The sequence below is a fragment of the Myxocyprinus asiaticus genome, chromosome 19, assembly GCF_019703515.2.
Source record: "Myxocyprinus asiaticus isolate MX2 ecotype Aquarium Trade chromosome 19, UBuf_Myxa_2, whole genome shotgun sequence".
Lineage (NCBI taxonomy): Eukaryota > Metazoa > Chordata > Actinopteri > Cypriniformes > Catostomidae > Myxocyprinus > Myxocyprinus asiaticus.
Window position 1 is genome coordinate 33,351,929 of NC_059362.1, and position 124,947 is coordinate 33,476,875.

At 38.4% G+C, this 124,947-nt stretch overlaps 4 protein-coding genes across 30 annotated transcripts; 3 read left to right on the forward strand and 1 right to left on the reverse strand.

The window, feature by feature from the left end:
- The first annotated feature begins 8,098 nt into the window (after positions 1–8,098).
- LOC127456665 (retinoic acid receptor RXR-gamma-B) lies at positions 8,099–66,173 on the forward strand. 7 transcript variants are annotated; one of them, XM_051725123.1, is made up of 11 exons: positions 8,099–8,197; positions 33,143–33,278; positions 52,502–52,734; positions 55,216–55,360; positions 59,827–60,006; positions 60,538–60,698; positions 60,858–60,987; positions 61,661–61,793; positions 62,566–62,657; positions 62,956–63,061; positions 63,928–64,626. In XM_051725123.1, exons 2-11 carry the CDS (start codon positions 33,209–33,211, stop codon positions 64,067–64,069), a joined length of 1,392 nt encoding a protein of 463 aa, XP_051581083.1. In that variant the 5' UTR covers positions 8,099–8,197; positions 33,143–33,208; the 3' UTR covers positions 64,070–64,626. The 7 variants fall into 7 exon arrangements, 6 of the variants coding, with proteins under 6 accessions (XP_051581083.1, XP_051581085.1, XP_051581087.1 ...); XM_051725124.1 differs by lacking the exon at positions 8,099–8,197 and adding an exon at positions 8,311–8,329 and having other exon boundaries at positions 63,928–64,627; XR_007899872.1 differs by lacking the exon at positions 8,099–8,197 and adding an exon at positions 66,067–66,173 and having other exon boundaries at positions 33,126–33,278; positions 63,928–64,723.
- Positions 66,174–66,917: 744 nt separating this feature from the next.
- Positions 66,918–81,492, forward strand: LOC127456667 (LIM homeobox transcription factor 1-alpha-like). The gene is made up of 7 exons (XM_051725129.1): positions 66,918–67,096; positions 74,230–74,447; positions 76,164–76,345; positions 76,772–76,849; positions 77,219–77,300; positions 78,013–78,174; positions 78,270–81,492. Exons 1-7 carry the CDS (start codon positions 66,918–66,920, stop codon positions 78,404–78,406), a joined length of 1,038 nt encoding a protein of 345 aa, XP_051581089.1. The 3' UTR covers positions 78,407–81,492.
- Positions 81,493–96,142: 14,650 nt separating this feature from the next.
- LOC127456658 (E-selectin-like) lies at positions 96,143–112,541 on the reverse strand. 21 transcript variants are annotated; one of them, XM_051725092.1, is made up of 26 exons: positions 112,401–112,540; positions 112,244–112,319; positions 111,360–111,749; positions 110,766–110,876; positions 110,470–110,661; positions 110,143–110,334; positions 109,090–109,281; positions 108,802–108,993; positions 108,446–108,637; positions 107,207–107,398; positions 106,919–107,110; positions 106,563–106,754; positions 105,323–105,514; positions 105,035–105,226; positions 104,010–104,201; positions 103,700–103,891; positions 103,384–103,575; positions 103,014–103,190; positions 101,666–101,845; positions 101,437–101,544; positions 101,250–101,271; positions 100,987–101,074; positions 99,543–100,828; positions 99,334–99,409; positions 97,786–99,206; positions 96,161–96,960 (listed from the first exon to the last, which is right to left on the reverse strand). In XM_051725092.1, the coding sequence occupies exons 1-22, from the start codon at positions 112,401–112,403 to the stop codon at positions 101,014–101,016; spliced, it is 3,624 nt and encodes a 1,207-aa protein (XP_051581052.1). In that variant the 5' UTR covers positions 112,404–112,540; the 3' UTR covers positions 96,161–96,960; positions 97,786–99,206; positions 99,334–99,409; positions 99,543–100,828; positions 100,987–101,013. The 21 variants fall into 21 exon arrangements, with proteins under 21 accessions (XP_051581071.1, XP_051581070.1, XP_051581064.1 ...); XM_051725096.1 differs by having other exon boundaries at positions 96,163–96,960; positions 97,786–97,971; positions 98,216–98,323; positions 98,838–100,828; XM_051725098.1 differs by having other exon boundaries at positions 96,178–96,296; positions 96,589–96,678; positions 96,781–96,960; positions 97,786–100,828.
- Positions 112,542–120,746: 8,205 nt separating this feature from the next.
- Positions 120,747–122,619, forward strand: si:dkey-51e6.1 (uncharacterized protein LOC558617 homolog). Its single transcript, XM_051725134.1, has 3 exons — positions 120,747–120,963; positions 121,377–121,501; positions 121,958–122,619. Exons 1-3 carry the CDS (start codon positions 120,822–120,824, stop codon positions 122,036–122,038), a joined length of 348 nt encoding a protein of 115 aa, XP_051581094.1. The 5' UTR covers positions 120,747–120,821; the 3' UTR covers positions 122,039–122,619.
- The last annotated feature ends 2,328 nt before the right edge of the window (positions 122,620–124,947 follow it).

Sequence of the window (124,947 nt, forward strand, 5' to 3'; positions counted from 1 at the left end):
TAGTGGTCAGGCATGTATATCTATCACATGTGGATCTAGGAAATGCCCAGATAGTGTCAAATTTTCAAAACATTTTCAAGACAATTAGAAAAAAATTGAATAGAATATATTGTGATATATTTTGATGTTTTATTTTTCATATATCAAAGAGATGATGCAACAAATATAGAACAGGATTCCTTACTTCCACACTGAAATTTCATGACAAGCAAATGGCAGTCAAGCACATATTAAGCTACACATAATACATAATCTACACATAAGATACACATATGTATTTTCTCAGGAACTTTTTGAGTCTAGATAGATGCACAACTTACATAATTTCAGTAGTACACATTGAGACTGTTTTGTTAAAAAAAAAATCCAACTGAGTTGTTGGGCTTGCTTATTCACAGGATATTCACAGCCCCTGTTAAGTTACTAAATGTCAGACCAGCAGGTCACATCAGCTAGTTTGAAGATCTGGAACAGGTGCTAGCCATAATCTTGTTGGTCTTCCTAGGACATGGTTAGCTTAACCTAATGTGGTCTATAACACATCTCCCACACTTTACCCAAGTAGTGTTTTAGTGTTTTCTAACTAACCACAATGTGTATTAAACTAAACTATCTACATAAAATCTAGAGACCCACTAACATGTACAGTATATCAACATAAAGTCCTTAACCCTTGTGCGACCTTCGGGAGATTTTTGTCTTTTTCATTTTTTTATTTCATTTTTTTTTCATTATTTTTTTTTCCGATTAATTTTGGCTGTGTTAATGCCAACGGCATACATTTTTGTCAAAGGTGTGTATTTTTGGGGGGAATTTTGATATTTCAACCTCAGTTCCTATAATACATCTATAATACACTGTGTACAAAAACAGTAAAAAACAGTTACACTCAGGACCTTAAGGACAAAAATGTCCCCATTGAAACCCATTAAAATTGCAATATTTGATCCCAGTGCCATTAAAGCATAAAATCATGAATTCTGTGATATTATTCTTTCATTCCAGAGCCCTGGCTTCAAAATGTATTTATTTTTATATGTTCCACCAGATGGCGCCATTTTTCTCATGTTTAGCCTATGGAGCTAATACATGCTTTTTTCCCTATTTTCTTTTTTTTAATTATTATTATTATTGTAGAGCACTGCAGGCCAATTGAATAAATGATGCAGCTAAAATTGTGTGGGTGTGTTGGTATGGATATCAGAGTGTGTTTTGTATATGTGTATTGAGAAATTTGTGTGTGTGTGTATGTGTGTGTGTGTGTGTGTAAAAAACAACATTGGCATTAAATTTTTTTTTTCTGATCAATTTTGTTGCTAATCATTGAAATATCCCAGACTGTAATAATCCAAAAAATAAATAAATAAATAAATAAATAAATAAAAATCTCCTTAGCATTTAGTATATGGAAAATAATTCATTTTTTGTGTTTGTTTCATAAAAAAACAACAGTGGCATTATATAAACAAACTGGCATTTAAAGAGTTAAAATCCTGAAAATGAATGAATATTTGGTAGTTATGATCAGGACTGATGTTGGTTTAAAAAATTAACTAATTGAAAGTGATAAATAATATTAATATATAATATTATTATGGCAGTTTTTTGACACTGACATTTTTGTCCTCTAAGGACCTCTGAGTAACTTTTTTAAATTGACGCACAAGGGTTAATTGAAACATGGCCATAGATTTGTGCATAGTTGCTTTAAATAGACATACGTTATATTAATTTCAAGCCAGCTAATGAAGTTCTGATGATAGCCTATATCATTGATAGATTATGTCTGTAAAATTCAGTAAATCAGATTAAAGATTTGCTATACAGAATAATATTTTTCTAACTGTAGGTTTAATTTGCACTTTGAAAGTCACTCATTCAGAGTACATCTTTTGAGATATACTCATTTGACTGACAGGGTTTTGAGGCTTTTTCTATTTTAGCCAATCATAAACCAGAGAAGACCATTCAGGTTAATTGTATATAACCCACCAGCCCCCTCACACAGACAGACTGAGGATTAACGGGTTAATGTAACACTCAGCAAGAACATCCATTTGCAGTGGATTAGGGGCTTTGGCCACCATGTCTATAAATTGCCATAGGAACTTGTTTTTTTTAAATACCCCTTTACTGAGGCTGTCTTCATGTTTTCCTATATCAAAAGGTACATCCTCAAGCAGGCAAAATGCATTTTCGGGGTCAAAAAGCAAGTGAAACTTAATTTGAGAGTTCTGTGTAAAACTAAAGGAGATGTTAGGCACAGACAGCCTCAGTGTCCATTCATTTTCATTATATGGAAAAACAGAGTAGGATCAACATTCTTCATAATTTATCCTCTTGTATTCCACAGAAGAAAGAAAGTCATATAGATTTGGAACAACATATGGGTGATTCAATTTACCAATTTTTGGGTACACTAACTCTGAGCATTGCAATTGACTGAGATACCCATAGAAAGAGCAATTTAATCGTCTTGTTTCTTATATTTGCCCTTAGAAGGAAAGCAGCAAATAAGACAATGAAAGCAGAACATATAACACAATTTTGACCTCTCTGCAGGAAAACAGATGAAGGAAAAAGTAAATCTAATCTAAAACTGAAGAATTCTCCTGTCATCACAATTCCATACAATCACCCCCCACGCCTCAGTTTGTGTGCTACATTTGCACTTGTATCTCTGTGGGTGCTTTCGCTCAGCAGTCATCAAAAGAAAGCAGAGGTCTGGAAATAAATGGAGGTTAAAGATAGAAAAGAGCTGTAGAGAGTAAGCAAACAGACAGTTCACAAACATAGTCCTCTGCCCACTTCATCTTTTGTCTGTGTGATGGATGTCCCATGAGATTGATGATGTTGAACAGTTGTTGGGCATTGTCTCTTCCAAACCGCCATAGAAGAGGGATCACTTATCATCGCAGCTTGTGAAGGGAGAATTAGGGGTTCCAGAAGGCTGTTTTGGGGGATTTGAGGAAAAAACTGGATTTTGTGTGGTATAAAGTGGCCCCAAAAAGTATTTGGACAGTTAACCCAGAGTTTAATTTTTTTTTAATTTTTATTTTTTTATATATTATTACACTAGATAACAAAATATTAAACCAAGTGGCATTTATTTTATAGAAATACAAGCCAAACACACCTTTCGAGCTAAACATTACATAAAAAAAGAAGTCTGTTAGGTTTCAAGTTATAAAACAAAAGTTATAGTTGTTCAAAATTAAGACCGCTCTCTGGTTGTCAAACGTTAGTGGAACATGTCCATAGTAAATGTAATGGAACAACAGCACATATGTGGTTACTCTGCTAGGACACCAGTGTGAACTTGGATGGAACTGACTTCTAACATTCATAACAAATGATCTTGACACCACTTGATTCAAAGTACCAGCAAAAATGGCTCCAAAAAATACAGTAAGTTACAGTAGTTCTGAAAAAATGTCTAGTGTCGTTTGTGTGCAGATGGCACTTGGTTTGATATTTTGTTGACTAATGCAATGAAATTCACTCATTTTAAAGTGTCCAGATACTTTTTGGGCCCAGTGCAGGTGATGATTAAAGTGTGGAGAAGAGTTGATAGAACGAGAGCATCTACACAAGGAATTGCATCAGGAAGAAAAAGAGGGATAGAGAGCCAAGAACCATAACATGACGGAGTCACAGAAAAAGATAGTTTTACGTCTTTATCCTTTGGTTTGTGTCTGTGTGTGTTTATAATTTTCACTTGACTAGGTTGTTGCTGTTTAAAAATATAATGTAAAGTTGGCAGGTGGCTGGTGGTGTGCTGGGGGTGGGACACATTGTATGTCTTGACCGGTTTGCGAATACAAAGGAATACTGCATACGGCTTGGATCACTGACTGTTCTGTGTGTGTGTGTGTGTGTGAGCGGGTTTGGCTGGTTTATGAGGACATTTTTTTTTAGGTTACAAACGGGTAATTACAAGGGTATTATGCTATAAATGTGGTTTATGAGGACATTTCTAGTGTACCCATAATTCTAATTGCTTAAAAAACATACTAAACTATGTTTTTTAGAAAATGTAAAAATGCAGGAAGTTTTTTTGTGAGAGATAGGTTTAGGGGTAGGTTCAGGGTTAGGGGATAGAATCTATAGTTCGTACAGTATAAAAATCATTATGTCTATGGAGAGTCCTCATAAGGATAGCCGCACCAACATGTGTGTGTGTGTGTGTGTGTGTGTGTGTGTGTGTGTGTGTGTGTGTGTGTTTGTGAGTGTGTGTTTGTTTGTTTTGTTAGTATGTTTGTTTATTAGCGTGTTAAAGAGAGTGTGTGGCTGATTATCTTTGAGATTAGTGGGCAAAGGAATCATCCACGATGGAGGTTAATACAGGCTGAAAAAAGAAAAACAACCAATTAAATGTATAATGTCAAACTTATTGAAAATTACATTGAGAATAACTCAAAAAATGACATATGTAAATGATAGTGTCATTTTTACGGTATTTTTTTAATGTAGGCCTATAATCAGTTTGTGGCAGTAAAACTGATTATACATACTTTTACTTGAACTGTAACTGGATTTTCGTCCGTTTTCACCCCAAAAACAGTTTTTAAGAACAATGAAAACCCCTGAACAGAAAGAAGAGGATAACAAATTGCAGGCCTAACACCATGTGCCACCATTAAGCCCACACAAAGAGAGCAGTGACAAATGACCATTTTAATTCTTCAGTTTGACTTTAATGAATTAACATGATCTAATAGACTTAAGAAAGGAGGTTTCACATAAAAGCCTTGATTGGTGTGACATGGGTTGGAAAAAAAACTATTAATCTTGTTTATCATGCTCTTGTGTTCTTTAATAGGTCATTCCTACAACGAAGGGGCAGAGTAAATGGGGGGTTGTGTTATGGGTTGGGCTTATTTTAAAACCTAGTATGATAGGCCTTGTGATGTCACTGGTCATCCAGAGCACTCACCCCACAATAGTTCAAGACAGTGAATGCTGGTGACTTCTGAATAACCTTCTGAGGTAGTGATAGCTCACCCTTGTATGACCCCACACTCTAAAGAACAGTCTGGGGGGATCTCAAGGAGTCTCTGAGCCCCCACATTGAATCAGAATGCATGAAACCAGGCGGACAGACAGATCTCACTTGACTCTAAATGATTTTTTACATAGGGCTCAGGTTTACAGGCATCATTTAGATTTCTGTCTGTTATGTACATTTATTTTTGTATTTTTAATACTGATAGAATACAGCTATATTTTGCATTAACATAGGTTTATTCAAATGAAAGCTAAACAAATATAATCAAAACAACAAACTAAACACAATACTGGATAAATTCTACCTTTTAAGAAGCTATTTCTACCGGGTGGGGGGCCTGGGTAGCTCAGCAAGTAAAGACGCTGTCTACCACCCCTGGAGTCGTGAGTTCGAATCCAGGGCGTGCTGAGTGACTCCAGCCAGGTCTCCTAAGCAACCAAATTGGATCAGTTGCTAGGGAGGGTAGTGTCACATGGGGTAACCTCCTCATGGTCACCATAATGTGGTTCTTGCTCTCAGTGGGGCACGTGGAAGCATGAAGCCTCCACACGCACTATGTAAAGCACTCAACAAGCCACGTGATAAGGTGCGCAGATTGGCGGTCTCAGACGTGGAGGCAACTGAGATTCGTCCTCCGCCACCCGGATTGAAGTGAGTCACTACGCCACCACGAGGACCTAGAGCGCATTGGGAATTGGGCATTCCAAATTGGGGAGAAAAGGGGAGAAAAAAATTATAAAATAAAATAAGCTATTTCTACCTGATCTGTTCCTTAGAAATGACTTTTGTAGGTGTAACCTAATATAGTCACTAGTCAGGTTGATTTAGTTGAATTAAATAATATTTTTGACTTAAACAAAGCTAGTTAATTTAGATGTTACCACAAGAAGTACATTTTTTGGTTACCTGAAACATGTTTTGCAGTGTACAGCTCTGTTTGTCTTAATGGTCGTATGGTTCAATAGCCATTTTTGTGAAGAGCTACATCTTATAATTTGCATGCTTACAGGCCAAATAATAGAGAGCATTCCAGTAATCTGGTTGTTGCTGTTTTTAAATAGTAATTAGTCATTTACTAATTGGTTATAGCTTGAATAGGGTTTCCCATGTAACTGTTAAAGGATGTTCTATGCTCGGTTCAGCTCAGTCAACAGCATTTGTTACATAATAAGTTACAGTAAGGCTCTTACAATGGAAGTGTTGCTTTAAAATTATAGCCACAATATGTAAACATTATACATGTTAACATGATTATAATGTGATATATTTAGTGATTTACTGGCACTGCAGCATTTACCAGATTACAGGATATATTCACGTTACACCTACATGGCAATGAAGTTGTAATATTGGACATAACTTTACACAGATAAGATTAGTAAGCAATTTTATCACACTAAAATCATGTATAATGTTTATGTTTTGTGGCTATACTTTTGAAACAGTGTGTATTTGAACATTTATGCACTGTCCCATTTGTTTCTATTGTAAGTGCCTTAACTGTGATTTTTTTTATCCCCTTTTCCTCCCAATTTGGAATGCCCAATTCCCACTACTTAGTAGGTCCTCATGGTGGCGTGGTTACTCACCTCAATCCGGGTGGCAGAGGACAAGTCTCAGTTGCTTCCACTTCTGAGACCGTCAATCCGCGCATCTTATCACGTGGCTTGTTGTGCATGACACTGCAGAGACTCCGCATGTGGAGGCTCATGCTACTCTCCGCAATCCATGTACAACTTCCCACGTGCCCCATTGAGAGCGAGAACCACTAATCGTGACCACGAGGAGGTTACCCCATGTGACTCTACCATCCCTAGCAACCGGGCCAATTTGGTTGTTTAGGAGACCTGGCTGGAGTCACTCAGCACACCCTAGATTCGAACTCGCAACTCCAGGGGTGGTGGTCAACATCAGTACTCACTGAGCTACTCAGGCCCCCTCTTAACTGTGATTTTTAATTTATTTTAATGTATTTTTTTAGAAATGAGGGCTGAAAGGGGCCTGGGTAGCTCAGTGGTAAAAGACGCTGGCTACCACCCCTGGAGCTCGTTAGTTCGCTAGTTCGAATCCCAGGGCATGCTAAGTGACTCCAGCCAGGTCTCCTAAGCAACCAAATTGGCCCGGTTGCTAGGGAGGGTAGAGTCACATGAGGTAACCTCCTCGTGGTCGCTATAATGTGGTTCGTTCTCGGTGGGGCACATGGTGAGTTGAGCGTGGATGCCGCGGTGGATGGCGTGAAGCCTCCACACACGCTATGTCTCCGTGGCAACGCGCTCAACAAGCCACGTGATAAGATGCGTGGGCTGACAGTCTCAGATGCAGCAGCAACTGGGATTCGTCCTCTGCCACCTGGATTGAGGAGAATCACTACGCGACCACGAGGACTTAAAAGCGCATAGGGAATTGGGCATTCCAAATTGGGTGAAAAAGGGGAAAAATACCCCCCCCCCCCCCCCAAAAAAAAGATTGAGTCGATTTATTTATTATTATTTTTTTGTATTAAAGGTGAACTCAGTAACTTTTGTCTTTGTGTCATCTTGGACCTTAACTGACACTTAGCGGCTTGGACGCAGCATCATTTAAAATCAATCGTTTTCAGTTTCAGATGCCCATTGTAGACATTTTGTATTCACAGTCAGCCATGAAGTGAAAGTGTCAAATAACAGGACGGTTACTGAGATTTAGCGAGTAGTATTCGGCTGGTCATGTGATTCTAACATGGCAGCCCCCAAGTGCGAACCCCCTCCATGTAGAATAAAACAGCTTTTATTAGGTTACTGTTATAACTGGAGTCTTCATTTTTATGTGAGTGGTCATGATTTCGTACATATATTGCAAAATTACAAATAATTTCTTTTTAATGAGGAAAAAATTGTGAGTGCACCTTTAAAAAACAGTATGCCACAAATGCTGTCGATTGAGCTTAACGTATTAAACTCGGAACATTAATTTAAATATTATTCTGTAACAGTATACATTCGTAAGTATAACATTCGAATCGTGAAAACTGTTACAATGTATCCAAGTGCTGAAGTCATCTGCCTATCTCTTATCAGATTGTTGATGGTAAAACCCCTCCTCCCGCCTTCCCCTGTGTGGGGCCCTGAGCGAGCCAGCAACGTTTCGGTGTGCATTACACTTCAGCAAACTAACTCGGAATGGATAATAACGACACATATTTACATCTCAGTAAGTCTCCTTGTCTCTTCATTCCCTGTTTGGATATCTTCTGTGTGTTGTTTGTCACGAGTGGCTGCGCGCGTGTGTCGTGAAAACAACTTGGCTGATGAACTTCAGACAGATTGTGAACGCTGATCCACGGTTAGTCCTAGTGCATTGACATCCTCAGTCGGGTAATTGCGGGTGCCACTTAAATTGCGTTTATGTAATCGATCGCTCTCAAAGCACGCCTGTTGTCAAACTCTTGTGTCGAAATCAATTTCATTGAACCTTTGATGGTGTATCAAGTTGTTGAGGTATTAATGAGTTAATCACAAACGCATAATTATTTATTCTGGTGTTGTATAAATTTTACATGCTGTAAAAAAACAATAGATTTATAATGGAGTATAATAGAGGAACATATGATACTGCATACGTATTGTTGCCTACTATATATGTGCCTTAGAAGCAATATAATGCATTTTCATTGTTTTCAATGAAAAATAAGTATCTGACACAATGTAATTATACTCCTGATCACCCTAATGGTACAAGTAGAGTGGAGTGAACTCACAAGAACAGTATGTTGTAATACTAAATAGAAAAAAGATAGTATAGAAGTTTCTGTGAGTAAAGGAGAGATGTATTCATTCATGACACAATAAGAGTGTACAGTAATAATAAATGAATGTAGAATTCTACTGTACACATAAGACAGTCATGGCTGTGATTACCTGTGGTTTGACATTTAGTAGGACAGCACTCTTGCTTGTGTGAAATTGCTTAAATACAGTGCAGTAATTTTATCTTGCTAATTACTGTATGTATTACAATATTACAGTGAGACTTCAGTTCTCTTTATATTAGCTTTCAGGGCATTGTAAGTGCTTGAACGTATTCTAAACAGTTTCCTTAGTTCTTGAGTGTATGATTTGATTTTTATCTCTCTGTCGTCACTCTCAGCTCTCTCGTTGCTAGGCTGTCAGAGAGTTGCCTATAGCTGACAACATTCCTCTGCCTTTTAACAATGTGAACCCACTCAGTAAGTCCAAAAAGACACAAGACAAGAAAACCGTTGGTCGTGGAAAGGAAAAAGGACGCAATCTGCATAGGCTCACGCGTGTTACAGTCATCAGACAGGAATGGCTCTGAGGCCATTGGTATTGTCTGCTGTACAAATGCTTTCAAACTGCTCAGACCAGTTTCTGTAAATTTTCTACATCTGCTCAAGGCTTTCATTGTGTTACTCACTGAGCAGCCTTGCCATCACAGTGGCATTATTGACTGGGAGAGTCAGAGGAGCCTAGTCAGGCATTGAGGGGGAAAAAGGGATATAAAATCAGTGAGTGAAGAGGGTATTGGAACAGAGTGCAACAGACAGGTTTTGGAAGTACAACAGGGCTCGACATTAATGCTTGTCCAAGACAGGTGGATTTTAGAAGGGGTAAGTGAAAGAGTATTTTACTCACCTGACCGAACAAGAAGCCTGATTAAAACAACAATAATGAAAAAAATATATTTGTGATATAGTCTGGGCCTGTGTCACTTATTACAAAGTTCATATTATTATTCTGCTGCTGAAAATAATCTAGGCTGTCGCATAGAGTAGAAATTTCATGGTTTTCGAAAACCAATATTGATACCATATATAGCAAAAATATGCTAACATGGTAATGTGCATTTGAACACACTCCTTTAGCCTATTTAAAAAGTTACTTTTCAATGTAAATAATACATTAAAACAAATGCATGTTTCCTTCAAGTGTTTCTCAATTAAAGCTGCACTACGTAACTTACATAACTCTCTAGCGATATCTGTGTTTGAAACTTAAAATTGCAAGCAATTTGCGAAAGCACATTTTATGTCAGTCGTGTTTTGGCACTGCTCTCCTAGCGGATAAATCTCATGATTTGAGCTTTCCTGGATATTGCCTGTGTGATCATGACTGAAAGCTATTCAAAGCCAGAGTCATAACGTGTTATTTTCATGTTGATATTATGTTTTTATGATATTATATGATATGATATTATATTACGTCATCCGTTGCACTCATAACAGCCAGCTCACTGAACATATCTGAACAGTTTTATATCAGCTGGAATTTGTTTTGTGGAAGATCACACCTTTGAGACAGTTCTGTGAATGAATCTACACATTCTTTATGTTCATTCTTCCTATTGGCTGAGTTTGTTTGACAGAGTATTTTCTGTTGTGTAATTTTGCCTCACTAATTTGTGAGGTAAAATTGTGCAATCCGATGGCAAAGTTGTCGTGGGGGCTCGTGGGCGTTCATGGACCTTTTGAGTTTGGAGGGATTGTCGCCGGATGCCGCTTTCGTGCGCGGGGTTGATGCGCACGTTTTTCTTTTTTCTGTTTGTTTTGTTTGGGGGGAGGTTCGGGGTTTGATTGTTTCACTAATGGGGAATGTGGTCTGTGTAATTTTGTTTTTGGCACACAGTTTACTCTTTCTACTATGTCAAAATGTCATATGTTAATATGAGTGTACTATCTCTCTCCACATGGAATGTGAATGGGTTGGGGCACCCCATAAAAAGAAGGAAGGTTATTACTTTTCTTAAACGTAAGAAATATGATATAGCGTTTCTTCAAGAAACACATCTCTCCCCGCAGGAAGCGGAAAAATTTGGGAAGATATGGGCTGGACATGTTTTTTTAGTGCTGGCTCAAGTAAGAGCAGGGGAGTCATTATACTGGTAAATAATCATTTACAATTCAAATGTCTCAAACAGACTAAAGATAAATTAGGGAGAGTCATTATTGTTTTTGCTGAAATTCAAGGGCAAAGGTTGATTTTGGCTAATATTTACGCACCTAACGCTGTTGATCAGGGCTTTTTTATAGATCTTGAAGGGATGCTGCAAACCACTGGCACCCCTCATGATATAATATTGGGAGGTGACTTTAATCTTTTGATGGACTCAGTCCTTGATCACAGTGAAGCAAAAGTGTGTAAGCCCCCTAGAGCAACATTGACGCTTCACAGGATGTGTAAAAATGTTGGTGTTACGGATATTTGGAGACTTTTGAGCCCATCTGGTAGGGACAATAAATATTTTTCATCAGTCCATAAGATTTATTCTAGAATAGATTTTTTTTTTGATATCCAAATCCCTCATTTCATCTGTTGTGGATTGCTCAATTGGAAACATTTTAGTCTCAGATCCCGCCCTGGTGAGTTTAGAGGTGATGCCACATATAGAGAAAAAGAAATCATATAGTTGGTGCCTTAATGTGTCCCTTTTGCAAAATCCTGATTTCCAACAAATGTTAAAGACTGAAATCAATGTTTATATGGAGACCAACTGGTCCTCAGTATCCTCTGTGGGCGTGGCTTGTGAGGCACTTAAGGCGGTTCTTAGGGGCTCACACAGTACGCCTCATTCATCAAAAAATCCAAAGCACGAGAACTCGTGGAGTTGGAAGGAAATATTAAAAGTGCAGAGGCAGAGCTGAAGCGCTGTATGTCAGCTGATGGCCTCAGATAATTGACCCGATTGAAATATAGATATAATACTATTTTGTCGCGGAAAGTGGAGTTTTGGTTATTCAGGGCAAGACAGTCATACTTTGAGTCAGGGGACAAGGCAGGGAAGCTTTTGGCTAGATATATAAATCAGAGAGTCTCTTTCTATCATTCCCTCAGTGAAATCTGCTGGTGGTGAAATTTTTACCTCAGCCATTGATATTAATAATGCCTTTAAAGAATTCTATATTGATCTTTATAGTTCCACGTCTTCATCTACTGATGAAGATATTAGAAAATTTGTGGAACCATTAGATCTCCCTAAACTGACAACTGAGCAAAAAAACACTCTTGATTCTGAGATAACCTTGGAGGAGCTTGACGAGATAATTAAGTCCCTACCTGCTGGCAAGGCTCCGGGGCCAGATGGTTTTGCAGCAGAATTTTTTAGATCTTATGCTACAGAACTGGCTCCAATTTTGTTAGAAGTTTATACTGAATCATTAAAGAATGGAAAGCTTCCTCCAACCATGACACAAGCCCGGATCAGTCTGATTCTTAAAAAGGACAAAGATCCAAGTGAGTGTAAAAGTTACCGTCCAATCTCCCTGATCCAACTAGATGTAAAAATATTGTCAAAACTTTTGGCTAACCGATTAAGTAAGGTTATGACATCTCTTATACATATAGATCAGGTGTGATTTATTCGGGGCCGTAACTCTTCTGATAACATCAGGCGTCTCATCAATATCATGTGGTCAGTGGTGAATGATCAGTCTCCGGTCGCTGGCATCTCACTTGACGCCGAAAAGGCGTTTGGTATGGTAGAATGGGATTATCTTTTATTTTGAAAATGTATGGGTTCGGGAGTACATTTATTGGTTGGATTAAGTTACTTTATAGATACCCTGTAGCAGCGGTACAAACAAATGGATTAATTTCAGATTATTTTAATCTGGATAGGGGCACTCGGCAGGACTGCCCTCTTTCCGCTTTATAGTTCTGTCTTGCCCTGGAACCATTAGCAGTCGCGATAAGAAAGGAGGACGATTTTCCAGGGGTAATGGCGGGAGGTATGGCGCATAAGCTTCTGCTTTACGCAGATGATATTTTATTATTTATCTCTGAACCTACTAGATCTATGCCTTGCCTCCACAGAATTATTAATTCCTTTTCCAAGTTCACAGGTTACAAAGTTAATTGGTCTAAATCCGAAGCTTTGGCTCTGACAGCGTACTGTCCAGTAACAGCTGTCCAGCCGGGCGCCTTCCAATGGCCCAAACAGGGCATTAAGTATTTGGGGATTTTATTCCCAGCAAATTTGTCTGATTTAGTTAGTGTTAATTTTGACCCTTTAATAAAAAGATTTCCGAGCGATGTGGGCAGGTGGGCTTCATTACATTTATCGATGATTGGGAAGGTTAATGTTATTAAAATGACCTGTATTCCAAAATGTAACTACCTGCTACAGTCTCTCCCGGTAGATGTCCCCCTCTCTTATTTCAAGCAATTTGATAACATAGCGAAGTCCTTCATTTGGAATGGTAAACGTCCCAGATTACACTTCAGTAAGTTACATAGGACGATGGACAAAGGTGGGCTAGGCCTACCCAAGATTCTGTTTTATTATTATGCATTCGGTCTCAGACATTTGGCTCATTGGTAGCTTCCACCTTAAAGAGCCCCTCCCTGGTTCTGCATTGAACAAGAACTGCTTGCCCCTATTTTATTACAAAGCCTTTCCATCAAACTAACCAGAGAAGTTAAATCACACCCCGTTACTCCACATTTGCACTCAGTATGGACAAAAGTGTCCAGAGTGTTTAACTCAGATAATTATCTAAATGTTGCCTCGAGCCTATGGCTAAACCCCAAACTATGCATTAATAAGTCCCCTTTTTGCTGGTCAGAGTGGATTGCGATGGGGGTTAATACACTTGGTGATCTTTATGACAGTGGTGTGATGAGATCCTTTGAAAATTTGATTCAATATTTTGGGATCCCCAGATCTCAGTTCTTTAGGTATCTTCAGTTACGCCGCTTGCTCTGTACTATTTTTGGGAGTAGCATACACCCCCCTAAAGCAGCAGATACTCTAGGAGAGGTGATTTCTGCTTTTGGAAAAGGTCATGAGGCATCAGTGTATTACTCCCTGTTAATTCAGAGTCTGGGGGATGGAACTTCGACTTCTCTCAAGAGATTGTGGGAGAAAGATTTGAACTTGGTATCGGAGGAGGGAGTGTGGAATAGGGTTCTAAAACATCAAGTCTACATCTAGAGATGCAAGGGTCCGTCTGATGCAATTTAAGATTTTGCATTGATTATATTGGACCCCCTCTAGATTGTATAGGCTGGGTTTAAAAGACACACCCACCTATTGGCGTTGCCAGTTGGAGGATGGAAATGTATTACATGCCTTCTGGTCTTGTTTGAGGATTCAGGAGTTTTGGTTGAGAGTCCAGAATTTTGTTTCTGAGGTCCTGGGCACTCAGGTTCTGTTCTGTCCCAGACTTTGTGTGTTGGATGATGGGGCGGTTATGGATATAGCTGATGGGTATGTAAAGAGGTGGGTCCTCACCGTCGTGATGATCGGGAGACAGATAATTGTGAGGGGATGGAAGTCGACAGGCGCTCCCTCTTTTTATGAATGGTGCACCGAATTGGGCAAGGTAGTGTCATTGGAAGAGATGTCATATAGACGGCTTGGCAATTCGGCTTCATATGATAAGAAATGGGTTTGGATATATATTTGTTAAATTAGATTGTTTTTTATTTATTTTATTTATTTATTTATGCATTTGGCAGACATTTTTATCCAAAGCAACTTACAGTGCCCTGATTACAGGGACAGTCCCCCTGGAGCAACCTGGAGTTAAGTGCCTTGCTCAAGGACACACTGGTGGTGGCTGTGGGGATTGAACCAACAACCTTTTGCTTACCAGTTCAGTGCTTTAGTCCACTACGCCACCACCAATTATATATACATATATATATATATATATATATGTATATATATATATATATTAAAAAAAAAAAATTATTTTCTGTATATATATGTGTGGTTGTTTTCATTTTGTGTCATAAGACAGGAACATAAGACAGCCGTTACTTCTTATCTGTGTTTACGGACATGACGTAATGGTGCAAAGATGAACGACACAAGCCAGCGATTTTGCAAAATACAAATAATACAAATAATTTTTATAGGCTTACTGTAGTGAATCGGGGTAAGGTAAGGACATTGTTCTGTGTATGTACTCAATCAGTAATGGCAATTTGTTAATTTTTAACCCCAAAATCTTACATAGTGCAGCTTTATGTATGCATTGCTTAAGTGTTTTTAAGTATGGCCCTACTGAAATCTGTTTTATTTTTTCCTAAATCCTGTGTTCTCTGTGTTATTATATTTTTGAGAATTCCATGTTTTAAAGTAATTTAATTTCATCATCAAAATTATCAAATGAATTCCTAAAACATTTAACAAATGAATATAGATCAGCAATTTTAACATACCATTGCATTTTTTAACCAAATTTTTATTCAGTACTCCAGCACTCTTGTGATATATTGCTAAGTTTTTACTATTATTATTATTAATTATTATTATTATTATTATTATTATATATAATTATTATTAATAGAGTGAATATTACATTTTACTATACAATTGTAATCTATTTCTGTTGCAATCTCTCCAATTTCATGCACCTAGCTTTTATTTTGAATCAAGATTTTATTTTGACATGTGTTTTAACAGTTCGATACATGGCCCAGTGTGATCATTAAAGCGCAAATGCTGTGATTTAATTATATAAATATACAGTATAGTTTGCATGTGCTGCATGCTTCACAGTGGATAAGTGCTCTCCTCTGTCATCTCATATAAAACACAACACACATGATTCTGTGGAGTTTGGATTTTTGAGTGTTTTTCTTCACACATTCACTTTAAAGAACACAGCTCATACAGACTAAGATTGCAGTCTTTCGCGGTTTAATAATCACTAGGGGTATTAAAACGTGATGATATTTCTCGTTGAGGTGAAAAGCCGTCTCACGATATAGGCATGACGGAGTGTGAGGGCGAAATTAGCATAGAAGATGCCCCTGCCACTTTTAAATCATTTGTGTGGCAGCATATTAGGTACCCGTTGGAAACAATAAACAGCGACAGAGTGACAGACAAGACACGAACAAAGGCTGTGTCTCGTTTGGAAGGCTGCGTCCTCCGGAGGTCGCATTTATCGGCCGCATACGTCATCGAGGCTGTCTCGTTTCATTTTTTATTTTTTATGTCTTTCTTTTTCTTATTTTTTATCTATTGTCAATGCCTTTTATGTATATGCACTTACATTTATACAATTGTTAACCTTTTTTGCATGCCCAGTAAAAAGAAAAAAAAATGAAACGAGTCAGCCTCGATGACGTATGCGGCTGACAAATGCAACCTCTGGAGGACGTAGCCTTCCAAACGAGACACAGCCAATATTTAAGCACTGCAAGAAAATAGTGCCGTACACCGCGGCTAACACACTATGCAAAGATACCTACAGAACCACCGCAGCTCTCAACTAAAATCAACTAGGTCTGAAGAGACTCATGCGAAATCATACAGGAGAAGAGCCAGTCAGTTGAGTTTGTGGCAAAACCTTTTACAGTGCTTGCATATTGTTCTGTCTTTTACTGCATATGATAATTCATACTCAGAAAGTAGAACTGAAGTGACATTCATTACAAGATGATTAGTTCAAACATTTCAAAATGCACCTGCATTGTTTTGCATTTTGTGACTTTCAGTCGAATAAAAGACTATTTTTCCAGTCATATACACTACCGGTCAAAAGTTTTGAAACACTTGCCTGAAATGTTTCCCATGATCTTAAAAATCTTTTGATCTGAAGGCATATGCTTAAATGTTTGAAATTAGTTTTGTAGATAAAAATATAATTGTGCCACCATATTAATTTATTTCATTATGAAACAAAAATGTATTTTTAAAAAAAGTTTTTGAAATTGATGACTTGGACCAAATAATAAAGTAAAGCAGCCAATACGTGCCCAACATAGATGGGAACTCCTTCAATACTGTTTAAAAAGCATCCCAGGGTGATACCTCAAGAAGTTGGTTGAGAAAATGTCAAGAGTACATGTCTGCAAATTCTAGGCAAAGGGTGACTACTTTGAAGATGCTAAAATATAACACAGTTTTGTTTTATTTAGTCACAACATAATTCCCATAGTTCCATTTATGTTATTCTATAGTTTTGATCACTTTGCTATTATTCTAAAATGTGAAGGAAAAAAATTATAATAAAGAATGAGTAAGTGTTTCAAAACGTTTGACCGGTAGTGTATATAGTGTTAAAATACCAAAATACCACGTGAACCCAGTATCGTGTATCGTCTCGTCTCGTGAGCTAAGTGTGTCGTCACACCTCTAATAATCACACTAGGACATATCAGAATCAGAATCAGCTTTATTGCCAAGTATGCTTACACATACAAGGAATTTGTCTTGGTGACAGGAGCTTCCAGTGTACAAGAATTCAAAAACAGCAAGACATAGATAATAATAAAACATAAAACTAATTATACACATATGTACAGACACACATACACATACATACACACATACACATGGGTAGTGCAAATCTAATACAATCTGTTATGTACAGTGCAAATACAAATCTGTTATGTACAGCAAATGTTTTTGTTTGTTTTTGTTTTTTGTTTTTTCAGAGGAATGAAATGGCAGAAGAGGTTGGATGTGTTGGATAAATATAAGAAAGACTAAACTGTGTATTGCACATAGTTATTGCTCAATGGGGCAATTTAACTGTTCATGAGATGGATAGCCTGAGGGAAAAAACTGTTCCTGTGCCTGACGGTTCTGGTGCTCAGAGCTCTGAAGCATTGGCCAGAAGGCAACAGTTCAAAAAGGTAGTGGGAAGGGTGAGTGGGGTGATTTTTCCAGCCTTTTTCCTCACTCTGGAAGTGTATAGTTCTTGAAGGTGGGGCAGGGGGCTACCAATAATCCTCTCAGCAGTCCGAACTGTCCTTTGTAGTCTTCTGATGTCTGATTTCGTAACTGAACCAAACCAGACAGTTATTGAAGTGCAGAGGACAGACTCAATGACTGCTGAGTAAAACTGTATCAGCAGCGCCTGTGGCAGGTTGAATTTCCTCAGCTGGCGAAGGAAGTACAACCTCTGCTGGGCCTTTTTCACAGTGGAGTCAATGTGGTCTCCCACTTCAGGTCCTGTGAGATGGTAGTGCCCAGGAACCTGAATGACTCCACTGCTGCCACAGTGCTGTTTAAAATGGTGAGGGGGGTCAGTGTCGGGGTGTTTCTCCTAAAGTCCACAAGGATCTCCACCGTTTTGAGCGTGTTCAGCTCAAGGTTGTTTTGACTGCACCAGACAGCCAGCTGTTCAACCTCCCTTCTGTATGCAGACTCATCGTCATTTCTGATGAGGCCGATGACAGTGGTGTCGTCTGCAAACTTCAGGAGCTTGACAGAGGGGTCCTTTGTGATGCAGTCATTGGTGTAGAGGGAGAAGAGTAGTGGGGAGAGCACACATCCCTGGGGGGCACCAGTGCTGATTGTACAGGTGCTAGAAGTGAGTTTCCCCTGTCTCACAAGCTGCTGCCTGTCCATCAGAAAGCTGGTAATCCACTGACAGATAGACATGGGAACAGAGAGTTGGTGTAATTTATTCTGGAGTATAGCTGGGATGATGGAGTTGAAAGCTGAACTGAAGTCCACAAAAAGGATCCTTGCATATGTCCCTGGTCTGTCCAGATGTTGCAGGATATGATGCAATCCTATGTTGACTGCATCATCCACAGACCTGTTTGCTCGATAAGCAAATTGAAGGGGATTTAGAAAGGGTCCAGAGATGTTCTTCAGGTGGGCCAACACCAGTCTCTCAAATGATTTTATGACTACAGACGTCAGGGCGACAGTTCTGTAGTCATTAAGTCCTGTGATTTTTGGTTTCTTTGGGACAGGAATAATGATTGAGCGTTTGAAGCAGCATGGGACTTCATACTGCTCCAGTGATCTATTGAAGATCTGTGTGAAGATGGGGGCCAGCTGGTTAGCACAGGATTGAAGACACGCTGATGAGACGCCATCTGGGCCTGAAGCCTTCCTCGTCTTTTGTTTCCGAAAGATACGGCTTACATCATCTTCACAGATCTTAAGTGCAGGAGGGGGAGGAGGGGGGTTGCAGGAGGTGTTGGAGTTTGTGTGAAGTGAAGGTCAGAGTCAATGTGGGGTGTGAGATTGGGCCTTTCAAATCTGCAGTAGAACACATTCAGGTCATCAGCCAGTTGTTGTTCCACCACAGGGTTGGGGGTAGGAGTCCTGTAATTTGTGAGTTGTTTCATGCCACTCCACACTGATGCAGGGTCGTTAGCTGAAAACTTGTTTTTCAACTTCTCAGAGTATCTTCTTTTAGCAACTCTGATTTCCTTATTCAGTGTGTTCCTGGCCTGATTGTACAAGACTTTGTCCCACCCCTGTAAGCATCCTCTTTGGCCTGACGAAGCTGCCTGAGCTCCGCTGTAAACCACGGTTTGTCATTGTTGAACTTTAAATAAGTCCTAGTAGGAATGCACATATCTTCACAGAAACTGATATATGATGTAACAGTATCTGTGAGCTCGTCCAGGTCTGTGGCTGCAGCCTCAAAAACACTCCAGTCCGTGCAATCGAAGCAGGCTTGTAGTTCCCGCTCTGTTTGATTGGTCCATCTCTTTACAGTCCTTACTACTGGCTTGGTTGATTTTAATTTCTGCCTGTAGGTTGGAAGAAGATGAACCAGACAGTGATCAGAGAGTCCCAAAGCTGCTCTAGGGACAGAGCGATATGCATCCTTTATTGTTGTGTAACAATGATCCAGTATGTTCCTGTCTCTGGTGGGGCATGTGATGTGCTGTTTGTATTTGGGCAGTTCATGTGTGAGATTTGTTTTGTTAAAATCCCCAATAATAATAATAACTGAGTCCGGGTATTGTTGTTCTGTGTCTGTGATTTGATCAGCCAGCTGTTGCAGCGCTGTGTTCAAACACGCGTTTGGTGCGATATACACACTCACCAGAATAAACGAGCAAAACTCCCGCGGCGAGTAGAAAGGCTTACAGTTAATAAAGAGCACTTCCAAATTAGGACAGCACATCCTCTTTAACGTTGTTTCATCTGTACACCAACTTTCATTGATATAAAAGCATGTTCCACCGCCTCTCGTTTTCCCCGTTAAATCCGCAATGCGATCCACTCTGAACAGCTGAAAGCCCGGCAGATGTAACGCGCTGTCTGGAATGGCTTCACTCAGCCAGGTTTCTGTGAAGCACAAGGCAGCAGAGGTTGAAAAGTCCTTGTTTGTGCGGGTGAGATGTAGTTCGTCCGTTCGCTAAGTGAATACTCGGCAACAATGTTCGAAATCCGTGCCGACGCAGTTTGACCAGCACACCGGCTCGTCTCCCTCGCCTGCGCCTCCAACTAAAATGTCTAGCAAAACATCTGAATATTGGAAAACCAGGAGAAGATTGTCTGGTACATCCTGTCAAATGTTCAGCAGTTCGTCTCTGTTAAAACTGACTGGAAAAAGATTACTAAACACAAGACAAACAAACAAAGACAACAAAAGAACTGAGGAGCTCCACACCGAGGCAGCCATCCGCGGCATCATCATGATGATATTCATGATATCATGATTATTTGTACATTTATTTTTTCCCCAAATACTTCAAATTTGTTTGTGAGCATTTGGAAACAGTTGTGTGTCAGTCAGACAGCTCTTGGGTATCGAAGTGAGTTGGTGCTCGGTACTACCAGTACTTTAGAAACACTGGTACCATGATGTCTTTTTTGTTTTTGTATTTTAGTACTGACTTAGTACCGAAGTACCAGTTCTTTTGACATTACTAGAAGCCAGAGGTCTCTTTTGAATGGGTAGGCCTTGCTTACCTTGCCTGACCAATCCGAGTTAGATTCAAATATTACCTCAGGCAGCTGCAGTGAGCCACGCAGTCTTAATTTTCTAATTAGCTAGTGATCTAGTAATAGGTGGCCATGTTTCTCAAGCCTCCACAACCCGGCCAAGGGCCTGGTAAAACGGCAAACCCCAAAAGAGAACCACTGAATCGAACATAGCAGGTTAAAGAATCTAAAAGGGACAGGAAGTTCATCCCTAGCTGGAAGGATGAATTTGACTGGGTGAGGAATGAGGAGGAATACGGACTAATGTTTTGCACTGTCTGTCGAATGCATCCCAATATGGTTGAGATGTAAGTTACCATCCCGTTAATTTTAGTTGTGTAGATTAGCTGATTGACTAGGCTAGACTATGGGTGTTTCTCAGTGCTTAGAAGGCTGAGAACAGACTTGCCAATCTACCTCGGTAGAATTAACTCAGAAGGACAGGAAGACGTAGAACGCATCTATTGCGAACTTTGAAATGTGCTGTGATCTAACTGTTGAGCAAGCTCATTTCCGTCCCAGAACATTTGTAGCCAGTGGGAGAACTGCTGCCATTATCACACACCAGTGGCAGCATTATTTTCTTCACACCAGTGAGGTTTGTTAACACTCGTTTCCTCCATGTGCTTATTACTTTATTAAAATGATGCCCAACAAAACAACAAATGTGGGTGGAGTATGATGACTCTCAAAGGTCATCAGACTTTCAGGAACATAAAGCAGAACAATCTTAAAGGAAAACACGATAAATGTCCTTCATCTGCCACCGTAGTGCTGCTATGACTTCTGGAACTCCAAATGGGTTCTTGTGTAAAAGTCACCATTCAATGCATTCTCAATATTTGGCCAAATCTAGAACATCCGAGCAGTGGTTGCGTTAGACTTTCTCATCGTCCATGGGGTCGTAAAAATTCCGTCATAATCTATTATTACCCGTCATTTTAATTTTTATATTTTAATGATAAGACATTTAATAGCTTTTATTTTAGTTCACATTTAAATTTTTAATCTTGAATTTACAGGACGAGCATATAGCAGATTATGCATTTTTTTATTTATGAAGAGAACAGATGAACAACAGAGACACCACATGAAGCAGATGAATGGTTTTTTCCCCACAGTGACAGCAGAGGTCACTAAAACACGACATATGAACAACACAATATTACAAAAAACAAATACAATTAAAATATGAACAAAACATGTAAAAAATGAACTGAACAAAACTCAATCGACAACTCAAACCTTCCTCCTGGTCCGCATCGACTTAAACTGGGTGCTCGCCTGTGCGTAATCAAACGCATCAAGGGAGACTGATGCTGAGGCAATTGTCATTAGATTTTGTGTCTTTGCCTCAGACAGATGACTTCTCGTGGCAGTTTTAATTTGGTTCTGGAGGCTGAACCCGCGCTCTGCTGCCACACTGGAGACTGGAATTACCAGCGCAACTTCAGCCAAAGTTTTGAAGTCGGGAAACATTTCTCCCAGGGAAGCGATCAAAAGTTTGCAGGACTCTCTGAATGTGGGATTTCTCGATCCTGCAAGCATTCGCTTCACCGGGAGGAAATCCCTCAGCATGCACTCCTTCTGCACCAGTGGCACAGCCGCACCACTCTGTGACCTCTTCAATGCGTTGTCAGCACCCGGATAGCGAGATGCATTGAGTATGGTGTCGAGGTCAGCGATGAGGCCCACATGCTCCAAAGGGAATCTTTTTCTGATAGATTTGGTGACCTCTGCAATGTACTCTGTGTGCAAAACTGAAAAGCTCTGCCCGTCTGCCTGCGTCAGCATTATGCCACAGAACTTGCCGTCTTGTAAAGCCTCATCGAATTTCGTCTTCGCCTCACCTGGCCCATTCATCAAGCTCTCTAGGCTAGCAAGGGTCATGTTCATGATAGGTTGGATGGAGGAGATGTTAACATCTTCTTTTTGGAACGTGAGATTCATGCGGTTCACCACGGACAAGATATCAGTCAGCAGGTGAGTTAAGGCAGGGAATGTGTATTTTTGGAGGTACTTTCTAATACCCTTAGCTACCGGGCAGTCTCTCGCAGCTTCCTCCTTCTCCAACTCCAACACCAGAGAAACCCAGTTGGCATGTATGTCCTTAACTGCCCTCTCCATTGACAGCCAGCGTGTAGCCGATGGTTGTTTTAGGCTCAACATGTCGTGTTCCTCCATTTTGTTTTCGAGTTCTTTTAATCTGTGTGTTTGAATGGGGGAATTCTTGTAGTATGTTTATATGTTATTAATAGTGGTGACATATGCACTTATTTCACGCACAGCCTTGGAGGCATCACGGGCAGCCAGTGCCGTTCTGTGCGCACCACAGTGAGTGTTTATGAGATAGGGACAGTCATTTTGACGCAGCTGTTGTGCAACTCCGGCCTTTCGACCCACCATCACACTCGATCCATCACTTCCCAGTCCAACTACCCGAGCCATAGCTACACCACGGCCAGTCAACACATCCTTTATTTTTGCTGTGATGCATTCTGCAGTGCCAGAGGGTATTACATGATTTCCAATGAACACAGTTTCAGGCTCCCCTCTCTGCTGAATTGTCAGGTATGTGATCAGCATTTTCTCAACCATGATATCAGTAGTTTCATCTACTATTATCCCGACGTATCTGCTGTTGGCGAGGCGGTCATCCACTGCGCTGGTTATGGCCATTGCTATAGCCTCCTCCATCTGACTGACAGTGTCATGATGGGTGTACGTGTGTGCACTGTTCAGGTTTGGACACCCAGCAGACTCTAAGAGGTGTATTATGTTAGGATATAGGTGGCTTGGGGTGTTTGTATTTACCATATGCAACACAACCTTAAGCTGTATTTTTAATGCCTCATTAAAATTCTCTACATGCTTGACCATTGCTACGCTCTGGTTGACCACCTGTGAAGCTTCAATGTGGCTATGGCTACTTTTGTGATCATTCAAAGCTGATTTCTGCATCGTCGTGCACCCTCGGACAAATCCGTTACTCATGTTAGCTTTTATGCAGATGTCGCAGAACATTTTGCCACCTTCCCTCCTCAGCCACGTGAACTCCTGCTCCCACTAAACCTGGTACTCCCTCCTGACCTCCTTGCTGCCACTTGCTTGCCCCGTAACATTAACTGCAGGTGACTGATAAATGTTGTCTGTTGTTTGTCCTTCATCCTCCACGGCATCTGCATCAGCCACTCTTTTTTCACCTCTTTTATCAACAACATCACAACTATTTGTCCGTTTGAAGAAACTTTTCACACTCGGCTGCCATGACATTTTTACAATGTGTGTAGCTGTGACTAAAGCTACACATGACAAAGACGTCACGCACTGAGATCAAAGACGAGATAATACTAGATAAAAGCTCATTAATATGCGCACTCGCCACCAACTGGACAGGGGCAGGAATTACAGTTACAAGTTACAATAGATCACCCTCCGTGTAATCCGTCAAAATGACGGACGGCCTTTAGATTTTTCCGTCACTGCTAAAAACAATCGGTCAATGACGGAAAATAGTTGGTTAACACGACCCCTGCATCTGAGTAATTTTATGCATTCTCTGTACTTGTGTTCTTGAGTTTTAGAATTGAACTCGTAAGTGGATGATGACGTCAGATGAGTCCACGAGAATGTAAGAACACATAAGAACGCACACTGAGAAACAGCCAATGTTCTCAACTTGGAAAATAAGTGGCTAACTGAAGATTGATACAGAAATATGACGTTTACTTTAGCTAACATCATTAGTCATATTGAAACTGTGGCAGCTAGCTAGCTACATTGCCCGCTGAGCTTGGGGCACAGTTGCCTATATTCGCTAGGTTAAACCATCTTTCTGCTGTCTTAATGTTTTTCTCTTTTTATGCACAAAGTTGGCTTACCTTTTATCACTAGCTATTCATTTATTCCATTAGAATTGCATGATTATTGAGATTAGTCCCATTAAAGGTGCAAAGAGGATGATGCCGTAGGTCAAAAAACAGATAGTCCCGCCCCAAACTCACTGCACTAGTTGAGAAAATGTTGCTATATCTGGCTGGTTAAGATGCTTAAACAGACCAATGCTTAAATAGCGCCACAGTGTTTACATTTTTAGGTTAATCTACTTGCAAATGGCTTACTTATAATTGTCTCTGCGTTTTAGAAGAAGGAATTTTAACATTGAAAAAATTATACAGTACACCTTTAAGGAGCAGTTTAACAGTCAACCTACAGACACAGTCATTACCCACATGGCGATGGTACCAATACTATACTGTGGCTGCTATAGATAAACTAATTTATGTAGAAATATACAGTAGATGCTATTTTGGCTCTTAGCTCATATTTTCTCCTTGCACATTCTGGGGTAATGTAACAAGTCTAGAGTAAAGTAGACTGGGGCAGGGGTGGAAAGTCTATTTTGATCAACGGATATATTAGCACCATGCCTATATTCCAGAGGACATTCTGTTTTGTTATGTGGATCCTTACGTCATGGTAGCAGGGTTATACTGTGTTCTTTTGCTTATCAACACTGGCTGCTAGTCACGTCTCTGATTATCAGTGTCAACTGTTATACAGTACACATACATGCATACCCTTCTTTTGTACTAAGCCTTATTACTGTTGATGTTAGTCATGTGGGAGAACTCTGAGAGACGATCACAATGTGTTTTATTTTTAGGTGTAAGAATAATACAATTGACATTTTTCTGACATTAGTGTATGCATCTTTGGGGCAGGGTTGTATGAATGCATACAGTTATAGAATGGATACCCTAACAGGGCCAACATTGTGTCTGAATCATGAAATTACTCTACTGGTCAAAAGTTTTGACGCACATATTCATTCTTTACTACTTGATCCTTTACTTTTTACATTTTTGAATAATAGTAAAGTCATTAAATCTGGGACACATTTACATAGTTGACACATTTGTGTTTTCTAATGACAAATGGGAAAAAAAATGGGAATTATGTAGTGACCCAAAAATGTTACACAAATCAAAACTTCTTCTTCAAAGAAGTCTTTCTCTGCCTTGATAACAGCTTAACACACTCTGGACCCTAATTTTATTTATTTATTTATTTCCCCTTTTCCCCCAATTTGGAATGCCCAATACCCACTACTTAGTAGGTCCTCTTGGTGGCGCGGTTACTTACCTCAATCCGGGTGGCAGACGACAACTCTCAGTTGCCTCCACTTCTAAGACCGTCAATCCGCGCATCTTATCACGTGGTTCGTTGTGCATGACACCGCAGAGACTCCACATGTGGAGGCTCATGCTACTCTCCGCAATCCACACGCCCAATTGAGAGCGAGAACCATTAATCGTGACCACAAGGAGGTTACCCCATGTGACTCTACCCTCCCTAGCAGCCAGGCCAATTTGGTTGCTTAGGAGACCTGGCTGGAGTCACTCAGCACACCCTAGATTCGAACTCGCGAATCCAGGGGTGGTAGTCTCTGGGCCCTATTTTAAGAGCGCAAGCGATAAGCGCAACACAATGCCTTAAGTCATAAGCACAAAATCAATGGGCATGGCCATGAAGTTTTGGTATTTTCGTGCAAGCATGCGCTAAGTCTAGGTGCAAGTGGGTTTGTCGAAATCGTGTGGCAAGGCGCTAATCGGATCAAGGGAGGTTCTTCTCCGGCATCTTCTCCGTCCTATTATACAGTCCATTCCCTGTCATATGAAGTTGATAGTGTAAATGGACTGTATGCAATGAATTAGAAGAGTAGAAATATGGATTTACATTATTTTGTGCATTAATTGTGTCCTTGTTAAATGGACACTTTTTTTATACGCATGGAAAATTTGGTTCAGGATATGGTAGGCTCCATTAAATTACAGAGAATGTAAGTATTATTAATCATTTTCATCTACTTACACACAAATCAAGGCTAGTATAAACAGTGACTGAATCGGCACGCACTTCACTTCTACCGGTCAGCATTGATTTAAAAAAATGACATTCATATAGTGAAATTTCTAAATTTAAATTACACTTCAAACGAAACCAAAAAATATAATCAAAATAACAAAGTGGTCAAAAAATACAAACTTCCCAAATCCAAACATATTACCCTATTTTAACTTCTTTCACCCGCCCCTTTTGCAGTGACATAAAAATCACTCTACAGTAACAGGTGGAAAATGACTAATACAAATTAGATCATAAATACAATTGTCAATATAAACATAATAATAAAAATAATAATTGAAAAAATAAAGCATGACCTTAAGATAGTTTAACACAAATCTCATAAATATTTGTTTCATACGGATACAACAGTGATCATGGACATAATTTGATGTTCCACTGTATTTTCAGAGTTTGGACATGAACTTTATTACCACCTGCTGGTGGAATTTCCAAACTACAAATGCAGGAACTGAAATTGGACTTTGCACTGAGATAACACCTGCTTTTGGAACATCTAAGTGCAATGACCTATTTATCAGGAAAATAGCATATTGCGCTTTGCGCCACTTCATTTACATACAGTTCGCGCGTATACACCCACAGTAGCACAAACACTGCCACCCACGCCCACTTGCACTTTGCGTTGGCACAAAAATTGCACTTAGAATTAGCGCTCTCAAGAAAATTGGATAAGACGTTGTGCACAGTCGTTGATTGTAGTGCTGCACTTTGCACACTCACAAAAATAGAACCATCTGGGTAATTTCTCAGCCAACTTCGTGAGGTATTCACCTAAATGGGGCTCAGTAAATTACAAATCCTTATACACGGTGGCTCTATATACATTTCTGCAGGCAGCTCCAATTGTGTCAATCTTCTGCATGATCTCAACTCTCTTTTCATTCAAACTGATTTATGTGGGCAATTTCTTTTATAGGATGACATATTAAAGATGTTTTTTTAGATTTACCTTGAAGGCATTCTGTCATAGAGTCAGCTCCCTATACGGATCTACTGTTTCTCAATAAAACTGCAATGGCACCAGCATTGATATATTGTAGGCTTTAGTTTAGTAGAAGGTCTTCTTAAAACATCTGCATCATTACAATGCTTGCAAGATATCTTGCAAACCTTTTTTCCCCTCACAAGCTTCTGCATTTATTTCAGCCCGAACCACTTAATGTACAGTCTCCATTTAAACTGCATTTTGTAGCTAATTTCAGATATTTGGTGTAATATATATATATATATATATATATATATATATATATATATATATATATATATATATATATATATAAACTTTATACAATTTTCAGAAATTGAAGATTAAATTTCTAAAATTCCCCAGTAACTTGATGCTAAAATGACTTGCACAGAATGTTCAACATTCAAAATTTAAATACCAGTGTTGATGTCATAATGGCTTGCCTTCTTCAACTGCTAATGTCAGAAGGGTCCTCTTGTCTTTTCTTTTCCATTTCTTTATAATTTTACCAAATTCTTTAACAGTATGCTTGTGCTGCCTTGCAAGCACTGGTATTTCCTGCAGGAAAAATAAAGTTATATTTGTTTTTCTTCATTATATAATGAAGTTGCCTCTAGTTTTGTGGATTTATGCTGCGTTCATGTGCTATCAGAATTTACCTACTTCCCACTTCTGAAGTGGTAATTACGAGTATGTCAATGTTCAAGTGCTTTGTTGTCGGAAAGAACAGGAAACATGGAGGACACCGAGTTCATTCATGCATATTACATGGGGAACTCTCTATTTTGACACTGTGTATTACTCAGAAGATAATAATATTTTGGGAAAATATATTCTATTTTCTTGGTGCAAAATTTTTTAATATGCATCAAATGGTTGCTGATATAAATAAATGTATATGACCGAAATGGCAAGAGCTAACAAGCTGTATTTAGAAAAATTTATAAAACTACAGAAACCGTACTCTCCTCTGCCATGTTGAAAGTTTACATCTCCCAACTTGGAAACTTGGGTATCAAAATTATCTCCGAATTTTCCAGTCGTAATTACGACTTGAGGGGTCGTTTATGTGCAACTTCCGAGCAGGAAACTTGTATTTACCATAATTAAAATAGCACGTGAAGGCAGCATAATATTAGGGTTGGCACTTAGCACATTATTCAAGGGCATTGTTGATGGACAACACAAATATAAGTTAACATGAAAAAATTAAGAAATTGCACAGAATAAGAATATATTTGTAGTCTAATGACAAAAACGACATGAAATCATTTTAATTTTGCTATATAGCTTAAGTAGAAGTACTGTTTTTCCATTTAAAACTACAGTATACTACAAGTCATAGGCTTAAACAAACAAAATAAAACTGCCTAATATTTACTAATAAACAGAGAGCAGATCTACTGGCTTAACAGCAATACCCAAATACTGTGCTAAACAAATGCACATGACTGCTGTGTGGTCTGTAAATTCAGAACTTACTTCAGGAGCAGATTCACTAAGCAGTTGCACCACTTTTGTGCACTGTATTTCAGCGCAAATACCTGCGTCTTATTTACTAACCACACGCAATCAAGTTTAGCATGTGCAATCAGCGCTGAAATTGTGCTGCATCTTCAATATTTAAATGAAGTCACTGTCATTCCTTTCCACACAAAAATGCCTCCTTTCTATGTAAATTAGGCTCATTAAAGATTGTGCTTCTTCTTAAAACTCTGTGCAATTTGCCCTGCATAATGTACATCACACTATTACCATCAAATGAAAGTAGGCGGTAAAAATAATTTTATTTAAAAGAGATGTTTGTGATTATTTTCGACCAATCTTTTCAGCAGTAATAATCAAATACTCATTAAATGATGTTGAAGAGCATTATAATAACCTGGTATATATCCACATGTGTGGTGTCAAGCGCACGTTGTGTATGTTTACGGTAAATATGATCCAGATGTCTGGATCAAAGTGATGCTGTTCAGTCCCAGAAGGGTGGGTTAAATACAGTGGTCAGCTGCATCCTCGGCTATATTGTGCCCACAGTCGGACCGCAAGATCAGAATTGCGCATGCAAATTGCATTCAGCAGTAATTTTGTGGCTGCGTTTGTGCAGTTGCCTGATCTGCATAATTCCTTTAGTGAATCGTGTGGTAAACAAACGCAGTTAGTGTGTGCAAAAAACTGCCGCTTTAAGCAGGCGCAATTCATTCTTAGTGAATCTGCCCCTCAGTCTTGTATTAACAATGGATTACACAAGACTGATTGTGGAGAAAGTAAGTTCTCTATGACCCTTAAAGAGCACCTGTTATGGTTTTTCAAATATTACCTTTCATGTAGTGTGTTATATAGCTGTTTGTGAATGTAAAAAAGTCTGCAAAGTTTCAAAAATCAAAGTGCACGACAAATGGAGTTATTGACTCTCAAAAGAAAGAACCAATTCTGAACACCTGAAACGAGTCGTTAGTAATTCCAGACTTACTTTCTGTACTAACCTACACAATTTCATTACAAAAAACCCGCCTCTGGTCTTCATTGGCTGCTCGCGAACAGCTTTGACCCGCCCTCAAACACTACACTGAGCGGTAGACCAGTCACAACAGACTGGGACATCTGACCAATCAGAGCAGAGGAGGCTCTCTGAAAGGAGGATCATTGAACGAGTCGTTTTTGACACTGGGGAAAAAAAGGTAATGCTGCACTTTAAATTATGAGCAAAGTAAAGAGTTTTTTGACCTTGGTGCATGTAAATCTATTTTATTAAAACAAAATTAGGCACGTTTAAAAACCATAATAGGTGTTCTTTAACTGAACAATTCATTAATTAACAAAAGAAAAAAGCTAGTATGCAGTTACCTCGGCTGTTGGTGCAGATGGTAATTTAAAGATGCAGTACTTAACGTTGTGCTCTCTAGCGACATCTATGGTTGAAACTTAAAATCGCAAGCAATTTGCGGAAGTACACTAAACGTGAAAATGTATTTCAGCACTGCCGTTCTGGCAGATGAATCTCATGAATTGAGCTTTGCCTGTGTGTGATCATGACTGGGAGATATTTAGAGCCAGAGTCATAACATGCTATTTTCATGTTGATATAATGTTATACGATTAAACATTTAAAACTGGAAATATTACATGCTTTGATGAAGAAAAACAACACTCGTATTCACATATTTTGAATGAATGAATTTTACACTTATAGCGCTTTTCTGACACTACACTCAAAGCACTTTTAAATAAAGAACAGGGGACTCAATCACCTCAATCAATACCAGTATATTTTAATATAATTTTTCAAGTGTTTTATCTACTTTTAATGTTTGTATTGTACTGCACTTATCAATTTAAGAGGTGATACTTGTGATATGGCTGATACGAGTTCAATGGAAGACTTTATTATTGTTATATTATATTGTACAGCCACAGTTGATAATGCAAGTGACCCGTAATACTACAATAGTATGCAAATCACACAATAACACCAACTAAAAACATAAAACGAGCAATCAATAATGATGGGGATAAAATATACTTTATTACACATGAAAATAAAATGCTTAAAAATGCAATACAACAGTTACAAGAAGTCAATTTCAGAAGTCATAAATATTAGTAAACATGTCACAGTAACTTCCCCCGACAACGTAGATACATCGCAGTCAATAAAAACATGAGTAATGTTCGATTCATACAAGTATGACAAGCAATATAAGCTTCAACATCCCTACCAGACAACATATCCAAGCATTATAGCAAGTAAACACCTTTACCAAATGGATTACAGTTAAACATCCATCCATTATTAACCAAAAAAATCATACATAGTGCAGCTTTAAAACATAAGTTGTCCTGACGTATTGCTTCGATGTTGCTCATGCTCTGCTTCGGCAGCAGGCAGCAGACAGCACAAGATAAAGACGAGTTTTAATGCTCAAACGCAGGTAGACAGAGAGCAACTCCGAATGCAGGGGTCTTAAGACGTGAAGTCTTAAGTTGAAAAATACATTTAACCTGGTACTCTCCAAAAATGCTGTTTATGATACAACGCAACAAAAGTGAGACACTTTAAAATAATCTGTCTGATGCATGTGTACATAGATGTGTCCTTAGAAAATCCCTTATGATAAGTTTACCTCAAACAGATTGATGAATTCTGTAGCAAAATGGATTGTTGTGGACTGTAGGCCAAACAAAGGCCTATTTTTAATAGTATGGAAATAAACAAAATATTGTATTCTAAAGCCACTTTTTGTGTTGTCTAATCAATCCTGACACAATAATGTATTTATTGTATTTATTAATGTGTTTTAATTATCTGAATTATTTTATTAATTATATAAAGGCACTGTTATATTTATAATTATTTAAATATTATTATTTATAATAATTTAATTACTATATATTGATTTATTTGTATTTTTTTTTTGGTCGCCTTTCTCTGCAAATTTGAATGTTTGCGATTCATTTTAGTAATTAGTTGGCATATCGTGTAATTAATTCCATTAAAAAAAAAATTATTGACAGTTCTGTCAAATAGTAATATGAAGCTCAGTTTTTTCCTGTCACAAAGCCAGTAACCAAATAGTCAATATTAGGGGGAACGAATGTGAAAAATGTAAAAAAAACAAAAAACAAACACACTTTTTGAACTATTCTGAATATTGAAGAGGCACATCCTCCTCAATGTTGGTTACAGGTGTATCTGAGGAGCTTTGCTGACTTGGCTGTGGGTTGTGCTTTTATAGTGTGTGTGTGTGGGCAGGTTTGGGTGGTTTACGAGGACTTTTTTTTAGGTTACAAACTGGTGATTACAAGGGTATTATGCTATAAATGTGGCTTATTAGGACATTTCTAGTGTCCTCATAATTCAGATTGCTTAAAAAAATACTATGTGATGTTTTTTTGAAAATGTATAAATGCAGGAAGTTTTTTTGTGAGGGTTAGGTTTAGAGGTGGGTTAGGGTTAGGGGATAGAATCTATAGTTCGTACAGTATAAAAATCATTATATCTATGGAGAGTCCTCATAAGATGTGTGAGTGTGTGTGTGTGTGAGAGAGAGAGAGAAAGAGCTGTCATTGCCACTTCACTGCTTTAACAGAAGCATTAATGTGCCCCAGTTAGTGTGATATTATGAATAATTGTTTAATACAATAATTTTTTAAGGTTTTACTTTTATACACAGTTTCCAAGATCAAGATCCTCCACTGTACATTGTAGTTAATTTTCAGCTGCACTTGCAATTTGAATATGAAAGTTTATTTTTGATAATCAGATATATCTTTAAACCTGAATCACAAACAAAAAAGTATTGCCTTTTTATTTGAACCTCACACAGACACTCAAGCACACTTCATCCCTGGTCATGCAACAGGTGGCCCGTCTGGACTGATATATTTAATGACACCCTGAGCCTCTGTCATGGCAGACTGCAGTCTGTGCAGAAGGGGGCTTGTCAAGGGTGGGAGGGAGGCTGATCTGTGGCAGTAAACGGTTCCTTCTGGATTGAATCGCAGATAATCCAAGTAATCCTGTAAATGAGCAGACTCCTCCCCACGGATACTCCCCTTACAGCTATCCTGCTTCACTCATGTCCCATCTGTTTCATCACCAGAGTGAGTCTGTGTTTGGACAGGCAATCTACCGTGCCTGTTGAGGTTTGGGAGTGGCACGAGCAGTCATGTGGCATCCAGCGACGTTGGCTTCATATGGTCAGAGTCACGACAGAGAGAGCGGCCACTACAGCCACCGTGAGTATCTGATTGTCAGACCAGTGATAAGACCTGCTCCTAAAACTCTAAATACTGCAATCTTTCAATGTCTTGGCTTGGCAGGTGAATCCTTATGGTGTAAAGGGAAGATGAGAGAATTGTGCTGACTGTGTATGATCTGAATGCAGGTGCATTCAACACTGACAACAGGACAACATTTTTTTGGTTACTAATTGCAAGATTTCATTAGATCTGGATTGGATATGTGCAGTTTCAAGTGTGTTTGGATGGACTGTGGCTATGGGTAAAGAATGCGTTCAGTAATATTTCCCATATTTTATTAACAAAGCTCTTTCTCATTTTATCTTGGAATGTAAAGTGATTGGAACCAGATCGCATTAACTGGGTATTTTTTTTATTATTTTATGAATTTTAAAACATTAATTCTGACAGATTTAAAAAAATCATGCATCCATTTTTTGGAGCCAGGTGGAACGTTGCGCACACAGACAAGCATTATGAAGCCGATATTCACAGTATTGAAAAATCTCTACTAGTTGACACTTTATCCCATCACCACAATATATATCGCCATGCTGCCCAGCCCTATTCTGTCATAATTTGCTCACCCTCATGTCTTTTAAACCCTGCTAGCTTTCTTTTTTATGTGAAACACAAAAAGAGGCGTTTTAATGAATATCACAGTCCGTCTTTTCAGTACAACAGCAGTGGATAGTGCCTTACTTTTAAAGCTTAAAATAGGACCCAAAAGTACCATAAAAGTAGTCAATGCAATTTAAGTATGCATCATATTAAAGTTTCTGGAAGGCACACTATAGGTTTTGGTGGGAAACTTAATGAAATTTTAGTAATTTTTCTGTGAAAAATCTGTTGAATGTTCATGAGCAATATGAGAGAAACTCATTCACAGTGGCTTACATGTTCACACAACTTATTTGTATTCACGCATTGCTTAACGCTAAATAAAACTATAAAGACAGGTTGATTCAGTAATGTTCAATTGATTTAGATGTAACCACAATACACAAGAAAAGTTTTTTAGGTTAATTGACAAAATATGTTTTCTTATAGTACTTATAACTTACACTGCTCTAAATACAAGTACAGTGACCTTTAAAGATTTTGGACACTTAAGACACATACAAATGGATGAATTTTGTGTAGAGGTAGACAGATATATCGGTTTTACTGATTAATCGGTACCGATAGTTGCTTATTGTAACAATCTGTTATCAGCAAAAATCAATGGCGATACTGTAGTTGCCATACAGTAGTTTTTTTATTTTTTATTTTTTTATCTGTATTCCTCTGTGGCCGGTGCTGGAATATTCTACAGTTAAATGACTTGGTTCTAAAACCAAGCAAAGCCATGCAAAGAAAAATGCTTCTGCCACTCACTAGATGTTTTTTGTTTTTGGCACCATTCTGAGTAAACACTAGAGACTGCTGTGTGTGAAAATCCCAGGAGATCAGCAGTTCCAGTAATACTCAAACCAGCCCGTCTGGCACCATCAATGAGATCACATTTTTCCCCATTCTGATGTTTGATGTGAACATTAACTGCCTTTCCCACCACCTTAGTTTCTGGTATCTGCAAAATCGACCTCTAATTTTGTGGTATTAGATAGTAAAATATGAAACTAAGTGGAATTAGCAAATAAATGATGCAAGACCTTTTATGCTCCCAATGTCTTTTTTTAGTGGATTTATGAAGTCCGTTCCACTCATGTTCACGCAGGTGTCCTAGCATAGCAGCCACAGGTACTGTTCATCATATTAATTATGGACACTCACAAGTGTCCAAATACCTCGTCATAATTTTGAACCGTATGTATGTATTGTTTCATCATTTAAAACCCAACAAACTAGGGGTGCACATTTAGTGAAATAAATTATTGAGATTACAATCACAGCTGCCACAATTAACTAATCGTAAAAAGTGTCAATTATAACAGTCCATGTAGGTCTACTCATGTTGCGTCAAAATTTTCTTTTTAATTTTCTATTTTTGCAGTGGTTGATCATTTTAATGTCAATTTTAATGTCCATTGTTCGTTTTGGTGTATAATTTGTTCAAAATGTAAATAAAATGTTGTTGTTATAATTCTTAGATGGCCAGTGTGAAGATGACCATTTTAGGCAACTAGTCTTGTTATTCAGAATGTCGTGGTTACTTGCGTAACCTCTGTTCTCTGATGGAGGGAACGAGACATTGTGTTGATGTAGTGACACTAGGGGTCACTCTTGGGAGCCCGAGACACCTCTGGTCTTTGATAAAAGGCCAATGAAAATTGGCGAGTGGTATTTGCATGCCACTCCCCCAGACATACGGATATAAAAGGAGCTGGTTTTATTTTATAAACCACTCATTCAGGTTTTATGCTGAGGAGCCGAGACAAGGTCCGGCCATTTCAGCGGGCAGTTCAGCATTGTGGCAGGAGGGACACAACATCTCGTTCCCTCCATCAGGGAACGGAGGTTACGCAAGTAACCACGACGTTCCCTATCTGTCACTCACTTGACGTTGTGTCGATGTATTGACACTAGGGGTCCCTATACAAAACGCCGCAACTGGCTGAAATGTGTTTACGTGAAATGGCGGTGTGTGACGGGCAGACAACTGTGTGCCTCGTAGGCAGCGCACCAGGCCGACACGTAACCTCCCCCAACATAGTTATGAGTGTCGAACGGCCCTTTGGGGACAAGTCAACTACCCAAAAGACAGGCTAACCCAGTCGTGGCCTCTTTTTCCCCTTCTTTTTTCCACTCCCTAAAAAACAAGGGGGATTATCCGACTGGGCCGCCAGGTCTAGTCGGGGGGTGTCCCTCCCAAGGGGAGGACACCGCGGAGACCACACCTGGCCAAAAGAGAGAGGGGGATATTTAAGTGGAAAATATGTCACATGGTCTTGCCGGCCATGTGGAGAACTCTCATGGTAGATCCTACCCAACAGGGGAGGAGTTACAACAAACATGGAGACTGTGGCAGAGGGGGCTCTGCCCAAGGAAGACGCAGTTTGCCAACAGGGAAACGAATTAGCGGAAGATATACATCGCATGGGGTTACCTTACAGGGAACCGCCACATGTGGAGCACCTACCCCAGAACAGGGCTCTTAGCACGTGTACTGGGTCGGCAGTGAGTCTCTCCGAAAACTTGACTGCCACAGGGCAGGAAGTCAACCAGGGAACATAGTTTGTGAACATTACTGGGAATTAATGGCGCACGTCTTCAGCTCAGAGGAGGTGAAAGGCGCAATGTGCAAGCAATACATCTTATCCGCTTGTATTGCGTGCCACTACCTGGGATGAAACCGGTTCCACCCGGAGGTTGTAGAACCTTGCAAAGGTGTTGGGTGTTGCCCAGCCCGCTGCTCTGCAAATGTCTGTTAGAGAGGCACCCCTGGCCAGGGCCCAGGAGGCCGCTACATCCCTGGTAGAATGGGCTCGTAGCCCTAGCGGTGGCGGCACATCCTGGGCGTGATATGCCATAGCTATATCGTCAATGAGCCAGTTGGCGATCCTCTGCTTGGAGACAGCGCTTCCGTTCCGCTGTGCACCAAAGCAGACAAAGAGCTGCTCAGAGATCCTAAAGCTCTGCGTGCGATCCAAATAGATGCGTAAAGCGCGCACCAGACACAGCAACGACAGGGCTGGGTCTGCCTCCTCCTGGGGCAGCGCTCGCAGGTTCACCATCTGGTCCCTAAAAGGGGTCGTGGGAACCTTGGCACATAGCCCGGTTGGTGTCTCAAGATCACGTGAGAGTAGCCCGGACCGAACTCCAGGCACATTTTGCTAACAGAGAACGCTTGCAGGTCTCCTACCTTCTTGATGGAAGTGAGCGCAGTCAGGAGGGCAGTCTTCAAGGAGAGTGCCTTAAGCTCAGCTGACAGCAAAGGCTCAAAGGGGGCTCTCTGTAGACCCTGAAGAACTACAGAGAGGTCCCATGAGGGAACGAGGTGCGGTCTGGAGGGGTTCAACCTCCTGGCGCCTCTCAGGAACCTGATGATCAATTCCCCTGAGGAAGGACCTTCTTCCTCAGGGACGGGGCACCATCTGGCACCCTCGACCAGACCTCTGGAATCTCCATGTCTACCACCGCGGGTGATAAGAAAGAAGGTCCTTCCTCAGGGGAATTCGCCGGGGGGAGGGGGCTGTCGCGAGGAGTGTGAGGTCCGAGAACCACATCTGGGTGGGCCAGTAGGGTGCTACCAGGATGACCTGCTCCTCGTCATCCCTGACCTTGCACAGAGTCTGTGCAAGTAGGCTCACTGGGGGAAACGCATATTTGCGTAGGCCAGGAGGCCAGCTGTGTGCCAACACGTCTATGCCGAGAAGTGCATCGGTCAGGGCGTACCAGAGTGGGCAGTGGAAGGATTCTTGGGAGGCGAACAAGTTTACCTGTGCCTGTCCGAATTGACTCCAGATCAGCTGAACCACCTGAGGGTGGAGTCTCCACTCTCCCCTGAGGGTAACCTGCCGTGACAGCACGTCTGCTGCAGTGTTGAGGTCGCCCGGGATATGAGTGGCTTGCAGCGACTTGAAGTGCTGCTGACTCCAAAGGAGGAGACAGCGGGCGAGTTGTGACATACAACGAGAGCGCAGACCGCCTTAGCAGTTGACATATGCTACCGTTGCCGTGTTTTCTGTCCGAATTAACACATGCTTGCCCTGGATCAACGGCCGGAACCTCCGCAGAGTGAGCAGAATTGCCAACAACTCGAGGCAGTCGATGTGCCAACGCCGCCGCGGGCCCGTCCATAAGCCGGCGGCTGCGTGCCCGTTGCAAATAGCGCCCCAGCCCGCTTTGGAGGTGTCTGTCGTGACCACGACGCGCCTGGAGACCTGCTTTAGGGAAACACCTGCCCATAGAAACGAGAGGTCGGTCCAAGGGCTGAAGAGACGGTGACAGTCCAGCGTGATGGCCACGCGATGTGTCCCGCGGCGCTATGCCCATCTCGGGACTCGAGTCTGAAGCCAGTGCTGAAGCGGTCTCATATGCATCAACTTGAGCGGGGTGGCCACCGCTGAGGATGCCATATGCCCCAGGAGCCTCTGAAAGAGTTTCAGTGGAACCGCTGTTTTCTGTTTGGCCGCCCGGGAAAACATGTCCATCATCTCTGCATTAGCCTGTGACTGAGCAATCGTCCCCGAAGGGGGGAGCCCAGCTGAGGCTTCTGTGTCCGACTGGACAAGCCCGCTCTCTGATGCTGCGCTCGAGAGCTCATCAGCTTTGTGGGCTCAGAACAAGAGGTCGAACTCGCCGTGAGACGAGCCGGCGGACTCATCAGGAAGCCCGATCGGGGCAGACGAGCGTGCTGGTGAATGGGAGGTCCGCGGGGGGGTACCCGGCGGAGGCGGTCCCATTGGGGTCCCCAAATCGCCCCCACTGCTAGCCACGCTGGCCTCAAACCCGTAGGTAGAAGGACCGAAAGCAAGCCGTGACCGCAACGTTGCCATGGTCATGTTCTCACAGTGAGAACATGAACCATCCACGAACGCTGCCTCCGTGTGGGTCGCACCCAGACACGAAAGACAGCGATCATGACCGTCTGAAGTTGAGAGGTAACGACTGCAACCAGGAATAACACACAATTGGAAAGCCATTTTTAAAAAGACGCATCTTTAAAAAGACGTTACGTGTGTGCCGCCCTTTTAGAGAAATATACTCTTTCAGGAAAATATACTCTCTTTTTCTGCCGAAGCGCCCAGGGGCGTTCTCTGCAGTGCACCAGTGCAGAGGAGGGAGAAGCCACTGAAATGCCCAGTCAGATCCAGCAGAGGTGAATGAACAGTCGTGAGAATTCAGCTCAGTGAGCATGATCGTTCGGCTCCGAAGAGAAAATCTGAATGAGTGGTTGCATACCAGCTCCTTTTATACCCGTATGTCTGGGGGAGTGGCATGCAAATACCACTCGCCAATTTTCATTGGCCTTTTATCAAAGACCAGAGGTGTCTCGGGCTCCCAAGAGTGACACAACGTCGAGTGATTGACAGATAGGGAAACACAGTTCTCTGCTTGTTTTGGATGTGATCCACCCAAAAATAAGTTTTTAATGTAAATTCTATTAATTTTATTCTATTATATTTGTCATAATCATGCAGCCCTGTAACAAACATTGTTTTGTGAAATATTCTGTTTGAAATGTGTGCTTGACTGTTATCGGACTTTCAAATAAATGCCAGCTGGTTTGGTATTTTGTTATCTAATACAATGACATTCATTAAATTTGAAGTGTGGCTTAAGTGTCTAAATACTTTTTGGTGCCACTCTGTGTTTATATGTGTGTAGAAGGGAGACAGATTGCAGTTTGTTTTATAACACTATTACTAGAAGCATTATGTATAGACTGTACATACATACAGCATACACTGAAAACTTTTTTTATTATTATTATTTTTTTTATCAGAAAACATTAAAAAAAATTGTGACAACATCTAAATGAAATTGTTTTATTCGAGTCAAAAATGTTTTAACATGTTATAATTATATTTTAATATATTATTAACAAATATTATTAACATTAGGTTACACTAACACAACTAATTTTTAAGCATTAGATCAGGTAGAAATAGCTCCTTAAAATAACAAATGCATGTTGTCACTTTTCCCTCCCCAGTGTCTATTCTTTTGCCACTCTCTCAATCAGATACTTGATACTGTCAGTTGTAGCTTTTGTGTAATTAATCTGTAACCTCCACTCTCAGCCGTAGAGAAGTAAGAGTACTTGGCAAGGCTCCATACACTAATGCTCTTCAGCTGTCATAGATCAGGGCAAGGTGGCACTATGGATATTTTAAGAGTGCCTGCTTGGATTGATCTATTTCTTTATTTCCCTATATATTTCTCTCTCTCTTTCTCCTTCTCTGTCCCTCACCTCTACTTCACCTCCTAACTTATTTTCTTCACGTGATCTTTCTATACCATTCACCATCTCTCTCTCTCTCTCTCTCTCTCTCCATTCCTCTTTTACAATAGCTCTGTTGACAGATGTTTGTGTGTGGGTGTGTGTAAATACTTTGACTGACAAGGAAAAACTCCCATTTGATTGCACAATAGAAAGAGTTGACGGAAGTCGTCATCACTGATTGGCTGTTACTCAGCCCCCTCTCTCTCCTTTCTCTTTCTTCTCTATCTTTCTTTGAGAGGTGTCATTGTTGACGCAACAAATAAATCTTGCACAGTACTGAGGTAGTAATCAGTGTGGAAGTGTTTTGGGTGTGTCTCATTCTTCAAAAGCACTAACAATTATTTCGTATCTACGTTGTTAATAATCATAACCCTGTAGTAATATATAAACAGCATATCATAGAAGGTGTACGATTGTGTAATCTAATAGCAATTCATCTTCTGATACAACATGTTGTCAGAAACCAAATGCTTTACTGAGTCCCACCTCCGTTGGGTACTGTTGCTACAATAGGTCTGGCAAGCTTTCCTACTACCACTTGTTCTGCCGCTGTCTGATGGAGAGAGAAGTGATTGGATGGAGTGAACCGCAGGAATTATTGAATAGAAAATACTTTCCATAGGCTTGCATTAAACCAGAGCAAAGTCTTGTCAGGCCATATGGCAGCAACAGTTGCCAAGGTAGGACTGGTCAATAACCTTTCAAGGCATGCTTTGATAAGAGTCAGTCCAACACTCGGGTTGACACTCGGCAACACACTCTCACAGCGAAATCGTCAGGATTCGTACAACTTTTCTAAATTTGGCTAATTCTTATGATATCGTGCGACTGCACTCATTTGAATTCCTATGACTTTCACTACACCCAATGACGTCGCTGGGCATCATTTCCATCTAATACGCAACAATTACTTGCTTCTGTCACACACAACAGCTTCCTATCATGTTTACACACTCTACTGAATGGTTAAGTTTCGATAAGGGGTTTGGGTAAGGGCATCATATTAATAAGTATGTCCTCCTGTGCGGAACTCGCGCTTCCACATTAGACATCCGGGAATTTGCACGTGATGAAGTCGTATGAGTTTATGCGAACAACATCATGGAGACCATATGAAATAGCCAACTCGTAAATTATGTATGACTTTCCATGAGATCGGGTTGGAAGGGTCACTTGCTGTTGTTTAGAGATAATTGTATTATTGTGTTTGTGATAATATTATATTTTTTTATAATAATGGACTTATGAAAAATTTGAATGGGGTTTGGCAGAAGGTTTGTGGTAAGGATACTGAGAAAAACTTCCTCTAGTGGTCTTTGCTCAATGCTGACGTTACCTGGATATATAATCTGATGGTTGTTAGAGGCGTGGACATACATTGGGCTGGATGTTTGAGACTTCTAAATATCTGTTATCTGTCTCAGATGAAACCCTGCATTGATCCTCAAGCTATGAACAAGCACAGTTTTAAGATTTTGGAACAGAAACTGTTGTTTTGGATAATTTGCCAGATCGTAAAGCTGGCATTGATGATTTAATATGACTGAATCAACCTAACTACATTAGACTAAACCAACAAAACACATTTTTATGGGTTAGATCAAGTAGAAAAAAAAACTTTAATTAACAATTGCAGGTTACCACTTTTTACAGCGTGAAATGTTACAAATGTAATGTAATGTAAATATAGGTTTATACTGATTTTAGTCCATTTTAGCTATGTAATCAGTCATTTTTCTGTTTTATCTCATGGCACAGAGGTTATTAGGGGTCATCAGCTGTTTCTGAGTTGTTTTCCCAAGACTTGCTATGGCTTCAGTGACCTATTAGATGCATTTTTATAAACAAGAGGCATTTGGCTGAACACAGTGACTTCACAAACTCTTGTGCAATGCTCAGTGGAACTGTTCCTGTTGATCTCTGTTGATTGTTTCACATTCCAATTGAAATCAACAATGGGTGTCATCATAAACATTACTCGGTTCTCTTAATTGTATTTATTACTGTATTGTCCTCAGTGCTATAGGTTATTTGCTGTCATATGACAATGATATGACAGGATGTTTTGAAACTGATTCCGTTCTTTTCTTAAGAAGTCAGCATATCACCTCTGGTCAACATTTTCTTTGGCCATATGCTAGAGGGATACACTGATTATCTATCTCTCTATCTATCTATCTGTCTGTCTGTCTCTATGTCTGTCTGTCTGTCTGTCAATATATCGGTCAGCTGATGTTCTGTTTATATATAGATTTACCTACTTTTACAGTTTGTATGACTGTAAAGCAGTTGTCAGCATAAGCTTTTTAAATTCATTTTAAATTCAATAATGTATTTGACAAAATGGGCTTGTTTTAAGTGAAATAAGACAGGTTACTGCAGGACACATTGTGTTTTTAGAGTTCAGTGTTCAGTGAGGTCAGACATCTTAGACTCTCTTTTATTGTTCAATATTCACTCGTACCTTTAAACAGCATGTCAAACAGTACATGTAAACCAAATACTACAGCAGTCATACTGTATTTTTGTGTGCAACAGAGCATATTCTATGCACAAATTCTTAATTCCTAATTCTTAGTCAAAACATGCTAACACAGCTTTCAAGAAAACTACATTTCAGCAGTGTTTCAGCAGTGAATGAGTGCTGCTCATTTCCACAGCACTTCTAGTGGCATTCCCAACATGACACAAGTGCAGTGCACTATTACAGTTTAGTGGATAAGGAATACATAGGATGAGTGTATGTGGACATTTGTGTATGTGTGTGTGTGTGTGTGTGTGGTGTGGTGTGTGTGTGTGTGGGGGGGGGGGGGGGGGGGTTGGTGTTGGTGATCAGGTTTTGTGCTCCTTGAAACAACCACACAGTCTTTTTTCAGAGCAGCCTGTATTTCTCCTGAGGTTACCTGTGGGTTTTTCTTCATATCTCGAACAATTCTTCTGGCAGTTGTGGCTGAAATCTTTCTTGGTCTACCTGACCTTGGCTTGGTATCAAGAGATCCCTGAATTTTCCACTTCTTAATAAGTGATTGAACAGTACTGACTGGCATTTTTATATCTTTTTATATCCTTTTCCATCTTTATAAAGTTCCATTACCTTGTTACGCAGGTCTTTTGACAGTTCTTTTCTGCTTCCCATGGCTCAGTATCTAGCCTGCTCAGTGCATCCATGTGAGAGCTAACAAACTCACTGACTATTTATACACAGACACTAATTGCAATTTAAAAAGCCACAGGTGTGGGAAATTAACCTTTAATTGCCATTTAAACCTGTGTGTGTCACCTTGTGTGTCTGTAACAAGGCCAAACATTCAAGGGTATGTAAACTTTTGATCAGGGCCATTTGGGTGATTTCTGTTACCATTATGATTTAAAAAGGAGCCAAACAACTATGTGATAATAAATGGCTTCATATGATCTCTATCCTTAAATTAAAGACAGTTTTTTTGCATGATCAGTCATATTTTCAAAATCAATGCCAACATTTCACAATTTATGCCAGGATATGCAAACTTTTGAGCACAAATGTAAATTACTTCATAATACTTTGATTAGGAGGTTTAGTGTCACTCACTACTGATCAGACATCAACTTCATTTAAGACAGAAATGAGTATTTCAAAGAGTCTGTATGAGTTGGTTTATAATTGGGATGGGAACCTGTTGTCAGAGCTGTGTGATCTCTCATTCCGAGGGTATGTGTTTTTATGTGGTTCTAGCCAATAATAGGCTGAAAAACGCCTCCAGAAGATTGCTAAATGTGATGATACCTACTTTTGGGGGATGTAGTCAAAGGGAAAGTTCATATATATACTTTAGTAATGTTTTATTTATTGCTAAATGCTAAAAGCTCTCTTTTAGGCATAATGTTTAAGTTAGGATTAGTCTAAATCATCTTCATTTGAAAATAATAGAAGTCAAGGGCAAGCCCTTATTTAGACACATTACCTAGGTATACATTTGTCTGTTTGACATAATTTTCACTTCAAATTTGTTTGTATCTGTAATTCTCCTCACTATACATTTAGTATTCCCCGAATTTAGTATACCTTTTATTATATTTTAAAGGGGTCATGAATAATTTTGTTATTTTCCCTAAGGTCCACTTTTTTTTTTTTTTTTACCAAAACAGTCATAATTTAGTAATAGATGACCTTTATATGATATATGTCTCTGGCCCTCTGTCTAAAATGCTCAGTTTTGGCCTAAATGTCTCCTTTAAACTTCAGTGTAAATGGCCACTCTTATGACTGGCTAACATTGTGAAGCCCCTCCAATACAGCCATATATATTTGAAGCTAAATTTGAACAGAATGAACCAGCTCCACAAAAAAAAAAAAAAAAAACAACAACTACATTTCAGGTTTTAAACATAACACACACCCAAAACATTGCATCCGAATGTATCAAACAGTTCACTCAAGCACAGCAGCACCATATACTATAAATATCAAACAGTCATGACATATTAAACATTCATGAATGGAATTGGTTACTTACAGTTATGCTGTCTGGTCCAATATTGCTTTTAACTGCCCCATCTTTCTTTGCAAATCTTGATGCATATTGTGACTGGTCCACAAGCTGAACACACATAATACAATCCACTGTGAAACATGACCAACACATATAATCCAATGCATGGTGAAACATGATGCACACACATATCCTCCTGCAAGGTTGCGATTAGGAACTTTGTTCAACTTCAGCCATTATTTTTTTATGGTGCATAACAGAAGACCTGGTCTTCACATATCACATCTTCCATTGTCTGTTTCCTCTGGATGAGATGCGGTTCTCTCAGCCAGCAGTAGCAATGGAATGGAGCAGAGCAGATGTGTTTTTAAAAGTTGAGATTGTAGACCAACAATTAAAAATAGTACAGATGGATGCAAAAATGCATCCAGGACACGTTTATAGTCAAAACAGCAAGATGCGGAATGGGTTCTCCTTTTAAGAGTTACAACTTGACATTGCGTCTTTTAAAAGAGGAGCGAAATGCATGAAAACAGTCAAAGCAGTTAGTCTATTGCATGTTTATGTAGAAAATGTTTAAAAATAGTCCAGATGGGCAGTAGAAGGTGTCCTGAGTAAGTCCCCTTTGGTGTGCAGGAATATTAGGCCCATCTGTCATCTGTTCTCTCCTCTTTACCTTTCTGACTGAGCACCACTGAGCGGGCCAAGGGTGCGATGATTTAAAAGTAGGTGTTGATATTTTACTGTAGAGGCAGTCATGAGCTGATGTATTAATCTCTGTGACGTCACAAAGTAGAAGAAAATCCAAACGAGCCGATTTTGCAGCTTGGTTTAAATAAATGCTCTTTTTATATTGAGGAGGCAGTTTTGAGTTCTGAAACTTACAGTATGTTTTACAGTATAATAAACTCTTACATGTCAAAAGGTCAAGGAAAATGTTATTCCTTCATGACCCCTTTAATGTCATGAACCCTTTAACATGGTTTAGAAAGTCATACGAGTTTGAGATGGCATAAGGGTGAGTAAATGATGAGAGAATTATTATTATTATTTTTGGGTGAACTACGCCGTATTGGAAACTCCACACATTGACAGACTAGGAAATAACAGTGGTGTTCCAGCCCATGTATTTATGTTCAAAGTCAGTCTGAGGGCTGCTGGTCTTTGTCAAATAGCTTTTGTCATTTTTATTCACAGACCACCATCTATGCTGTTCTAGTTAAAACAGCTCCCTCTGTTTTAGTGTATAGAGTATCTGTAGATATTGATTGCAGTGTGTTGTACGAAACATGCTATGACAGCGCATATAGGCGATTGCACCCACATTGACCTGTGAGATTTTATGTGGTCTCCACTGAACTTGATAGCAGTCTGCCAAAAGCTGCACTTTGCACCCAGACAGCTGTTCAAAGGTCATGGGCACTGCACCGAGTCATTGTGAAATCCTTTATGAATGTCTAGCACATGGACTATCTTTAGTATTGTCAGACCAATCTGTGTGTGTGTGTGTGTGTGTGTGTGTGTCTGTCTCTCATAAGTGTAAGATCTGAATGATCATGACAGCAAGAGGTTGATGGGTCTAGAAGTTGCTTAAGACATTCTGAAATGGTGTGAAAAGTCAGTAAGCTAAGAAATACTGTAGAGAAATAGAGTAGTGTGATATGATGAATTCTGGGATTCGCAGGATGAATGGAGGACGGAACTTGGTTTATCATAAAACCACTATGCCCACTTTTAATGATCCAATTGATTCTCATGGATTATCCATGAGTAATTAATTGGATCATGAAAAGTTGGCATTCCATACCAAAATGGAGCCAGACATGAAAGCGAGTTTGGTAAACAATACCTAACTATCTATTTGGTTATTGGTTAACATACTAATGCCACCTAGGTGAAGTAAGCAGAAAAGAACAATTGATTCAGAGACAGAGCATTAACATTAAAGGGGTCATGAAATGTTCTTTTATATATATATATATATATATATATATATATATATATATATATATATATATATATATATATAAAAGAACATTTCATGACCCCTTTAATAGTTAAATAAATTGCATTAAAACAGTCTTAATTTAGTAACATATGATCATTATGCACACTGTCTCAGGCCCTAAGCGCCTCCTTAAAACTTCAACATAAACGCCCACTGTTCTGATTAGCTAACATCATGCATTTTTGAAACTCAGTAAGAAGAATCTGAATAAGCACCAAAACATTATAAAACTAAAAGTCAGGGGTTACACATAATGCACATCCAACACATTGCATCCGAATATATCAAACTGTTCGTCTCAAGCTCAGCAGTTAACACTCACACCCTTGTCTACACCGGATGCGAGAGTCGCGTCGCATCGAAAGCAGTAGAACCCATTATAATCAGTGATGTTGTCTACCATGGAAGCATCCGTTGCGTCGTGTTTCGCCAAAAGTAAACAGATGTCCCGTTCCATTTTGCACTGCACGCACTGACGCTACTACTGCCAACAACACAAATAAAAGGTTTAGAAAGTTTGTGTCGACGTGCCCGGTGTAGACAGCCTTAAGCTGTTGCGTCGCGCTTGATGTAAACAGGGTGTCAGCACGTCAGTCATGATCACATATGAAATATTCATGAATTAAATTGTTTACTCACATTTTTTCAAATCAAATCAAATCAAATCAAATCACTTTTATTGTCACACAACCATATACACAAGTGCAGTAGTGTGTGAAATTCTTGGGTGCAGTTCCGAGCAACATAGTAGTCGTGACAGTGATTTTGCGATTGCATCCAAGTGTTTTTACCTGTCCCTTCCTTCAATAACAGTTCCTTTGCAAAGCTTGAATCATACCAACAATTAAAAATAGTGCAGATGGGCGAAAGAAAGCGTCCATGACACGTTTGTGCTCAAAACAGCAGGGCAGCAGCTGAATGACAGAGAGCTTCTCCTCTTCAGAGTTGTAACTTGACACCGCGTCTTTTAAAAGTGGCCTGAGATATGTATCAAGCGGTCAAAGACGCATGAAGGTGTCCTGTGTAAGTCCAATTAGGATGAATCTCCCATGACAGGCCTAATCTCTCTTCTCTTCATCTGTGTGATTGACTGAGAACCAGTGGGCGGGGCCAAGGGTACAATAATTTGAAAAACAGGCGTTGCATATGCAGATGTATTTGGTCCTTGTGACATCACAAGATCAATGAATTCCAAACAAACCATTTTTGCAGCTTGGTTTAAATAGATTCTATTTTTCTACTGAGGAAGTTTTCAGTTCTGAAACTGACAGTATGTTTTTATAGTACAGTGACCTCTTATATGTAAAAAGATCAAGGAAAATTGTATTCCTCCTGTCATGACCCCTTTAATAATAACAATGTTGGGAAAAAATATGCAAGTGCATGTTATGGCTTCTTAAGTAGGCATCATAAATGGGGTATCACCATATATATACAGTACTGTGCACAAAAGCATTTATCTTAAGATGGTTATTTATATCTTCAGCTTTAGTGTGTCAATAGGAAATATAAATGTTAGACTCCCAAACATTACTTTTGCAAATAGAAATGATTAGAATAGAAGAACAGGGAGCCCTGCCCTAAAGATCTGTGCACATTGTAAAGTATGTTTCACAGCAGGGGCATTTGTAGGCTTTCATCATAACTGGGGACACAATCTATTGTACCATGATATTGTAGGGGGTTCTGGGGCCATGCATCCCATTTTTCTTTGGGAGATTTTTATTTATTTTTATTTTATTTATTTTTTGCAAAAACAGAACCAAAGCATTAATTTCTGGTGATTTTAGGAGCATCATTTGAATATTTCCTTTAGTAGCCTGCATATATTGTGTAGCACTAATAAAACTATGGACTAACACACATTACACAGCACAAGATGAAGTTAATCAAAGTTACCTTTCTCAAAAGCCTGCTGTGACAGTATCATGGTACAGTGATGGTACAATATTGTAAAACCTTGGTATTTTTATAGTATATCATGGCATTTATATATTAGGCTACTCCAAGGAACATGTCCAATAAACATGGTATTGGCTTGGTAATTTTTGGTACTCTTATGTGCTTTCATGTGAAGTTAATATTTTGATGATATTTGATGATAAACTTTTATGTAGAAAATGTTTTTACTTGCAGTAGACAATCGCTCACAGGCTGCACTCGCTCACTGGCAAACAATTGATACAGTTGCATGTTTTGTTTCAATTAATTGTAAGTAAATATCTACTTCATTCAATGTTGTTTTTGTTCCCTGTCTTCTAAAGCATACCGTTACTGTTTTACTGTGTCACATAGTGCGTCAAGCGATTCAGCCCGCATGTTAGACAAATACATTGAGATGAACTGACTCAAAATAGTGATTTTACGCATTGAGTATCACTCTGATTTACGAGCCCTGCACTCGTGAGTCTGTGGCCGTGTTCACAATGGCATACTATCCATACTACTCTCACTGTTTTTGCCAAATACAGATCTAACAGAAGCATTAAGAGTAGTATGTTAGTAAGGCATTCAGTACACGGTCTATATGTTCTGTGGAGGGCGCAACAACACATTGTCAGAACGCACAGGGCACATTTTGTTCAACACAGATTGGACACAGGGTAAAATTGGCTCGGTAGATCAGTGCCCCCAATGGCAACCAAAGCGGCCACCTATGTTGCCTGATGGGTTGAGCGGCCCTGGGTCTGATTTTAATGAACTTGCTTGGTAAGGTCAGTCATTTGGGTATAGGCCATAGTGTGGACCACTGGACGACCCTGTTGCCACTCTTCCAAAAGCACTTTGGCCATCAGCCACAGAAATTCCTCCTTCTGTCCAAAGTCTGGGACATAAACACATGCTCAAGTAAATACGGACTGACTCACACTTGAAGTCAGCCTGGAAGAATTTAGCCACTGCAGGCTGACTCTGCATTTTTAACATATTAATGTGTCTAAGCCCTGTGATGCTTGGTTCTGGCTTGTTGTTAATTAACAACAAATTGCTGGATGTGTCAGAACTTGAAGATAGAAAAATTATTAAATACATATATTATGTATTTAATAGGTCTCCCTACCCTCTAATATTGCAAAAGAAGCATTTCTTTCTAAAACTCACAAATACACTTAATCATAACACACTCATATTGCATAAACCGGATGCACACTATTAAGAAACAGATTATGGAAAATGAGTTGAACTGTTGAACAGTTCCTCAAAAAGGACATTGCCTAACATTCATGCACATATCATGTAAAAATAATTTGTAATATCCATATAATTAAATAGCTGTTTGCCTTTCCATCCAGAGCATATTCTAATCTACAATTCAATTCACAATAGGAAAATTAAGCTTTTTGGGGACAAGTTATTATCAGGTTCTCACCCAGATTATCTAATGACATAATCTAGATCACAGTGTTGCAGTTTAGCTATTAGCATTATGCAAAGCCAGTTAACACCACAGCAAGCAGCTCTAGATATCTAAGAGACGCTGGCTAAGAGTAAGGAGTTATGGGCTTTTTTTATGTGTTAGACCGTTGGAACTTCCCTGCCACCCCTCATAGCCTTAAGCTAAGGAATGTGATATTTACTGAGAGCAACTGGTAAAATATATCTTGCAACAGCTAGAGAGAGAGACTGAGAGAAAGGGAATAAGAGATGCTTTCTTCTAATCATGTCTGAATGATTGTATTTACTAGATGAGGGTAAATGAACGGCACCACAATGTTGTTGTTACCAGTGGAAAAAAATGATTTTATTTCTAAGTTGGAGGCATGAAAATGAAAGAATAATGGCAGAAGAAATTGTTATTAATAATAATTAAAGGTGAGGTGTGTAACTTCTGATCCTTTAGCGGCACCAAACGAAATTTCCAAAATTATGTTTTTAAATATGTTTCCCAAACACTCCCCCTTTTCCCATTGGTCACACAAATGGATAGTCCTGCCCTAAACTCACACCAATGGTTAAGCAAATGTTGCTGTGTTGGGCTGGATGAAATGCTCAGACGAAATGAAAGTTGACTATACAATGTAGTTTGTAAAAATTTGCTTGACAGAAAAATACTTTTCCTTTAGGAGGTCATTTAGCAAAACTACATCTCCCATAATTCTCTATGGCAGCACAAAAACAATAAAATATGTATATAAACATCAGTTTCACACCTTTGCTCTTCATTTTCTTGCATGGAGTGGGTGGAAGATGTAAATACACAATAAATATTGTGTTTATTTAATACATTCTGCAAGATGGTTTACATACACCTTGAATGATATTCCGAGAAAATCATTGAAGGAGAATTTTGTTCTTGTTGTAAATGATGGCATTGTTGGTTTTTACTATGGTTGAAAGTTTGACTGCCATCTAGTAAAATACGAGCTAAGGATCAAATAAAATCTGATAAAAGTAAATTAAAATGACCTGCCAGAGTTAACCACAGTTACAGTGTCAGAATATCTGACCAAATCATCGATAATGGTTTCTTTGTGATCTTAAATGTGCACTTCTTAGTAAAGCAATTACTCTAAGCCATCCATATACAGGAAATAAAAGAGTTTAGAGTAATTTAATCTTAGATTAATTTTTTCATCTTGAATGATGAAAAAAGTTAATGGATTGCAACACTATCTGTATTTGGCAAAAGAGCAACCTTTGCTCTGTGTGTGTCCTTGTATTATGCTAGATTATGTGTGTTTGTGCTTTTACAAACTACCATTACCAGGTGCTCTAAATATAGCACTCCAACTACTACTGACTGAATGGTTAAACCTTGCAGGGCTTAATGGGCTCTCTCACTAAAATGTTATTGTGCCCTCTTAAATTTACTCTGACAGACCGCACAATTTTGTCTCCAAACTACCCATCATTACTGATAGTGGCTTTAAGCCTTATTTAGGGGACTATTTGATGTACAACAAAGACACTAATGCCTCCACAAGTACATGATGTTCCCCTGAGCCGATGCTAATAGTTACTCTGTATTATGATGTCTGTGCATGCTAAATAAAGTATAGGATTTGTCATGATATATTCATACAGACAGACCAGTTACATTCTGCTTTGAGTAAAGAAATAGTTCACCCAAAAATGAAAATTCATTCATTATTTACTACTCACCCCCTCAATGTTGTTCCAAACCTGGCTGGTGCAAAAAAAATTTTTTTTTTTTACATATCTTGACCTATAAAGTTAGTTCATAGTGGCCACAGCTGTCAAGCTCCATAGAGGACCAAAAAGCACCTTAAAAGTACTCCATACACCCTGTGAGCTATATTCCATGTGATTGTGCGCTATATTCCAAGTCTTCTGAAGTTATAGGATAGCTTTGTGTGATGAACAAATCATATATGGCACCTCTGGTGCAGGTTGGATTACAATATCAAAATCAAATGTCATCTCTAGTGTCTCATAACCAAACGTCATCATTACATTAAATATACATCATAGGTGCCATATTTGAGAGCTTCAGCTGAGAGGTTTTATTAGTGAATAATTATCAGTGAATAATGACTTGTAGTGAGTCTTTAAAAATATATATATTTTTAAATCCTTATACTGTGATCCAAGGGACTGGAAAAATCATGGAAATTCATTGGTCAAAAGGTGTTAGGAACAATGCAATGAATGTCATTGTATGGAAAAGATCTATGTGAAAATTATTTTTTGCATGTTTCACCAAAAAAGATAACATACAGGTTTGGAATGATATAAGGGTGGGTCAATAATGACAGAAATTAACTATTTCTTGAATGTTTATAAGCACTTATGCAATCAAATTATCATTTTAGCACTAAATTGTAATGACTCTGGTCTAACATTTCTCTTTTTCTGTTTCTTTATATCTCTTTTCATCTCTGGCTCTTCACAGACACTAGTGCTCTGAATTCTTCCCCATCTCAGCACCCACCCATGAGCTCCATGGTGGGTCATCCATCCGTCATCAGTTCCTCCCGCCCACTGCAGTCCCCCATGAACACGCTGGGTTCCTCCATAAATGGCCTAACCTCACCCTACCCTGTCATCACCCCGTCTTTGGGATCACCATCCATTTCCTTGCCCTCTACACCCAGTATGGGCTATAACAATCTCAGCAGCCCACAGGTAATAAACTCCATAAAATTCTATCCCCTCCCGGCCTGACACCAATGTGCAATGCAGCATCTAGTGAATTCCTAGATTTATATTTCTGTTCAAAAGTTAATTTAATATTTTGGCTTTGATCATCATTTATATATTTCTTTCACCAAGGCAAAAAAAATCAAAAACAAATGAGAACCTAGTTGATGTGGAATGACCCAGTAGGCAAAATACAGTGATATTGAGCAGTATTTGGCAAGTAATAATCCATGCACTAAGGTGATGTGCATCACGTCGCACAATGACTCTTGCTCTTACATATGACGTTGTGTTTCAGAGAGGTCAGTTTATGTGTCTCTATATATTAGTACGTGTGTCTCATTTTCCCCTGGAGGCTAGAGAAAGCATTCACTCAGACAAACATTTCAGGCGTTTAAGCCAATGAAAAGAACATCAATAACAGTGAATATATTGGATATGTAGGGCAGTACTGTTTTTAAATATTTTATGTGTATGTATCTATACTGACATGCATGTAGAGTCTAAAAATACTTGCTTTCTCAAAGTAACTGTTCAAACTGTTTAGAAGAAAACCATGTAACACTGATTATGTTTACAGTCAATTGTACAAGGCATGTTGTGGAGAAATGGCTATATCCTGCCACCTGCAGGCTGCAGAAAAATGGCATGTTGTGGAAATGGTAAATTCTCTTCAGAGAGAGAGATAAAACAACACATGCTTTCCCTTTTGAATATTATGTCAGCACTCTCACAGCTACTTGTGTAATGGCCTTGTAAGGGTGGAGTTTATTTTTCTGTGTGTATGAGCGTGTTCTTGTTGTTTTTGTGTGGGAGAACACAAACAGCGTTGCTGTATTGTGGCATAAAATAAGACTGGACTCCTGTTTCCACTGCATGAAAACTATGGTAACTGTTGATGCACCGAAATGAAAATTCTTGGCCAAAACCAAAAATGAAAATTTTGGACACACTGGGCTGAAAACTGAAAATTATTATTTTAAATTAGTCTTTGTTTTGAATAATTACATTCTAAATGTTATTATTAGGGATGCACCAAAACCATTTTTTTTTCTATAACTACACATTTCATTATAAATTAGAGTAGACAGAAAATAATTACACAAAAAATGTGTAGCCTCTTAAGAAAACCTTTATTGTTAACTACTCTGCTGGATAATGCAGCAGCAAAATTAACAGTAATTCCAGTGAAAATCTTCAGTGAACATGGAGCCAGTTCTATTGCCACATTGTATGTGGACTTGGATTCTTCAGTGGATCTCTTTTGTGTTCACTTAAGTTGTGATAGAATATCAAATTACTCTTTTACTCTTAAATTACTAATTTAAATATTATTGTAATTTGTAATATTGTATTATTATTGTTGTTGTTAATAATAATGAAAATGATATAGTAATATTATACAATAATACAATTTCAGTCATAATTTCTTAACTTTAAAACCCTCTGGCATTTATTTTGGCTGAACACTCCAGGACTCCAACTTTGAGTTTCTGTCGGTAGGCTAGTTCACAGTAGTTTCTCCTCGGGTGAAATGCTTCTCTGGTGCCATTCTCAAGGCAGGTTTAAAGCGAACCGAACTATCAAGCATGGATTTCATGTGGAGCACTCACTAGGGAGCCCCTTAGGAGACGTGGTGATGAGGAAACACATAATATTGAAGGGAAAGTTCCCCCAAAAATGATTCTCTCATGATTTACTCACCCTCATGCCATTCCAGATGTGACTTTCTTTCTTCTGCAGAACACAAATACATTTTTTTAGAAGAATATTTCAGCTCTGTTGGTCCTCACAATGCAAGTGAATGACTAGCAAAATTTTGAAGCTTCAAAAAGCACATGAAGGCAGTATAAAAGTAATCCATAAGACTCTAGTAGCTAAATCTATATCTTCAGAAGTGATATGATAGGTGGAGCTGAGAAACAGATCAATATTTAAGTAGGTGGCGATATGCATGAAGAATGCAAATTGTCAAAAACAAAAGAAGAAGAAGAATGTAAAAAGTGGAAGTGATGAGTCTTATGGATTACTTTTATTCTGCCTTTATTTGTTTCAAAATTTTGGTCACCGTACACTTTCATTGTATGGACCTACAGAGCTGAAATAATCTTTTAAAAATCTTCGTTTGTGTTCTGCAAAAGAAAGAAAGTCATACACATCTGGACTGGTGTGAGGGTGAGTAAATGATGAGAATTTTCAGTTTTGGGTGAACTATCCCTTTAATAATACACTAATGACCAAGAGAGCAATCACTTCACTTCTGGGGATGTGGACTTTAATGTTCAACATAAACAATGCCTTTTCTTGCTGTGAGTGTTTCTGTTCAAATTTTCTGCCTTTTTTTCCTGTTTCAGCTAAAAACCAAAATAGAATTTTATCCCATTTTTGGCTGAAAACTTTAAATGCCGGTGCATCTCTAATGACAACCTTCATTCTCTCCTTCCTCCCTCTCTTGCTCTCTCTCAGATGAACTCTTTGAATGTGACTAGCTCAGAGGACATCAAGCCCCCTCCAGGATTGGCTCCAATGGGCAACATGAGCAACTATCAGTGCGGTAGCCCTGGATCCCTGTCCAAACACATGTGTGCCATTTGCGGGGACCGATCTTCAGGTACAACACACACACATACAAATGTTTATGTGCATTTCCCTATCTGTCACTCACTCGAATTTGTGTCGATGTAGTGACACTAGGGGTCACTCTTGGGAGCCCCAAACACCTCTGTTCTTTGAGAAAAGGCCAGTGGGAATTGGCGAGTGGAATTTGCATGCTACTCCCCTGGGCATACGGTTATAAAATGAGCTGGCTCATTCAGATTTTTTCTTCAGAGCCGAGTGGTGTTGAGCAGCGAGTTCCACTGCCATTCCATTCACCTCATATCAAGAAGTGTATGCTGTTGGATATACAGCGCATTTCAGCGGCTTTCCCCCCCTCTGCGTGATTGATGCAGAGTACGCCCCTGGGCGCTTCGACAGCTGAAAGAGTATATATTCTTCCAATAAAAGAGTATATTTCCTCTAAAAGAGTGCAACTGACGGAGAGCATTTTTTTAAAGATGCTTTTCCATCTGTGTGTAATTCCTTGATGCGGTCGCTATCTCTGCCTCTGATGGCCACGAGCACTGTCTCATTTGTCTGGGCCGTAGTCACGTTGAGGCAGTGTTCGTGGATGGTTCGTGTCCTCACTGTGAGAACATGACCATGGCAACATTGTGGTCGTGGCTTTCCTTCTTCCGGGGGAAAGCCACTCCAGCCACTCCCATCCCCGGGCCTTCTACCTACGGGTATGAGGCCGCGTCAGTTAGTGCTGGGGGCGATTTGGGAACCTCAATGGGAGTGGTTCCACTGGGTAATCCCCCACGGACCTCCCATTCCCCGTTACGCTCGTTTGCCCCAGTCGAGTTCTGGGATGAGACAGGCAGCTCGCCTCAGGGCGAGTTTAATGTCTCTTTCGAAGCTTATGAGCAGGATGAGCTCTCGATTGCAGCATCGGTGAGCGGGTTGGCGCAGTTGGACACTGAGGACTCGACTTTCGGGTGTGGCTGCCCATTCTGAGGTTGACGCGGAGCTGACAGCCATGCTTGCCCAGGCCGCCGTGAGCGTTGGGCTAGAGTGGAACCCTCCACCCTGCCCAGAGCCCTCGCGGCTTGACAATTGGTTCCTGGGTTTGGAGCGCAGCTCATGGCCACGCCCTGCCCCGGTCCCATTCTTCCGGGAGGTGCACGAAGAACTCACAAAGTCGTGGCGGGCACCTTTTACTGCCCGGACCCGATTTATGGGTTCATCCGCTCTCACTACCCTCGACGGTGGGGCGGCCAGGGGGTACATGGAGATTCCTCAGGTGAATAAGGCGGTTACGGTGCACTTGTGCCTGCAAAATGCCGGCACCTGGTGGAATCGTCCGAGACCCCTATCCAGGGCCTGTAAGTCTACGTCATCTCTGGCGGCCAAAGCTTACAGTGCCGCTGGACAGGCCGCCTCCGCCCTGCATGCTATGGCCCTCCTACACCAGGCCAAGGCATTGAAAGAGCTGCACATGGGTAGTCCTGACTCCGAAGTGATGCAGGAGCTGTGCTCAGCGGCAAGGTCACGGCGCGGGCACTCGGGAAGGCGATGTCCATCTTGATTGTCCAGGAGCGACACCTTTGGCTGAATCTGGTCGAGATGAAGGATGCCGACAAGGTCCGCTTCCTCAATGCTCCCATCTCCCAGATTGGCCTATTCGGCGACACCATTTAGGACTTCGCCCAGCAGTTCTCAGTGGTGAAGAAGCAGATGGAGGCAATTCAATACATCCTGCCCCGGCACGGTTCAAGGTCCCGCACCCCGTCTGCTTGCTGCCGAGGGTGTCCCCCTGCGGCTGCAACTCAGGTGGCTCCACCCCAGCCTGAGCCGACCACTCGGCCCCGACGTAGAGCCCCCCTCTCACGGTCTGCCGTTAAGAGCCCCAGGAGATGGATGACCCAGGGAAGAAGAGGCCTGTTGGAACCCCGGAGCTGGTATCCAGACCACTCCGTCCCCCGGTGGAGGGCCGGGAGGAGAATCTTGTGTTCCCTTTTGTTTTGTTTTTGCTGCATGCCCAAGGGGCTGCGGTACCCACATTTTCAAAGAAAGAGCAGTTTCCTCACTCCCTGGGTCACACAGCCAGTGTTTACGGCCGTCATTATCACGACAGCCGGACACCGAACACTCGCGGCCAGGGCACTACGAACGCGAGCCCCCCACGTTCGCGCACCCGGCTGTGACACACCCGTGGCCATGCTCTCCGTGCTGAGGTCGTGACCCTTCTGCGAAGGATGCGATAGAGCTGGTCCCTCCAGCCAAGATGAAGAAAGGGTTCTACAGCCCCTACTTCATCGTGCCAAAGAAAGGCGGTGGGTTGCGGCCAATCTTGGACCTGCAAGTACGGAACCGGGCCCTGCACAGACTACAGTTCAAGATGCTGACTCAGAAACACATTCTGTCATGCGTTCGGCATCAAGATTGGTTCGTGGGGGTAGACAGGAAGGACACGTGCTTCCATGTCTCGGTTTTACCTCGGCACAGACCCTTCCTGCGGTTCGCTTTCGAGGGCCGGGCATATCAGTACAAGGTCCTCCCCTTCGGCCTGTCCCTGTCGCCTCGTGTCTTTACGAAGGTCACAGAGGCAGCCCTTGCCCCGCTAAGGGAATTGGGCATCTGCATCCTCAATTAACTCGACGACTGGCTGATTCTAGCCCGCTCTCGAGACCTGTTGTGTGCGCATAGGGCCCTGGTGCTCAGGCACCTCAGCCGGCTGGGGCTTCGGGACAGCTGGGAAAAGAGCAAGCTCTCCCCGGTTCTGAGCATCTCTTTTCTCAGGATGGAGTTAGACTCGGTCTCCATGATGGCGCGTCTCATCAATCGATGCTGAGCTGCCTGAAGTTGTTCAGGCAGAGGACTGCGGTCCCACTGAAATATTTTCAGAGGCTCCTGGGGCATATGCCGTCTTCGGCGGTGGTCACGCCGCTCAGGTTGATGCATATGAGACTGCTCCAGGGGTCCCCTTACAGCAAGTGTCCAGGTGCATCGTGGTTACAACAGATGCCTCCAAGTTAGGCTGGGGCACTGTGTGCAACGGGCACACAGCCACTGGTTCCTGGACAGGACCGTGACTGTGTTGGCATATAAACTGCCTCGAGTTGCTGGCGGTATTGCTGGCCTTGCGGAGGCTTCGGCCGTTGATCCAGGGCAAGCACGTATTGGTCCAGATGGACAACATGGCGACAGTAACATATATAAACCACCAAGGCGGCTTACGTTCACATCGCATGTCGCAACTCGCCTGCCGTCTCCTCCTCTGGACTGAAGTTGCTGCGGGCCACTTACATCCCGGGCGACCTCAACCATACAGCGGACGCGCTGTCACGACAGGTGAAGCTCAGGGGAGAGCGGAGACTCCACCCCCAGGTGGTCCAGCTGATCTGGAGTCGGTTTGGTGAAGCGCAAGTAGACCTGTTTGCTTCCCGGGAATCCTCCCACTGCCCGCTCTGGTATTCTCTGACTGAGGCTCCCCTCAGCACAGATGCGCTGGTGCACTGCTGGCCCGGGGGCTGTACAAGTATGCATTCCTCCCAGTGAGCCTGCTTGCACAGGCCTTGTGAAAGGTCAGGGAGGACGAGGAACAGGTCATCCTCGTGGTGCCGTACTGGCCCACCCATACTTGGTTCTTGGAACTCACGCTCCTCATGACAGCCCCTCCCTAGCGAGTTCCCCTGAGGGAGGACCTCCTCTCTGGCACTCGCGCCCAGACCTCTGGAATCTCCACGTCTGGCCCCTGGACAGGACGTGGAAGATCTAAGAGGCCTACCACCGGCGGTGGTAGACACAATCACTCAGGCCAGGGCTCCCTCTACAAGGAAGCTGTATGCCTTGAAGTGGCATTTGTTCGCAAATTGGTGCTCTTCCCGAGGCGAAGACCCCCAGAGATGTGCAGTCGGCTTTTCTTCCTGCAGGAGAGGCTGGAGGGGCGGCTGTCCCCCTCCACCTTGAAGGTGTATGCGGCCTCTATAGCGGCGCACCACGACAGAGTGGACGGTAAGTCCCTGGGGAAGCACGACCTGATTATCAGGTTCCTGAGAGGCGCCAGGAGGTTGAACCCACATGTGCTGGTTACCGCTGGTAACCCCTTTTGATGTATTTTCCGCAGTACGGTTTCCCTGTTGGTAAATCCACGTCTCCCTTGGGCAAAGCTCCCTCTGCCTCCGGTCGCCATGTTTGTAGAGCTCCTCCCCTCCGGGTAGGACCTACCACAGCACCTCTTCCACGTGCGGCTGGCAAGCCCATGTGTCGTATTTGCCACATGTTAACCTCACCTTCGGGTAGGATGTGGTCTCCGCAATATCTCTCCCTCCTGGGGAAGAACTCCTTCCCCGACACAAATACGTATGGCCCCGTTTTCACTCTATGGGCTATCGGCTGGCGTGGCCTGTTCCCATTGTAGATACGTCTTGTCTCGTTTTTTTTTTTTTTGAGTGTACTATTCTTTTAATGTAAAATACTTCTAGTGAATTGGGCTGTCTGTTTTGGGGTTTATGACAAATGTGCTTGTGTTTGCAGGGAAGCACTATGGTGTTTATAGTTGTGAAGGCTGCAAAGGCTTCTTTAAGAGAACTATCCGAAAAGACCTGACCTACACGTGTCGAGACAACAAAGAGTGCCTAATAGACAAACGGCAGCGCAATCGCTGCCAATATTGCCGCTACCAGAAGTGCCTGGCCATGGGCATGAAGAGGGAAGGTGTGTATGTGTGTGTGTGTATGTGTGTGTGACTGTGTGTGTGTATATACACTCACTGAACACTTTATTAGTAACACCTGTACACTTACTTATTCATGTGATTATCTAATCAGCCAATCGTGTGGCAGCAGTGCAATGCAGAAAATCATTAGATACGGGTCAGGAGCTTAAGCTTTGTTTAAATTTCACATCAACCATCAGAATGGGGAAAAAAATTTGATCTCAGTGATTTAGACTGTGACATGATTGTTGGTGCCAGAAGGGCTGGTTTGAGTATTTCTGTAACTGCTGATCTCCTGGGATTTTTCTCAGATCTCAAGCCCAGTCCTTTGCTCAAGCCCCTCCATTGTGGACTATATAAACCAGTGAATTCGTGCAAAGAACATGAATTGGATGGATTCATTTTTTGCAATTTGAGAGAAAGATTAAAAGAATTGTTTGTTAATTAATTATTATTAAACATTAATTAATTAAAATGAATATTAATGTACTTAGTTACTTTGCTTTGTTTGCCCCTGTGATTCCCTGCAGCGGTCCAAGAAGAGAGGCAGCGTGGAAAAGAGAAAAGTGATAATGAGGTGGAATCAACGAGCAGTTTCAATGAGGACATGCCTGTGGATAAGATTCTGGATGCAGAGCTTGCAGTCGAACCCAAGACTGAGACATATACAGAGGACATCCCAGGCAACTCAGTAAGCCACATTTGTGAAATAATCACAGTACACATTTAACTGTTGTAGAATAGTACTTATGTTTAAAGATTAATCACTACAGAACTTGCTGGCTTTAACCCCCATGAAAAATCCTTTGAAAACTACTAAGGCACTTTATTTTTTGGTCTCCCTCTCCAGACGAATGATCCAGTCACTAATATCTGCCATGCAGCTGACAAGCAACTGTTCACTTTGGTGGAGTGGGCCAAAAGAATACCTAATTTTTCTGATCTGCCTCTGGATGATCAAGTCATTCTGCTTCGAGCAGGTATGTGAAACTCACACACATATACAGTATGTACATGCAGTAGGGTCCAAAAGTCTTAGTGAAAAAATTGTATTTAGCATTTTTTCTAATTTAATACCAAATATCATCATCATGTCCTCCTTTTGCAAAATCTGATGATCCATGTTATCCCAGCATAGTTTGATAATGCTCTTAAAGGCATCTTTTGTGCTGAAATGGAAGCAAGGAAATCTGGCCTTTTGTTCAAATGAGCACAAATTTGCTGATATTTGATAGGGACCTAGCAATAGTGCAGAATCTACATTTTACATCATAACTTTTCTTTAAAAAATTTCAAAATCTTAAAACTGTTTATTTCTGTTTATTTTCAGGTTTAAATTAACAAAAAAATCCCAGATTTTCAATGTGGCCTCAAACCATTGGACCGTACATACTTAAAATCACGATGTTTTTCCTCAGACAGAACTGTGTTGTTAGTCGTGTAGGTGAAAATGCAGACCTCTGCTGGTCAAACATTTCACACGCGCTCCTAAATTAGTCACCACAGAACATCACAATGACTCACTAATGAACAGCACTGAAAAAAAATCCATAGGGAGGGACACAGAGAGAGAAAAACAGAGACATAAAGTAAGAGTGTAAATCATGCTCCTAGTATTCATGTTATTGTTCCTCACTCTATTTTTCTCTTCAGGATGGAATGAGCTCCTCATCGCTTCATTCTCTCATCGCTCAATCACAGTTAAAGATGGCATCTTATTGGGCACAGGCCTCCATGTCCACAGGAGCAGTGCTCACAGTGCCGGAGTGGGCTCCATTTTCAACAGGTGATCATTCAGCCTTCAACCTGACTTGGCTTTGACTTAATGTGCATCTCAGTTATCAACACAAACTCAGGCAGAGCAAAGTTTAGTGTATTTTTATTTATTTTTTCACCCAATTTGGAATGCCCAATTCCCAATGCGCTTTTAAGTCCTCGTGGTTGCGTAGTGATTTGCCTCAATCCGGGTGGAGGACGATGAATCCCAGCTCCCTCCACATTTGAGACTGTCAACCTGTGCATCTTATCACGCGTTGCCACAGAGACATGGTGCATGTGGAGGCTTCACGCCATCCACTGCGGCATCCACGCTCAACTCACCTTCGCGCCCCACCGAGAACTAACCACATTATAGCGACCACGAGGAGGTTACCTCATGTGACTCTACCCTCCCTAGCAACCAGGCCAATTTGGTTGGCATGAAGGACATGCAGATGGATAAGACAGAACTGGGCTGCCTTAGGGCCATCGTCCTCTTCAACCCTGGTGTGCTATTTATTATGCTTAGGAGACCTGGCTGGAGACACTCAGCACGTCCTGGGATTTGAACTAGTGAACTCCAGGGGTGGTAGCCAGCGTCTTTTACCACTGAGCTACCCAGGCCCCCCCAAAGTTTAGTCTATAAAAATGAGTTAATGTGTGTCAATATGCTGGACTACATTGTAAAGTATGTATGAATTGATTTCTTTAGAATGTCTAGAAAAGATTTGTCTGCTTTTTCCCTCAAACATGTATTGTGCATCAAAACATTAACATTTCTGTTTGTATTTGTGTGACAGAGTACTTACTGAGCTGGTTTCTAAAATGAAGGACATGCAGATGGATAAGACAGAACTGGGCTGCCTTAGGGCCATCGTCCTCTTCAACCCTGGTGTGCTATTTATTATCACTGACTAATACATTAATGTGTGCTGCATAGATAAATTAAGATATTTTATTTGTAATTTTCTAATGAAAATTAGTTATGTTTTTTAAATATATATATATACTGTATCTTCATAAGTATAATGAACAATAAACAAGCCTATATAACATGCTTTAAGCCTGTATAAACATGTCTTTTCATCATGTTACACAATTTCAATAGATCATAAGTAAGCACATGAATAAGATGTGCTGATATGCAGAGAATATATATTATTAATCATGGACATTGCCTTTATTCATAGACGCCAAAGGCTTGTCAAACCCAGTGGAGGTAGAAGCACTCAGGGAGAAGGTTTATGCCTCACTTGAAACTTACACCAAACAGAAATACCCCAACCAGCCTGGCAGGTACAGCCGCACAGACGTGTTTGTTCAGTAGAGACTCATATTTATTTCTCGTACTTAAATTTTATCTGCATTCTGCAGATTTTTAGTTTGTTTAGTTCTTAATTCCTTCTGTCACTTAAAAGTGTGACCTTTAGTACTAGGGCATCATGATTAATAAAACATACACTCACTGAGCACTTTATGAGGAACACTATGGTCCTAATAAAGAGCCTGTCGCGGTCTTCTGCTGTTGTAGCCCATCCATCTCAAGGTTCGATGTGTTGTGCATTCTGAGATGCTATTCTGCTCACTACAATTGTACAGAGTGATTATCTGAGTTACCGTAGCCTTTCTGTCAGCTTGAACCAGTCTGGCCATTCTCCGTTGACCTCTCTCATCAACAAGGCATTTCTGTCTGCAGAACTGTCATTCACTGGATGTTTTTTGTTTTTGGCACCATTCTGAGTAAATTCTAGAGACTGTTGTGCATGAAAATCCCAGAAGATCAGCAGTTACAGAAATACTCAAACCAGCCCGTCAGGTACCAGCAATCATGCCACAGTCTAAATCACTTTGATCACTCCCCCCCATTCTGATGGTTGATGTGAACATTAACTGAAGCTCCTGCCCTGTATCTGCATGATTTTATGCATTGCACTGCTGCCACATGATTAGCTAATTAGATAATTGCATGATTAAGTAGGTGTACAGGTGTTCCTAATAAAGTTCTCACTGAGTGTACTTTATCAATAATGTTTCTCAGTACATGCATCTTGTTTAGGATTTTGCCAATGAGACCATTTCAGTACATGGGTTTACACTACAGATCAATTATGTGTAGTTAATTTGTCTTGAGTGTGTTTTAATGTCTTTAAAATATTTCGCAGGTTTGCTAAACTTTTATTGCGTCTCCCCGCTCTCCGATCCATCGGACTCAAGTGTTTGGAGCACCTATTTTTCTTCAAGCTGATTGGCGACACACCGATAGACACTTTCCTAATGGAGATGCTTGAAGCCCCCCTCACGTGACACAAGTTTCAACTCAGCATTTTTGTACATTTGTCTATGTAACTAATATAATAATACATTTGATTGAAGCTGCATATTTTATGCCAAGCACAAACTGTTATTCTTGTAAAAACTGTGGGGAGGGAAAAGAGGGGTATGTCTTAAAATATACAGATGAAATTAATTTTACTGGAATGGTTTTATTAGAAATATGCTTGTCTCTGTAAATAGCTAACATCAGGTATCCATTCTAATGGCAATAAAATTCAATTTTATTTTATTCAATATTTTATTCAAAGAATACGTTTATCAAACCCAGACAATAATTTCTAAAATGAAGTTTAGAATTCTGTCCAAATAAATATTTAAATATTTAAACGCTTTCTCTTTTGTGTCATTAGTCTTTTGAATAATGTTTGTGTAAGAGCCTGTTGTCAGAATTTCCTGTCCAAGTAGGACCTTATTTTATTAGAGCATTCATATCGCAAATAAATAATCATTTACAGGTGCAGAACACCATGCTTCACAGATCTGCGGCATTGTGTCCAGCCCACCAGATGGCGCTGTTTTGGACGATTACAAACCACAATTTTAATCTTCTCAACACGTGAGCGAATGTAATAAAGGACTGGCTTTTTCTAGCACTGTAACTGCTGAGACAGTACATTTATGAAGGTAGAAACTTTGTGAGTTTTTTTTGGTTTGTTTTTTTACCCACCTACAAAAATGTAGAGTCTTTCCTTTCACTTTAAAATGATTACTGAAATATATTGATTGATTATTTCTACAGTATATTACATGGTCAGTATTTTTTTATTAATATATTTCTATATTTACTAAAAATCTGATCTCATTATCTGAATATACAGTAGCTCCTTTTAAATTATACAATATTTTCTTTGTTTATTTTAAGACGTTTAAAATAAGGAACAACATGTTTTAATTTTTCTTTCTGCAGGATAGTCTTAAAGAAATATTCCGGGTTCAAAACAATTTAAGCTCAATCGACAGCATTTGTGGCATAATTTTGATTACCACATAAATACATTTTGACTTGCCCCTTATTTTCTTTAAAAATAAGCAAAAATCTGGTTTACAGTGAGGCACTTACAATGGAAGTAAATGGGACCAATCCATAAACGTTAAAATACACACTATTCCAAAAGTATAGCCACAAGACATAAACAATATGCGTGTTAAAATGATTTTAGTGTGATCAAATCTCTTACTAACCTTTTCTATGTAAAGTTATAACCAATTTTACAACTTCTTTGCTATGACAATGTAATATCAACAAACCCTAAAAGGACTGTAAAAATGATGATTTAAACAACTTTACAGTTCGAATAATACATGAGTTTTAACAGAACAATTAATGTAAGTTCTTTAATAAAATTGTAAGCTTCACATTTCTTCCTTTAAACCCTCCTATTTTTTTTTTTTTTTTTTTTTTTTATGTAAAGATAAGGAGAAACGAGTCAAAATTAATTTCCGTGGTAATCAATTTTATGCCACGAATGCAATCGATTGAGCTTAACTAGTATTGTAATATTCCTTTATGGTTTGCTCTTAAGTGAGAGGTCAGTGCAATGCTTTCATATCATTAGTATTGTTATTAACCTATGTCGTTAATAGATAATTTATTATTATTATTATTATTTCAAATTAATACGTTTGAAGATTAGGGTAGCTATCCAATGGACAGTGACACTAGACTAATAAGAAACGCAAACCAAACGTATGCGCTCTAAATTAACGTATTATATTCATAATTCACGCTTGATTGGGGCAACTTCAGGCCCGCGTCTTTTTTTTTATTTTTTATTTTTTATTTATTTTATTTTTTTTTTACGGAAAACTATAACTTTCTCGCCTCACAAATTATCTTGAACTTCTCTTTTCTCTCTAAGATTTTTGTTCTTTTAATGTATTTTAATCTTATTAATTAAGTAATGTAGTAGCCTAATCGGCAAGTAATAGGGCTAACTCTACAATTAGTACGCATTCTTCCTTTGCAGCCAGTTTGGGACACTGTAAACTCTACATGGAACTTGGTGCTGCTGATGGGAGGAGGAAGAGGAGCGTTAGAGAGAGAGAGAGAGAGAGAGAGAGAGAGAGAGAGAGAGAGAGAGAGAGAGAGAGAAGGTAAATGACGCTGACGCACAGGTTAGTTTTCCTATGGAGCTTTTGTGAGCCTATACAATTATCTAAGCATCCGTCGAAAGTTACACCGGACAACAAAACAGATACTTTCTCTTCAGTGGTAAGTGGGTGTATGTCTAGTCTACTGTCTGTAAAGTCCTTTAAAGTTTTTGTGAAGTTTGGTGTCACGTATTAGTAGCCTGTATTTTAGTGTTGAGAAAACACTGAGCAATTAATGACAGAAAGCCTATTAACTTACTATGTGCGGTATTTTGATATTGCCCAATTTAAAGACAGTCTTTATGTTTAAATAAAAATAATGTAAATGGTAATGTAGTACTTTGCAAGAGGTTGTTTATTAAATGTATTTTATTGGAATAACAAATAGCTATGTATCTTGCAATTTATATTATAGTTTGTTTTTGTAAAGATCGTGGGGGAATGCAGACTTAGTTCTCTTATAGGTTTCTTGTTTTGCAGTGGTTGTTTTCAATTTTACGTTATATTATATTACTTTTCCATCATCTTTGGAAAAACATCTTTACTTCACGTTTAAAAAGATGTTTTTAACCTAATAGGCCTATAACAGATTTAAAATTCTAGCTTTGTAACGCAATTCGGAAAAGTATCCATATAGCCTACTGTATATTTCTATTGCTCAAACTTAAAATGGTGTTAAAGTTACTAGATGAATTACTAGATGTTCATTTATTTATTTATTTCAGACATGTGGAGAAAGAGCGTGTGTGAGGGGTGTAATGAGCTCATCCGGGACACGTACCTGCTCCGCGTGCAGGACGGACTGTGGCACGAGCGCTGCCTGCACTGTGCGTCATGTCGCGAGCCGCTGAAAAACACCTGCTTCCTCCGCAATAAGACACTTTACTGCAAGCGGGACTACCAGCAGTAAGACATCCATACATTCTTTATAGATCTACTGCCTTTCGTATACTATCGTATACGCATATTTCAAGCAACGGTTTTTGGGGTTCAACATTTTTGTGACGTCAAGGTCCACTGTTGTCAGAAGTGTCGTCACTAAATGAAGGACGCTTATAATATAGGCTAAACATAGCTACAGCTGCACAGTCTTATGGAAGTTTGTTTACTAGTGCTTTTCGTTTGTTTTCACTCAATTCATTAGGTTTCAGTCAAGGAAATGATGTGTTCCTGGCTTCACTATTTACTTCTCTTGAATCAAATGTTATAGAAACAATAAGACGATTTATCCCGATCCATTCCACGATATTTTACTGATGTCTCATTTGATCATGATCTGTTTAGTCTTGTACTTCTTGGGCTCTAAAAACATTTCAAAGACTAGATAACGATACTCTTACTCAATATGGCTTGAAGTTCCTAAACTCTTTTTGTTTTAAATAAAATGTTTAATGGAAATTAAAAATTAACCGGTTGCAACATTTTCTAGTTTAAAATAGATTATTTTACCATGTGAAATAATTTCAGGCTTTTTTATTATAGGACAATGCAATAAATAGGCGATATACATTTTATTTCTCAATGAAACTGAGGTGTAGCGGTTTGCTTTCATTTTAATACCCATATAAAACGATGGATACAGAAGGATTGTAAATAATTTACTTTAAGTACTGTAACCAACGAATACATTGTTTTCCAAGAAATTATAATGTGCACAAAATAATTATCTCACTCGAGAACTTTAGGATAGTGCCAGTGAAATCATCTATAAAACGTTTTCACATACCCTATAGTCATTTAAACATCCTCCAAATGCAGTAAAATTGCACTGTTACACACGTCATACACTCAGCACCTCACATTTCTCCTTCACAATGACTCATTAAAAAAAAAATCATGTATTCTACATAAATAAGGAATATTAGAAATAAGCATAACCCTATAACATGCTGAAAAGTAATTAAATTAACTGAAAGACAGTAACTGTAATCTGATTACAAGAATTTAAAATGTAATTCATTACACTACTTTTTTTGAAAATAATAATAATAATAATAATTATATTACAGTTACTAATTACTTTGTACTTAGATTACACCCAACACTGGATTTATTACAAATTCTGCCCTGATATTTGATATATCATTATGCCTGTTTTTGCTGATGTTGATGCTTAAAAATAATGAATGTGCTTATTTGTTTTTGGGTTTTGTTTGTTTGTTTTTGCTTATTTACATGCCACCTCAAAGTTTTTACATGAACAACATTCATTCCTATTATTGTCCTATGATGAGTGTCTGTGTTTGTGTGTGTTTGAAAGAGAGAGATTGTGTGTGCATTGGGGGACTTGGCACAGTACTCCAGAAAGACAAGGTGACTGCAGGAGGAAGGGTCGCGGTGGGTCATGGAATGTGAGGAGGCTTTCATACACAAACACACACAGTTAGATCAGGAGGACAGCACTACTGACACGCTGTCAAGATGTGTTAAATTAGCAGGACCCATCGGCGTGGCAACGGCAAGCTGGGGACAGCATATGGCCACATCAACACGGTGCTCGGACCCCCTACTACCCCCAAAACTCTGTCTCTTTCTCATTCACACACTCACGTTCTTCTCACCTCCAAATAAAAGACAGCGTGCCAAACTACAGAGCGTAATGACCCAGGAAAAACAGCCAACAATAGTTATAGTCAATATTAGAAGTTTGATCACCAAATAAGGTTATTAAAGCTCTAAAACTGTAAAAAATCACATTCTTATAGTTGGGTAGCAGTTTCCACTCACTGCTGTCAAAAAGAGCTTGATGTTACAACTGCCACCAGGCTCTGGCTTCTGCAAAGCATTTGGCTTTAGCCCAGCCTAAATGATAACCAAACTGTTCCCCCTTATCACATTTTCACATTGAGTCCATCAAAAGTAATAATGATGGAAAAGTGACCACTGTGCTTTTAATAAGAGGGGTGAGGTAGCCAGTGAGGTCTCTAGGAGAGTAGAGGATTTGGCCATATGTTCTGGGTACAGGAGTGCCTTATGCAAGAGAATATGAGTGTGTGTTTGTGTATGTGTGCATTTTTTGGGAGAGGGTGTAGATCCCTGCATGTGAAGTATGTTGAGGCATCTGGATAGGTTGGTGCCCACTGGTGCCCCTGCTTGATGCCCATCCGACCGTGAGTTATTTGACCTGACCAATTAGCCACATACTCAGTGCTTGGCTGGCACTCCTGCCCAGTAGCCCAGTGCTTCACTATGGACTCAGCTAGCTGACCCAGCAGTTACTGACCAGGTTAAGGAGCAGCTTTACTGTAATTGGGCCAGCAGACAGCTCTCTTAACAGATATTTCAATATCTTATAATGGTGATTAATTTAATTTGGAATTAGAGTGATGCTCAGAGTTTAAGTATGGTAGTGTTAAGAAACAAGTAGCTAGAAAATACATCTAATCTCCAGATTCTTGTCTGTGATCAAAGGGCGATTTAAAGGAATGTTCTGGATTCTGTGCCTGTTAAGCTCAATCGGCAGCATTTGTGGCATAATTTTGATTACCACAAAAAATATTTTTGACTCGTCCCTTGTTTGGTTTTGTTTTTGTTTTTGTTTTTAAAACAAAAATCATTGGTTACAGTAAGGCGATTAAAATTGAAGTCAATGAGGCCCGTTCCAAGGGCATAGGTTTGGTCTGAATATTTAAAATTAAAGTTGGTATTAAGGAAATGCAAAAACATTGATCTGGTAATATAGGCAAAATAAAATTATTTTCTAATACAACAAGTCTCATTTTACTATTTCTCTGGCCCATCACAATATAGTAGCCTGTTTCTCTTTCTCTCTCTCTCTCTCTCTCTCTCTGAAGAATCAACAGGTTTAGAACTGACCACTACAGAGCTGCACTATATGAAGGAACATTTTTATATTTAATATCTAAACTTGTTGGATTATGCGTCAACAACATATTATGTGATTAACCGGTAATGTGTCAAAATCAAATCAAATTTTCTTCAAATAGATCTACATCAAGAAAACAGTGATATCCAAGGGACATAAAGTGACATTCTTTCAAATGTATTATCCAGAATTTAACAAATGGAAATCTAATTAAAGGGTGGGCTAAATTGTAAAAGCTACTTATGCAAAGTGAATTCTCAAATTAGACAAATTATGGGGAGAAGGGAGCACTGACACCACTTTACATTTCCCCCCACTTTCTGCTCTCCAACTCCCTTCACTTCCACATTATCTTTTATCATATTGCTAATCCACGCCATTACCTAAACAGTCGTTCAAATTCAAAGCTGTCTTCCTAAAAAGGGCACTTAGCGGCTGTAAAAAGCAGAATCCATTGGGCCGATTGCAAAATTCTGGATGTTTTTTTGTTTTGTTTTTTACTTTGACAGAAAACATTTGTATATGAAAAGTATGCTTAATTAAATCTATTATTTTGAAGTTATAGACCTAAGATACAAATAGAAATTTGCCCTTGCAATCTCCAGAAAATTATTGAAAAAATTTAGAAACTACTGTGATTGGTGCATCATAAACAGCGCTGAGAAAAGGAACAGGTGACAAGTGACAATGCCATTTATTCGCTGCTTCCGAAGTAGTCGGAAAATAGTTTACACATGAATAAGGAAACAGAGAAGCTTTAATAGGTATTTAAAAAAAAAAAACTGTATAAAGTTTTAAGTATTTTTTATGAGGTAAAATTACCCAAATGTTGGTCGGAATACTTCAGATTTTCTGAAAGTTGGTAGGGACATGTCTACTTGTAATCGATGTGTAACACAACTTCACAGAAGAAGGGAAGGAGAACACAGGGAAGCGGGTTTTCCAGGCTCAGGTAAGACTTTTAATCGGCCAGTTCAATGCTTCACAACTTTACAAACTCATCAGCTTCACAGGCATGTAGACTTTTAAACACATTAGCTTCACAAAACACAACAGTTTAAACGCAACAGCTTCAGGAGCACCGTGGCCTTCCTTGTGCCAGACTCTCTCTCCCTCTCTGGCGGTGGCGTGGCTACTTATATGCCGCTCTCCCCATGCTCACTGGAATTAGAGACAGGTGTTACACATAATCTAGCTCAGGTGCAAGCGCCCTTATCGCTTTCTCTCTCTCTGGACAGATGCTTGACCATGCCCTTGCTGCCACACAATGTTATTACACTAAAATCGTGTAGAACAGAGATTTTATCACACTCAACATCTTGTGGATATACCTATGAAATTTTGCATTTTTACAATAATGGTCTGGCCTTACTTTAACTGTGATTTTAACAATTTTTTATTGAGTCACATATATACACAGAATCAACAATTAACCCCCACTATTACTCCTCCCCATCCCAATCCCCAACCCCACTCTGGCCCCCAACATCCCAGTGGTCATACATGATTATAGACACACACACACACACACACACACACACACACACACACACACACACACACACAATTATAATCACACATCCAGAAACACCAGATATCCGCCCCATTTCCCCACAAACAAGTTCAATTTCCCCAGTCTTTTAAATGACCCTTCTTCAAAGGCTGCCGCCCTCCCCATCTCCGAGCACCACTCCTGAAATGAGGGCGCTCCGACATGAAAATATTTTCTGTGGTAATCAACAATATGCTACAAATGCTGTAGATTGAGCTAAACTTGTATTGAGTCCTTAACATTCCTTTAATGGTCATAGTGCATAGAGGTACAGTACAATACCTCATTCCTCAAGCATTAGTCTAAGAAGAGCAGTTTGGAATAATAGTGGAATTAGCATTTTAATATGCAACATAGCAGCTCCCTCAGAAGTCGTTTGAAGCGTTTCAAAAAGATGTAGGAAAAAATTAACTTGGCCAGTGCAACTATTGCTGTCACTGTGGTGGATGTGTGGCCTTGTGTTGTTTTTGTGTAGATTTGGCTGTACATTTTGGCTCAAACAGTACGTTTTTTTACTGATTACTGGTAACTACAGGACATTGTGCAATTTTTAGAGGTTTGTTCATCAATACAGCATTGTACCACAGGTACAACTCGAGCAGCATAGTTGTGTATAATCCTGAAATTCTTTATTCGAACAGAATCTCATCAGGCTACCAATTTACTGATTTGCTTTTCACCATAAAAGCATAGATGTTCTTTTTAAATTCAGCGTGACCATTGCCTACCGCAGTGTGCTGCTGCTCAGTGCCATCCTTTTCTAGTAATCGTAGTGAATACACTGAAATATTTCATATCAAAACCCCACAGACTCTCCATGACTGAATTTGAAAATAAAAGGTGTTCATGAGTAGCTGGAGTGTGTGCTAGATTAGGCATTTCTAACATTTATCAATATAAACACAATTATATCTTGAAACATGGTGTGCATCAAATTCTACTTAATACACACTGGAACCATCAACACACTGTGTCTACCATAGATGCTCTTGTGTGTAATGTAGAGAGCAGTCACTTCTTTCTGTCCCTCCTACTGAACTCTCGAGAACTCTCACTGGTTTCCCCAGCAACCCCAGGGCAACACTAATAGGTCTCAACAATGCAAAGCTTTGGGATATTTCAATTCATACTTATCAGAAGAAGATACATTTTTTGCCATGCTCCCATGCACCTAGCTGAGCTACACATAACAATAATAACACCCACTGATCAATAGGCAAAATCCTATAATTGGTACAAATTGTAACAGAGAGACAGTGAAAAATAAGAAAAAAAATAAAATAATAAACATTAGCACACATTTTTAATGCATGAACATCCTTAAAGGGAAAGTTCACCCAAAAATAAAAATTCTGTCATCATTTACATACCCCCATGTTGTTCCAAACCTGTGTGACTTTCTTCCGTGGAACACATAATGTTTGGCAGAATGACAGCTTCAGTCACCATTTATTTTTATGGAAAAATGTTGCAATGAAAGTTAATGGTGACTGAGACTAACAAAATGCCTGTTATCTCTTTTTGTGTTTCACCAAAGAAAGAAATTCATACAGGTTTGGAACAACATGAGGGTGAGTAAATGATGACATAATTTTCACTTTTGGCTTAACTCTTCCTTTAAATATAATCATTGCCCTGGCGGTAAAGAAATACAATTAGATAAGTCTAATTCATTCAACCATCCATGATTGAAACATCTTGGACTTCTTTGTAGCATAAAGGGGTAACCTGTCAGTCTGGGTTTGAAGCACCTCTGTGGACATGTCTCTCTAAGCCTCCCTGTCACGCTCACCCCAAACCTAAGACTTCAGCTCTGCCCTCCGCCCCCCTCTGGGCACGGAAATCTCAGGCCAGTTTGACAAACAGAAAATGTGGTGTCTGCCAGGGCAGGACAATGGCAGTGAGGCTCTGGGCCAGCTCCCTTCTTTGTCTCAGTTTGGTTAAGTCGAGTTAAGATTATTCCCTGGACCGGCCTCGCCCGCCAGGAGGCATGATTCTTTCCCTCCGTCTGGAGCCACAACCTGCAGAGCTCCTTTCTCCCCCCTCCCCGGGAGCCCTACCCCGGACACAGTCGTGGAGACGGCAGCCTCTGTTTTAGGCCCTGAAACCCAGCTCTGGTTGCCAGGCGCTAAGATGCACACTCACCATGCTGTGGGTATGCGTCTGCGTGTTTTTTTTTTTGGGGGGGGGTGGGGGGTTGATTTGGGTGGAGGGGAGGGCTAGGGAATATGGCAAGTTCTTGTCTCATTCCTAGATGGACGGAGCAACTCTGCAACATTTCTGGAATTTCTGAGAAGGGAAAATATTCTAAAGTTTGAAAAGAAAAGATCTGCTATCTGTATACTGAATCTTACAGCAATAATTAAACCAAAAATTAAAATTCTGTCATCATTTACTCACCCTCCTATTGTTCCAAAACCATAGGCTGTGAGTTTCTTCTGGGAACGCAGTAGGAGATGTGAGGCAGAATGACAGCTAACATTCTGCCTAACATCTCCCTTTGTGTTCCACAGAAGAAAAAAATCATATGGGTTTGGAATAACATGAGTAATTATTGGGTGATCTGTCCCTTTAAGCCATCATCAAGTGACTATAAGTTATGCACACAGCCCACAGTTAACTTGTTTAGACACTCTAAAAAGCACTTTCATTCTTTGTTAGGTTGTTTTGGGTACGGTGCAAGGGCTGCACGGAGGTCATCTCTCCAGCCGAGCTGGTGATGCACGCAGGCACTGCAGTCTTCCACCTGCGCTGTTTCTGCTGCTGTGTGTGTGCATGCAGGCTGCAGAAGGGGGACCGCTGTGTGCTTACAGGGGACAGGCTGATCTGTGCCAGAGACTATCACAACCAACTGGCCAGCCCGACCACCTCCGACTCAGGTATTGTTTTAATACACTCAAATATTCCAGATTAATAGTGAGACATTACAGTCTTCTTTTGACAAACCATACGCTCACAGGCACTGCAATGATTAAGATAGATTCATTGATATATTAAAGTAATATACATTCAACTAAAAGTAATAAATATAAACTTTTAGTTGAGTGATACTCTCTTTGCTGCCCAGAAGCTAGATAGGTTGGGTCTAATTCATGTGGCATGCTGTATAGCCCTTGATCTGTCAGACCACCTCTATGCACAAAACCATGCACAAAAATACAGCTTGCATTCTTTATCACTGTGATATAATTTCAACAATACACTAATTATTATAAATCTATTGTATGTAAGATATACAATACTGTAATATATCAAAATTTTATAAAATGTAAAAAGATCTGTAAAGTAGCACCTTCATGAAAATCCTGTTGTTTAAAGTTACTGTGTTATCCGAGTTTACAGTTTAACAAAAAACCCAGCCAAAACCTCACAAAGGGAACTTCAGTTGCAGTCACTGTGATATACCATTTGTATACATAAAGAATTACAATATTTATATTCTACAATATATACAGTAGATGAAAACTTATAAATCTCTTTATCATTGCATTTTTAAGATAATTAAATGAATATTCTGGGTTCAATACAAGTTAGACTCAATTTTGATGATGGCATAATGTTGATTTCCAAAAAAAAAAAAAAAAAAATGTATATATATATATATATATATATATATATATATATATATATATATATATATATATATATATTATTTAAAGGTGCACTTAGCAATTTTTTTCCTCATTAAAAAAGTTTTACTCCTACAGACATGAATTGCAATTTTACAATATATGTAGGAAATCATGACCACACATTAAAATGAAGACTAAAGATATCAGTAGCTTGTAAACCTCCAAAGCTGTTTTATTCTACATGGAGAGGGTCCGCACATGGGGGCTGCCATTTAGAATCACATGACCAGCCAAATACTACTCACTTAATCTCAGTAGCCATCCTGTTATTTGACACTTTCACTCATTGATTAAAGTAATCATGGCTGACTGTGAATACTAAATTTCTACAATGGCATTTGAAACTGAAAACTAATGATTTTAAATTATGCTGCATCCAAGCCGCTAGGTGTCAGTGTAAGTCACAACACAAAGACAAACGTTACTGAGTGCTCCTTTAAAAACATTGTGGTGACACTTACAATGGAAGTGAATGTGGCCAGTCCATAAACACTAAAATACACACTGTTTCAAAAGTATAACCACAAGATGTAAACATAATATACATTAACTTAATTTTAGTGTGATAAAATGGCTCACTACTTTATGTGTTAGTAGTTCTATCCAGTATTACAACTTTTTTGCCATGACCACGAAACCCTGTAATCCCAGTATTGGATTTAACTTTACACAGATCAGGTTAATAAGCAATTTTATAACACTAAAATCATGTTTACACTTACTGATTACATTTTATGGCTATACTATATAATGTGTATTTTAGCATTTATGGACTGGCCCCATTCACTTCCATTGTAAGTGCCTTCTGTAATCTTTTTTCTTTTTTAATAATAAACGAGCGATGAGTTGATATTGTTTTTTTTTTTTTTTTTTTTTGTGGTAAGAAATATTGTACCACAAGTTATAAGCTCTTAGGCACTTATGTATAACAAGGTTACCTTTACTAGGTTACCTTTACTACAGGTAAAAGTGAAGATGATGAGGAGGAGGAAAATGATGAAGGGAACATTAAGACTGCAGGGGACAGTAACACAACAGGAGACATGGAACACAAGAGACCCAAAAGGCCTCGTACCATCCTCACAACACAGCAGAGACGAGCTTTCAAAGCTTCTTTTGAGGTCTCATCCAAACCATGTCGAAAGGTCAGCCATTAAAATACGAAAACAAAAACTTGGCTGTAATGTGACTGTATATTTAACACAAGCTCAAGCACTTTAAATGGCTTGATAATAGTCTGAATTCATCTTAACTTACATACTAATAATTAAACTACTTTTATGAAGAAATATACTTGTTTAATTCAAATGAAGAGTTATAAGTATGATAGTGTCAAACTTTGTTTTCACTCTCCATACATTTAAAAATACCTTTTAAAAATTGCTAAGGAGTTTTTTTGTGCAGTGGTAAGGAGTGATCCCCCTCTCCAACTGCAGCTGGTCTGCAGCATTGCTGTATCTATCTTTGTTGATCTGATACTCCAGTGTGGGTCAGTTCATCAGTTAGTCTACATGACCATAGACCATGAAGGTCACACTATGGCTCTCTTTCTGTCTTGCTCTTATTGTAAGGTGAGGGAGACGCTGGCAGCAGAGACAGGATTGAGCGTACGAGTTGTTCAGGTCTGGTTCCAAAACCAAAGAGCCAAGGTAATTTGATTTGCACACACTCCCTCCCACTCACTCCCTCACACACCCACACACACACACACACATTGAAAGAACATTAACTTATGCGATTGATAACAGAAGTCTTTCTGCAGTGTATGAGCTTGCCAATAAGGAAACAATTTGTGAAACTGATGACATATTATGTATAGATGCACTTAGATTAGATCCTTTCAGGGTAGCTCTGTGTGTGTTCTCTGCCTTCCTTCGCATTACTTAAAATAATTTTCTTATTGACTATACAAGTTTGCATCCAGCACAGCACAGGACATGGGATTAAAAAGAGGACACATTTTTAATTATGTGAATGCTTACAAATCTATGTCTCCCTTTCTTTGTGATGAACTGTAGATGAAAAAACTAGCAAGAAGACAACAGCAGCAGAAGCAAAGTGTGTCTCCTCAGGAGAAAAAGATCCAAGCACAACACACTGGTACACAAAGTTCACAAAACTCTTGACTCTGCACACACATCACATTCTCTGGGTCTCTTGTATACTGGATGTAGCATAAACTCATCCTTTTGGAGAAGGTTTTAAAAAGAATAGATCGCCCAAAAATGAATTATTTACTCACTCTAATGCAGTTATGAATTATTTAATCACTCTCATGTAGTTCCTAGTGGTGCTCATAATTTTTTTTTAAATGGTATCGAGACATCCCTAATAGTGATGTCTGTCATCATCTGTAAAGACAAAAAAACACATTAAAAGCACCATAAAAGTAGTATGTACACCGTGTGTGCTGTATTCCAAGTCTTTTGAAGTTTTATGGACTACTTTTACATACTCTCTATTGGTTGGACTACTTTTCTTTTTTTTTTTTTTGCTTTTCTTTATTTCTTTATTTGTTTTTATACTTTTACGTTGCTTTTATTGATGTATTTTTGTCATATTTGGATCTTTACAGACATGGTCACTATGAAATGTATTTGTATGGAAAAGAGCAGAAAAAATAACAGAACTTGATTATAACTAGATTTTTTCTGTTCTACAGAAAATATAATAGAGTGATTTGAGGGTGAAGAGATAATGACAGAAATTATATATTTGGTTGAATTATTCCTGTAAGTAAAACTACATCTGGATTTAAAATCCACACTGCAATACCACTGTGCCCCTTTTCTTCACATTTTTATATCCACAGCACCCTCTTGTGGAAGGCTGCCTGCTGAACTAGAGAGTGCAGGTTCATATGTCTCACTGCCGCACCAGAATATCGGTCTAGAGTCACAGAGCTTCAAGCTGGACCCCTTCAGACAGGGCCTCACCCCTCCACAGATGCCTGGAGACCACATGCATCCTTATGGTATAAAACACACACAAGGCTCAAAAACAGAAACACTAGAAACACATTTTGCTCTTTGCCCATCCCATTCATCATCTCTCTCTCTCTTTTTATAGGTTGTGACACTTTCTATGATGATACGGATAGTGACCCTCTGTGTCACTTTGCAGACTGTTTGTCATCCAGTGAACCCTTGCTCTTGACACCCATTGACTGTTTGTATTCAATGCAAGACTCTTACTTCGCGTCTTGAGCGTCATTTAGATGCTTTAGGAGAGATGTATAGAGAGAGTGCATGTGTGAATGTGTGTTTACTGCTTGTGCGAGTACTGTACTTTTGCATGTTTCAGGACTTCTAGAGTAGGTGGTGACTGCCGACAGTTGAAATGTACTGTGATGAAAATGTGTAATTTGTATTTATTATGTTTTGTGTGTGAACTGGACTGAATTACAATACAATGCTCAGTGTCTGGGGAAATTATATTATTTAAAAAAATCTATATGACATACTATACTGTATATTCTGATACAGCTGATTCTGATCCCATATCCCCCACATATACAGTTTATGCTGTGCATTTTCGTAATGCATGTTGGTGATCGAGTACTTTATAGCAAATTCTTTGTATCCACACCAATGCCACATCATATATACAGTATACTCTCTATTTCACATTCTTTAGCAGCATGCAATGAGAGCTGGCATTTGACTAAACTCAAGGTCATATTCAGTCTAAGCTTTCAGCACCTCCTACCATGATGCATATCTCTGTGGCACTTTATCGAAACAGGACAGTTGTCTACCACTGGTCACATCTCCCACATCTTTAGGCATACAGTTGAACATAAACAAAGACCACATCCTGCCACAGTCTCCCATGAATGCCTACATTATGACTCTCTTCTCTAGCCCTAGCCAACCTGCATACTTGCATACTTTTAAATCTCATGGGCTCTTATGTGACCATCCCCCCCCCAAAAAAACGGAATGTTGGGGTTGCCCTCTGGAATGTGCCCATGTTATAGTTTTGGGTATGTTGTACTGTGCTGGATTGAGGTTGAGGATAACTTCATGTGAAAATGTATGGCATGCCGCAGAGACAGCAAACCTTTCATACTTTGCCTCTTTTGCCCCAGCCATGAACCCTCTCTCGCTGTCTGTACCAGGTTCACATTTCTTACTGATATCAGACCTTCAGGTGCATGAGCCGCAGGTCATTGGGCAGGAACAATTTAACTGTCTCTGTCATGTGCCCCTGTCAGCCGAGTTTGCAGAGAAGAGATAAGGTGAACAGCAGTGTGTAAATGAGAGCAAGGTTAAGGATAAAGGGATAGCTTACCTAAAAATGAAAATTCTGTCATAATTTCTGTCCAGCGGTATAGCTAGACCCTGGCTGATAGGGCTGAAGCCCCGGATCTTTAGAATGTTTTTTTGTGATAAAAAAAGAAAGAAAAAAAAAGAAGTAAGGCTTAATGTTCATTACATCAGGGTACAAAAGCAACAAGGCAGGCTGCAGTTCTGGCTTCAAATGTAAATTAATTCTGGTCAGTGAGCCCAACTTGCATTAACTAACTGTTCGCACTTTGATTTTACCTGCTGTTCAAGTTCATCAGATATGTTATGAAGGCCTCGAGTGGGAGCTTTCTGTTTTCTCTCACAGGGGTGCAGCTTTTCTGTATCAGAGGCACTGAGGTTTTATTATGCAAGTCTTATTTCTAAATACATAATCTATAAGCCTTATTTCTAATCTGCATTTATTTTTAACAATCCACACACCAAGTAGATTGAATGCATGCACCAGTCAACTTGTTTGGTTATTCGGGTTCAGTCGGGAGTCTGTACGCGGTAATAAAGAATGTTTATTGCAATGGAATTTCCTCATACGCAACTAAAAATAGCAGAACAGTGAGCTATAAGCCTAAATTGCACAATACATTGGTCTTAAAATGATAAAATCTCACATTAAAGTCAAACTAAGATGAATGCCTGTATATGCGCTCTGCCCTTGCTGGTTCACCTTTCCATGTTCATGGAGATACGTTATGAAGGCCTCGAGTGGGAGCTTTCTGTTTTCTCTCAGAGGGGTGCAGCTTTGATTTTTAAATGGTTTAAAATCAAATGACATTGAACTTGTCTAATTATTGTACTTAAGTCTGCACACTAGAGCAAAAGGGAAAATGTCTTACAGTTTATCAAGCGTTGAAACTTTACTATGTTAAAAACAACCTGGAATCATGAAACCCAACGCAGGTGTTTCGAGATGCGTTTATAAAAATTACAGTTATTTTAACTTTACTCTGTGATGTTGATGTGCATATATATATAAAATACGATTTCGATAATAAAGTTGTATTATTTTGCGAATAAATTCGTAATAATTTGAGAATAAAATCGTAGCATTATATTAAATTTCATGGGAGAATAAAGTAAAAATTATTAGAATAAAGTCATTGCATTGTGAGAATAAAGTAGTATATTAGAGAGAAGAAAATCTCAATATTAGGCTAAACAGAGCATCATCACAACGATAGTACGGATGCTGAGCCAGAAGCTTCATTAATGCAAGAGATTGATATGGAGGATGTAGTTAAATCATAGGCCTACTTTACTTTAGGATTTGGCAATAATGCAATCCTTGGTCTTTTGGCTACAGCAGTTCCAATCAGTGGTGTAGCCAAGGGTCCTGGGCCCACCCAAATTAGACCAATGCAGGCCCACCCAAAATATTAGAGATTATTCTTTTACTTTAAATGTATATTTATAAAATAGTTGAAAAAATGCATAAATTCTGATTTCTGAAAGTGTGAAATAACTGTTTGAATGCTGAGCTTCGCTGTTGTTAAGGAAAATGTAGTAAAAAATAAAATAAAAAATGGGGCAAAAACTTGGCCCATCCATCTTTATTGAGGCTCACCTAAAAGTAATTTCCTGGCTACGCCCTTGGTTCCAATGGTTTTTCGCTTCACTTGAGTGTGAGCCTATATCTTACGCCTCCCATGACCCATGTTAAAACTCATGTACTAATGCACACCTCATTCATGAACAGAGAGCTTGCAAAAACTTCCCACAAATTCAGCTCAGTTGCATATCCAAGTTTTCTCCCTGGTTAATGGTGTTGTATGTAAAGACCCAGACACTCCTCTTTGCTGTTGTCCACCACATCACTTTCCTTTCAATTTATTCTCAAAATACTACAACTTGAATCTCATACTGCTTCGAAATTCTTCTCGTAATTTGTACTTTATTCTCAAAATATTATGATAAATGACAATTGCAAATTTAACTAGTTAAATTACTTTGATTTTATTGTTAGCGTTAGTTTCTGCACAATGAACAAATGAGCCGACAAGTTGTAATTTTCGCTTTGATTCGCAGTTTAAATAAAAACCGTGTTTAATCAATTTATTGTGCGCCTGATGTTTGCTCATATAAAGTTCTGAACAGGTGTCAGTGGTGTGTGCTTAATATAGGCCCTAATTGTTATTTGACAGAAAGGGTGGTCATGTTTTAAGTCATGGAAGGAAGGATTATTCTTATTTTTATATTTTAATATACCCTGTGGGCTAAGCCCCGGATGTCACTGAAGTCTAGCAACGCCCCTGTTTCTGTCATCACTCTTATGTTTCAAACACATGACTTTCTTGCATCTCCGAACACAGAAGGAGATGTTTGGCAGAATGTTAGCCTCAACCACCACCATTCACTTTCATTGCATCTTATTTTTCTATACATTAAAAAAAGTGACTGAGGCTAACATTCGAGATAACAAGTAGTCTAATTATTCCGGTTAAAAACTCATTGGTACGCGCCCAGCGGTCTCTCGTGCATTAATTATTGTCGCGAGACTTGCCGTTGGCAGGCCAAGTAGCCAAAGGAAAGGAAATATAATCAAACGAATATCATACGGTCACAGCGGGTAGCATTAGCCTCGTTATTATTACAATAGCGGCCAAGAGGCATCCAGTCCAGTCAGCTGATCAGTTATTTATTACGCATTTCGTGCCAGGACGGGCTGCAGACCCGTTTCCTCTTAAGCGACATAATTGGCGTCATGCTGCGTTGATGCCTGGACAGATGCGACTGGTTTGTAGAGGCACCAGTGCAACTCTCTCCTTCTGAGCTGTGATGTTGAAGAGGTACTGACAAGTAGCATGAACTAGCCTTCTGATAAGGTGGCATTAAATCAAGGCATTAAATACAGTATATATTACATAAGGAACGTTCAACTTCGTTGTCAAAATCATTTTAGTAACAAAAGATTGTTCAACACTTTTGCCTACAAAATAAATTAACATTTGCTGACTGAAAATATACTTCATTAACAGTAGCGCCATATTTAATTTTTGACGGGAATGAAAGCTAATTCTCTGCTATACAGTATGTCAATGGAGAAGTATGTCCGAATCCTCTATATTTATAAAACAGTAAGATAAATACCCTGATTACCTATTTACATTAAAAGTGTTAATCCCTCATGAGGAGACGTCACGTTCAAACACTGGATTTAAAGGGATAGTTCACCCCAGAATGAAAATGTTCTCATCATTTACTCACTCTCATACCATACTTTCTTTCTTCTGCTGAACACAAGCGAAGATTTTTAGAGTGATATCTCAGCTCTGTACAGTAGATCTTTTCAATGCAAGTAAATGGTGCCAGACCTCTGAAGCTTCAAAAATCACACAAAGGCAGCATACAAGTAATCCGTATGACTCAAGTGGTTTAATACATGTCTTCCAAAGCAATGCAATCATTTATGCATTTGGCAGACACTTTTATCCAAAGTGACTTACAGTGCCCTGATTATAGGGACAATCCCCCTGGAGCAACCTGGAGTTAAGTGCCTTGCTCAAGGACACAATGGTGGTGACTGTGGGGATTGAACCAACAACCTTCTGCTTATCAGTTCAGTGCTTTAGTCCACTACACCATAATGTGGTATGTGAAATAATGTAAAAGCGGAGATTTATAAGACAAAAGCACTTCAATATTGATCTGTTTCTCAACCACACCAATCATCTTACTTCTGAATACATGGATTAAACCACTGGAGTCAAATGGATTACATTTATGCTGCCTTTATGGGATTTTTGGAGCTTGAAAGGTCTGGCCACTATTCCCTTGCACTGTATGGACACAGAGCTGAGATTTTCTTCAAAAATCTTCATTTGTATCTGCAGAAGAAAGAAAATCACACACATGTATGGCATGAGAATGAGTAAATGAGAGAATTTTCATATTTGGGTGAACTATCCATTTAAACAAAAAATGGCAGAGAACCACAAGACTGATGGCTCTTTTCAACTGTAAGTTCTATACCTAGAAACCATATTAGATTATTTTCACAGTTATTGTTATTTGTTCAGGTAACAGGACAATGCCTACATTCCCATGTGAAGTATGTCAGGGATCTATTCATACTACTCACCAGCATCCCTACAGAACGTACTTTTCCGGCCAAGAAGTGCGTCCTTCATCAAATGCAGTACTTAATCTTAGAGTATGCAATTTCGGGCACAGTTATAGTCTCTTCAATGGCATGCACAATATAAAGCTGTATAAAGCTCCTAAATCACATCTAATTTTTCAAAAACTCATGTTTTCTGGATTTTTTTGGTCTACTGATTTTTTTTAAAGATGGTGCTACTCTGAATAAGGTCCATGGTGTATTTCTACAATGACATTGGTTATCGAAAATTATTGTTTTTGTGTGATCCTGCATCAACGCTGCTACGTGTCAGTATTCAAGTCTGAGACAACAGCCATAAAACCTTTAAGAAGCTGTATGACATTTGACTAACTGTAATAAGGCACTAAAGACAATTTGGGTTGCACTAGACAAACCTATAGAATATTTTTTCAAAAACCTAACCCCCATTCACATTCCTTAAAGGACTCTGCAGTCACCCACACTAATATTCCACTATTAGCATATGACAGTGCTGAACAGAGTATAATTGTTCTTCTATATCATGTGCAAATAACTCTATAGCATACAAACATGGGCAGCTATGAATGTTTCAAAACACAACACACAGTCCAGTTCTAATATTCATTTATTTTGAACAACAATCCTTAATTTTCACAAAAGTATGAAAGGAAAACATCAGATAAAAATGTGTACACAATGTGAATGCGTTTTTCTATTAACTGATTTCAAAGGCGGACTTCAAATCTCCTTCCCATGCAGAGTCATTCTGAGCATAACAAGCTGCAATGGAGAGGACTAAATGTGTTAAGATAGAACTGACACCAGTAAACAGCTGAACAAGCATGTTTTAGTGCTAAAGTAAACTGGTAACTGTATTGGTCCTTGTTGCATTTGAAAACTTATTACCATAAGGCCAATACATAACACTGCCCAGACTTACTGAATTAAAAGTGGCAAAGCTCATTTGACCTTCTAAAGCTTAACAAGCAGGTTTGCTGGCACTATATAATCACTTATTTTTGACACTCATACAACTCAGATTGTCCATACACAAAACATTATCAAAACTTTTAGCCGAAAAAGGGAAAGGTTGAGGCCAATGCTTATTATACCTTCCCTACTCACCTTAAAATTATACAAACTTCTGATCTTATTTTGTTATCTGTATTTACAATCCTTTTAACAATTCATGAATTAAAGAGCAAGGTGACTATTTAACAGTACCTTCACAACATCAACTTAATACAAACAAAATATACTACATACAGGTGCATCTCAATAAATTAGAATGTCATGGAAAAGTTCATTTCAGTAACTCGACTCAAATTGTGAAAATCGTGTATTAAATAAATTCAGTGCACACAGACTGAAGTAGTTTAAGTCTTTGGTTCTTTTAATTGTTATGATTTTGGCTCACATTTAACAAAAACCCACCAATTCACCAACTCAAATTAAAATACATCATAAGACAAAAAAAAAAAATTTAGTGAATTGTTGGCCTTTCTGGAAAGTATGTTCATTTACTGTATATGTACTCAGTACTTGGAAGGGGCTCCTTTTGCTTTAATTACGGCCTCAATTCGGCGTGGCATGGAGGTGATCAGTTTGCGGCACTGCTGAGGTGGTATGGAAGCCCAGGTTTCTTTGACAGTGGCCTTCAGCTCATCTGCATTTTTTGGTGGCTTGTTTCTCATTTTCCTCTTGACAATACCCCATAGATTCTCTATGGGGTTCAGGTCTGGTGAGTTTGCTGGCCAGTCAAGCACACCAACACCATGGTCATTTAACCAACTTTTGGTGCTTTTGGCAGTGTGGGCAAGTGCCAAATCCTGCTGGAAAATGAAATCAGCATCTTTAAAAAGCTGGTCAGCAGAAGGAAGCATGAAGTGCTCCAGAATTTCTTGGTAAACAGGTGCAGTGACTTTGGTTTTCAAAAAACACAATGGACCAACACCAGCAGATGACATTGCACCCCAAATCATCACAGACTGTGGAAACTTAACACTGGACTTCAAGCAACTTGGGCTATGAGCTTCTCCACCCTTCCTCCAGACTCTAGGACCTTGGTTTCCAAATGAAATACAAAACTTGCTCTCATCTGAAAAGAGGACTTTGGACCACTGGGCAACAGTCCAGTTCTTCTTCTCCTTAGCCCAGGTAAGATGCCTCTGACGTTGTCTGTGGTTCAGGAGTGGCTTAACAAGAGGAATACGACAACTGTAGCCAAATTCCTTGACATGTCTGTGTGTGGTGGCTCTTGATGCCTTGACCCCAGCCTCAGTCCATTCCTTGTGAAGTTCACCCAAATTCTTGAATCGATTTTGCTTGACAATCCTCATAAGGGTGCAGTTCTCTTGGTTGGCTGTGCATCTTTTTCTTCCACACTTTTTCCTTCCACTCAACTTTCTGTTAACATGCTTGGATACAGCACTCTGTGAACAGCCAGCTTCTTTGGCAATGAATGTTTGTGGCTTACCCTCCTTGTGAAGGGTGTCAATGATTGTCTTTTGGACAACTGTCAGATCAGCAGCCTTCCCCATGATTGTGTAGCCTAGTGAACCAAACTGAGAGACCATTTTGAAGGCTCAGGAAAACTTTGCAGGTGTTTTGGGTTGATTAGCTGATTGGCATGTCAAAATATTCTAATTTTTTGAGATAGTGAATTGGTGGGTTTTTGTTAAATGTGAGCCAAAATCATCACAATTAAAAGTGCATTGAATTTATTTAATACACGAGTTTCACAATTTGAGTTGAATTACTGAAATAAATGAACTTTTCCACGACATTCTAATTTATTGAGATGCACCTGTATTTGATTAGTTTTTCATCATTTTGGTCACATTGTAGCTTTTATCCATGTATTCAATCAATAAATATGATAATTTTTTGTTAAATGTGTATTGTTTAATAACATCATTTGAACTATTTACAGGTATTTACATTGATTTGTTGAATATGTGTTAAAAACCGGTACTGTCTCTTATAGAAAGACAGCATTTCAATACACAGCATTTGTAGATGAGCGCATGTTAACGAGAGACTTGAATGGCATTATCTCATCTGTCCTACACATGATTAGAATTAAATGTTTATTTGTTTTGTTTTTGATCAACAATTGACTGTACAGAACAGAAAGGGTATTAAAAGAGACATTATTCAATGACAAATGAGTCGTGTGGACCTCGTCTTTGGAAGGACACACATTACATGGAACAACTTTGATCTCAACACACAGTGAAAGGATCACGTTGCTGATTACTCAACCACTATACTACATAATCACTGGTAAGTGCAGTCTAAAGATTTACCAGCCAGTTGCCAATATATATTTTAGTTGCATAGCAAAAAATTTGGTTGCTAATGCAAGCGATTTCCTCTCATTGTAATGGAGGGTTGTGCATAGAGTAAAAGATCAGTATTAGTATTTAAGAATCAATATCGAGATCGTTCAAATGCAGATCACGATGCATTGGAAAACAATATTTTTACCCACCCCTACTGTATTGTATTGTTGAGCTGTATTTTTTAGTTGTATACATGTATAGATTTAGAATTATGACATAAACCACTTTTTTAATCACTCAAATGCTTACTGTAACCTGGAGTTAAAAGATTATGGTTAAGGTTGATATTATTGATTACAAACAAAATTTTAATTGTACATGAACATTTAAACCAACCTTCACATGTAGGTGTGGGTGCTGACCAGGTTCCGTCACTCTGACAGCTGAGTGTGGTCTCTCCTCTCAGCCTATATCCCTCTTCACAGGTAGCATTACAAGACGAACGAAAAGAGAACTTCCCAAGGGATCAGCACAAGTCAGGTGATCCTTTCCAGGGGTCGTGAGAGGGTTACAGGCCACAGCTTAAAAATGGATCAGATTAGTGTGGAAAAATTGAATATTAAACCACATTCATTTTAAAGGAGTCATGACATGAGGAATTTAATTTTCCACGATCTTTTGACATATAAGAGGTCATTAAAAACATACTGTAAGTTTCAGAACTCAAAACTTCCTCCTCATTGCGTAAAGAGTATTTGTTGGAACCAAGCTGCAAAAAACAACTTGTTCTCTACTTCCTCCACATTGTTATGTCACACTGTAGTAGACATTTGCATCTGACCACCTCCACGACAACACATTAATGCCTACTTTACCTTTAATCACTTCCGTAGCCCCTCCCAGTGACAGTGAGCAGTGTTATGTGCCCTTCAAGTGGAGTCAGAAATATCATAATTACGAGTTCGAGCACATGAATGACCCAGCGAAGTCAGAAGTTCAACTGGGAAACTTGGAATTCTAGATGATACCAGAGTTGCCGAGATGAAACCTGATAGTAATGTATAGTGAGTTTAGAATTACATTCATTTAAAATATATCATTCGATAAATGTCTGTATCACATGACCTCATCTATTGACATTCTTTTTTGTGATTAACATTTTTTTTATTGATTCATATATTAAACAAATAAAAGCAAAACATATACAAACAGAATCAATGCTTAACCCCCTCTATTCTGCCGCTTTAAGGGAGTGTATGCTACTCCCAAAAATAGTACAGAGCAGGTGGCAGGTGGTAAATACCTAAAAAACTGAGATCTGGGATTCCCAAAATGTTGAACCAAATTTCCAAAGGATCTCAACACTCCACTCTCATATAGGTCACTGAGTGTAGTAAACCCCCTCACAATCCACTCTGACCAGCAGAAAGGGGACTTATTAATACATAATTTTGGGCTCAGCCATATGCTCGAGGCAACATTTAAATAAATGTCCGAATTAAACACTCTGGACAATTTTGTCCATACCGAGTGCAAATGCGAGATAACGGGGTGTAACTTAACTAACTTAACTATTCCGGTTAGTTTGATAGAAAGGCTTTGCAATGGCAAAGTAGGGGTAAGAACATCCTGTTAAATACAAAACCAGGGAGGAGCTCTCTTAGGTGGAAGCGACCAATGCGCCACATGTCTGAGACCGAATGCATAATAATAAAACAAATCCTTCGGTAGGCCTAGCCCACCTTTGTCAATCGGCCTATGCATCTTACTGAAATGTAATCTGGGATATTTACCATTCCAAATGAAGGACTTTGTTATGCTATCAGATTGCTTGAAATAAGAGAGGGGGACATCTATAGGGAGAGACTGTGGCAGGTAGTTGAATTTTGGAATACAATTAATTTTAATTAAATTAACCTTCCCAATCATAAATAAATGTAATGAAGCCCACCTGCCCACATGCTTGAAAACCTTTTTATTAAAGGGTCAAAATTAACTCTAACTAAATCACACAAATTTGCTGGGAATAAAATACCCAAATACTTCATGCCCTGTTTGGGCCACTGAAAGGTGCCGTTACCGGGCAGTACGTTGTCAGAGACAAAGCTTCGGATTTAGACCAATTAACTCTGTATCCCGAGAATTTAGAAAAGGAATTAATAATTCTGTGGAGGCAAGGCATAGATCTAGTAAGGTCGGAGACAAATAATAAAATATCATCTGCGTAAAGCAAAAGCGTATGCGCCATACCTCCCGCCACAACCCCTGGAAATCATCTTCCTTTCTTATCGCGGCTACTAATGGTTCCAGGGCAAGACAGAACAATAATGGGGAAAGAAGGCAACCCTGCCGGGTGCCCCTATCCAGATTAAAATAATCTGAAATTAATCAATTTGTTTGTACCGCCGCTACCGGGTGTCTATAAAGTAACTTAATCCATCCAAAAAAAGTATTCCCGAATCCATATATTTCCAAAATCTTAAAAAGATAATCCCATTCTACCATATCAAATGTCTTTTCAGCGTCAAGTGAGACGGCAGCGACCGGAGTCTGATCATTCGCCATTGACCACATGATATTGATGAAACGCCTAATGTTATCAGAAGAGCTTCGGCCCTGAATAAACCCCACATGATCTATATGTAAAAGAGATGTCATAACTTAATCGGTTAGCCAACATTTTGGACAAAATTTTAACGTCTAGCTGGTTCAGGGAAATTGGACGGTAACTCTTTCACTCACTTGGATCTTTGTCCTTTTTAAGAATCAGACTGATCCGGGCTTGTGTCATGGTTGGCGGAAGCTTTCCATTCTTTAATGATTCTGTATAAACTTCTAGCAAAAGTGGAGCCAGTTCTGTAGCATAAGATCTAAAAAATTCAGCGGCAAAGGCGTCTGGCCCCAGAGACTTGCCTATAGGCAAGGCTTTAATTACCTTGCCAAGCTCCTCCAATGTTATCTCAGAATCAAGATAATTTTTTTGCTCCGTCGTCAGTTTAGGGAGTTCTAATGGTTCCACAAAGTTTCTAATATCTTCATCAGTAGACAAAGACGTGGAACTATAGAGATCAAGAAATAATTCCGTAAATGCATTATTAATATCAATGGCCGAGGTAAAAATTTCACCACCAGCAGATTCCACTGAGGGAATGGTAGTAAAGAACTCTCTCTGCTTTATATATCTAGCCAGAGGTTTTCCTGCTTTGTTCCCTGACTCAAAGTATGATCTTGCCCTGAATAGCCAAAACTCCACCTTCCGTGACAAAATAGTATTATATCTGTATTTCAATCGGGTCAATTCTCTGAGGCCATTCGATGACATTCGGCGCTTCAGCTCTGCCTCTGCACTTTTAATATTCCTTTGCAAATCCAACTTTGGATTTCTTGATGAATGAGGCATACTGTATGGTCTGGCCCCTAAGAACCGCCTTAAGTGCCTCCCAAGTCACGCCTACAGAGGATACTGAGGACCAGTTGGTCTCCATATAAACACTGATTTCAGCCTTTAACATTTGTTGGAATTCAGGATTTTGCAAAAGGGATACATTAAAGCGGCAACTATAAGATTGATTTTTCTCCGTATGTGGCAACACCTCTAAACTCACCAGGGTGTGATCTGAGACTAAGATGTTTCCAACTGAGCAATCCACAACAGATGAAATGAGGAAAAAAAAAAAAAATCTATTCTAGAATAAATCTTATAGACTGAAAAAAAATTTATAGTCCCTACCAGATGGGTTCAAAAGTCTCCAAATATCTGTAAGACCAAGATTTTTACACATCCTGTGAAGCATCACTGTTGCTCTAGGGGGCTTGCACACATTTGCTTCACTATGATCAAGGACTGAGTCCATCAAAAGATTAAAGTCTCCTCCCAATATTATATCATGAAGGGTGCCAGCAGCTTGCAACATTCCTTCAAGATCTATAAAAAAGCCCTGATCATCAGCATTAGGTGCGTAAATATTAGCCAAAATAAGACTTTGCCCCTGAATTTCTGCTAAAACAATAATGACTTTTCCTAATTTATCCTTGCTCTGTTTGAGACATTTGAATTGTAGATGCTCACTTATCAAAGTAATGACTCCCCAGCTCTTACTTGGGGTGCCCCAACCCATTCACTTTCCACGTGGAGAGAGACAATCCACTCATATTAACATGTGACATTTTGACATAAAAAAAAATTGATTGTGTGTCAAAAATAAAATTATAAAAGACCACATTCCAACACTGGTGCAACAATCAAGCCCCAAACATCCCTCCCCCCCCCAAAAAACGTGTGCATTAACCCCGCGCATGACAGCGCCAACCGGCATCCATCCCTCTAAACTCAAACAGTCCATGCACGCCTACGAGAGTCCCCGCGACAACTTTGCCATTGGATTGCTCAAGTCTGGTGCTTCTATACAAATTTTGTGAGACAGAATTACTTAACAGAAAATAGTCTATAAAACAAACTCCAGCCAATAGGCGGAATAAACACAAAGAGCGTGTAGATTCATTCACATAACTGTCCCGAAGGTTTGCTCCTCCACAAAACAAGCTCTAGCCGCTAGCGGAACCAGCAAAAAAAAAAAAAAAAACCTTCAGTTTCCTCGGGCAGTTAAACGAATGTTCAGTGAGCTGGCTGTAACAAATGCCCAAATCACTCTAATGATTTGCAAGAAATATTCCACAAAACAAACTCCAGCCAATAGGAGGCATAAGCACAAAGAATGTGCAGATCCATCCACAACACTGTCCCAAAGGAGTGTTATTCCACAAAACAAACTCCAGCCGCTAGGCGGAACCAGCACAAAAAGAAACAAAAAAAGCATCCAGTTTCCACGGACGGTCAAGTGAATGTTCAGTGAGTCAGGCCCACTCGGCTGAAACATGAGAACCACAGATAACTTACTCAGTCATTAACTTTATGAAGGACATTGCTTGCTGTGAGCATGTAAATATTTTGTGGCCATCCTTAGTATCTGTTCTCAGTTTGGCCGCGAACATCAGTGCAAAAGCGACCTTCCATTGATGTAAGAGTTTCTTGCATTCCTTGAATAGATTACGTTTCTCTCTTGTCAAATTCACAAAGTCTGGGAACAAGAAAATGCTGTGGTTCTTCCAAGAAAGCCTACCTTTGCTCCTTGCCTCGCATAACGAGATCTTTATAGGATGATCTCAGAGATTTGGCCAGAATTGATCGGGGTCTGTCTCCCTCCATGGATCTCTGAGCTGGAACTCTGTGAGCTCTGTGAAAAATATTCAATGCCTTTGAATTGTGATTTATTGACATCAGTTCTGCAGATGTCCTGTACCTGTGCAGGTGGGAGTTTTGTCCATCCAGTGGCCATTCTGGTCACATCGGGCTGTACTTGACCCCTCGAGCACAAAACCTCTTCACACTTGAACTCACAGCTAGAGTTGTAGCTGTTCATGGAAAGGGGATGAATGCAGTTCACCCTCCAACCACCAGGGACATCAGTAATCGGCAGACAATGGACAACTGTAAAACATTTATATTTTTTAAATAACCGATAAACTAAGTACACATATGAGTAATCAAATAATAATTAACTTATTGTTTCTCTCAACAAGCAAGTGAACAGAATCATATTCTACCACGACTGCAGTATTCAGAAGTGGCATTGAGATAAACATGTATGTTGGTAAGTACCCTGGCAAACAGGGAGGGCATTATTCCAAAGTCCTGATGCCAAGCAGCGTAACCTCTGTGCCCCATCCAGCTTGTACCTGGTGGCACACTAGAACTGGCATGATGAGATCAAATGAAACTCTCCAAAGACGCCATCACACCTCACAGAACCTTGTTCTGGATTTCCAATGGGCAAACATTCAACTACTGCAAAAGTGAGAGAAGGAATTTACAAAACACATGAACACATGGAAGACAATATGTTTGGAATGGGGTGGGTTCTACAATACCTTCTTCACAGCATGGGCCCGTGAAATAATCAAACAGAATGACCAAAAATAAGGACTGTTTTTAACAGGTTTCCTGAACACTCCATCTTCCCGTCTTCCATTGGTTGGAAAAAAAGATAGTCCCGCCCCAAACTCATGCCATTGATTGGAAACAGAGTAATGTTGAAAGCACAGTGTAACCACATTGTTTACATTTTTTGGGGAAATAAACTGGATTATATATAGTTGATTCTACATATTAAGATGGGATATGAGAAAGAATTGTAATAACGAAAAATGACATACTTCACCTTTAAGATTCTAAAATTAATAACCAAAATGTATTCTGCACAGCACATTATGTTCTATATTGACAAAGAATTATTAAGAGTGTTCACCTAAAGAACAGAGAGCTGCTTTCTTTTTGATGTACCTCCCGTTATTCCACATGGCTGTGTCATTAACCCTCTTGATCTGTACACAGTCTTCTCCAGTTCCTTTATTGTTGGGTTCATTTGGTGCCCAGTTTGCTGCCTCGGGGACCAAGCGCTTTTTGGTTCCTATCCACGTCCAGTGACCATCTATCTTCCTAATGCCAATCCAGTAGTATTGCTTATGGTAGGACAAGGTCTGGTAAAGGTACACAACTTCTGCCTGGTTTTGGATGGCCACCAAATCAGTGTAATGCTTCTGGCACCACTGACGAGCTCTTATCCAGACCAAATTAGTGGCTTTGTTATAGTGGTAAGTCCAGGCCTTCACTGATAGACAAAGGCTGAGTTACATCTCTCAGTTAAATGACATCAGAAATGTAGTAGTAGCTACAGTGCTGTTGAGTCCATTATGAAATGTTTTGATTTGCTATTTTGTTTATCAGTAGTTGTTGTGAACAACTTTTACATTGTAAAAGCAAAAGGCATCATGTCAAATTAAAATTAATAAATTAAATATAAAATAAATTATAAAAAATAAAAAAGAATGATAAAACCCTTATATTTAAACTTTTCATTTCTAAAATAAATAAATAAATAGTTTTCATGCAATATGATTGAATGTACAAAAATCAGTGTAGAAATAGAAAGTAGAACATACCATATATTCCTGTCATGATAAGGGCCAGATATCCAGAAAATAACCTAATATGCACCCACAAAACCATCTGATAGATGTAAGAAATGTATACAAATGTGTTTATGAAGGTACTTTGGCATTCTCATTCACGTACAGTCATGTCACCAATCAAAAGGGTCTAGAGAAGCATCTGTTCAAATACTTGTTTACCCCCAAAAATAAATAAATACATTGAAATACTCTAAATAGTTACAAATAGTCACTATTTGTATAAACATGTAAAAGCATGTAAAAGTAAGTACTGGTACACATAGTTCATCTTACCTTCATTGCAACAGTGCAGTTTTATTTAATTCGATAAAAAAAATACAGATAATTGTGATTTGCTAGTAGGGTATGCAGTCAGCTATCAGGAATTTAGTGGTAGAAAGTTGTGTAATAGTGCTGTTGTCTCAACTGTCATTAAAGGAGCAAGCCAGAAACTGACGTTACACTGCGTGCCCAATTATTAGGCAAGTGAGTATTCTGATCTTATCATTATTTCCATGTACATTTTCCAACTCCAAACCACATAAACTTGAATTCTTATTGGATTCAATAATTTTCAGGTAGTATGTATTTGTGTAAGGAGGGAGGGTGTGAAAGTGACTAACACCTTATATCAAGGTGTGATTTAATTATTAGGCAGCTTCATTACCTCAGGTAAAATGGGCCAAAAAAGAGATTTAACAGACACTGAAAAGTCAAATTTTGATAGAAAATGCCTTTCAGACGGATGCAACACTCTTGAAATAGCTAAACTATTGAGGCGTGACCACCAGACAATCAAATGTTTTGTTGCGAATAATCAAACGTTTTGTTGCGAATAGTCAACTGGGGCGTAAAAAACACATGTAGAAGAAAAGGCGCAAATTAACTGCAAAAGACTTGAGAAGAATTAAATGTGAAGCTACCAGGAACCCATTATCCTCCAATGCTACCATATTCCAGAACTGCATCCTATCTGGAGTGTCCTGAAGTACAAGGTGTCAAGTGCTCAGAGACATGGCCAAGGTCAAGAAGGCTGAAACACGACCACCACTGAATATATTCACAAGTTGAAGCGTCAAGATTGGGCAAAGAAATACATGAAGACAGATTTTTCAAAGGTTTTATGGACAGATGAAATGAGAATGACTCTTGATGGACCAGATGGATGGGCCCGTGACTGGATCACTAATGGACACAGGGCACCACTTTGAGTCAGGTGCCAGCAAGGTGGAGAAGGGGTACTGGTATGGGCTGCTATCATTAAAGAAGAGGTAGTTGGACCTTTTCGAGTTGAAGATGGACTGAAACTCAACTCTCAAACCTACTGCCAGTTTCTGGAATGTACTTTATTCAAGCAGTGGTACAGGAAGAAGTCCTCAGCATTCAAGAAGGCCATGATCTTTATGCAGGACAATGCTCCATCATATGCATCCAAGTACTCCACTGCTTGGCTAGCCAACAAGGGCCTCAAAGATGCCCAAATAATGACATGGCCCTTTCCTCACCTGACTTAAATCCTACTGAGAACTTGTGGGCCCTTCTCAAACGTGAGATTTACAGTAAGGGAAGACAATACACCTCTTTGAACAGCATTTGGGAGGCTGTGGTTGCTTCTTCAGCAGAAACTGACAGACTCCATGGATGGAAGGCTCATGGCAGTTATTGAAAAGAAAGGTGGCTATATTGGTCACTGAATACTTTTGAAAGGCCAAAAATTTTATTTAATTGTCGTTTTGTGTTACTTATTTGTTGCAACTACTCTAAAAATTGAGAATAAACAATTGAGTTGGGAGAAATTCTTTTTGTAATTTAGTTGCCTAATAATTGTGCACACTTATATATTCCCCTGAGAAAGACAAAACTCACTTTTTATTTGTTAAACATTCAGGTTTGATGTTCAATAACATTTTGGATTGACAGAGAGCATAGTGTTTGTTCAACAATAAAATTAATCCTGAGGAATAAAATTTGCCTAATAAGTGGGCACGTAGTGTATATGCCAGTAAATTCAATAGTTTATGATTATTTATGTGTGTGTGTGTGTGTGTGTGTGTGTGTGTGTGTGTAGAGAGAGAGAGAGAGAGAGAGAGAGAGAGTATATCTCACAGGACAAATGACTGACAAATGACAATCATTTATAATATAATTTTTTTGTACAGCAACAATAAACAAAATTAAAAAATATTGAGCAAAAGATAAGGAAGATTATTGATGACTTTATTTCATATTTTCACAATCACATACAAAGCTTCTTTTTATGCTTATTCTTTATATAAAACATTTTTTAACTTAAGCTTTTCTGAATAAGTGGAATCTACATTATTGTTGCCAGATGAGACACATTCATACTGAACAGACAGGGCCCTCTAGTGGTGTGTGTTCTGCTTCATACGCTCGATTCATCGTCTCTTGTTGAGTTCTGATAGAAACATGGTGCAATAAGAGAGATATTCCAACACACTTAAAATATAAATAAGTACAATAAGAAACCCTTTGCAAGAAAACTTACAGTAAACATACTTTACCTTGATCTGACTGCCTGTCTGTATGGATAGATAGATAGATAGACAGACAGACAGACAGACAGACAGATAGATAGATAGATAGATAAATAGAAAGATAGACAGACAGACAGACAGACAGACAGACAGATAGATAGATAGATAGAAACAGACAGACAGACACACAGACAGACTTTACACTATACTCACTCTTTCTGCAGTTGGAACAGCAAAATAAACAGCAACAGAACATTAGGAGGACAAAACATCCCAAAAGTGGCATTAGGAAATTGACATAACCTGAGTAGAGACAGGACAACAATTTACTGTAATCAAATGGGAAACTCTTGTTCTATTAAACCATAAAAATTATATAATTTTCAATGTTAAAAAACTCCTCACTTGCACACATTAGTGGAAATGAAGACACCCATGTGCCATCAGCCCTGCAGGAGAACTTGGCAAACCCCAGCAGCAGATGACCAGGTGGACACTGAACTCTACAGGTAGATCTGTTGGTGTCATGCCTTTCTGAGCAGTTCATCAATCCACCACCAAACAAAAAAAGGGGATAACATTCCGCTGCAATTGGAAATTTGGGAAACTATTCGCTTGATTTTGGATGTAGCGCACAAGAGTGCCAAAGATTTGCCAATCTTTAGAGGCTGGCACACAAAAAAAAACCTCTTATACATGCAGTTGGTGCTGGGTAGATTACTTCTGAATTGTAATTGGGTACTGATTACAAATTAGAAGGCAAAAATTACAATCAGTAATGTAATCTCTTGGATTATATTTTTGGTAATCTAATCTGACTATTTTTGGATTACTTTTGGATTACCTCTGACCTAACTCTTGAAGATGGTGTGAATTATTTTTATTTAGAAGACAGTTGTTTTAGACAATTGTTGTTTGTGTACTGTGTCTTCTTAAAAGTGAAATATTTTTTGTAAAACAGTGGACAAATGCTGAGTGAGACCACTCCATCTTCAGTGTAATTATAGTCACCTGGCCAGTGGCTATAGTATCAGGTCTGTATGTGTAATTCAACAACCTTCCCTTAAGCCCTCTTCCGAAAACACTTGAAGACTTATTGATTGTATATCAGTGGTAAACTGATTTATAATGCAAAAAAGGTGAAGATAAAAAAAACATTTGGTGGAGATCAATAAATTCTGAACAATTTACTGCCGTTTCCTGATTATTATGTAATCATGTAATCCATAAAAAGTAACTAATCCGATTACAAGTATTTTAAAATGTAATTTTATTTAATTACAAGTACTTGTTTTTTATCTGATTACATTTTCCAGATTACATGTAATCCTTTACTACCCAGCACTGCATACATTAAAATACATTCATATAATAGGAATATTTATGTAAACACATGAGCTTAATATGTACCTGCACATGAAGGTAGAGGTGCGTTCCACGCACCAGAGGAACTGCATTTGAGCTCAGGTGTGCCAATCAGTTTGTAACCTCCAGCACAGATAAATGTACAAGTTGAGTTGAGGGAATGATTCCCGTACAGACCAGAACAATCCATACGGCCATGCTGTGGAGTGGATAGCTTCTCACATGATACAGCTGGAGAGAGGGAAGAGCTTGCATGATCAAGGAATTTTTGACATCAAATAATCATAATATTTATGAACATTTTAATAAAGATTTTAAAAAAAAATTTTAAACCATAAATGTGTCATGGTCAAAGTAACATTACCACAACATACATTGTGATAATTTGGATTGTTACAGTTGCTGGCTCTCATTTCATCAATAAATATAATGTATGAAATGGACATTTGGATTCCTGTATACAGTTTGTTCTGACCTGTTTCACACCACGGTCCAGACAAACCTGGCTTACACACGCAGGTGAAGTTGTTGACTTGTTCAATACAGTCTTCTCTATCACTGCATGCTTTATTTGGACATTGTGCTGAGAGAAAATATACAGATTTAGGAGACACTTTTTTCTAGACTATTAAATAAATAAATAAAAAGTTTTATGTGCTTTTCTATTTTTCTTTCTTGTTTAAAATCATATAATTTAAAGGGATAAATCACCCAAAAATGAAAATTCTGTCATTATTTACTCACTCTCATGTTGTTTCAAACCTGTATGAGATGTTAGTCACCATTCACTTTTGTTGCATCTTTTTTCCGTACAATGAATGTGAACGGTAACTGAGGCGACACAATCTCCTTTTGTGCTCTACGGAAGAGAGATCAGCATACGGATTTGGAACAACATGAGGGTTATGTTAATGATGACAGAATGAACTATGAGTGAACAACTCATTTAAGCACCCAATATTTACGTCTTTGAGATGGTTTCACAATACTCGTAAAGGCTATTACTGTAACATAAATATGTGCTTTAACTGGAAATAAAGGCAACATGTAAGGCTTAACATATCACTTTTTTGCACCTTGCCAGTCCATCTGTTTACCTTTTTGGCATACTGGATGCTTACTCTTTTCACAACTCTCATCGTTCCACTTGCCATTATTGTTTAAGCTGCTGATGTACAACTCCACACAGTTTTCATTAGACTCTTCGTTGTTGGGCTCATTTGTTGCCCAATGTTGATAGTCAGCAATCTGTCCATTGGCGACCCATGTCCAAATACCATCAATCTTTTTGATTCCAATCCAGTAGGTAGAGCTGGCTCTTTTTGGCAAATGTTTTATGAGGAATCTTGTTACATTTTCGCTGTGGATCATCACAACATCTGTGTAATTTGTTTGACACCACTTTCTTGTGTCATTCCATGTCATTGTTTTATTTGAGTAACTGTAAGTCCATCCTTCGACATAGACTGTAAAGTTAATCAGTGGTTAAATGTGAAAAGTTCATAACAATAGAAGTTAATCCTTTTTAGCAGTATATGAGATTTTCAAGATCATTTTTTTTTCTCGAAGAGGATGAATGTAGCAAACACTTACCCAATATCACCCTAAGATACATCATCAAAAGTGCAATGTGCACAGATGTAGCTCTTAGCTTCAAAACACCTCCAATCTGAACATTAAAAATAGCCACTTATATAAACCATATAAATGTATTCAAGTACAGTCTTTTTTGCAAGGTTTGAATTGAATCTTATATGTTAGCAAGCTGAAGATAAAACTGTAGATTCATAACTGATACATACCATGGTCTTCTTAAGTTTCCTTTCAATTGAATCACTTGTATTCGCTTGAATAGTATTTATAGCACCTCTAGTTACATTTCAGTAATCTGTTCTCCCATAAAATCTCTTTCATTGTGAAAGCTGTTAGCGAGGTGGGTTTTTCCAGCATATATATATATATATATATCAGGATTGCAGGATGTTTCATCACTGGTTTGAATGAATAAACATTTTGTAACGTCATGAGAAACAAGGGCACTTTCTGGAAATGGCTGGTCATCTAGTATACTTTCTTTTATCTTTCCATAAAATCATATCTTTAGAACAAATAAAATTTTGACACATAGATAATGCATGTGATGATAAAGAGATTTTAATTGATCATGTGTTAAACAATCAAAAATATCTTTATGACCACATGAATCCTATTTTGTATATTTCAAAAGAACGTAAATAAGGCATTACAACCTCTAAGCGATAATTCATAATAATCAAGGGAAAAGTTACAAAAAAGAGGTGGAAAAAGTGAACACACTAAAAAAAAGCTTACAGGACATGAATAAACTTATTTATACACAGCTTCTGGGAAGCACAGTCACAGGATGCACCCATATGAATATGACCTGGGTTATTTAAACAAAACCTTTCACTGCATTCACAATGTTAATGGGTTTACAAACTCATAGGTGAGAAAAGAAACAGGAGTAGTACAATCACTGCTATTCTGTCTTTTATTAAGGTGTTGAAATTCAAACACACTGCTAACTGCAAAACTGTCTCTAAATGGAATGATCAAGTGAATTAAGATGCTATTGTTTTAATGTTCTTTTCAGACTGATGTTGAGTTGATGCTAAATCATCCAGATGAGGGCAATTGATGTTTGTTTGTTTTTTGTTTTTTGAGGATTTCTGCAATTTAAGGCACTCGTGTAAAGGTGAAAATTGCACTGAAAAACCATTGAAGTCACCGTTCTTTAAGAAATACCAAATGTATTAGGTTTATTGTGTTAAATAGTTTAATTAGACAAACACTGTTTTAAAATAAAATAAATAAGTACAATAAAATAGTATATATTAATAACATTAAAAAAAGAAAATGTACACACAACACATTGAAGAACAATATGCTCAATTAAGTAAATAATAAACACTTCCATTGGGAAGTAAAAATCACATTCAGTGAAAATTGTTGCCTGATAATGCCCATCAGTGTGGGACTCTAATGAAGATCTTGTGAAGTGCGCTATTTGGAAATGCAATAACATACAGTAGATTTCTATGTCCAACAATACAGCAATGGTGGAGTCCTGTGAAAAATTAAGGTTGCATTGGTTTATTTTTGGATTATTTATAATACTCAGTGACACTGAAGAAAGAAACTGTTCCACTAACATTACACATAAAGGTCTGTATACATATATTATAAGCTATCATGATTACTACAGTAGTTGAAATATGTGCTCACCTTTGTGTATTCTGGTGCTTTCCTGCTCTATATGAGACTATCAATACTGTTCTTATAAACCTGAGGATGATCCTCAGTTTCTGAGTTACTAAAAATGAAAGCAGAAAAAAGCATTGTGAAATAGAATATGCACAGTCCTATACAGACAAACCAAGAGTGACATACTGATAAATTGACAGTAATATCAGTAAAGACATATACATATATATACCTATATTAATATAAAGTATTTATATTCAACAGTAAAGAAAGCCAGAACTTACCTGTTTAGGTCAAACTTGTTAGCTGTACAAAAAAAAAAAAAAAAAAAGATTTATAATTTCAGATTAGCATATACAGGTAACTGCTATGCAAATGAATATGCTATACAGTTAAGGGCTTGTGCAATATGTAATACTGAATTACTGTATGTAGCAATTGAAAGCAAACTCTGTAGAGTGTTTGTCTCACCATTACGCCTCAATTTCTTTAGCATCCAGAGGACTAATAACAAACTAGAGCTACCGACAGCAGCTGCAACCCCAAGAGTCACCTCTGTCACTAAGGCCTCAGAATGAGCTGAAAAAAGCAGGTTAAAGAAAATAAAAGATAATCATTAGCGTTACAGTGGAAGAACATATTTTTCAATTTATCATCAAACAGCTATATCTGCATCCCACAGTCATTGTCAGCCATTTACCTTGGCACACCGCCACTTCCCCTGACCAGTTCCCAGTGTGATTACACAACACTGTCTCATTATTTTGAAGTTGGTGGTTATCAAGACAGCTGAAAGTGCAGACAGTGCCAAAGGTGGGTTCTGCAGATGAGCAGTTCATGTGGCCGTTGACTGGCTCCTGAATTTGTGGGCAGACAACAGCTACAGAGTGGAAAAAAAGAGAGTGCTATATATAATTAAAGTCTTTTCACTTTTTAAAACTAGCTTTAAAATTAGTGCTGTCAGTCGCTAAAAATTGTTAATAGCAATTAATCGCATAATTTTTTGTGGTTAATCGTGATTAATCGCATAATTCCCACACAGGTTGCATTCATTGCAATGGGCATTAAATCTCTTAAACTCTCATCCTCCAAAATATTAATCAGTCAGCAGAATGCGGCTATCTGCTTTGTTAAAGCAATTGTGAAACCACGTTTATGATTCGCGTCAGGGTGTCAGTGCCAGCATCAAGTGCCACTTTGAACTCTACATGAAAAGCGCTTGCAGACAAAAATGTCTCATTCTGCGTTTTGATGATAGTTAAGACTTGGCGTGCTTCTGTGGTAACTAAAATTTGCCTTTTTTTAGGCTGAAAAAAAAAAAAGATTTCTGTCATAATTCCATCTAGGCTTATTTTGTACAACAAATAGTGATAAGAGCTCCTTTCCCCATCAATTTATAGCTGACACTTAATCACTGCTGTGTGTTTGTAGTGTGCGTGTCAGTGTAATGACTCGGGCAGTCACTTCGCAAAGGTCCTTCCAATCAGTGTTAATGCTGGTTTACGCTGTATTAACGATTAATGTCTTAATTGAGATTAAGAAAAATTAACATGTTAAACTTTTTTAATTAATCTCATGCGTTAACGTGTTAAGTTTTATAGCTCTATTTAAAATACAATACTAAAGATGTTGAACTTACACTGACACCTTAGGGTACGGATGCAACATAATTCAAACGCAATAGTTTTCCATTACCAATGTCACTGTAGAACTGTACTATTTACAGTCAGTCATGTTTAATTTATTTAATGTGTGAAAATGTTCAATAACAGGGTTATGGAGAATAAGTGAGTAGTATTAGGCTAGTCATGTGATTCTAAAATGGCAACCTCCATGAGGGGACCTCTTCATGTAGAATAAAACTGCTTTTATAAGGCTAATGATATGACTGGAATCTTCACCTCATGTGAGTGGTCATAGTTTTTACATATTCATCAAAATTACTATTAATTTCTTTGGGAGTAAAACTTTTTTAAGAGAGCACCTTTAAAGAAAATCTAAAGACAAAACAGTAAAGCCCTAGACATTTTCAAATGTTTGTTGACTACCTTCACAGCGAGGTGTTTCCTGACTCCACTCTGAGGTTTTCATACAGCTGATCTCTGACCCCCCCTGGAGGCGGTATCCCTCTGCACAACTGAAGATACACTTGCTTCCATAACTAAAGTTTGAAGTGCACCTCATCTCTCCATCTGCTAGGTTCTCAAGGACCGGGCACTGAATAACTGAGCAGTGCAGAGAAAAAGTGTTAATGAATGAGCACATTTATTTCACAGAGAGTCCTTGGAATGAAAACAAAGTGTAAAGAATGTGTTTTAAATAGTTTTAAGCATAGTATATTTTGGAGAATTTCTATAAAGCATTTGCATATGTACATCAGGTGTGTCTTTTGCCTTACATGATATAAATTTAACTCACGTTCACAGGTCGGTGGTCTGCTTGACCATTCTGTGGTAGAAGTGCATGTTGTCATACTGGAACCCTTTACATTATAACCCTCTTCACAGGTGTATTCACATTGAGAGTCATATGAGAAATTTCCTTTAGGATGAGAGCACTGGACACTGCCATGATCTGGTGTGGTGATGTCCTCTGGTTTGCATTTTACAACTGAAAAGGAGTAAACAGTACCATTATTATATCCACTTGCCTAGTTTCCAATGGCTAAGAGCAGAACTGTCAATAAAGAGTTTAAAAATAGTCTTTCTAAGTAAAACGTTCTGTGCCTTCTTACATTCACAGTTCGGTTGCGAATCATTCCAGCGTCCCGTGATTCCACAGAATAGTGTAGAAGAGCCGGGGTTTCTTAATGTGTATCCTTCTTTACATACAAACTCACAGGTGGATTGAAAGTTGAAGTTGCCTTTAGGATCGTGGCATTGCATTGTGCCTCCCAGTGGCTCAGTCAGCTCTGGACATTGGACAACTGCAAAAATGGTGAACAGACATGTCAATGGAAAATGTGAGTACTGTGAGGGATTTACTTGCAGTGTTTTGTAAATGTACATCAGATGAGATATTTTATATACATAAATTCTACTCACGTTCACAGGTCGGTGGTTTGCTTGACCACTCTTTGGTAGAAGTGCATCTTGTCATAGTAGATCCCTTTACATTATAACCCTCTTCACAGGAGTATTCACACTGAGAGTCATATGAGAATTGTCCACTAGGATGGGAGCACTGGACACTGCCATGATGTGGTGTGGTGATGTCCTCTGGTTTGCATTTTACAACTGAAAATCACATAACAGTTACCACATTTCACACTATTTAATGTCATAACAGATGTGCTAATATGTACCAGGATTAAATCCATTTGTCTACCCTCAGATCGGAAAGAGAAGAGCTGTCGATACCTCACCGAAAAGACCAGAATTATTAGGGTTTGAAGGTAGAAATGTAAAGCTTATAATTGTATAAAAGCACTTACATGAATTGTTCTGTTAAAACTCATGTATTATTTGAGCTGTAAAGTTGTTTAAATCATTGTTTACTGGAATTACAGGGTTTACAGCATTATGTCATCATGACAATGAAGTTATACAATTGGATATAACTTTACACAGAAAAGGTCAGTAAGTTATTTTATCACACTAAAATAATATTAACAGTCCTATTGTTTATGTATTGTGGCTATACTTTTAAAACAGTGAGTACTTTAATGTTTACGATTGGCCCCCATTCACTTCCATTGTAAGTGCTTCACTGTAACCCACATTTTTGCTTTTTTTTTTTTTAAAAAAAAGGAAAAATCTATATAAATTTTTGTGGAATCAACATTTTGCCACAAATGCTGTCAATTGATCTTAATTTGCATTGAACCTGGGATATTCCTTTAACTAGCTTAACGGGCAAGAGTTCAATTGTCAACTAGCTTAACCAGAAAAAGCATGCAGGTTGACCAGCATGTTTTGTCTATTTCCACCCACTAGACCAGCATCAAACCAGCACTAGCCAGCCTGAGCCAGCATGGAAATTCATGCTGGTCTAAGCTGGTCTTTTCAGCAGTGTAAACTACATTCATAATGTTTTTTTTTTTTATAATTAAAAACCTGAAACTTCTTACTTTCACAATGAGGTTGTGAATCATTCCAGTGTCCACTGGCCCCACAGAAGAGTGTAGAAGAGCTGGAGACTCCTGAGGTGTATCCTTCGTCACATCCAAACTCACAAGTGGATTGGTAGCTGAAGTTGCCCATGGGATGGTGACATTGCATAGTGCCTTCCTGTGGCTCTGTCAGCTCTGGACATTGGACAACTGCAAAAATGGTGAACAGACATCTTGGAGTTTTTCTGAACATCATTTCAATATGTACATTACATATGTCATTTTCATTGCAAAAATTCAACTCACGTTCACAGGTCGGTGGTTTGCTTGACCACTCTTTGGTAGAAGTGCAACGTGTCATACCGGAACCCTTTACATTATAACCCTCTTCACAGTAGTATTTACAATGAGAGTCATATGTAAAATTTCCATTAGGATGAGAGCACTGGACACTGCCATGATGTGGTGTGGTGATGTCCTCTGGTTTGCATTTTACAACTGAAAAGCACATAACAGTTACCACATTTCACACTATTTAATGTCATAACAGATGTGCTAATATGTACCAGGATTAAATCCATTTGTCTACCCTTAGACCGGTAAGAGAAGAACTGTGATACCTCGCCGAAAAAAACAGAATTAATGGTCACCAGCTTATGTTGTGTTTAAAATGCCAGTTTGCTGGTGGCCCCACTTGGCTTCTTGAAGGAATATTCTGTGATTAACACAAGTTCAGCTCAATCAACAGTATTTGTGGTATAATTTCGATTACCACCAAAAATTATTTTTGACTCGTCCCTCCTTTTCTTTAAAAAATTACAGTTAAAAAAAATTAAAATCTAGGTTACAGTGAGGCACTGTGAATGGGAAAGTGAATGGGGACAGTTTTTGGATGGTTTGAAGGTAGAAATATGAAGCTTATAATTTTATAAAAGCACTAACATTAATTCTTCTGTTAAAACTCATGTATTATTTGAGCTTTAAAGTTGTTTAAATCGTTGTTTACCGGGATTACAGGGTTTACAGCATTATGTCATCATGGCAATGAAGTTTAAAACTGGATATAACTTTACACAGAAAAGGTTAGTAAGCGATTGTATCACACTAAAATCATGTTCACACTCCTGTTGTTTATGTCTTGTGGCTATACTTTTAAAACATTGAGTATTTTAATGTTTACGATTGGCCCCCATTCACTTCCATTGTAAATGCTTCACTGTAACCCACATTTTTGCTTTTTTTAAAGAAAATGAGGGACAAGTCGAAATAATTGTTTTGTTGTTGTGAAAATCAACATTTTGCCACAAATGTTGTTGATTGAGCTTAACTTGTATTGAACCCAGAATATTCCTTTTACTAGCTTAACCAGAAAGAGCATGCAGGTTGGACCAGCATGTTTTGTCTATTTCCACCTACTAGACCAGCACCAAACCAGCACTAGCCAGCCTGAGCCAGCATGGAAATTCATGCTGGTCTAAGCTGATCTTTTCAGCAGTGTAAACTACTTTCATAATGTGTTTTCAAAGTAAATCCTGAAGCTTCTTACATTCACAATAGGGCTGTGAATCATTCCAGTGTCCATTGGCCCCACAGAAGAGTGTATAAGAGCTGGAGTCTCCTAATGTGTATCCTTCTTCACATACAAACTCACAGGTGGATTGGTAGCTGAAGTTGCCCATGGGATGGTGACATTGCATAGTGCCTTCCTGTGGCTTTGTCAGCTCTGGACATTGAACAACTGTGAAAAGGCAAACAGACATTAAAAATGTAAATAACAAATGAGAAACAGAAAAACCGGTACCATGATTAAATGCATTTGCCTAGCTTCAGATAGCTACAAGCAGAACAGTCAATTCAGTGATTCATTATGGTCTTTCTACATAACAACCTAGGCCTTCTTACTTTCACAGTTGGATTGTGAATCATTCCAGTGTCCATTGGCCCCACAGAACAGTGTAGATGTGCTAGACTCTCCTAAGGTGTATCCTTCGTCACATACAAAGTCACAAGTGGATTGGTAGCTGAAGTTGCCCATGGGATGGTGACATTGTATAGTGCCTTCCTGTGGCTCTGTCAGCTCTGGACATTGGACAACTGCAAAAATGATGAACAGACATGTTGGAGTTTTTCTGAACATCATTTCAATATGTACATTAGATATATCATTTGCATTGCATAAATTCAACTCACGTTCACAGGTCGGTGGTTTGCTTGACCACTCTTTGGTAGAAGTGCAACTTGTTGTACCGGAACCCTTTACATTATAACCCTCTTCACAGGAGTATTCACATTGAGAGTCATATGAGAAATTTCCATTAGGATGAGAGCACTGGACACTGCCATGATGTGGTGTGGTGATGTCCTCAGGTTTGCATTTTACAACTGAAAAGCACATAACAGTTACCACATTTCACACTATTTAATGTCATAACAGATGTGCTAATATGTACCAGGATTAAATCCATTTGTCTACCCTCAGACCGGTAAGAGAAAAACTGTGATACCTCGCTGAAAAGACCAGAATTAATGGTCACCAGCTTATGTTGTGTTTAAAATGCCAGCTTGCTGGTGGCCCCACTTGGCTTCTTGTAGGAATATTCCATGATTAATACAAGTTCAGCTCAATCAACAGTATTTGTGGTATAATTTCGATTACCACCAAAAATTATTTTGACTTGTCCCTCCTTTTCTTTAAAAAATTACAATTAAAAAAATTAAAATCTAGGTTACAGTGAGGCACTGTGAATGGGAAAGTGAATGGGGACAGTTTTTGGATGGTTTGAAGGTAGAAATATGAAGCTTATAATTTTATAAAAGCACTAACATTAATTCTTCTGTTAAAACTCATGTATTATTTGAGCTTTAAAGTTGTTTAAATCGTTGTTTACCGGGATTACAGGGTTTACAGCATTATGTCATCATGGCAATGAAGTTTAAAACTGGATATAACTTTACACAGAAAAGGTTAGTAAGTGATTGTATCACACTAAAATCATGTTCACACTCCTGTTGTTTATGTCTTGTGGCTATACTTTTAAAACATTGAGTATTTTAATGTTTACGATTGGCCCCCATTCACTTCCATTGTAAGTGCTTCACTGTAACCCACATTTTTGCTTTTTTTTAAAGAAAATGAGGGACAAGTCGAAATAATTGTTTTGTTGTTGTGAAAATCAACATTTTGCCACAAATGTTGTTGATTGAGCTTAACTTGTATTGAACCCAGAATATTCCTTTTACTAGCTTAACCAGAAAGAGCATGCAGGTTGGACCAGCATGTTTTGTCTATTTCCACCTACTAGACCAGCACCAAACCAGCACTAGCCAGCCTGAGCCAGCATGGAAATTCATGCTGGTCTAAGCTGGTCTTTTCAGCAGTGTAAACTACTTTCATAATGTGTTTTCAAAGTAAAACCTGAAGCTTCTTACTTTCACAATAGGGCTGTGAATCATTCCAGTGTCCACTGGCCCCACAGAAGAGTGTAGAAGAGCTGGAGTCTCCTAATGTGTATCCTTTTTCACATACAAACTCACAGGTGGATTGGTAGCTGAAGTTGCCCATGGGATGGTGACATTGCATAGTGCCTTCCTGTGGCTTTGTCAGCTCTGGACATTGAACAACTGTGAAAAGGCAAACAGACATTAAAAATGTAAATAACAAATGAGAAACAGAAAAACCGGTACCATGATAAAACGCATTTGCCTAGCTTCAGATAGCTACAAGCAGAACAATCAATTCAATGATTCATTATGGTCTTTCTACATAACAACCTAGGCCTTCTTACTTTCACAGTTGGATTGTGAATCATTCCAGTGTCCACTGGCCCCACAGAACAGTGTAGATGTGCTAGACTCTCCTAAGGTGTATCCTTCATCACATACAAAGTCACAAGTGGATTGGTAGCTGAAGTTGCCCATGGGATGATGACATTGCATAGTTCCTTCCTGTGGCTCTGTCAACTCTGGACATTGGACAACTGCAAAAATGGTGAACAGACATGTTGGAGTTTTTCTGAACATCATTTCAATATGTACATTAGATATATAATTTACATTGCATAAATTCAACTCACGTTCACAGGTCGGTGGTTTGCTTGACCACTCTTTGGTAGAAGTGCAACTTGTCGTACCGGAACCCTTTACATTATAACCCTCTTCACAGGAGTATTCACAATGAGAGTCATATGAGAAATTTCCATTAGAATGAGAGCACTGGACACTGCCATGATGTGGTGTGGTGATGTCCTCAGGTTTGCATTTTACAACTGGAAAGCACATAACAGTTACCACATTTCACACTATTTAATGTCATAACAGATGTGCTAATAAGTACCAAGATTAAATCCATTTGTCTACCCTCAAATCGGTAAGAGAAGAACTGTCGATAATTTGCCGAAAAGACCAGAAAATGGTCACCAGCAAATGTTGTGTTTAAAATGCTGGTTTGTTTGTGGCCCCACTAGGCTTCTTAAAGAAATATTCTGGTTTCAATACAAGTTAAGCTCAATCGACAGCATTTGTGGCATAATGTTGATTACCACAAAAACATTTTTGGGATTTGTCCCTTCTTTTATTTAAAAAAGCAATAACCTTGATTACAGTGAGGCACTTACAATGACAATGATTGGTCCATAAACGTTAAAATACTCACTGTTTTAAAAGTATAGCTACAAGACGTAAACAATATGCATGTTAACATGATTTTAGTGTGATAGAATCGCTTACTAACCTTTTTTATGGAAAGTTATATCCAATTGTACAACGTCGTTACCATGATGACGTAACCCCATAAACCCTGTAATCCTGGTAAACTAAGATTTCAACAACTTTACAGCTTGAATAACATGTGAGTTTTAACAGAAGAATTGATGTAAATGCCTTTATAAAATTATACGCTTAATTTTTCTAAGTTTAAACCCTGCAAAAATTGTCCCCATTCACTTCAATTGTAAGTGCCTCACTGTAACCTCGATTTTTCCTTTTATTTTTTTTTAACTAGCTCAACCAGCAAGAGCGTTAGGGTCAGCACCAATCCAACACTAGTCAGCCTGAGCCAGCATGGAAATCCATGCAGGGTAAACTACTTTCATAATGTGTTTTCAAAGTAAAAACCTGAAACTTCTTACTTTCACAATAGGGCTGTGAATCATTCCAGTGTCCACTGGCCCCACAGAAGAGTGTAGAAGAGCTGGAGTCTCCTAATTTGTATCCTTCTTCACATACAAACTCACAAGTGGATTGGTAGCTGAAGTTGCCCATGGGATGGTGACATTGCATAGAGCCTTCCTGTGGATCTTTCAGTTCTGGACATTGGACAACTGAAAAAAAACAAAAATATGGATAGAAAAGTCAGGAAAGTGTGAATAATGCATATGTCCAGTGTTAGAGATTTTCTAAAAAGACATCTGCATACATCAGATGTGTTTAACTTTTGCTGCATAAATTCAACTCACGTTCACAGGTCGGTGGTTTGCTTGACCACTCTTTGGTAGAAGTGCATCTTGTCATACCGTAACCCTTTACTTTATAACCCTCCTCACAGGAGTATTCACATTTAGAGTCATATGAGAAATTTCCATAAGGATGTGAGCACTGGATACTGGCATGATCTGGTGTGGTGATGTCCTCTGGTTTACATTTCACAACTGAAAAAGCAGAAAACAGGTACAATGATTAAACTGCACACATTTTAGTATCACAACAACAGGTGTGGTCATATGTCAACAGTATCCAAAGAAATGTGACCCACCATGCTCACACCTTTCTCCATAGAATCCCTCAAAGCATGAACATGTGTGGTTGTTTATGGTCTCCACACACTCTCCATGACCACTGATGCAGGAGTCATCTTTGCAGGACACTAAAAGAGAGAGAAGATTTAGTGTATGTTTTCTTTAAAGGGATAGTTCACCCAAAAATAAAAATTCTTTCATCATTAATTGCCCTCATGTTATTGCAAATCCATTTGACTTTCTTTGTTCCATGAAACACAAAAGGAGAAGGCATGTAATTATCAGTTACCATTCACTTTCATTGCAATTTTTTTCCATACAATGAAGGTAAATGATGACTGAGGCTATCATTCTGTCTAACAGCTCTTTTTGCGTTCCACCAAAGAAAGACATAGGGTTCGGAACGACATGTGGGTGAGAAAATTATGACAGAATTTTATTTTTGGGTGAACTATATGTTTAATGAACTTCATCCTCACTCTGTAATGCTACTGTTTCTATTAACTAATACTTGCATGCACAGATACAGTAGAATGGGCTGCTTTTTTCAATTGCAAGTGTTTTGGCTAGACACTGTTATTCTATTTTCACCACATAAACACACAACTTACCAGTGTAGCAGAGTGCAGTATTTTCCTTTGCGCAGGACATATCATTCCATTTGCCCGCATCAACCTTTCTTTTAATGTATATTTCCACACAGTCTTCATTATTTCCTCCGTTGTTGGGCTCATTCGTTGCCCAGTTCTCAGCTTTCTGGGAAAGCTGCTTATTGGTTCCCACCCAGGTCCAGTTGCCATTAATTTTACGAATCCCTATCCAGTAATATCCTGTTTTGGCTACTGGAAGGAAGTTGTTTAGATGAGAACTCTCCTCTTTATTCTGGATGGCCACCATGTCTGTGTAGTGCTGCCTGCACCAGTTTCTGGCACGTTCCCAGTTCATTATTTTCTCTGAGTGATGGTATGACCAGCCTTCAGTGCTTCTCCACATGTTAAGCACTGCAGTATTAAAGCAATGCAACTTTGAATTATCTTTGAACAGGTTGTTTATACTCAACTGTAATACAATAGAATGTACAGTGCTGTTCAAAAGTCTGAGTCCGCATTAAAAATCTGGGATTCAAAATGTAATTTAAACCTACAAATAGAAAGTTAGAATTTTGAAGTTTTTTAAACTAATAAATGTTATGATGTAAAATAAGTCGGAAATATGTAAGATTCTGCACTATTTCTAGGTCACTAATAAACAAAGCAAATTTGTGACTTTGACCATGTTAACCATGTTAACTTCTGGAGTGAATACTGTACCAGTTCATGTTAATGTTTTAGTTCAACTTTTCACTCAAATTGTAATGTTGATAAGATAATTTGTAAAAAAAAACTACCTTAATTTAGAAAAATGCTAAATAAAAGCATTTTCACAACATTAACTTTTGAACGACACAGTATACAGTATATTTTAATTTAATTAAATATAATTTTATCCTTCTTACCTGAAGAAATAAGAACAAGTGAGGCAAAAAACCGCAAAAATTTGGCTCCGTGTAATGGTATGTTGTTGCAAAAGCCCTGCAAAATTAAATAATATTTAATTACACTAAACTGCTAGAGTAGATTAGACACGCAACTGTAATTTGTCCTTTTACTTACCATTGTTCTTGATGCACAGATGTGATCCTTTCAAAGATAGTCTTTCTAGTTGTTTCTTAATATGATTGTTCAATTTAGGAATCTGATCTGAGAATCATTGGAATGGGGCATTTATATGGTTGCTCAGTTGTGGAAATCTATCTCTGGAAATACCCTAACACTGATAGAGGAGGAAACCGCTGCCCACTTTTTTTTTTTTTTCACTCTCTAACACATTCTCAAGGTGTTAGTGTCCAAGAAACAACTGAAGTGCTCTCTCAGGAAATTTCGTAGAGCTTTGGGGTGAAAAGTTTAAACACTCACATGGCCACAACAGAGTATTTGTGTATTTCTATATTCAGAGATAAAACACTTTAGGCAACACTTTACAATAAGGTTCCATTCGGCAACATTAGTTAATGCATTAGGTATCAAGAACAAACAATGAACAATATATTTGTTTTTACAGAATCTTTTAATCTTAGTTAATGTTAGTTAATAAAAAAACACAATTGTTCATTGTTAGTTCATGTTAGTTCATATTACATTAATGTAAACTATACAACTTTTGATTTGAAAAATGTATTAGTATATGTTGTAATGAACATTAGCCAAGATCAGTTAATGCTGAAAAAGTATTATTCATTGTTAGTTCATGTTAAGTAGTGTTGTAAACTAATGTTAACAAATGGAACCTTATTGTAAAGTGTTACCGCACTTACTTTTTATTTGAACAATTACAAATTATATACAGAAAATGAAAACGACTACCACTTTTCAAAAGCATCCCTCTTCAAAATTAAATTTTTCCTATGCTTTAACTGTCCAGTATTTTATATTCATCAACTGAATATGTAACGTTCGAAGAACAATTCCAACTTTCACTTTTTGGGTCAGAAAGGTCCACATTTCTGTCCCAGCCTTTGCAGAAAGCAATACACTGTTTAGGCACAATTTATTTGCCTACTTTAATAATATAAGATATCCTTTGAAAATATATAAAATTCCAAGTACCATAAAGTGCTTGTAACCAAAGGTCATGTATGGAGATTTAGGGGTTTAGGCCTATTATAACATTTATGTATACCTTAATATCACATTTATTATATGAACTAAATAAACTTCCAAATAAATACTATACATATATAATATGATGGAAATAGTTGTCCCCTGGAGTCATGTTAATGGTGTTAACAAACACACCCTTATTTGGAAAAAATATCCAGATTTTGATGTCACTTTGATCAGGAATGTCCAAACATGGTATAAAAGTTCTTCTAGTTGAGCTCTAGGATGGTGTAAACTGGTATGGTGACAAACAGATTATTTTCTTAATTCTAGAGCCGCTGGCACTGATCAAGTGATCAGTTCAGATTGAGCAGGGGTTCTGGGAGCTCATCATGGGGCACCTGGACATTTAAGTAAGGTGGTGAATAGAAAGGTGCCATGTTTTTTGTTCTTTATTTATAGTTATGGACAGTCCTAATTTAGGACTATCTACTCAATATTAATACTTATCTCAAATTGTAAAAAAAAAAAAAATAGTTTAAGTTACTGTTACTCTCTAAACTCTAAAGTTGTCATTAATAAAACATTTAAGTGGTCCTAATTAAACAGTACTTAAAATCAAATTTTTGAATCATAACTCAAATATATACGTTCATTAAACTTTGGCTTTGAGTACTACTAACTCAAAATTTTCAAGTAAACAATTGCGGCTGTGTTGGATACCCATAAGCCCTTTCGCTTGAATAAATTTGATTGTACTTTACAAAAGTGCAGATTTATGTGCACTAAGAAGTACTGAGGAGAATCCAATGTGCCATATGGTTAAACGAGATTCCAGTCATACTTATACTGTACAAGACATGCTTTAACTCAATTTAAATAGTTACATAAAAACAATTATACTTTTACTTGTTTACTTGTAACTTAAAAAATTAATTGCGGTTTACTTGAGCCAAATAAGTACATTTACTTAAAAAAGCATGCAAACTGATTGCCTTAAAAAAGCTAAGTCAACTAATTAGATTTTACAGTGTACTTGCTGGCCCTCTCTTAGCCCAGCAAGTAATAGCAGACAATGGCAGAGCTAGACAGTAAGAGCTAAACAATGTATGTGTGTTTTGTGTGTGTGTGTGTGTGTGTGTGTGTGCGTGTGTATGATTTCCAGTTAAATTTTTTACTTTTAAACACTCAAAAAATCAAAATTGTTTTAAGTGTCAGTAAAAATCTTTGGTTTTATAACAAATACTCTATTTCTAAACTCATCTTAGAAATTAATATAATCTGGTGTCACTGGTGTTACCGGTGTTTTTTGTCATATTTGACATAAATGATCAGTGTTGGGTAAGTTACTTAAAAATAGTAATCCACTACAAATTACTAATTATTTATCTAAAATTTTAATAAGATTACTTAAGTGATTACTTTATTGAAGAAGTAATCACATTACTAATTACTTTAAGTGTCTTTCTAAAAGACGTTTCTGCTCAACAAATTCTAAATAATGTCTATATTTCTTTCTTGTTCATTGTTACACACAAGTCATGCACTCAGCACCTCACATTTCTCTTTCACAATGACTCGTTATGGGCCATAATTCATGTATTCTACATAAATAATATATTAGGAATAAGCATAACTGCATAATGTACTTAAAAGTAATTAAATTAATTGAAAGACAGAAACTGCAATCTGCTTACAAGAATTTAAAATGTAATGAAGTACACTACTTTTTTGACTAAAAAGTAATTAGATTACAGTAACTAGTTACTTTGTAATTTAATTACACACATCACTATGAAGATAATTGACTGTTGCTTCATTCAAGAGTAAGGATTTTGAGGATTGTATCATTATTTTTTTATGAGTGTACTTGAAATATTTTTATAATTATACCAAAGATATGATGGGGATAATGAGCAAACACCACACAATCATACTTTTCACTAGCCAATTTGAAATTAAATTAATGTTCCAAAAGCTATAAAGTAACATCTGTGACAAAAAGATAAAGCATTGTTGAAATCAATATATTTTAAATTAAATCTATAAAAAAATGTATGCTGATTCATAGCCATGGGGCTAACCAATAAATGTTTAAAAAATAAAATATATTTTCAGACACTGTGCTATCTCAAAAGTGGATGTTTCTGAAGAATGACCCTTTTGGTGGAAGTATTCACCAGGGAGATATAATATCAGAAATGCACATATTTCCTGTGAAGCATTATCTTCAGCTCTGTTTGTAAAGGAAAGCAAAAGACAATATGGGTTGTTAGGGGCATGTCTAGAAATTGGCATGATGACAATAAACATTTCACTGGCCTCTTTACAGTATATTCCCAATTTCATGAAAATGTGATTAATTGCGGGCAATGTTATGTTGGTATAACCATAATATATATAAATATAAATATAAATATATATATATATATATATATATATATATATATATATATATATATATATATATATATATATATATATAAATTGAAATAAAAACAGTAGTATTGAAACTTTCAGAGTATTTATTGTGTTCAATTCAAAAGTAATAAAGCGAGGAATCACACATTTTAAGTAGTATCCTATATAGACATTACTGTACATTACTGTAAAGGTTTTAACCCTTGTTCAGTGTTCATTTGTGAGTCACACTCATGGTGTTCGCGGGGTTAAAACTGACCTGAACATATGCAATATTTTACTTTTTTTCATGCATTTTTTAAAGATACAGTACTGTGCAAATGTTTTAGGCACTTGTGAAAAATGTTGCATAGTGAGGATGTCTTCAATGACATAAATAGTTTTAATTTATCACTTAATGTCATACAAAGTCCAGTAAACATAAAAAAGCTAAATCAATATTCGGTGTGACCACCTTTGCCTTTAAAACCACTAATTTCACTAAAGTAAAAACACTAAAGTTGTGCATTTTTGGGGGGGATTTTATGATGTTTACACTTATTTAGCTCTAAATGACTAAATGACACCATTCATTTTCATATAAAATAAGCACATTTTATGTTATCTTCAATTCAATAAAATCCTTCATAACAGTAAATTGAAAAAGTGTCAAAACATCACAATTTGTCATGCAATGGGGGTCTCTTTGAGACATCTGCTAGAAAAAAAAATAAAATAAAAAAATTAAAATACATGAAATAGCAACTTATATGCTTAGATGCTTCAGTGCTCTATGCATTGGCTGATCTCTATAAGACAATGTTGTAACAAACTTAATTTCTAGATATTATCACAAATTATGCATTGGATATATATTTTTAGACATTATAAAAAAATATTATTTATCAAATTGTAGCATTTTTTTCTAAACCACTCATGTTGAAGTGTCAGATTTAGCAATGATGCTCCAATAAACTGTCAAACCTGACCATGCTGCCACAGTTAAATCTGATTGTATTATAAAGAAAATACAGAGTAATTATTTTGTTACCTGTCATTTATTTTAAACATCAAAATTCCAGCATAAACTTTGTCACACAGGGGCCAGACTCAGACTTTGACCTGTGTGGTATGTTTGATATATATAGACAGGCTTGTCTACACTTGTGAGGGCCAAATGTCCTCATCAGTTAAAAAAAAAAAAAAAAAAAAAAAGCTCTTAAATGGGTCAGATGATGTTCATCTTCAAATCTAGTGATGTGCACATGTTTGTGTGATGGTTATGTTTAGGTTTAGGGGTAGAGTTTGGAAATATAAAATATCATTAGCCTGATATATAATCAGTGGAAGTCAATGAGAGATCACTTATATAATCAAACAAACATGTAGTGTGTGTGGGTATGTGCGTGTGTTTTCTGCATTGTGGATGTTTTATAGTCTCACCTTTTCATTAACGTGTGGTTGTCTTCTGCATTGTGTCTGATTTATTGATTTTTATTTGATAAATAAATAAAAAAAATCTCTGTATTTTAGTATTTCCCATTCGTTTCTTATGGTGGGTCAATTTTGACCTGAAAAACCGCAAGTGTCGCTTTTTTTTAGGACCACTTAGACTTATCGAATCAAGTCCAGATTTTTTTGTGTGTGTTTAGATAGCTAGTGCAGGAAAAGTAACCAAGTCTTGTACCACTCAGATAAAGGATACCATTTTTATTAAATAAAAAATATCAAAATGGGTCAAAAATGACTCGAACACCACATGAGGGTTAAAGATAAATATCATAACCTCATCCAATACACATGCACTAATACTGTTGATTTTCAGTGATGTGCTGTGTTATGTATTATCCCATTTCTTCTTGTAGACCATTCATATTTTACATTTAATTAATCAATTTAACTATAGGCCTGGATATTTTTTGTTTTGTTGAAAAGCTATTGTTTAGTTAGCCTCCCCAGAGGCTTCCCATGGTGAAGTTTGAGTTTTTGCAGCTTGATTTCAGAGATCCTTCTTGGATGCCACTCAGTTTAGTATGTTTTCACAGTGTTGTACCAGCTTCTGTATTCCATAAATACCAAAGTCCATTCTTTGTTGGTTAACATGGACACGGGAGTTCAAACATGTTTAGAAAAGTTAATAATAAATGTGTATCTAAATAATGTTGTATAGATTATGTATTTAATACAAATTAAAGCTTATACAGATTTATACAATTAAATGTATTTGTTTTATATGATTCAAACAACACTCCGGTTCTGTGAAGATTACTGTTATTCTTATTTTTGTAAAGTTGTTAGGGTAAAATGGAAAGCTTTTGATCAGGATTAAATACAAATAAATATTGGTTATAAAGTACCAAAGACAGTAAAGGTCTATATACAGTATAGGTCAGAATACAGAGTGACCTGACTTGCTTTAAAGGAACTTTGATTGCAGACCTACTTCAAGATCATACTTAAATTGTACTAACATGCAGAAGCACTTTCTTCCTTCAGAAGTCCATTAATACTTTATTTTAGGTAGACAAAAAAAAAAAAAAAAAAAAAACACATGTAGTACTGCTATTAGCAACACTTTTTCGATTATTCACACTTAGCTGAGAGGAAAAGTCACTAATCTGCCGAAAGGAAAGGTGGTGGGATGAGATAACAGAGAAACAGTATTAGTTCATTTCTCTCTTTTATATAAATATATATCCACAGTTTTCCTGAGCCAAGTAAAAACTGCCAAAATGAGCGATCCAGGGAGAACAACCAGTGAAGTGTTACTTGGTGCAAAAATTTATTTCAGGCTCAACTTGTGCAGTTGTTGGCTGTCATAACAACTCAGAATAATTAATGATATCAATGTAAAGTTAAAGTCAGAAGTTTACATACACCATAGCCAAATGCATTTAAACTCAGTTTTTCACAATTCCTGACATTTAATTGTAGAAAACATTCTCTGTCTTAGGTCAGTTAGGATCACTACTTTATTTTAAGAATGTGAAATGTCAGAATAATAGTAGAGAGAATTATTTATTTCAGCTTTTCTTTCTTTCATCACATTCCCAGTGGGTAAGAAGTTTACATACACTTTGTTAGTATTTGGTAGCATTGCCTTTAAATTGTTTAACTTGGGTCAAACATTTTGGGTAGCCTTCCACAAGCTTCTCACAATAAGTTGCTGGAATTTTGGCCCATTCCTCCAGACAGAACTGGTGTAAATGAGTCAGGTTTGTTTGCCTCCTTTGTCGCACACGCCTTTTCAGTTCTGCCCATGAATCTTCTATCAGATTGAGGTCAGGGCTTTGTGACGGCCACTCCAATACCTTGACTTTGTTATCCTTAAGCCATTTTGCCACAACTTTGGAGGTATGCTTGGGGTCATTGTTCATTTGGAAGACCCATTTGCGACCAAGCTTCAACTTCCTGACTGATGTCTTGAGATGTTGCTTCAATATATCCACATCATTTTCCTTCCTCATGATGCCATCTATTTTGTGAAGTGCACCAGTCCCTCCTGCAGCAAAGCACCCCCACAACATGATGCTGCCACCCCTAAACTTCACGGTTGGGATGGTGTTCTTCGACTTGCAAGCCTCACCCTTTTCCCTCCAAACATAACGATGGTCATTATGGCCAAAAAATTCAATTTTTGTTTCATCACACCAGAGGACATTTCTCCAAAAAGTAAGATCTTTATCCCCATGTGCTCTTGCAAACTGTAGTCTGGCATTTTTATGGCAGTTTTGGAGCAGTGGCTTCTTCCTTGCTGAGCAGCCTTTCAGGTTATGTCGATATAGGACTCATTTTACTGTGGATATAGATCCTACCTGTTTCCTCCAGCATCTTCACAAGGTCTTTTGCTGTTGTTCTGGGATTGATTTGCCCTTTTCGCACCAAACTACATTCATCTCTAGAAGACAGAATGTGTCTCCTTCCTGAGTGGTATGATGGCTGTGTGGTCCCATGGTGTTAATACTTGCGTGCTATTGTTTGTACAGATGAACGTGGTACCTTTAGGCGTTGGAAATTGTGCCCATGGATGAACCAGACTTTTTTCTGAGGTCTTGGCTGATTTCTTTTGATTTTCCCATGATGTCAAGCAAAGAGGCACTGAGTTTGAAGGTAGGCCTTAAAATCCTTCCACAGGTACACCTCCAATTCAGTACAACTCCTATCAGAAGCTAATTGGCTAATTGTCTAAAGGCATGACATTATTTTCTGGAATTTTCCAAGCTGCTTAAAGGCACAGTTAACTTAGTGTATGTAAACTTCTGACCCACTGGACTTGTGATATAGTCAATTAAAAGTGAAATAGTATGTCTGTAAACGATTGTTGGAAAAATTACTTGTGTCATGCACAAACTAGATGTCCTAAATGACTTATATAAACGCTAATATGAAATCTGTGGAGTGGTTAAAAAATTTGTTTTAATGACTTCAACCTAAGTGTATGTAAACTTCTGACTTTAACTGTAACTAATCTCGGACCATCGCTTCATGTCATCTACACACACAGGTGAGGCACTGTCTATAAAAAAAAACGGTTGTCTCCACTCTGAAGAATCGGCATGTTTTTTTTTTTTTTTTTTTTTTTTTTTTTTGTTGTTGTTGTTGTTGTTTTTGACAATTTTTTACAAATGTAATACTTTAAACAGTACATAACCTGCTACAAATATATGCAGATACGAGTAAAAACACTGGAGACCGGAAACTGAAAACAGTATAATTGTGGAACACTTCCTCGTTCAGGAAAAAGGTGGATAGATAACCATATCTGGAAACGAAAATAATAAATAAATACAATTAGATTGATTAATTTACTTCCTTAATAATTTGTGTATTATACAAAAATTAGCATATCCATACTTAACTGACTTTTTACAATTTATATAGCTATTTCTTTTTTGGCACATTTATATTTTCGTTTTAATGGTTACTTTTGTTTACTTCCGGTTTGTAAAGTTGGTTGATGTTACTTTAAGAAACGGCGCAATGACTGGATAAGGCTCGCCCGCTCTCTGCTGCTGATTATATGTCACAGCGAAAATGGCAGACACTCTGAACAAAGTGCGCGACGTTGATATTGATCCGGAGGGAAAGTTTAAATACATTTTAGTGAGCATAAAGGTTAAAGAAGGAACGGATAATAAAGTGATAGTGAGGGGAACTAAGAGTGCCGAGTACCACAGTAAGTGTGTGCACGCTTGCAAGTGCCATGGCCTGAATTTAATGTCTCTCTCTGCAAGCCTGCGAGTTAACATTATCCTTTTTTGTTCAATTCATAAGCATTTGATAAATAAGTTTATCAAATCTACTATTATTTTTTGATAAAAGGCATTGAGAAATCATGAACAAAAGCAGTGTCAGCAGAGACAAACTATGATATCATTGATGACTGACAGGTGCCATCAATTTTGTGGCTTTTTTAGTTTATGAAGAAATTTATAATCTTATAGTAATAAGGCCATTGTTTAGTGTGTGTAGAAAAAATTAGAAAGAAAAAAAAAATGCCTTGTTGCAGTTCCAGCAAGTCTCAGATGAACCATTTGTGGTGTCTATCAATCTTTCTCATACTTTTGTTATCAACTTTTTCTGATTTAGATCACATTTTTGAAAAAGTGAATCCTGCTATGGAGGCTTTGGGACTGGAGTGTAGTTGCCTTGGAGGGGGCAAGATTGAGCACAACAGCAAAGAAAAGAAACTTAGAGTGTTTGGGGAGTCTACGGTAACTCACATTAACATTATTAAAAAACCATTTAGCTGTAAGGAATGGAGGGTTACATAAAATAAGGCTACGGCAGGGGGTTATAGCCGCACCATAATAGGGTGACATGCACACAGGCTCTTTGAAATGTTATGTCATGTTCTATGGGAAGAATAAATACTACATAATGTATAAAAGAATATATATTGAATAAATATTCCTCTTTGAGGGAAAAGTTAGAAAGTCTACTGATTTTTTTTAAATAAACCCCCTCATTACAAAAATAAAAAATGCCTATTTTCTAATAATTCAAAACACATTCTATATAAATTACACAAAAAGCAGTACAAAATGTATGTTTGTTTTGCATGTACATGGTGATAATACATGAAAAATCATGAACCAACAGTATCTAATATAAGTTGAGTTGAAGCCTACTTTTAAAGACATGGTCTCATGCGTCTTTTCTTTTTCTAGGGATATGGCAAGGCCGACCATGCTGTGACAGTGGAAAAGCTCAAATCTGTCTTCAAAGACTATGAAGTCACTATGGAATAAAAGTCTAAATTAGGCACTACAGATTCATCCTTTTGAGAATGTTTGAAAGTTTACAATTTGATAACACTTTATTTAGATTTTATGCTACAAAATTTACCCTATAAGATCATTTGAATCACACACAAATCCATTGTCAGTAGGATTAAAATGGACCTTAGATCTTTGACCTTGATAGCGCTAGGTCTAATCTGCACAGGAACTCTGCATGTGCTATGCACAGTGATAAACATATCCTGTCTCCAACATGGAATGTATCTGTTTAGATATCAGCAACAGATTAAAGAGCATCTGCATGATTCATGGGATGTCTTGTTAACTTATTTCTGGACTTCATTGGGAAATTTTACTGGTAAAACTGGACCTTTTTTCCCCCTAACAAACCCTCTTAAGTTAGAATAGAGGCTCCATTATTGTGCAAATGCTTACATTTATGTAGTTGCTTATGCAATTTTCAGTAGAACACATATAAATAATACCTTGTATTTTCTGTATAAGGGATTTTCCCCATACTGCTTCTGAAGTTAAAGCCTTTACTAATTTCTTGTATCCTGAGACCCTGAATAAAAGAATATGACCCCTTATTGTCTGTTTGCTTTAGGAGGTTAAAGGAGAGCTCAAGCACCTTTAGTCATTCACAGACCGGCACCTTGATTGTGTAATTAAGTACACATATGACAGTATGAGTAAGCTAGAATCAAGTCAAACTTTATTTATAGAGCACATTTACAAACAACAGAAGTTGAACCAAAGTACTGTACAATTAAGAATACTAGTATTTACATTGGGAATAAAAGAGAACATAGGGAAATTATAATAACAATAATACGAAATAATAGAGACTCACGTGTATTTCTACATTATAGAAATATATAGTGAGGAGAAAAAAAAATTAAATAGTATAAAAGGCTAAAGAATAAAAATAAGCCTTAAGGCTGGTTTTAAAAACTGCAAAGACTCTATTTTTGCACTAAATAGTGTTTTTCCTATAAATAGACCTAATAAAGTTATCTTAATACAGTAGGTACTGGATAACATCAGTGTTTTTCAAAAATGATTCCAAACATGAAACTTTTTGTCTTTTGGTGTAACTTTGGAATCATTTTTGGATCAGTGTCAATGCCTCAGCCTTCATAAATAATTTAAATTCAAAGTAGGTATTGTTTTGTATTTGATACATTTGCAGGAAGTCTGAACAAAGTAATGTGCTGTAATTGAGTTCCATTTTCCCTGTGAAATTCCCATCTTCCTGTGACACGTTTTGAGTATATTTAAACATAATAGTGCTGTATTTGGAAGTTCCTGTTAATGTTATCACCATTATTGCCTTTTATTAATGGACTTTTGTTTCCCTTAGCATGTGGCTGGCGCATTTATTCACGCTTACCGTCAAGGATATTATATGCAAAGAGGTGTGATAAGTAATTGAAACAGTATTGGCAGCCAACTTTCTTACATATCCTATTCTCCAGACAAGAAAGATTATGACACACCCATGGTGGAAAAACGCCAACTGTATTCTGGTAATTTCATTGATGTGTGCAGGAAGACTTGACCATCGGCTCCCTGTTCTTGCACTCATTTATAGGAACACTGGATCCTTTTTGAGTTCTTTATTCAGCCTCTTACTGGGAGAGATTCACAACATTTTGCCATCATGTTGCATGAGCTGTGAGAATACAGATGCATAGACCTACAGGGCAGGCAGACTAAAGTCTGATGTATTTCTGCATGTATTTTTATATTACTCTACTATTATGTTACTATTATTTTGTATCATTCATATTATTATTTTTTATTTATATTGTAGAAAATGTCATTTTTAGTAAAAGTTAGTATCTAAAGATTTTTTTTTTGTAACAAAGAATAGTTCATCCAAAAATAAAAATTCTCTCATCATTTACTCACCCTCATGCCATCCCAGATGTGTATGACCTTCTTTCTTCTGCAGAACACAAACAAAAAATTTTAAAAGAATTTCCAGCTCTATGTCCATGCAATTAGGGTCCAAAACTTTGAAGCTCAAAAAAGCATATAAAGGCAGCATAAATGTAATCCACATACGACTCCAGTGATTAAATTAATGTCTTCAGCAATATGATAGGTGTGGGTGGGAAACAGATCAATATTTAAGTCCTTTTTTATTATAAATTTCCACTTCAAACAGCAATTCAAAGCACTCTTTTCTCATAAGCGTTCTTCTTTTGTTTTTGGCGATTCACATTTTTTGTGCATATCACCACCTACTGGGCAGGGAGGAGAATTTATAGTAAAAAGGACTTAAATATTGATTTGTTTCTCACCCATACCTATCATATCCCTTCTGAAGACATTAATTTAATCACTTTAAGTCATATATGGATTACCTTTATGCTGCCTTTATATGCTTTTTTGAGCTTCAAAGTTTTGGACCCTGTTGACTTGTATAGTATAGACCTACCGAACTGAGATATTTTTCTAAAAGTCTTTGTTTGTGTTCAGCAGAAGAAATTTAAGTCATACACATCTGGCATGGCATGAGGGGGAGTAAATGAAGAGAGAATTTGCTTTTTTGGATTAACCATTTCTTTAAGCATGCCCAAGAATGTTAAATGTACTGTATACCCAAAGCATCTGCTATATTACAAATAATAAAGAGATAAATACAGAGTATTTTGAGGACTTGCAGTCATCCAAATGTTACTTAGTTGCAAGTGGTGGCAACTGACAGAAGAAATAAAAAAAATACTCTTTAATAGTTTTTTTTTTTCTTGATGTACAAGGTGTGCATCAATCTGAGGGTCAAATACTGTATGTGTATCAAAATAGTTAAGAGTAACTGAAGCACAGTAAAAAATTATTTATCTTGCTTTATTAATGTCATTTCATTTTGATTCTATGGACAAGATGAGCAAACTTAGGAGCTCAAATAC

Coding starts and splice junctions, on each gene's coding strand:
- LOC127456658 (XM_051725091.1), bottom strand. Junction 107,399..108,445: donor TTCACAGCCCTATTGTGAAA/GTAAGAAGCTTC, acceptor TGTGCTTTTCAG/TTGTAAAATGCAAACCTGAG. Junction 103,576..103,699: donor TTCGCAACCGAACTGTGAAT/GTAAGAAGGCAC, acceptor ACTCCTTTTCAG/TTGTAAAATGCAAACCAGAG.
- LOC127456665 (XM_051725123.1), top strand. CDS start 33,209: ATGTGGCATCCAGCGACGTTGGCTTCATATGGTCAGAGTCACGACAGA. Junction 52,735..55,215: donor ACAATCTCAGCAGCCCACAG/GTAATAAACTCC, acceptor GCTCTCTCTCAG/ATGAACTCTTTGAATGTGAC. Junction 55,361..59,826: donor TTGCGGGGACCGATCTTCAG/GTACAACACACA, acceptor TTGTGTTTGCAG/GGAAGCACTATGGTGTTTAT.
- si:dkey-51e6.1 (XM_051725134.1), top strand. CDS start 120,822: ATGGCAGACACTCTGAACAAAGTGCGCGACGTTGATATTGATCCGGAG. Junction 120,964..121,376: donor TAAGAGTGCCGAGTACCACA/GTAAGTGTGTGC, acceptor TTTCTGATTTAG/ATCACATTTTTGAAAAAGTG. Junction 121,502..121,957: donor GAGTGTTTGGGGAGTCTACG/GTAACTCACATT, acceptor TTCTTTTTCTAG/GGATATGGCAAGGCCGACCA.
- LOC127456667 (XM_051725129.1), top strand. CDS start 66,918: ATGTGGAGAAAGAGCGTGTGTGAGGGGTGTAATGAGCTCATCCGGGAC. Junction 67,097..74,229: donor TGCAAGCGGGACTACCAGCA/GTAAGACATCCA, acceptor ATTCTTTGTTAG/GTTGTTTTGGGTACGGTGCA. Junction 76,850..77,218: donor TCCAAAACCAAAGAGCCAAG/GTAATTTGATTT, acceptor GATGAACTGTAG/ATGAAAAAACTAGCAAGAAG.